This window comes from Neopsephotus bourkii, unplaced genomic scaffold, assembly GCF_033783945.1.
Source record: "Neopsephotus bourkii isolate Nb327-2 ecotype Australia unplaced genomic scaffold, CSIRO-AGI_Nbou_v1 NB_941, whole genome shotgun sequence".
NCBI classification, from domain to species: Eukaryota; Metazoa; Chordata; class Aves; order Psittaciformes; family Psittacidae; genus Neopsephotus; species Neopsephotus bourkii.
This window is the reverse complement of record NW_026901435.1, coordinates 2,824,624-2,968,802: the sequence shown is the minus strand read 5'-3', so window position 1 is coordinate 2,968,802 and position 144,179 is coordinate 2,824,624. Positions and strand designations below refer to the sequence as shown.

The 144,179-nt window shown below is 37.6% G+C and overlaps 1 protein-coding gene across 3 annotated transcripts; it reads left to right on the top strand.

Moving 5' to 3' along the window:
• Positions 1 to 29,586: 29,586 nt before the first annotated feature.
• On the top strand, positions 29,587 to 105,990 carry MEI4 (meiotic double-stranded break formation protein 4). Of its 3 annotated transcripts, none has more exons than XM_061358386.1 (5): positions 29,587 to 29,637; positions 38,589 to 38,837; positions 49,985 to 50,544; positions 63,818 to 63,910; positions 104,400 to 105,990. In XM_061358386.1, exons 1-5 carry the CDS (start codon positions 29,592 to 29,594, stop codon positions 104,649 to 104,651), a joined length of 1,200 nt encoding a protein of 399 aa, XP_061214370.1. In that variant the 5' UTR covers positions 29,587 to 29,591; the 3' UTR covers positions 104,652 to 105,990. The 3 variants fall into 3 exon arrangements, with proteins under 3 accessions (XP_061214370.1, XP_061214369.1, XP_061214371.1); XM_061358385.1 differs by having other exon boundaries at positions 63,818 to 63,949; positions 104,400 to 105,987; XM_061358387.1 differs by lacking the exon at positions 63,818 to 63,910.
• Positions 105,991 to 144,179: the final 38,189 nt, after the last annotated feature.

The window sequence follows — 144,179 nt, the reverse complement described above, 5'->3', positions numbered from 1 at the left end:
GTTTAGCATGCAGATGTGTAATGGCCATTCCCCTGTCAGGGTTTTATTGATTGTGATAGTTACTGGCCATTGCACCTCTCATGTCATTTATGTAGGCCAAATTCTCAGTGACCCTAAATCTGTTATCATATACATCTTCTTGTTTCTATTTTGTGGGATGGCAAGGAGCCCAACTTGTTATGAGGAACATTTCCAAAGAAATTAGTATAACCTGTCTGCATGACAGTTTGGACTTGCAGGGCTGAGCCTTCCCCTGCACTGCTGTATTTTTTAAATCTGCACTAATGATAACCCTGCAAGGTCTTGTACATGCTGTCACAGAGCCTATCTTGATACTTAGTATTTCATCTGTTAAAATATTTGACTCTCCTCACACACAGTTGGGGGACCAATTAAAACTCCAGAAAAACTGTATAAAGTTTCTCATGTAATTAGACGTTTCAGGGCACACTATTAAGGGCCATCTGTTCTCCTGTTTGACTGAGTTCAACTAAGAAATGAGATGTTTCCTTTTGTACTCAGGGCTCCTTATGTCTTGAGTCTATATTTGATTAATACTGCATGGGGGTGGGGGTTTAATTTATTTATAATGGTCTTAATTTGTATAGTTGGTTAAGTATGGATTATCAGGTAGGAAGTTGAACTGTTTAGCATTTGAGATGCTCTTTACTGTTTCAGTGCAAACAAGTCTCTTGGTCATTTTTTTAGGAGAACCTCCATTGCTTTTCTCTTGTTTACAATCTCCCCATCACCTGTTTTTCTCCCTTTCCACCAGTGATCCAATTTTGCAATGGAGTAAATGCTTACAACTAAAGAGAAATTGCCCTTTCATGCATTTTGAATTTGGCTAGTAAAGCCAAGCAAATCTGAGCAGTACAGCAAAACATATGTTGTAAAGTTATGAGAACTGGCTTGCTGTCTCCTCTCTAACATCTGTGCAGTCCCACTGAAGGCAACCTAAAATATGTTAGACTGCCTAATAGTGGAGGTACCCAAATTAACTTTTAATTTAGATATTTCTGCTATTCTGCTAGCCATGATGTGTCAATAACATTGAGGAGAGTTCAGTCATTTTGTATCAGTACAGCTGGTCGTCTACATTTTTTCCCCCCAAGTGCCTCTAAATCCTAATAGAGCATGACATGCAAAAATACTTTTGCTTACATTTCTAAAAACAACTGATTTTTTCAGCTAGATTTTTGCACCAGCACACACACATTTAAAGCATAAACCTGCCTCCCAATAATGCTTTAATTTCTTGCATAAATTTGTGCAAATAAGATCAAAGGTCTTGTATGCTCTGCATGTAGTAGTTTTCACAAACCTGTTCCAAGCTAAGACGTTTGATTACTCTCCTTTGGTTACAGCACTGTGCTTTGTCATATCTACTGGGCTTTGCTATTTCATCTGCTTTATGTGCAGGAGAAGCTTCAGCTATATGAATATTCAGACAACACGTTTATACATTCATTCATCCATTCCTTCACTCAAATGCAATGTTGTATGAAGAATTTAACCTGAAATATGAGTTTATAATGCACTATTGCTGCACACTTAGCATTGCTAATGTGTCTGCTCTAGCATCACCCTTAAGCATGTAATCCCTGGCACTTGCCCAGGCTGGATGGCTTCCTGTCAGTTTTAGGAATGGCTATCAAAATCCATAAGCAGTTTAAAAATAGGATAATTGTAGTCACTCAGGGTAGGATAATCTCACAGAAATTTAGACAAAGTTAGTTATCAAGGAATGAGTTAGCTACCTTTTGCTCCTTTTTGTGTCAGCAGAGAATAGCAGGTATTTCCAACCTGCAATTATTTTCCCTGACTTAGGGAAGGTGTGTAATTAGGAACCTCATTTGGAGTGACATAAATCACCTAGGAGTCCATATCCCTCATCACTATGAAGAGCTCAACCTTTACTTGTCTAACTTTTAGCCCCCTGAAGTTACCCCAACACACAATGTGCATTTCCCTGCCCTGCAATACAATGAACTTGGCATTTTTCAGCTATTACTAGCTGACTCTAGAGATTTCTTCCTCTCTTTTGAGGAGGAAGGGCATGCATTGCTCTACAAAGAAAATAAAAATGCAGCCACTGTGACCATGAAGCTACAGCTGTTCATGATGTACACCATAATGAACATGATTAATACAATCGTCTGGAATTTATTATCTACCGTGAAGGAGATGTGGATACTTTTGGGTGTAATTGCAAAGAAAATTTAACTTTCTTTCTAAATTATTCTCCCTGAAATTAACTTTTTATTATTATTATTTAAAGTGAGTGAAGTTGCTTGAAGAAGACAACAATAGCTATTAAAACTTTGACAGATGTTCTGCTCTGGTGAAATGTGAAACTGTGTTAATTTTAACTCAAATAACACGGAGATAAATTGAGCATGTCAGAACTTTTTGTTACAATACTTCTGCAGACTGAAATACATCTTTGTATTTTTTCCCTCCAGGAACTACTTTGTTTCAAAATTGTAATTATTCTATAATAAAAAAACCTGGAAAATGAACTATGATGGATTTATTTTTTCTTTCTAGAATGGGTCTTTCACAAAGTATCTGAAAGCATCATGATTAGGGGGAAAATAAAATCATCCTAGAACCAGAATTTTCATCCCCATTGGATCTTTACTTAAAGGGTCATCTTGCAAAGGTGTTTTCACCTTCAGAATGGTCAAGTCAGCTGTCTGCTCCCTTGATGATAATAATGTGCATCAGTTCTCTCCGTTTCCATGAAATGGAGGATGGAATAAGTCACTGCAAAATATATCATTACTACATAGTAAAAATACCGGGTTTATGGATTTTTCTTATGTGATTTTCTGTGTGTTTTAAGACCTGTATCTTCCAGGTTCTGCAGTAGTGGCTGTGCTTTCTCAAAATTTAATAATCATCAGGAATCCTTAACATGTTTTTTATCATATTTCTCCATTTTCTTGCTTCATAAGACTACACATTCTCTTACAGAGGAACTGGGGAAAAAAAAAAAGTTTAGTCTAGGTTTGGAAAATGGCGGTACTATGAGCAGGCTGGAGAAAGGTGAGCTTTCTGTCTCTCTTAGCTCTTCTAGGCCCTGGCAAAAATATCTGGGCTTTTCGGGCTCTTCCCTTCACCCTCCTTTTAAGCAAACTTATTTATATATACCTACAAGGGACATGTTTTCTTATAATAGAGAGTGTGTTGCTAAAGATTCAGTAGTCTCTGCTTTTCAGTCGTGAGTGTAATTTTTCATTTCAATACTTTACCTAGAGCCACAGCGGACCCTTTGTCTCTCAGCATCTAAATTGAGATTAGGTTTTTATCTAATGCAAAAATTCCTCAGTGGTATCTGTGTTTTCTGAGCTATAGAGGAGGTCACAGGAAATCACTACAGCCTGATCTGGCTGGAAGGACCTGTGAAAAGTTTAGACCTTTTGCCATGAGTTGCTCCTCCTGCCCCTTCCGGAGAAGAACAGAAATTGTATGTGAAGTCATTTATTCCCCTTTGGCAAACTCCTAAAGCCCTGTGTCCCACATGCCTCAACCTGTGAAGCCCTGAACAGCCTGGGTGACTGCTGTCTAGTCTACTGCACTTCCTCACAGTCTGGGCTGAAGCAGCAGTAGGCACAACCGGGGAGCTCCTGCTTTGGGGAGCAGTTGTCCAGGACACTTGGGGAGCTTCAGCATCATTGTGGTTAGCAGGTTTTTTTTTTGTTTAAATCTTGTTTTAGTAGAGGAACAAATTAAAATGGGTATGTTAAAGCTCCCCTGTTAGGCAGAATACTTTAGACTCTGTTTTCAAGCTGTATTTTTATTAAGGGTATTAAAAGAAACCACAGAAAAAGACTGTCATAGAGGCTGAATGTTAGGAATATCTTAACAGGCAGAAAGAAGGATGAGTGAAAGCTTAGCAATCTAATATAGGCCTGAAAAATAAGATTTGATGACCTTTTAATCACTGGCTTTCTCAGTTTATACAGGAAGATATTTTCCCAGTGCTCGTTTCCTTCTGTACAGTGGAGATAATAACAGTACTTGAAATAAGCCTTGTAGGGAGAAATGTTAAATATTGGCAGTTGCGTACAGGTCTTGATCAAAGTATTACACTAGCTATTTACTTAGGGCAAGTAAATGCTATGTGTACATGAAGAATTTCAAAGTAAAATAGGTTATAAAATCATGACATGGTAAAGCACTCCTCTGATCATAGGGTACCAGAGGACCTGTGGTATTTTATGAGACATCTGTACCAGGAGCTAAAAAAACAATAGGACATTAAAGAGCCTTTGACAATCTTCAGAGGGAAAAGGGAGTTATCACCTTTACATCTGAAATTCCAGATAATTACATTTTAAATTAATCCAATTAGAGATGCTATTTCTCACTTCCTCTCCCAATGTGCAGCATGATACCACTGTGCATTATTGAACAGCTGCCTTACTTGACCCCAGAGATGACTTTTTCTTGGTAGTGGATGAAACAAGCCACACATATTCCTTGACTAAATCACAGAGATATTGTGACTAGCTTAATTAGATAATGCTCAAGAAGTGTTGTGAGATACTTGGATTAAAAGCATTATGTAAGACCAAATTCATTATGAGTATTAATACAATCTTGATCTAAACAGTAATCTGAATAAAGGGTAAAATAATAACAAACTCTTTGTGAGTCACGTACAAAGTGCTGCTTTGCTTCTCCATGTAAAATATCTCCCACATCATTTAAAACATTTCTGTGGAGCAGAGCAGGGTAGTGCCGCTCAGAAGTGACAGGGATATGCACTGCCAGAAGTGAGTCATCGCTGAACCCCAGCACTCATTTCTTTGTTCGCATTTTAAGAACAAGGCACCTTGTCCCCTATGACAGAGTTGCCTACAGATGTCTTCATGGAACAAGAAATAAGGAACCTGCCAGACAAGGTAGGGGGTGGTTGTTTGGTTTTGTTTTGAAGTCTGGGGGATTATATTAATTCCCTGTGCAGATCTTTGATGACATGGCAAAACCATCCTTGCCCCTGCGTGAAATCCTGGCATTTCTGATATCAAGGAAATGTTCCCCTTGACTTCAGTGGAATCAGGATTTCCATCACGTACATGTTTCAGTATCATGTTCTTTCAGGTAAAGAAACAAGGAAATGAGGGCAATTATATGAATTTATGTAGCCATGTAGTCGATTTCCCTACAAAACAAAAAAAAATCAGACTGAAGCAAACTGACCTACAAATGTGTCTTGAGAGTTAGGTGGCCAGCACAGGTTTCCACTGCAACTTTTTGCTTGGTAAGTTTTCTACATTTTGTGGATAGCTAGCAAATTTGGAATCAGATTTATTTTAATGAAACCTGAATGCATGGAGATTGGATTTCTACGTCTAAGCTTTCTATATGGCTAGGGTAGGTCCTTTTGCTTATATGCACATATCTATATTATACTGAAGACATCTTCTCTAGGATGAACATGAGTTACTTCTATGATCTGCACTAGCTCTAAGAGGAGTCTACAGCAACTAGCTACATTAAGTCACGTGAATTTTGTAATTTTGTATTTACTTTTTAGTAAGCATTTTAGTATTTTAATGACATGGGGAAAGTTATTTAATATTACTGAGCTAGTTACAATAGGAATGTTAGCACTGAATTTTAGAACTTTAGAACTTTAGAAGCAATGTATCTATCTCTGCACACTCCTTACTTTGAGTACTACCTAAAGAAATATTCAAATTGAATGCCCATTTTCTTTTCAGGTACTGGACACATATCTCTAATGACTACCCTTCACACAAACTCCACTTATAAGGCCAGATTTCCATATGCAGACTTCCTCGTTATGTAAAACTGGAGCTGACTGCCTAAAGCCGAGCATACAAATGACATTCTGAACATTTAGCTCTAGTTTTCTTTCTGTTTACCCTGTGCTTCATTATAGCGAGATACATGTTTTTATGTATCAGGGATTATAATTACTTGTGTCCACAGAGCAGCTCACCAGAGAATAGAATTATTGCTTACGTGTGGCTCAAAGCAAGAATTAGACTGGAAAGTCTGACAGTCATGACTCTTACATTTTAATTCATCCACCTCCTGGAAGCACCTAACAGACTAACTATGCCTGTCCTAACTTTTTCAGTATAAAGCAATTAATCTCCTGCCTCCATAACTCATTCCTCACACCTGAGAATGAAGTTCACCTTACTCACAAGGACACAGAGCTGTCTGAATTGTCACCTGGTTCAGTAATGGGCATAGTACACAAGGCAGCTGGCAATGCATGCAGCACAGCCAAAGTCACAGAAAATTCTGAGGCCACAGAGACATGACAGATACTGCTGGGTACACAGGGATGGAGGGCATTCTCATTTTTGGGGACAATTTAAACAAGGTCTTGGGGCAAGCTACGTATTTACTGGGGAGACTTAGTCTGGAGGTGACATATCTTTTCCTCATGTAGATCAAGATTCCATTTGATGAACTGAGGACTCCTTCAAAACAGATGTTACCAGAGAGCCTGCACCGGGGCTCTCTTGTAGGTGTCATGCATGCCCATCTATTTCCAGGTCCAGAAGTCAAAATCACCTTTAGCACAGGAATGTGCTGGACTACCCCTTACTCACCTGCAGAATGGGAGCAGAGGAAGGCTGCTGCCCAACATAACTACCCATTCCTGCGCTGTTACACCAGCCTGTGCTCTGCTGACACTTCTAGCTTTTTCTGTTTTCTGTCTGGTGCAGTTTCTTTTCCTCAGAACTCTCATGCTTCAGCACAGCAAGTCTCCAGGCTTTAACACAGTGTATCTGGTAAGGCATTATGGTTTGTGCTATATGCTAGGCTAAACCAAACAAGTTAATCTATCAGCCACTAAAAATTGGGAATGTCTTTTCTTTGCCTATTACTAGTGAATTGTGGGCTTCCAAATCACTGAAAAATATCTAATACTTAGGTTTTCCTGGGCTGGATTACTCTGTGTGAAGATTTTCCTCCACAGCACAGAGCCCTGACCATCTACTCAGAGCTGCATTGCAGGGCATGTATGCACAAGCTTATTTTGGGAACTACAGACCTAGCTGTAATGCAAGGGTTGGCCAAGATTTCTCCATAAGGCCTTGGAAAGGTATATGAGCTTCCAAACATATGGCCATCATGCTGTCCATGCTTTGACTGCATGAATGGAGCACCCACTTCTTTCTCTATATTCACAGAATCATAGAATACTTAGGGTTGAAAAGGACCTTAAGATCATCAAGTTCCAACCCCCCTGCCATGGGCAGGGGCACCTCACACTAAACTGTCACCCAAGGCTCTGTCCAACCCGGCCTTGAACACCACCAGGGATGGAGCATTCACAACTTCCCTGGGCAACCCATTCCAGTGCCTCACCACCCTCACAGTAAAGAACTTCCTCCTTACATCCAATATACACTTCCCCTATTTAAGTTTGAACCCATTGCCCCTTGTCCTATCACTACAGTCCCTAATATTCATGCAAACTATTACAAACCAATAATAATTTCTCAGAAATTTGTCTCCACTACAGAAATGCTGGAAGTGGTAACAGAGGAGTGAATGAGCATGTTGTAAATATTGCTCATTTGCTTTAATATCTCCTAGTAATAAATGTTCACAAACAAGCACAAATTAAGTCCATTCTGCATATTTAAAATTCATTTTACTTGCTTTTTCTTTATAAGACTTATGTCTCACTATACGATTTTAAGTGTTTTTACAAAATTGCTTCAAAAGAGATGATTCTGTAGAATTCGCATACACTTGATAAATATCTTTGGAAGTATTTGTTCTTGTGCATCCTGTTAGTTAGAGAATAAAGACTGCTTAAAAAATCCTATTGAGACAATTCCTTATACCAAACAATAAAACCCACACCATTAAAAGAAGATTTAAAGATGAGAAAAAAGCCTTTTCATGAGAGCACAAGTCTTGAATAATAACTTCAGCTCCAACAGTGAATTCTTAGTTATTTAATGAAATCCTAGTAAGCAGTACTTTATTGCATATGTGTCAGGCTTTTTTGGAAGAGAAAATGAACTTTGGTCCTAATCTGTGCCCTGGGAGTGAGAAGCACTGGGAAAATATTATAGCAGGGCATTTCAAACTTAATTTGTTCAGTTGTTTTTGAAGATAGCTCAGGTGCTGATAACAGCAATTCCTGGTTCTCAGGCTGTGCACATATGCAGGAGAAAATGTGCCACTGTCCTTTCCTTCACCACTCACTGGTTCTGATTGTTCATGTCGATACACAGTATGGCTACCCAGCTCTCTCCCCTGCATCACTAACTGTGATCCAGCTGCAGATTTCACCCACCTCCCATATTTACCCTACACCCTTCCTTCCCATCACACAGCAGCCCCACGCTCAGCCAGCAAGCTGGAGTCTGGATGCATGCTGCTGGTGGTGCATGCTAGAAAAGCATGTCCTCTGCTCCAGCATCATGGCACAGGGAACGGTGTCAGGACAGTTTGGGTTGCCGATGGCTGCCATGGTTCATGGGAGTGAGCCACCCTCATGATCACCACCTGTGCTTTCCATGCAAATGCTCAGGTCAGCATCTTCATGGCTGCTGCTCTGAGATGTGACCGTGCTGTCAACAATACCTGTAGCCCAGCAGGGCAAGGTCTGCAGTAATGCATTAGGCTGCTGAGGTCACATTTCCTCTCACCTTACCCCAACTTTCTAAAGGTTAGAGATCTACACACTGGTCTGTTCCTTTTCCAGCTAATGGAAGGAGACAGGAACAGCTGTGCTCAGAGACAAAGCTCCAGGTGGACCTCACCAATCTCCAAAGGTGCCTGTCCTCCACCTACAGGGACATCAGCTGGCTAACACTAACTGCATGTGGCATAGCCAGGTCTCACGAGTCTGCAGAGACAGAGCTTGAACTTAATGTGCACCAAAATGATTTTAGCATTAACAGAACCCTTCTCGGCAAGCAAGTTTGTTCTACATAAGAAAAGATCTGCATATAGTTCTCCCAGAATTCAGTCCTAATACTTTAAATTTCCTTTGCAGAGTTTGAGATGCGAAGCAATGCAAACAAACAAGTGTTCTCAATTACAAGACATATTGTCATTAGAAGATAATGAAGTAACTTTCTAAACCATTTTACAGCAGTTTGACAACAGCACAAGCCCAGACTGAGCTAACTCAAAAGGATTATAAATACTGGTTTCTGAAAATTAACAAAATAAATAAAATCATACTAACATTATCTGAGCAAAATTAAAGGTGGAACCAAGAAAAATAGAAGCATATTATTTGCATTTCTCAAAGATTATTGCTAGAAGTATGCTTATGTCTATAAGTACAAAGGGGAAATGGAAACTGATATTATTCATAAATCAGCACATTTAAGGTAATATTACATAAGCAATGTCACTGAGTATTGATCCACTTAAAAGCCATAAAGCACAGAACAGTGCTCTCGTTATAAGAAGTGCTTCATGATAAATAAGGGAACCACTGAGTAAATCATTCTCATTCATAACCCACCCAGAGGAAGATAAAGGAAATCAGTGGGACAAAAATCAGCTAAATCTGTCAATGTCCAATATGAAGTTCTTCTTTAGTGCCAAATTAAACTTTCTCAAACTGTTTTTCTTATGTCATTACTCTTTGATACTTTAAGCTAAAGATGTGTCCAGATAGAAAGCCTGTCATATCTTTCATTTGCAAATAAGAAATAATTTGAAATTTGATTAAATACAATTCATCAAATGGCACATCTGGTATCAGCATGTTATCGTAAGGCCCTTCCTGTATAGTGAATTATTTTTGAGCTTTTTTTGAGAAAATTTTGCTTTCAAGCACTAGAATTTACTTTTTACAAATATACTCCCTGTACCTTACTTTTTTCTTTTTTTTTTTGTGATGGAGTTGTTTTGACTGATTGCACAGTTTTAAAAGACAGTGAAAAAGCTCTGTTTCACTGAAGTGGAAGCCTTAATCAGGCATTGGTTTTTCTTCTTAAAGCTGAAATAAGTATAGAAGCATGCATCTCAGCACATTTACATCAACCTTTTCTTCTGCTCATGAACAAAGAACTAAGGTGTGGAGGAAGAAGATGAGGACTTTCTCTGGGACAAGAGAGAAAGACAGGGTTAAAAACAATAAAACCTTCATAGTTTCTCCTTAAAATCCTTAGAAGACCAACTCTGCCTCCCCCTTTGTGATTTATGGATGGAAGGTTTTGAGCTGACAGAGGTTGGTTAGCATAAGGATCATTTACTGAAATGAGGAAAAGTAGCTCTTCAGGTCAAATCCTTGGCTTTTTTCAGTGGTTAATCAATACTGTCTTCTGAGACAACATGATTGCTGATTCCTATTGCAAGAAAGTTATTGCTGCAAAAGGGATCAACTGACAAAGATTGAAGAGTATGTACTATCAATTTGCATGAGTCAAATCTTTGTTGGCAGCCACTGACATAACTGACACAGCTCATATGGTTATTCTTTTTTTTTTATTGCTGTAGGTGAAAGCTAGATTTAAACCTAAGTCTTGGAGGTGTTAAGTTTCATGGTTACCTACCACTTCGGTAAACATCCAGCTTCACCAGTTCAGATTTCATTTAATCATGAGAAAAAATTAAAGAATCTAAGATTTTGTTTGATCTACTTATAAACATTCTGAGATCCACTGCAAAAAATCAAGGTACAGTAATATTACTGATTGATACTTACAAATCAAGCATCAGTGAAGAAAGTTACTGAAATGTCTGTAACTCCCCAAATTCTTAGAAGACTGGATTTCTTCTAAAAGACTCTTCTCAATTAACTAACTTGGCCATGCTGAATAAAACTGAAAAGCTACTAAGCTAAGTTAATAATAAGCTAAGTGAATAAAGTTAATAACTATCAGAAACTGTCCGCTTTTTTGTTAGTCAGCTTCTTCACAATCAGTTGTAAACAACAGCCCTGGTGTCTGACTGGGAATACTCCTGGCTCATAATTAGCTTCTTACTGGAGAAATTTCAACATCAAAGTAAAGAATGGTTTCCATGTAGCTTTAAATTTCCATTTTGTTTCCTTAAACTATGTAAGGAGATGGAATTTTATCCTCTCATATACCAAGAAGGAACTACAAAAATTTAGCAACAACAGCCTGGATAGATGGTTACACATAATGTATTGAGTATTGCAATAGGATGTGACATGCTATATAACACTATTCTATGATTCTATGCTGCGTAGTGCAAATGTCATAAATCATTAAACCCTTAAAGGTCCTTAAGTAATTTACACAATTTACTGGCTAGTCCACAAGTCAGTGTTTCCAGATTAATATTATACTGTTATGGATCGTTGAACAAAGTCAGTGGTCAGTTCCCTTCTTTTTCCACCACCTTATTTTGTGGTTGTGATCAGCTATATCACCTAATGCCTTGTTGAATCTCCACTTGCCAGGTTTGTTACTATGTAGATATATTTCCATTCCTTATAGCCAAGTACCCACAGAATAACATGAATACTATTCTCTTTAAAATATAGTGTCATTATGAATACTTAAGCATGTAAAAATTGGATTCACAGGCCAGTAAATACAGAATCAAGTCAATCTCAGAGGCTATTGTAAAAGTCTTATTGTTTTTCCACTTAGGTTTGTATACTCATTGAGTCGTGTGATTGCACCATTCATAAAGAATACTGGGATCACATCCTGACTTTGTAGTTTCTGTTGGCTTTGTAACAGTATACACTCCATCATCTTAGAAAAATAAGAAGGGAAAAGAGAATTGTGTTTTCTATTCAGCATTGTTCAGCACACAGAATGTTACTCAGAGTTATCTGAAGTTCTACCTAAAAATTTTAGCACTAAATGGTTATTGAAATACACAAAGAATACACAGGAAAATTCTATTAGCTCGATTAAAATGGAAAAACAGACGTCAAGCACAAAAAAATCCCACAAATTATTAAATATTCCTTTCATATCATCCTGTCCTTTATGGAAACTGTGAATGTAGATCACCTCTTTGTTGGAGGAAATTCCAAGCCAAATGCTATTACTGCATTCTCTCATTTTAGAAGTTGCACAATGTCAAAATGTTTTATTCCTGTAATTTATCTGAAATGTTATTTTTCAGTATGCCTCTTTGTACATGTTGAGACATGTTTTCATGAAATGAATGGAAAGAAAGAGGTCAGTAGGAAGGAAAAATGAAGTCAAGGCAAAAATAAATCACATGTATCTGTAAAAATGCCAAGTATCCTTGACACTGGGCTAATTGGCTGCTTTGAGTGAAAAAGGGTATAGAGGAGGCATTACTTCACTCAGAAGATGTATCAGCATTCATTGGTGATTCCCAGGCTCATCAGGTAGCAGCAGGAAGCCCACCTAGAGATGAGCTGAAGTTCAGCCACATCTTTGTGTCCCCTGCCCTGGTTACTCTTGTTACGTAAAATCTGATTATGTGACCAGCATAACGTGACCAGTCCTTCTTGTCTGGAGAGGTAAGACAGGAACAGCATGCCTTACATGGTGCTGGTGCAAGCAGTGTTTATCTCTTTTATATCATGATTCCCTTGCATCACCCACTGATTCAAAGAATGCAATTAGACTCACCCTATATGAGAAATCTCTTTATGTTACATCCATGAGCAATGCTATTGTAGTACAAATTACTGTCAGTGAACAGGGGACGGATAAACAGAGGCAATTTTCTGGTGTGCATTCCTCTTTATTAATAATATCAATAAGCAAAACCACTTGTCTTCTTAGGCAGGCTGGGGAATACAAGCAACTGCAATCGTTCATTAGCTCATTTACACAAGTACTTTTTGCTAAATATGCACATATTCTTGTATCCTCACCGCATGAACAAGATAAGATTGCTGGAGCTCAAAAGAAACAAAGACAAGCCCAGAGGGACTGTAGATATTTATTTAATCATAGGACCATTTACCTGATTTTCTTACGCTATTTGTTCACTTCAGTTTAAACTCACCCATAACAAGGAATATGCAATTCACCAAACTTTGAGATTTAGACATCAAAACAAGTGTGTTTTAGCTGACTGAGTAAATCAAAAGAAATTTCACAGTCTCTGGCACATTAAAATTCTCCCTTCCCTTCCCCTCCCCCACATGCTAACACCTTGTCTCCAGAAACACTTCACATGAGAAAGAAACTTGTCAATTATCAAAACTGTTAACATAAGACTGGCATTAGACAGAAGCATGTCTCAAAATTAATATAGTAAAGAAATATGGCAGTAATAAAGGCAGCTTTATTCTTTATTTTAATATTTCCTCATTTTGGTTCTTGGTTTGCAATATCGGCATCTCTAGTCTAAGCTACAAGGAAAGCTTCAGGATAATAGATCTTGCTTTAGGCACCAGCATTTGAAGGGAAAGGGGCAATTTAATATTTTTAAGTCAGTGGAACTGTGTGTGGGCAGTAAGGAAGAGGGGCTTATATGGAGATTTACTGTGAAACAATTATGCTTCTGCAAGCTCTAAATCCCTCTCCTACTCACAATTAAAGGCATAGATAACTTTTTAATGTACATCAGCTGACAGTTCAGATGATGGAAAGCCAGTATCTATCACTCTCTGTTTACTTCTTAACTCTGTATGGGGAAAATCAGCCATATGCAGAATCCATTTGGGACAAAAAGAGCTTGACTAGCAGCGTAGAGATCATTTCCAGTATGAAACAGTTTCATCCATCAACTCTCTCCAGCAAGACACAACTGAATGTTTCATCTGCAGGCAGAGGAAGAGATATCAAAGGAGGAAGCAACAAGATCAGTGAGAAAGGGAAAACTCCTTTCAGGCAGAATTTCAAGCTCCTAAATGACTTCCCAAAAGCTTCTGTATGAATTGTTGATGGTTCTTTTTATGTTTTTTTGTTTGTCCTTAGAAAGGTTAATTGCCAGAAAACTTGCTTTCAATTTGCAAGTTTTTATTCATAGGGAGAGAAACTCAAAAGGAAAGAGTATGGGATATTAGCAGGTACAATGAATCAAATCTTGCAGACTTTTTTTTTGTTTGTGTTTTACAGCTTATACAAAACTCTGATCAAACCTTGCAGAAGCTCTAGTATTTCAGGAATTTGGCCTTTGTGTTTAGATGTGAAGCTCTTACCTCCACTTATAAAACAGAAGTACAGTATTTATTTGTACATCTAAATTGTTTATTTCAGTAGTAAAGTTTGTCCAGTCCACCAACAAAGGTTGTCTTTAACGCACATTACTGCTCTCTTCTAGCAGAGAAACCTATGAAAAGGATCCTGCTGGGTCCAAAATATCCCATGCCTCTCTTCCGGCTCCTAGGAAGCAGAGAGGCTTGACCACTGCAGGAGCACGGAGTTATTGCCTGGGGAATTCCACCTGTATGACACTTGGATTGTCAGCTTAAGCACTTTTATAATCCTGCTCTGTGTCCTTGTTTTTCCTCTTATTTTACAGGATGTAAAAGGAAGACTGACAAACTAAACTGCTCAAATAACAATCCAAATAAAAAGTTTGGCTTGCCTCCAAAATATCTGTAAAAATATGCCAATTTTCACATTACTTTTGAGATTTCTGTATCCTTCCTCCTCCCCTTCTCTTAATTTCACAGGAGATTCCTGGCTGATCATTACTTGTCATAAAAATTTTGCAAGGAATATTTTTAAGGGGAGTTTTATGAAGATGGCTAGTAACATCTCAACTCACAAGGACTACAGAGCAACTGAGGAGACCTACAGCTTGTTCTCCACCTATCAACACTTCTGGGTTCAAACCCATGCCTGATACGGTTGATATGCTGGAGGGAAGGAATGCCATCGAGAGGGACCTTGACATGCTTGTGAGGTGGGCTAATGCCAACCTCATGAAGTTTAACCATGCCAAGTGCAAGGTCCTATACCTGGGTTGGAGCAATCCCAGGCACAGCTACAGGCTGGGCAGAGAAGAGATTCAGAGCAGCCCTGCAGAGAAGGACTTGGGGGTGTTTGTCAATAAGAAAGTGAACATAAACCGGCTTCAGTGTGCACTTGCAGCCCAGAAAGCCAACCGTATCCTGGGCTGCATCAAAAGGAGCATGACCAGCAGGTCGAGGGAGGTGATCCTGCCCCTCTACTCTGCTCTTGTGAGACCTCACTTGGAGTATTGTGTGCAATTCTGGTCTCCTCAACATAAAAAGGACATGGAACTGTTGGAACAAGTCCAGAGGAGGGCCACGAGGATGATCAGGGGACTGGAGCACCTCCCATATGAAGATAGGCTGAGAAAGTTGGGGCTGTTCAGTCTGGAGAAGAGAAGGCTGCGTGGAGACCTCATAGCAGCCTTCCAGTATCTGAAGGGGGCCTATAGGGATGCTGGGGAGGGACTCTTCATTAGGGACTGTAGTGACAGGACAAGGGGTAATGGGTTCAAACTTAAACAGGGGAAGTTTGGATTGGATATAAGGAGGAAATTCTTTCCTGTTAGGGTGGTGAGGCACTGGAATGGGTTGCCCAGGGAGGTTGTGAATGCTCCATCCCTGGTGGTGTTCAAGGCCAGGTTGGTCGAGGCCTTGGGTGATATGGTTTATTGTGAGGTGTCCCTGCCCATGGCAAAGGGGTTGGAACTTGATGATCTTAAGGTCTTTTTCAACCCTAACTATTCTATGACTCTATGCTTGAGACATGCTGTACATGCAAAACTGCATGAGCCGGTTTGCACATACAGAGTTCATTTGCCTAGGTTATATACTCACCTGGCCCAGCAACTTCATGGAAGCCTGGTAGAGTCCTGCTGAAAGCTGAAAAGCATCATCTCCTTCTGTTGACCTCAGAAGGAAACATAACAGTTTCCTGGGCCCTGACCCAAAGGCCCACCATTCTAAATGACATATGGAAGGAGCTGAATGAAATTGATGTGCAATCTTTCTTGAAAAAAGAGTCTATTCTGCTCATCTACCAATAGTGGAAGTAACACCTTGACCTCCAAAACATTTACTGCAAGAGACACACAATCTACAGACTTCAGAAAATCTAAGTACCTTATATAGTGTTATATCTCAATGTCAAAACCACTGTGTCACTTGTGCTCCCTCAGGATTACATTTGTCTCAGTGAGACTGGCAGCACACTAGGACAAACAAGTAAAGATGGCAGGTACTGATCAACAGTGAAATTACTTCCTTTTTATTCACTGACCCATGATTGAAGTGATTGAAGATCATCCTCCTATAAAATCATATCAAAAAAGTAGGTTCAGCTGATTTTCACCTCGCTGGTTATTTAGGTGTATGTCTTTGCAACAGTGTTTTCATTTTTGGACAGAAAGGACCCTCACTTTCATCTTAAAAATTTATTTCCATATTTTTTTAATCAGCTCAATCATACCTGAGTAGTGTATTTTTGTGCTTAAACATACTGTGCAGAGACCTGAATGAAGAAAAAAAGTAGAAGTAACTGTAATAATTCTTGGTTCTTGCTTCCAGGTTCTATGCAGAAAGTTTTCGCAGTTCTTTTTATACAGTTTCTGTGTCTTGATGTTAATTTCAGTTGTTATTCATGTCTATTTAAATAAGAATAAACTTTTTTATGCAGCAGTGGTTTTTTTTTTTTTCATGTTAGACATCAGAAGATGACAACCTTTTGAAGAGATTTAAAAACATACTTCAAAATGAGATACTACGGCATTTGGTCTGGCTGAGGTGGAGTTAAATTTCTCCACAGTTGCCCTCCTACTGCTGTGCTTTGTATTGGTAGGAAGAAAGATGTTGGTAACACATCAGTGTTCTGGCTACTGCTGATCAGTGCTCACACAGCATCAAGGCTGTCTCACCACCATTCCCCCACTTCACCCAGTAGACTGGGAGTGAGGGGATCCTGGGAAGGGCCGTAGCCAGGACAAAAGGGATATTCCATGATGCCTGCTCAACAATAACAGGAGAAAGTGAGGGGGGAAGATGACATTCATTATTATAAAGTTTATCTTCCAGAGCAACTGCTACATGTACTTAAGCCCTACTTCCCCAGAAGTGATTGCTGATGGGAAGCAGAGAATAAATCTTTTGTCTTTCCTTTGCTTCCAGTGCCACCTTTTCTTTTGCTTTATTAAACTGCTTTTATCTTGACAAAGTTTTTCCCATCTTATTTTCTCCCCCACCCCATCTCTCCACTCGCCATCCCCAGGAGGTGAGTGATACAGTGGCTTGGTGGGCACCTGACACCCAGCCAAGGTCAACCCACCACAGCTGCCAAATATTTTTAACATCTTAACATTTTAAACGTATTCTTGCCATCTTCAGAATCAAGAGTGGATTTGCCTTTATAAATTTTGTAACAAGATAATTTTTGAGGTATTTACAACAGGGGTATTGAAGAATTGGCTACTAAGCAGAAGATTGCTTTTGGTTTTGTTTTTTTCTTTTTGAAACTGTTAGAGGATCATTCCATGTACTGTCACCAAAAAGCAACATCTAATCATCATGCAAGATACTTTAGGTTCTAAGTGATTCTAGAAATTAAAAATCAACACTACCGTTATCATACAGGGAAAAATAACAAAGAAGATAGAAATATTTCCTATGTACAGGTTTTCCCTGTGAGTTTTGATACAAATCCACTTTTTACTATCTTTTTCTTTTTAGCTTGAACTGTTTTAGTCATCTAACAATCCATTGTTCACAGTTTTCTGATATTAGTAACTCAACATCTCTTTTCAAGGACATGCTTTGAAAACTCGCTGCCTAAGCCTTTGTAAAAGTCTGATCTGAGTTGCACTTATGATAGTGAAGGACCTGTCAGATTTTCAATTATAAAATTTTATTTTCAAGGACATGTACATCATCTTTGAATTCATTCAGGGACATCTGAATAATCCTTTTAAGGTTTCCTATATTTGATAGGATTTTTCAAGGTTTCTGTGAGCTACTTGGATATTTCACAGGGGCTTTCTTAGCCCTGTGGTGCAAGCTGACTGCATAAAACTCACGAAACTACAATTTAAGCATAGCAAATCAGTATGGGATGCCATTTGACACAGTACTCCAGAGCAATTTTTTCAGTTATTTGGAAGATCTTTTAGAAAAATGTAAGTACTCTTGTTCTGCAAATGTGCAGAGAATTTAGAATTGTGGTACAATGGTTTGGACACATGCTAAAACCTACTCAAATATATAATCAATTTTCTCTAATTATCCAGTTTTTGAAAACTGAATTAACATCAGTGCCTCAGTGTTTTTGGAAAATATAAATAGTAGCATTGTATATGGCCCTTCATTTCACCACAGAAGGAGAAAAAAAACACTGCATAATTTCAACCCATCGAAATAAGTCCTTCAGAAAAGAAGGGAAGTAAGGCCCTGTGAAATTTAAAGCTAACGAGTTTTGAGGGCAATGTAAATGGAAAGCAGCCACTTTTGAGAGAGAAAGGTAAATTAATGGAAACAAACTTCCCCTTGGTACCCCCAAATTTTTTGTTGCTTCATGTTCTCTGTCAGCTTTGCTAAACCCTTCCCTTATGCTTTACTGAAGACAGTTTTTTCATCTTACTCTCTACATTTAAAGGAGTTTGCTATCTTCTCTCTCATTGACCTATTTCAACTCCTAATGGAGTGTCTAATGGCTAACAAGTGACCTATTTCCTATGGAAGATTAGCTGAAGCCATCTTGAATATGATCACTAACACCTGAAACACTATCTGTATAATCTGAATTTTTGCTTTGAACATAACAAATAAGAAAACCTAATGGATTAACTTGATAAAAAGTTTATACACATTGAAGAAGCAAAAAACAAATACCTATAAAAACAGCTAGGTTAAACAGTTGGCAATAGTTCCGTGCAAGTTAGTTGCTCATTTATATCTTTGTTAATCACAAGGATCAAATAGGACAACTGACTTCATTAGACAGTAAAGAAGCTGGAGATGAAAGTCAATTTTTCACTCTGTAGCTGATTCCCTGTCTCACTCATAAAATCTAAGCACTGCCACATTCTTACCAGGAAGATGTAGAGGACAATAGGATGCTCAGCTATAGCAGTAATGAAGGGTTCAGCAGTGTCTATGAGCTGAAACAAGCACCAGAGAAGACAGATGCCAGCAAGCAATCAAAAGTAATATTAGAATCATAGAACAGTTAGGGTTGGAAAGGACCTTAAGATCATAGAATAGTTAGGGTTGGAAAGGACCTTAAGATCATCAAGTTCCAACCCCACTGCCATGGGCAGGGACACCTCGCTCTAAACCGTATTACCCAAGGCCTTGTCCAACCTGGCCTTGAACACCGCCAGGGATGGAGCATTCACAGCCTCCCTGGGCAACCTCTTCCAGTGCCTCACCACCCTAATAGGAAAGAATTTCCTCCTTATATCCAATCTAAACTTCCCCTGTCTAAGTTTGAACCCATTACCCCTTGTCCTGTCACTACAGTCCCTAATGAAGAGTCCCTCCCCAGCATCCCTGTAGGCCCTCTTCAGATAGTGGAAGGCTGTTATGAGGTCTCCACGAATGGATGATCATGTAGTGACAAATTTCCTGGCTTGTCCTTCTGCAGCCCCATGTTTTATACTCCATTGTCACTGTGCTGTTTGATTTTTACTTTTTCTCTCTGCAGGTTCCTCGGGTATTTTTGAGGAAATCAACTGGACAACAGTAGCGATTAGCATAGTGAGGCAGAGGCTAATTGCACTGATTAGCTGCTGGATGCCCAAGGGAGATTAAGAGACCAAGGCCAATTAGAAAAGAAAGGACAGATAGAAAAAGGTCTCTCCAGGTGGTAAAAGGTATGAAATTTGTATGCATGCAGTACAGCTAATGGTTGAAGCAGGTTTTGGTGTCTTCTGCCAGTTTTACAAAGCCGGCTGGTAACGTGACACTTCTTCACCTATCTAAAGGAAAAAAGTAATCTGGTTCTCATGCATGGAACAGTGAAGCTGACTAGCTAGGATTACCTCTTCTTGCCCCATGAAAAAATTACATTCAATTGTCAGAGAAAAGGCTATGAAACTGTGGGGAGACGATACTTCAATATGGCTCTCAGAGAAGGCCCATGTATCATAAGGCTACTCTGAGTTTGGCTCACACTTGGTAGAAAGCACTTCAGTATCCTCCTTCTCCTCCCCCCCCGCCACGCAAGCAGAGTGCATCAGTCAAAAGGACAACAGCTAGAAGAAAAACTATAGTAATAGCTAGTTCTGAAAGAAAAAAAAAGAGTTTTCAGTAAACTCAGGCAAATGAGGCTAATTTGAGAAGGATGTTCCTACTCATAACTTGAAACTTAAAATAATAATAACACATTAATTAAAAAAAAAATAAAGAGAGACTGTCGCAAAGACATTTATTTACGTCAGGTAGATGCTGGGAATGTCCAAAGTGTTTGTTGCTAAAGCTACCACAGAGAACGTAAAACTGACAGAAACAGAACAGCATGAATGACTCAAAGAACTCAGAAACTTAGCACAAAGACCTCCTCACAATGCTCTCATAAAATGGTAAATCTCAAGTCCCATAAGACTGGGAATGTATAAATGATTTTCCCACAAATGCTTTCAACCAAGGAAGTGTCAGAGTCCTCCTGAAAAGATGAGGTCAAAGCCAGAGACCACTGATTTACATCCCACAGGTTGAATAGCAGACCTACGCTCAAGCACAGAAGGTGACTGGGACTTTGCCCACATGTGGAAAATGTTAAGTGATTACATAAAGCCCAGATGAGCTGAAACAGCCATAAACAATTTAATGTCTTGGTCAAAATGGGCTTGGCAAACAGCCTACTTCCCTAAAATAGGAAGATGAGGTTTTCCATCTGCAACGTATGAGTTATAAAAGTCATGCAAACTTGAAAAAGATTTAATAGCTAATGGCACAAACACTTCACCTTTGACAGAAATCTGAGGAGCTGAGTTTAAACCTGCAGTATCTACAAGTCACTGGCCATTTCTTCGAGTTCAATTTCAAAAGGAGTGTCAATTGCTAGGTCATCTTCCAATGCTGGAAATACTTTTTTCCTTCCCAGACTTCACTGGGGGAGTTACGAAGGGGTTAATTCAGAGAGCAATCCATTGGTCTTCATTGCCGCCCTTCTGATCACAAGATCATCTAGTTCCAACCCCCCTGCCATGGGCAGGGACACGTCACACTAAACCATGCCATCAAAGGCTCTGTCCAACCTGGCCTTGAACACCACCAGGGATGGAGCATTCACAGCTTCCCTGGGCCACCCATTCCAGTGCCTCGCCACCCTTACAGGAAAGAATTTCCTCCTTATATCCAATCTAAACTTCCCCTGATTAAGTTTGAACCCATTACCCCTTGTCCTGTCACTACAGTCCCTAATGATGAGTCCCTCCCCAGCATCCTTATAAGCCCTCTTCAGATACTGGAAGGCTGCTATGAGGTCTCCACGCAGCCTTCTCTTCTCCAGGCTGAACACCCCCAACTTTCTCAGCGTGTCTTCATATGGGAGGTGCTCCAGTCCCCTGATCATTCTTGTGGCCCTCCTCTGGACTTGTTCCAACAGTTCCATGTCCTTTTTATGTTGAGGAGACCAGAATTGCACACAATACTCCAAGTGAGGTCTCATGAGAGCAGAGTAGAGGGGCAGGATCACCTCCTTCAACCTGCTGGTCACACTCCTTTTGATGCAGCCCAGGATACGGTTGGCTTTCTGGGCTGCAAGTGCACACTGAAGCCGGTTCATGTTCACTTTCTCATTGACAAACACCCCCAAGTCCTTCTCCGCAGGGCTGCTCTGAATCTCTTCTCTGCCCAACCTGTAGCTGTGCCTGGGATTGCTCTGACCCAGGTGTAGGACCTTGCACTTGGCATGGTTAAACTTCATAAGGTTGGCATCAGCCCACCTCACAAGCGTGTCAAGGTCCCTCTGGATGGCATTCCTTCCCTCCAGCATCTTCTATCAGCCCTTCCCACTGCTGCTGTAGGAGAGACAAAACTGGGCTAGATAGACTCTCGACTCACCTAATGTAGCATTTCAGCTTATAGTTTTCAGCTTATGTGTGCGTCCATCCTTGGTATTACTCAGTAATAGACTCAACAGATAGGGAGACCTGGGTAAAATGGTATTGATTGACAGCCTTAGGAATGAGCTGTGGGACACTGGGATCATCTCTTTGGCTTGTTATCAATGTTAAACTGAACTAACTCCCAGAGCATTCAGACAGCCTATCTGATTTGTTTTCCACAAATAAAATAAAAGTAATGAGAACAGGCTGGTCTTCATGAATATTGACAGAGCAATTCCTTGCTCTGAAAACAAATGTAGAAGTAATTACTTCTGAGGAAGAGAGGGATTCTAGCATACAAAGAAACACCAGTGGCAAGATGATAGGTTTCTTTGAACTTTGACAAAACTTCAAAACTTTGAGCAGTCTGGAGCACTTAAAGTATTATTCCTTGGAAGACATAAGGCTACTAAACCCTTCAAATGACGAGAATGTCTGTTTCTTACTTGTCATAGCATCTCACTTTCAACAGCCATAATTGTGGTTGAGAAAGTATTTTTGTTATGACATTTAAAGGTTGAAGAACATGATCTGTTGTGTCAATATTGTTCATGTCTGTTCACTACACAACTATGAATTATTATGAAAGTGTAGTAAAAATCTAGTCTGGCTGGTTCTGAGTTAGGGAATATGAGCAACCAGACTTCCGCATAATTTGAAAAATGTTTAGATTCCCCTTTTACGCTCCAATTCATGTAACTTAGTTTGACATATACCTGCCTTTGGCACGTTTGACGAAATCTGGTTCTGAAATAAGCAAATTATGCATTTTAAAACTGCCTACCTCAATCACAACTGTGCTACATTGCATATTTATTAAAGGCCACATTTTCCCTTGAGAAAAATGTGTGCGTATATGCATGACTCTCAATGAACTCATGTACATATCTCTGTGTAGAACATAGCGATAAAGCATAAATAAAATAGTAGAGTTGAAGAAGGAATTAAAATGATGAAAGCTATCGGAAAATACCTCCCCTCCAAAGGCAAAGTGCATGGGAATACAAGAGGATTACCTCCATAAATACATTTCTTGGTCCAATTGCACCTTAGGTTCTCAAAAATAAGTGCAGAGCAAAACTTTTGATTAAACTTCAGTTTAACTTTCTTACAGACTCTCAGGAATTATATGTATAGTACATTTATCAAGTATCACATGTACTCCACAGAACTCCGATTTCTTTTTTCTGAGATACGAATTATCCAAGTAACCTACATAAGAATTTCACTCTGCTGCTTTGCTGCTTTTTCTGTCATTGTTCTTCAAATCCTAGAGTTATACAACCAGTAGAGCTTACAGTAAAGAGCAACCAAATTTTACAGCTGAAATAAAAAACTGTGCATTCATTTTACATACCATAACTGAAAAATCAAACTGAATTATTTCAACAAAAATTTAGAATGTAGTTGGAACTAAACTAAGTAGAATTTAATTAGAACTGAATTTAGTTCATTTTATGAACTATACTTATACAGAAGTTTTCATAGATTTAAATAAAGCATCCTTCCCTCTAACAAGGATTTTAGTTGTGTTGTAAGTCATGACAAGTCACTCTAGTTCCAAAATTACACATTTAATAAAATTTAGATTCATCTTCATTGCAGCCAATTCCTTTTAATAATTTGTTTTCTTAATAATTATAGTTAGCAATCTTATTTTTGGTGGGTTTTGTTTGTTTGTTTGTTTTTCTTATTTCTTTTCTTCTGATGTTTTCTACTCATTCAGAAGAAACATGAGTAAACATTAACATTTTGGCAGATCTGTGATTGCCTCTTAAATCCTCCTATGGCTATTTGTGGAGACTTGTGGGCATGTGCAATTTTCTCCCCTTAAAATATGCATAGCTCATCTTTTGTGGTTCTAATCCGTGGCCTGAATCTTGAGATTTCTGGACGGCTGCATCAGTACAAAACTTGTAGAGATTTTATTTGAATCTGAAATTGTGTCACTCGAGTCATGCAAGTTTTAAACGGCATCTTCATTTTTATCCTGATGCTCACATCCATATACCTCCATCATTTTATTTCACAGATGGGAACCATGGTAATGTCACCCTCTCGTGCTGTAAGCAGATGCTCTTCTGCAGCAACAGCCCAGCTGCTGGAAAAAAAGCATTTATGTCAGGTCCACTGCCCTTCCCTGATGGGCTCCAGGAGCCCCAGAAAGCACAGGTTAAGAGTTTCAAAGCAGACACAAAGCTGGAGCATTGATTGCAGCTCCCTTCATCCACTAAGATTATGTTCAACCCTTCAGCTGTAAAGCTCAGTAACCACTTTTCTAAGGGAAGAAAAGTTGTGTGTGGAGGAGACAAAGTGTTTTCTCTTTGGAAGCCAGATGCTACAGTTGAAACATATTAATAAAAAAAAAAAAAAAACAAAACCAAACTACTTTTCCTGCTTCTTTACCACAATCTGTTTCACTCTCTCATTTCTACCTAGATATGTCTGTTGCCTATTTATCTATCTGAATGTGTATATATGTATTTTAAGTGTGCATATCTCTACATATGACCTATTTATACTACATATTGCATTGAGAAATTAGATTGACTAGTCTAAAATATTTAAGTTTTTTTTCTAATAAATATGTTCTTTCACCAATCTCTTTTCCATAGCTCACAGGTACAAAGAATTCTGAGCTTCAGGAATCTACATTTCTAATCATTTAACCCAAAGCCTACATTTCACACCAAGAGAAAAACGAATTAATGGTTTAAGGTTGTTAAACTCAGTGGGATACAGTGACAATAAGAGCTAACTGACAAAACTCCTCTTAAGTGAACGAAATGGTGATGATTTACATGGCAGACCAGATGGCCCTCCTCACCTACAAGAACAGTACAGTATAGTCCTTTTGCAGAGAGAAGTTACCCTAAACCTGACTGCTTAGTCTGTAAGAATAGGTCTGTTATTTGTGCCCCTGAGTGCAGGTGACTGTGTATAAACCATGTAAGCTTACACAAAATGAGGAAATGCCCATGTTGTCCTTTGTAGACCAAATGAGGAAGAGTACTTTGGTGCCTGGCAGATCAGTGTGGATTTCTTAATGTGGGAAATCCAGGGCTTCGTTGTGCTTGAAATCAGCTGTGTGGGACAACCAGACTGCTATTGCACACTGTATGACCTGGATAGCACCATGATAGAGCACAGGTATGCTGTCCAATCCAGAAAACAACCTCTGTGTTGCTATGCAGTACAAAGACTGTGGATACTTTTTAGCGGGAGACTTCTCAGCACTGCCAGCAAGTCTCCTGGGAAAAATGACACTGACAAAGGTAGGTGCCGAGAGAGGAGCTTCTTAAGGGAATCAAAATTGTTACCCACATACAAGACTGCCAGGCTGTATTCAACTTCCTCCAGTGTAGATCAGAGCAGATATGTCCACATACAGTGCACAGCCTCCTATAAACATCTCATGATTTTAGGTGCGGAATAGTCAAATTCTCACAAAATGCAGAGGGTAGCTACCTTGAACACTAGCACCACTACTCTGTCTTAAGCAGGCTAGCATCTGGCAATATTTGTGCATGAAGTGTAATTAAAGTGAGTACATTCCAAGAAGTGAAACTCATTTTATCAAAACTTATACAAGACCCATTCTAGTCAACAGAAAGACATGGATGTTGTAACCCATGGCCCAACTCACACCTAACATTTGCACAAAGGAATGTCACTCAAAATGACTCCGGTTCAAATCAGAATAATGTGGACATTTTAATGCACTCCATTTTCTGCATTGTTAGGCAGCTAGGGAGGACTGCTCAGATGCTCTTTGATCCCAGCCTTGTGTGTGGAAGTGTAATCTGAATTTTGTATACTCTAGGATAGCTATTTAATAGCAGCAACCTCTTCCTCTCCCTGCTTTTTTTACAGGCTTCATAAAGAAAACCCTATGCAATTACAATAAAAAGTACTAAATTAAGTGGAAACTCTTTTTATATGTCCTTACTTTTTCTTTCTTCCCAAGTGTTTGCTGTCCTATACAGGCAAAAATGAAAAAAAAGCTTTCACACCAGTGTTTTGTTAGTCATCAATAGATGGTGAAATGTAAATGCAGAAAACTCTGCTATGCTATCAATCACACTTATTTTTAAACATCTCTACACTAATGTATGACCATCATTCTGATTCCTTGCTAACATGATTTTACCCTTTTTCTTACCTGGTGGGAAACTTTTAGTATTGATTTCCAGATGGTGAAATCCTTTGAGAGAAAGTTTTTCTCCTTCTTTAGTACATACTGTATAGAAGAGAATGGAATCTGCTGTCATTACTTTTATGTAAGTGATAACATTTAAATAAAGCACTGTGAAGTATCTATTCATAACAGAGCATACTGTCAGAACTGATGGCATGTTGCCTCTTAATGGTAGCAAGTTTTGTTTGTTTCATTGTTCTCACATTATGTCTAACTTTTTATGTTGCTTTTATAGAATAAGGCTTTCACTGCATCAGAAGCTGAAGTGTTATCTTTTTTCCTGACGGTAATGTTTTATTTCTGAACAGTAACAAAGAAGTCATTGCATAACTCCCTGAACATCCTAAATCAGATGATTTGTTTAGAATTGCAGATTATGATCAAAAGGACTACTTGAGCCATATTTCTGTCATCAGAATTACATACAGAATAATCAGAAACACAATCTATTTTGAAAAGACCATGGTGCTGAGTAATGAAGAACTGTGATGTCAAAATTTTTATTTTTAAATAAATATGGCACTGTAACACAGAAGAATGAAAGCTCAAATGAGAAGACACTGAAGTTCCTGCTCATGATTTTCACACGCTTTTCTCAAGATGGTGTATCTCTTGCCCCACATCTGCTGAACAAAACTGCAAACTACAGCAGTTGAGACAGCGTATTTCATACATGTTTTCAGACACTTCCAGCTCTTGGGTAAATTCAGATGCATAAAAATATAAAGATGTCTGATGAATTCTGAAAGACTGTAGCTCTCCAAACACAAATTGTTGTTGATACTGCAGGCATCAAGCAAGAGCAGGGCCTGCATGTCTGACAGTAATCCAATCAACTTGCTTTCAATAACTGATTGAAGCCTGGGTTTTGGAGCTTTTTCTCAGTTGACCACTAACTTGTTTGCAATTATTCAGCACGTGGATTGGTTAAATACTCAGAATTAATGACTTCTAATGTGATTAAACACCTGCAATGCTTTTATGTATAGTTATTAATACAGGCATCTAATTATTTTGTATGACCGTTTACCATGAATATATCCTTTCACTGTTCTGGAGATCAAAAGCACCTTCAGAAAGAGAGATCAAAAGAATTTATCTGCAACTAGTAGAGTCAGCTTCCCTCATGATCTACAAACTGCATATTTCAACTCAAAGCTTGATTTAACTGTTGGTTCACTTGAGATTACATACAGTACTAATCATCCCATGTTTTGATACCAGAATTTATTGGCTATAACACTAATTTGCACGTGTGCACAAATGCATGTGCAGACACATTGTTCATTTATGAAAAAGTACTATTAGATTATGCAATCACTGGGAATATTCAGTGCAGAGAGTTGATACAAGTTCTAGAAATAATTTTTGTAAAGTGCTCTTCAATAGAACAGGATCACACATGTCGATGAACCTGTGGCTGATTGTACCCATATTTGCTGCTTTCAGATAAATCAGCTTTTTTCCATTTTGAAAATATTGGGATGCTTCAATTTATTTTAAAGGCAAACCTAAAAACTGTAAAAACTGTAAAAAGGTATACATTGGTTGGTATTCTGAAATTTGGATGCCATAATTTTGTAAGTTCAAGACACATTCATTTTAACTACTACTAGCCCCATATAAAAAAGGTATGTATAGGGGAGGGTATTAGTCTAAAATTTATCTAGCTCTTAGATGTTTAAGTATAGGATAATCATGCAAAAAACATCCCTCCAGCTGTGTAATGGTAGAAGTTCTCAGGATTGTTAGGTGCCTCTCAGTAAGCCTACAACTGCAAGTAGGACTGGTACTCTAACAAAAAGCAGAGACACTTTCTTTTTTAGAACACTAACAATGTTGCCTTGCTCAGTTCTGCTTTTGAGATTCAGCTCTCTGTATATAAAGCCCAGATTTGTAGCAAAAGCATTGACGTCTCTGCATCTTTTATTTCAGTCACAGTTGAAGACATATGTGAAAACGTGGATGTTCCAATTTATGTAATAGCTGTCCACTTCGCAAATCATCTGCATCACTTACTTGCACAAAAGATGCGCAAATAGTGATAAATTGTAGCTGCTGGTATGTCATCATAATAAAAGGCTAGAGAATGTTTAGTATATTTTTTCTCCTGGGTTTCACTGAGAAAGTAGTGCTGCCAGAAAACAGTCTCTAAATTATTAAGCCTAATTTATTTTTGTCATTTGAAGTCTAAAATGAAAGTTCTAATGTGTTAACAGTTTTCTGCACTTTGGATGGTAAATTTATTTTTCCAATTAAAAACAAGTACATAATTTCAGAAGTCTACCACTGTATATATGGATAAAAAGTTTGCTTTTTGAATAAAGTTATTAAAGTTAGATTCCCCAAGAACAAAAAAGGGATGAGAATTTTAAAAGTACATCGTTTGTCACATCTGAATACTTCTGTCTTTAGAAAGATCAATCCCCCCCACTTAAGAACTTGATGTATTGTGACAAGCCTAACTGCACCTAATGCATCTGACTTCACTACTTACTTCTTACCTTTCCACCTATCCTCCATCCTCACCGTTTTCAACTGAAAAGACTCCATCTTTGGCCAACAAAGCCTTTTCAGCACAGATCAGGTGAAGAATATAATTTCACATACACAATTTTAAGTTAACTGGTGAGCTTTGATTAGTGTCTCATCTAAGAGGCAGCTTCTATTTCCAATGTACTGTTAAAGAAATACTGATTGAAATTTTATTATCTTATTTGCTCTTAAAATATCCAAATTTAGGAAGTGTTAAGGCCAGGCTGGACAGAGCTTTGAGCAACCTCGTCTAGGGGAAGGTGTCCCTGCCTGTAGTAGGGGGGTTGGAACTGGATGGTCTTTAAGGTCCCTGCTAACCCAAACCATTCTGACATTAATCAACAAAACAGTTCAAGAGACCTTTATGCAATTTATAGGAGTAAATATGCCACTATTGCTTTAAGTAAAACCATGAGGGGCCCTTTCAGGTGACTGAAGTCAGCTCAGGCACCTCGACTATTAGCAGCCCGAGGGTGAAAAACAAGCGTGGGGCTAGAGCCTGCACCTACTCCCCTCCACAGGGCTAGGCTTGCCCAACCCCTGCCAGCAGCCACGCTCCCCACCCTCCCCGGGGGAAGCCCAAGGGGCCTTCAGAGGTCTCCTACAGGGCTCCTCTGCTTCCCTTCCTCACCTTCTCGACTAGAGGCAGTATTTCCCTTTGCATCAAGGTGGCCTTTGTCCTCATCTCGTCCCTGGTTTGCGAGCAGGAAGTTAGGCCCCCCATCATGAGATGAACACAAGTGGACAAAGGACGACCTGTACCCACCGGCTGCCACCGAAGTGCGCCAGGACCGGGCCTAGACGAGGGGCTAGCGGCGCCCAGCAGGGGCAGTCAACTCGTGTCCCGCCCCCCAGGGCGGCCCCTTAGCTCTGGGCGCCCGGAAAGGCCATTGCTGGCCTCTGCTTGCTCATCGCCATGGAGCCGGGGAGTAGCCCCGGCGGCGTGGCTACCGCTGCAGCAGGTGGGTTGTGGACCGGAGCCGTAAGGGCTTTCCGTGTGGCAGCGGCCTCCCTGCGGCTGGGCGAGGGCTCCGGGCGGGAGGCAGACCTCTGAGGAGGTGCGCCCCCAGGCCTGCCTGCTGCTCGGTGTCGTGGGCTGCTCGCCTCGGCCGTGGCTGTTACGGCGTCTGGAGACATCGTCGTGTAAAACCCCGCACCTTTTGGTGGAGATGGGGGTCTGTCGAGACAGCAGAGGCCGGTCAGGCTGGATGAGGCTGCTGGGGCTGCCTCTGCTTGAGGGCAGCGAGTGGGGAGTCTCGGATGGGCAGGCTTGGGAGTTTAGGGATTGCTTTCCTGACTAAAGGTTTAGTTTATTTGGTTTGATTGGAAGGAAGTGCCAGCCTTCACATGAAAGCTGCATCACTTCTTTGTTATTAATGAAGAAGAGAAGCCATGAATTACTTCTGCCTGCATGTACTCAGATTCTTAATTTTCTCATATCTGACAATTCTGATTTCCCCCCCCGCTCGTTTCACCCAAGTCACAAGAGCACTGTATTGTCAGAAAGTTATATGGGGTAGATGTTCGAATTTGATTAACATTGTTAATGCTCTGCTTGTTAGAATATGGTTGCATTAATTATGCAAGTACAACAGAAAAGAGTTATCAAAGAGTTATTGGAAGAGTTATCACAGTGTTTTTACCTGAAACTGATGATTTCTTTTGCTAGTGAACTGAAGTTACTGTTTCTGATCACTCTGTCCTTAGGAATTTAGAAATTATAGTGCTCAGTCTTACATGTTTTTCTCAATGACCGATGGAAAAAAATAACACGTAATTTTGTCTTATTTCCTGGTTGTTTTCTTAATTTGGATAAGCTAGTAATTGGGCTGAATTAAAGTGTAAAAAATAACTTGTCTATGGACTTGGCTGCAAATGCTTGGAAAGTCACTTATGTGGTTCACTCTTTTACAGCTTTCAGTGCTTCATAAACTAATATTCAGACACTAAGTATTTAAATGTGGTTATAGTTATGTTAGTATTTATAGTATATGTAAGACTTCATTCTTCATTGCATACTGTATGCTTTTTGAAGTACTAGATTTTTACTATTCCGGCTGTTCTCCATGTTGTCTTGCAAAGATTTGCTTTCATTTGAACGATTTTATTGTTTATTCTGCCAATATACATTTTGTGTAAGAAAGCCAAGAACAAGGCTTTTAAAACACAGCAGATGCTGTTTAGTAACTTAACCTGAAGGAAACTTGTTCACTGAAAGATACCAGTCTTGCAGATTAAACTGTTGAAATTAACCTGTTCAGGTAAAGGCTGAAAATGTGCAATTGAAAAGGAAATTATGGTGATATTTTAGTCAATATACTTCAATGTGGAAAGAGGAAAGGTGCAAAATAATCCCTGTATAATGCTCCAAACTACATGATTGCCTTTTTTTAAATTAATTTTGCTTTGAAATTCTTCATTTGAGGGCTAATGCAGTCTTTGGGATATGTAGAACTTTGGAGATAACAGCTGCTTTCTTGTTGCAGTTTGAGTATGTAAAGACTGGGAGTATTTTCCACAGTCGAAAATGCCAACTGTAAATATGCACTTTCTGTAATTATTATTAGCACATATGAAACTTAGACCATGAAATTCAGGCAATCATTTATGGTCTCATAAAGCTGTAATGAAAAGTATATCCTCAATTTACAAACTAAATGGATTTATATCCAGAGGCTTAAGTGATCACAGTTTTGTTTTGGTACAGGAAGAAACCTGTACTGGCATAAGAACAGATAAATTGACACCACTGAGTTATACTTTGATTTCTGAACTGCAGGCTTTATAATAAATTCCTTTTTCTGCATGTCTTCAAGAAGTAAGAATAGTAAAGGAAAACATGGTACTGTGTGCCAGATTTGTTAGATATCATTGGAAGTGATAGCAGAAAAGCCCTGTTTGAGGAGAAGAAAGAGTGCAAAAGGAAGAACTTGCAGCTTGTACAGAGAACGTATGCATAATTTAAAACAAGAAATCTCAGGCTTACATTAGTGTTTTTCATTTGGCCTATTCTAATGTGAGTAGAGCAGAAGTGAATCCTTTAGGACTTCTGTGTTGCATAAGCTGTCCTTGCTGTCAATACTTTGTAATGCTTTTTCAAGAAAATTGCCAGAGCTGAACTTCTGAGTGATTTGGGATTACCGTATGTTAAATCTGATTTGGTATTTCTCCTGTAGGTGGGCCAGTACAACAACATGTTAGAAAAAAGACAGTTAAAAAAACCCTGTCAGGTGGTTCTATTCAGAAACCAAAGTGCCAGACTAGTCCAAACGTGGAGTTAGTCTAAGCATATAGTTACGGAAGTATCTATATATATACTTGTAGTATCTTAAGTTGGGAGTTTACACAGTTTAACGTGGGAGGAAGTAGTTTCCTCGTGTAATCTTACTGAAGAGAGGTGCACAGTAACTTTATGAGGGGCCAAACTGATTGGTTTATTCTCTTTTAATTCTGGGCATACTTGCTGCTTCCCATGTGTTTTACTTTGCACCTGTATGCTATTTTGTTTGTGCACAGTGTTTAAATGTTCACAAGGTTATTCTCACAAGTTTTTTCCATGATTATTTTCTTGTAGAAAGCTTCCCCCCCAGCTTATTTCCACCGCCTCTCCCCCCCCCTCCCCCACCCCCCAAGATATTAAAAAGATCTAGGATTACAAATTTCTTTTAAAAGAAGGTGCTGATTTTAAGCTTGCAAAATTTCTCTTATTAGTTAGTCACTTGAATAGCTTTTTGAATGTCTCAGCTTTAGGTGCCTGAGATGCACCAACTTGTCTCATTGAAGTTAGCCGTCTACAATACATGTATGTGGAACTGATCTAGTTATCTTAACTATCTGTAGAATCCTGGGAGGGAAGTGAGTGTGTTCCTGGGCCATGACTTAACTTCATCACAAAGTAGATGTACAAATCACTTGGCGTATTTTCAACAGTTAAAATATCTGTTTCTGCCCATTGATCATAAAGGAAGTCTAGATAGCAAGCTCAGCTTCTAAACTGAGGATTTCTGTAGTTAAGAGGAGATAAATCATGCCTCTAAAAGGTTACTGAAATACTGAGCGAGTATGCGTGCATATGTCTTTAAGTGCTATGGAATGCTTATAATTGAGGATCTTTAAAAAACTTTTTTAATGTAATTTGGTTTTGGAGAATTTATATGAGTTGATTTTAGAAGCAAAAGTTACTTAAAGGTTAAATTGTTTGAAGAAATTAATTCTGTTACATTTTAATCAAGTTTCCTTGTGCTTTTGACATACTATATTTTAAATATTTATTGTTTTCAGTATCACTTTAGCATCTTGACTCCATAAAAAAAAATAAATGCTGGCTTAGTACCACAGACTCATTGCTTGCAGAAATAAAAGCAACTGAAAGCAATAGGCATGTGGTACTAAAAGCAAGTTTTTCCCTCCATGAGTATGTCCACATCAGATAACTTTGTGTGTTGTGAGTATAGGTTGTTTAAAATTGACGCTGTGGAGTAGGCTTGGTTTAATATATGTTTTTACAATAAAAACTGCTTAATTGGAACACAAGGCATACTTTAGTTCATCTTGATTATGCAGCTGTCCCATTATCATTATTTATTGTCTATACGAAAGACAGTATTATGTTAGGCATGCCAATTAAATCAAGTTTATTTTATTGTTGCTTAATGTTATGGCCTTATGGGTCTGCAGCTCAGCCCAGTTCCGCTAGAGCACTCACAGCATTTTGTGCTCTATTATAATGAGTCAATATCTTAGTTGCTATTGTGTAATGCAGAATGAGGTTACAAAGATGCGGGTAATTTTTTCACCTTTATCCGCAGCGTGTAATTGATAGACAAAGTAAAAATTGTGGCAAAGAATCAGTTTTTCCTATTTGTGCCTTTAAAGACACACCATATACTTAAATTTAGAAGGAAAACATTTTTTAGGCTGTTACATACTATTTTTTAGGGTTGATGAAGATTTTTAGCCATGTAGTAGTGATGAATGACAATTGTTTCTGTTCTGATAATAGATGGTCCATCTGTTATAAATGTGAAGAAAACTTGGTTGTTGAATGGCTTGGAAGTTAAATGAGTTATAATATACTTTGTGCCTTACTCTGCTAAATTTTAAAGTATTCTGTATGATCTGAGTAACAAGTAAATGTCTCATTGTAAGCAATTAGGTTTTGTCTATGAGATCTGCAGAAGTTTCTTCCATTGTTAACCATAAATTTCATGGGCAAACTTAGAGACCATGCGTAAGGTGTGTGATTCTGTGGCATAAATGAATATTACTCAAATGTTGAATTACTTCAAACAAGAAGTAATGGTTTTATTTTGAGGTGCCTCAAATTGCAATATAACAGCCCAGTTTCCCCAGTTGCTCTGTGGCTTCCCTGATTCCAAGGTCAGACAGAAAACTGTAGCACTCGGAAAAGTAAATTACCTAAAATTATCCACCTGCCTTACCCATAAAAACCCCTGAAAGACTTCTTAAAGTCTCTAGAGCTGAGGATTCATATGTGCAAAGTGAGTTGCTCATTCCTTGTTGGGTGGGTGCAGCACATGCTGCTCTTCTTCTGGGTAGAAGAGCCCAGAGCTGGCTGGGAAAGACCAATGAGCATGGGCCCAGGAGCTGGGGAAGGCTTATCTCAAGCTCACTGGCTTTTTCTGCAGGGAGCAGACCGTTTTGATCTTATTGCAGACTTAACTGTACCCCTTTCTAGATTACGCCTGTCTGGGAAGCTGATTCCTCTAGTTCAGGGGTGCTAATGCAAAGAATAATGAAGTAATCACGCCTGCACTTCTTTTAAAGACAGAAAATTGTTAACCCTGTGAGCTTGTTGACAGTGGTGGATTTCTGGCATGAGGCAAAAAAAAAACCAAACAGCATCCAGTAGTACTTTTATTTTTTTCCCTCTTGAGACTTAATTTGGTATTGTGTGCAGCAGTGAAAGCAACTGCTGTGGATTCAGGGGCTGGGCTGTTCAGCTGTGTGTAGTTAACAGTGAAAAAAGAAACGAGGTAAGAGAGCAGAGGATCTTCTGACAGCTGTGAGAGATTTCTAGGAGAGGAAGGGATGTTTTTGCACCAGGATAGGCTCAGAAATTGTATTTGTTTCTTGAAGATGTCACATCTTTGACCTCGACTTCCAGACTTTGACATGTTATCCATATGAAAGTGGGATCTACTAGCGAAGTACATAAACAGCCCTTTTATGGGGTTGCAGGGTTTTTTGAAATAGGGTATTTTTATCACTTGTTAAAATTTCTTGAATAGTTTAAGTTTAGATGCAAGTTTCATGGCTTTAATCGATGTTTTAAGTTTTTAATAACAATGAATTGTTTAAGGCTTTAAACAATAATGTGTAACCTTTGAAATTTGGAATGGAGCTAAATATGAAGCTTCTGACTGAGATGAAAACTGAAAAGGTGGTCATCTGAAACTAGTGGTTTCTTTTGGTTTTTTTTTTTTCTTCTAATTAGTGGGAACTGTTTCTTCACATGTTGCAGAGAGAGTCAAAACCAAGGTGAGACTTGCCAGAAAGGTTATCTTGCTGTAGTTAATGGTGTAATACGAGTTGCTGCATTCAATGCAGTTGCAGAACGCTGGTACTAGCAGGTTGACGGAGTTGGGTGGTGCTTATGAATCAGATTTATCCTGGTTCCCTGTGTTATCCTGTTTACTGTTTATATCTGTGGTCCTGAAAGGATCTTACCTCTTAGTTTCCCTTGGTTATGTAACACAGAGCTGTACAGGACAGTTCCTGACTTCATGTAATTATTTCTGCAGCTGACTAGCTACTCAGCAGCCTTCCATGGCTAGGACCTCAGCAGGGCAGTGGGTCCTCAGTATGCTCTCCCTGCATGAGGGTTAGAAGGCTGGAGAGAGAGGGGGGTGTCTCTTTCTTGTGCAGGAGATCTGGAGACCCAGTCCTGTTTGACAGTGATGTTAGTTGTGCTTGCCCTCTGAGTGCGCTCCCAGTATCAGCTTGTAGGTTGAGAGGTTTGCATAGGAAACTTGTCACAGGACGGTATCTTTGTTAGGCTCCTAGCAGAGTTTGCAAGGGGTTACTGGTTCCCTCCCTAGCACTGAGCAAAGGGTCAAGTGGAGCTTTGTTAGTAAGTAGTTATTATCCCTGAGTAACTTGGGTACCAAATGTATTTTGGTGGATAATTCTTGATCCTGTCAGTTCCTGTTGGACATACTTTGGCATTAGGGGCTAGGATTAGACTGGTGACTTCTTTCTGCTCTTGGCCTAGTTCTATTCCCAGATTTCTGGTTTGGTTGTAAATCTTTTTTCTAGCTAACTACTGGTGTCGTTTCTGTGCTGATATGAGCAAAAATTGCTATTGGTAAAAGTCTGTAGCTGCCAATATGCTTTTAGTGGAGTGTGTTTGCATTTGGTGGTCTTTGATGCAGCACTTCCTGAGAGCAACAGAGGCTGTGCAATTTTTGCTAATGCACAGTTGGCCAGCATCCCTGTACTTCTAACAGCATTATCCAGTGTTATTTTCTAAAAGATTTTTACAGTGGTTTCTGAGAGAGCACTTGTCTCTTTAGGAAAGTGTGAAAAACTTGAATCAACTCTTAAAACTGCTTTTCATTCCACAAACTTCTCTTTTCAGAAGAGCTGTATGTTTTCTAGAAAATCTTTACAAAATCTACTGTTTGTGGAAACAGGTATGCCACTATTTTTTAATAATTGCCTGGTTTTAAACTAGAGATTTTGAGATTACAACAGAATGCTCCAAAAACTTCTTTGATTGTATCTTGTTCCTAAGAAGAACAAACTTCCGTGATGTGCTGCTTTTTCTTTTTTCTTTTTTCTTTTTTTAAAGGCATGTTTGCACATGATTATTCCAGAAAATGTGTGATTTTTATTTTTTCCCCAGAGTGAAGGTACCTCAGGAAATTCATTTGGTGTAAGGCACTTCTACTATAGAAATGGGTCTGTATAAAATGCTAAAAGGAAAAGGCCACCATCAAAAACTAAATTTTATTACTTCACTGTATGTCCTAACTGTTAAAGTGGAATGCTATTTAAGATTACGATGATTGTGATTTGTGGGTTTAGATTTGTGGGCTGAGATTTGTAAAGTGTATAGTGGTGAAGTATCAGTGGTCAAATAAATAGCTAACATTGACTTTTCTTTGTAGTAGTATGTCATGTGAGTAGAAACAAACAGAGCATGATAGAAAAGAAGGTGTTGATGGTAACTAATGATAAAAGGCATCTGATCATTCTTGAAATGCTGAAACTAAATACCATCCCCTAACCCACAGTGAAACGGTCCTTCTGCAACTTCCCCTAAATGTAATTTAAAGGAAGATGCTACTACTGGCAAAGCATGTTACAAAGTACGAAGCAACTCTTATTTGTCCTTTTTCAAAAGGAAGATGAATCAGAAAGCTTTTGCAAAGTAGTCTCTGGAGATACCAAAATGATAAACCAGCAGTGAAATACATTTGTAAGGCATCCTTCTGCCTGCCTTAATTTGTGGCTCTGCTCTGTAAGGAGCTTTGTAAGAATGGAGCTCGACAGACACTGAGTAATACCGGGCTAAAACTTCTATTAAGAAGACAAGATAATCTGGGGAGCATCTTTCAGGTTCAAAGCCAAAGATTTTTGATACATTACTGTTACTTATTCTTCTTTCAATGTGATTCTATGTATTTCGTTTTATTCGCAGTTTTGAAGGCAGTTCAATTACTTTCATGGTTCTGTATTTGTAAGACATTTCCTTTGATGTATAAGGCAAACAAGAGTCTTATATCAGTTTGTTGTCCCACAGAGGTGCTGATCCTTTGAGGCTGAGAATTAACTTCAGCTTTTCACTGGTATTCTCAGATGTGAGTGGAAAGGTTGTGTGAAAGAGATTTTTTACAATTTACAAGTAAGAAATGTTGCAAAACATACTGTTTATTTCATGCATAACTGCTTTAAACAGTAGGTATAGATAGTAGAGTTCAGTTTGTAAAGGCTTACTCTTCCATTAGTTTTCAGAGTGCACTGGTGGCATAGACTAGGTGTTTTTTGCCCTGACATAGTTTCAAGTGGAGAACAGTATATTAAAACAGCTGTAGGTGGATAGATCCCAACGAATATTTGCAGTTTAATCCTTGTGCTCTGTACGTTTCAAAGTGTAACTGACTGGTGTGTCTGAATGGACAGTATGGAAGGAATTCACAGGAATTGTTTGTGCATTTCAGAAGCATTTGAAAGGTGAAGAAAATACTCAAAATGTAGCTCTTTCTGAGTCCTACAGTGCCCTTTACCCCATCCTGACTGTTTGCAACAGAGCTGATGAAACCATCTTCATCACTTACCTTGCTAGCCACTTGCATTACTTTGAAGATGTCTGCATAGACCTCTCTGCAGGTTTGAGGCTTAATGTAGGCTTAGAACTGCAAGTGTGCAATACTAAGTGTCCAATATCAGAAACTGACAACAACCTCAGAAGTGTTATCTTTTGAGTACGGGGACTTTTTGGTATACGTCCAATAAATTGTATGTATTGTGCTTAAGCTAAGTATAAAGAAGTGCATATGCATTCTTTTTCTGGGGAAAGGGTCAGGATTTTATTTGAGGTTTGTATTTTTAGTGCTTTCATCTTTGTTTTAGTGGAGGTAACATTTGCATTTAATATTTCACTAGGATAAACCTATTTGAAGTGCTGTTTCCACAGTTATTCTCAGATGCTGCCTGAATTTTATTTTTACAGCTAGAGTGCAGCTCATGTATGTTTTATTCTCACGTTGTGCACAGATGCTTATATTTCTTCTCTTTTCCTTGATGATTTAGAAATGCACTAGCAATAAGATAATTGGTCTCACTGTTGAACAGTTTTCAAAACCAAGAAAATACTGTGCATAATTTCCTTTTAGCCCAGCCTCATAGTGAAGTTACTTTTTTGTTTTCTGTTTTTCTAATGTAATAGAAATCAAAGGCAGAAGACAAAATGAAGTTTGGTATTTGAAAATATCAAAACTAGCATTGGCTTTTGCAATTATCCACTCAAAACCGCCAGGGAAGAGTTGCAAAGAATACACTGAGCATCTTGCCCAAACTGTATCTAAACGAGATTTTGGATGGAAATTGAAAGTTGAAGTGCTGGAAGCTGAAGTTCTTAGATTACGTCAGGAACTTCTTTTGAACAAGATCTGTCCCGTATTCTGCTTGGAAAACGGTAAGTTTCTGAAATAGTTTCTGATAAGTTTATGCCTTGAGATTTTTAGTAGGTTCCCTGATAGAAAAGTTGATGCAGCTTTACTGCAATGCTTTCATACTGAAATGGTAGCTGCTTTATTGCCTTTTGAAAAGGCTTCTGAATTCTAACTTTGAGAGGGGGAATGTATTAGACTCTGGCAAGAAGCTCTAAAGTTTTGCTTTGGGGTTTTTTTTGTTTGGTGGTTTGGTTTTGGTTTGGGTTTTTTGTTTGTTTGTTTCTTAGTAATAGACCTTTCTCTCTACAGAAGTGATTCAGTGACTGTTCATAGTTATTTTTTGTGTTATTGTTTGTGTGTGTTCTCTGCAACCCTGTTACAAACATGATGTTTATTTACGAATAAAAGTAACTTTCAAGCTGTCATTTGCATCAGGTGTCTTAATGTTGTGAAGAACTGATTGCATGCGATGCATATGATTAGGAGAGATTTTTTGTGGATTGAACAGAGCACTAGAAACTAAATCAATTCAGCTGAAACTTCAGTGTTCCAAGGCTAACTTCTTAAAGATTCTTTACCCTAAGCTGCTGAACTGAATAATATTATCTCATTTTGCAAAGTAAGCTCTCCTGGTTGCAAGACAGGGGGAGAAAAGCAACTATCCCTGGTGGAGAGTACCTTTGAAAGACCAAAAAATGCTAGCTAATTTTCATTGCCCTAGTCACAGTGAAGTTTGTTCATAGACCTAAAATAGGATAAATCTTATGTAATATTAGATGTCTACAGCTGCACTAATTTTTTTTTGTGCTTTCTTAATTATCAGTACAGGGAAGTAGCATGCTTACTCTACACTTTGTGGTTCATTTGACCCATTGTGATATTCACTAATATGGATATGGTGAATTGTCCACAAAAGACATTCCATTATCTCTCTGCAATTGACAGGCTGTCTGGCTTTGGAAAAGTCCCATGCTTCAGAAAGGAGTTCAGGAAGTGCTCTTTGTAGATATATCTTTTTATTTTTTTTATGGTCTCAGCAGCCTGTTCAAACATACCTTGGGTAGCTGACCAAGTCTCATTTTTCAGTCAAGACAAACTTTTGTTTCAGTCTCTGTTTACCTAATGGAATCATAAATAGCAAAGATGCGTATGTGGTATTTATAATCCTTCTATATTGCTTCAGTTTCCCCTGGGTACAAAACCAATGCTCCACTAATTTGAAGGATTAGAGTATAGCTGCTTTTCACTTCAAATGTTTGTTTATATTTATGATTACAGTGTTGATAAATCTGTTAGAAAACCTTTTGGCATTTGAAATACGCATGGGAATTCACATCAGCCCCACCTGCTGTCCAAGACATAGTCTTTCCCTTCAGTTTCTCTTGAGCAGTTGGGTGTAAGAGAATAGTAATGTGAGGAAAATCAGAACTGTATCATAATTTCTCTTTCTTCATACAGATTTCTCTTAATATTGAAAGGACACTTTTGAGTTCTTGGAGTCTAGTTTTGAGACCACCATTTTCTGTGTTTTCTTCTATGTCTTCCTTTTGACTGTTTCTTTTGGTTTTGTTTTGGTTTTTTCTTCCCCCTCCCCCCCCTTTCCCTTCCTCTTTAAACCTTGGCATGACATATGAACCCTTCTGATAACGAATTTGAGCCACATGTTATTTTGGAAAGAATATGTTTTTCATCAAACAGATATAAGTGCTGAATGGGCATTCATGGTTATAGTTACACTGGAGACAAATGCTCAGTCTCTTGCTTTGGAGTAAAGAGCGTTTGTTACTGATAACTGATAGTATTATCTATTAGTGAGGTCTGTGCACTCTGGTGGTAATAAAGTTGATGATGTGTATTAATAGCGGAACATCTGTGGTTGACATTTAAAGGTTGTTACAAAGCCTGCCTGTAACGGGCCATTTCACCACTGGCATCATCTGCTCTGGTGGAAAAAAAAATCCTCTCTTGTGTGTTGTGCCAGTTTTGAGAGTTTTTGAGCCCATGGAGAATAGAAGCTAAAGTCTAGCCACTCCTGAGATAGGAAGACATAAGGAGCTTGAACCTAAGTTGAGAGGAGAGCTGGTCTAAGTGATGTTCTGTCCTGTTCATGTGAAGGCTACTACAAATTCATCAAGCCATTGTTCTGGTTTTTTGTTGATGGTATATTGCCCAAGTTTACCTAATATCACACTGGAGAAGTTGTCTTTAAGGCTGAGGATAGCTGTGCTTGTTCTTGTCGTCCACAGATACCATGGATCCTTCCTGCACTCATTTCTCCAGCCTCATTTTTGGAGTTGGTGTTCTGCTAAAAGCAATGCAACATTTTAAAAGAATTCAAACCCTCATATTTTCTTTGGCTGTTTGATATTCTCTAATAACCTTGTAGATGCAAAAGTACTAGAGTTTTACAAAATCCACCAGTGGAAAATCTTACACAGTAAGGATCAGATACTGCATTTGCATCTGCTGCTGCCTGTTGTGAGCTGGAGAATTTAAGTCCTTCAGCCAAGGTTCACTTTGCAGGTATATCTTCCTTTTCTGCATTCTGACTTTCCCACCTGCTGTTTGTAATAATAATAGTAGATCTTTCAGAGGCTTCTGGAATGATTAGAGACTGCCCATGGAGTTTCATTGCCCTGATGCGAGAAATTTGTGAGCTCTTTGAAGCTGTGATGCCTGTTTTCTTTCTCCACATAGCTGCACACAGTATGGATGCACAAGCACGTCAAGTAGAAAGAACAAAGTATCCCATTTTTAGAGATATGTTGTCTAAATTATTTTTGACCCACGTGAGTACTTCTTTGTCCTCAAAGACCCTAGAAAAGTTTGGGGTTCCTCACTGAGGGGGAGAAACATGCTTTGCTACATGATTAGGTAGTATGAGTTGATGCAGTTTAATGTGTTGTTTATAAAGTCACTGTGGTATATATTCCCTCACTGTGCTGTGTCTGGAAGTTCCTTATTTGACTAAGCAGCTGTCTTTCTGAATATGAGGACACTAGTACTCCTTTTACATGATGGTGCATTTGGTTGCATGTCAGCTATCCAAGGAAGAGGAGAAGCAAATCTTTTTGTAATTGTCATTTCATTATTCTTCACCTTGCCAGCATTGTCTTGAAAATCGTTTCCCTGAGAAGAAAAAAAAGTCACATTAAGCAAAATTTCTTACCTTACTTTGGTTCAGATTGAAATTTCACAGAAAGGAGGAAAGAAGCTTGTTGGTGTTATTCCAAAAGGAAGAATATAAAATATTTTGAGCATTCTGTTGCCACTTTGCTTTGGAGCTACATGGCAAGGCAAAGCATTGATGAATTGATAGATTTATGGATTGAAGTACCTGTCCTTTAAGACGAATTCCTTAGCTGCTATCAGCTCATCAAATCAACAGTCATATTGTTTCTTGACAGCTTCTGTTCAAGAGATCTGAAAAGCCTGCAGCTGTTACTCCAGCCTGAGAAGGCAGAAATACAGTACTCTACCCTTTTTTGCCAAGCATGTATTTTAGCAATGACAGTTCAGAGGATATACATTTATTGCTGTGGTTGCTTTTAGGCTGATACTCATGAAGGTTTCCAATTCAGTTATCCAGGGTATATGTTTAGCAAAACTTGTATTGAGTATGTATTATCTCTTCTTTAGCTTCACCTTCAATCTTGGTTCATATTATTTCCTTCTTATGCTGTGGGTAGGAATTTACTGAACTGTTTGCTCCTCTAAGTAAAAAGGAAAAAAAAATAAATAATCAGATTCTCTCCTTCCCCCCCCGCCCCCTTTTTTTGAATTATTCTTCCTTATATAGATCATTTAGAGTAGAACTTAATCTGTCATGCCCGAAGTCCCCTCCTGTGTTCTTAGCCTCCACAGTAGCATATGGCTGCCAACCCACCCTACCATAGTGTGCCTGTGTTTAGGGAGATGCTGAACTCTGAGTCAGAATGTGATTAACATGAATGTCTGATTTTCAGATGTGTCCTGAGACTGTGTTTGACTTCTCAGGATACTGTCCCCAAACTTCTGCTTCCTGTGTCAAGACATATGGAACAGCTTGTATCTCTTCAGGAAATAAGAGTCAGAGACAAAAGTATTTTTGTATCTCCTGCTTCACTCTAAGTTGGTGTGTTTCTTGAGGCAATTAATTGTACATGGGGAAAAAAGGAGGAACTTCCTTTGTTGATAAGTATGAATAAAGACACTTCAGTTGCCTTCTTGCTGAAGCTCAGACTTGCTGCAGAAGCAGAAGCATAAGCATATAGAATTGGAACCAACTAGCTCATCAGCTGAAGTAAAACTGATTATGGAAGATACACAGCTCCAGTTTACCAGCAGCCTTGTTTTGGGCCACAGAATTCACCTACTGCTTCCTTTTGTACTTCCCTGTAAGTCATAGTTTGTGTGTTTCTTGCCTAGTAGGAACAGGCAGAAACTCTGGGTACTAACCTTAAAGAGCCAGCATTTCCTCAGTAGAAGACACCAGGTAAGTCCTGCTTTTGAGAGCAGGAAGAGTGATAGCCAGTTAATTTTTTTCAGAATAATTAGATTTCAAGCCTCTGAAAGGACAGAACTCTCCTATGACTTAAATAGCTTACCTTGTGATGTTTCCTCTGCCTGCTTACATTAAAAGGAGTGGTGAGAGACCATAATTGATAATAGATTTTTATTTTTTTTTAAGCTTGTTTTCAAAGAGAAACCCATGAGATGAGTTCATAAAGATCAAACCAAAATGTATGCATATTCTTCAGCGTGTATGTTCTCTGTAGGCTTGTAAAGGAATCTTTCTCAATGGTGGGGGAACCAGAAGTCCAAATCAGACTAATAATAATAAAAACATATTAGTCTATTCTAGGAGAAATTACTTCCCTCCCCAGAAATAAGATGAAATGGTATGAAATGTTTAAAACTGCCCTGAATAGCACTTAGCAAAGATTTTAGTTTCTATGGCATGGCAGTAAGGTAGAGGAATGTAGACCAGAATTTTCATTTCGTGCTTAGGAATGTGATGTTTCTGCATAAAGAGATTTTTCCTCCCTCCCTGTGTTCCCCACATCCCAAAGGTGGCCTTCTCTCCTTACACATCCATAAGGGCAGCCCAGTCTAACCAAGAGCCATCTCAGCCTTTTTGTCTAAGGCATGATGGTGTCAGACAGGCAGTCCTTCAAAACTGAACTGTCATTTGTCATCTTAAGTGTACTACTGTACTCCCATGCTTCTACCAGCGGTACTAATACACATCAGCAGCATTGCAAGTAATGTCTAACAACGTAAAAATTATTTTTTGTAGGAGGGAATTGAGAACAGATACATGAGATGACGAAAATGAAGTTAAAATGTGTTTAGCTCTGATTTATGGGACTGTGGCTCTTGGAATATGATGATGAGATAAATCTGTTCCCTATAATTGTAGTGACACAATGGGGAACTTTATGAAAGCTGAGGCCTTTTCAGGATAATTAAATAAGTTAATTTGCAATCTGGAAAAAGCACCAGCTGGAGTGTAATGATTCACTGAAATCTCAGTACTGCTCCTTCCATGGATAACAGGTCTGTTTTAGTTTCTCCCTTTGAAAGCAGATGCTGTCTATCTTATCAGATGGCATTGCTACAGCTGTTCTAAGCACATACTTGGGGCAAAGGGCCCCAGTAAGCATCCTTTTCTTTCCAGATTTCTGTGTAAGGAACCCATTCAGAGGCAAAACCAACCCAATTGTCTGCAAGAGAAAATACATTATTATTTTATAAATTCCCTGTATAGGTAAGATGCATAGCTATTTTTAGGAATAAGGTTCATAAAAGCAAGTAGAATTCATAATTTATTGTAGATTCATCTCCTTTCTCCTGGGTAACAGAATTATAATTTTGGTGAAAAACGAATATATGGTAAAAGCACAAAAGAATTATGGCCATGGCAATTAAGATCCTGTTGCCTATAAATCTGTTGTGGGGAGCTAAGGATCAGACAGATTTTTTCCTTGGAAATACAGAACTAAGAATGGTTGAGTTTGGAAGGGACCACTGGAGGTCATCTTGTCCAACCCTCTTGTCAAGCAGGACCACAGAGAGCCAGTTGTGCAGGACCATGCACAGACAGCCTCTGAGTATCTCTTAAGAATGGAGATTCTACAACCTGTTTGGGCAACCTTAACCTAACTTGAACATAGATTAGAGTTCCTCAAGCAGATCTTTGTGGGCCTATGGATATATAAAACAAAAAAGCCGAATATTTATATCATGTTGTATTCAAGAAAGATATTTTTAGTACTGAACACCCAACTCGATTTCTTAGGGAGTTCACCTAATTTCAGCCTTCAGGTACAGCTGCACCTCAGTCATTGCTGTCTGCATTGGATGGTACTTCTTGCCTCTTAGTGAAGTTCAGTTTGTTTGACAATGCAAAGCATTTTTAATAAGACGTAGTTCAGTCAGGTAGTCTTCATAGGTAACATAGCTCCCTTAGTATCTTGAAATATCTCTAGCTAAAAACTCAAATTTCAGTCATCTCATTGAGAGGGTCAGTATTGTAAAGCATACAGTAGATCTTTTGTTGTGAAAGCTGCTTTGTGAGCAGTAACTGATACAAATCTATGTTTGTCACCTGATTATCAATCCTTCTATATCTATACTGCAAGTATTCATTATTTGATTTGAACTACAAAAGTTTGTGCTGTCTTCTGCAGAAATCCCCTAAAAATGAGTGTTTATATCCTCAAAATCCTTTTCACTTTGTACTGAATTATAAATGTTGAGATGCTTTATGTCAGCAAAATCCCTGATAAATTTAAGTATATGTTTCTAAGCCTTCCAAGAAGCATTTAAATCCTGGTGCCAAGCAGTTAATTTGAGAATTTTAGATACTCAGTCCTATATTCATTCATTTCTGAGAAATTATTGTGAAATGGCATAAAGTATGTCAGCATTAAATACCTTAGCTTTAAAGAGAAGAGCTTTCTTGTCCAAGCTGGTTATAAAAACCAACCAACCAAAACAACAGGGAAATGCAGAAGCAAAATGTGGTATACATGGCTTCTAAAATTTCTTCATTTAGAGAATCCTGAAAACTTTCAATTGTTTTTTCATAATTATTTCAAAATGTTAAAGTATGTGAGACAATAGTTTTTGCTTTGATTATATACAGAAGTTTGGCTTGGAGTTCATGAGGAGGAGAGCATTGTTTTTGTTCAACCAGCTAGCTTGTTTAGTCATGAAAACAGCAGAAGAGAGACAGGCTTACACATGAAGAAAAGATAAAGAAAACAGTCAATATGTGTGAGATTTAGTTTTTTGGTTTTTTTTTTTAAGAAGAGAATAAATGTGATTCATCATTCATGGAAAGTGTACTTGCAGAAACCAATCAGTGAAGATTAAATGAAGAATAACAGAGTCTCCTGAAAAACGTAGACGTGGAAATGTGAATACAATAGGGAAAAGTGGAAATAAATTCACATATGTTTTCATATCGTTTTAGTAGTTATTGACTGAACACCTACTTGGAAATCAGAATGCAGTATCATCAAAGACATCCTATCAATTGTAACTGAGTTTTAAGAGAGCTTTGTATGTCTAACATCATTTTTTTTTTATTTTCAAGTGATAATCAATGTGTGTTCTCTCAAAATGAGAGAATATAAACAATGCCTAATGCTTGAAACAGTAGTAATTTTTTCCTTTACAGAATTCAAACCATGTCTTCCCTTTTGTTTCTTATATCTGCCAACTTCAAGCCCATTTTCTCTTCTACAGTCTCGGGTTTTGGTGTAACTGCAGGTATATTAAGCTTTTCAAAAGACTTGAAGGCCATTTTATGATTTCACTGCAGTTTCATCAGCTAGGGACTCTTCCTCAGTTTTTAAATTTTTAACTACAAATAGGATGTGGCCTAAAACACTGTGCAGTCAGTGGCAGCCAGTAGCGCATTGAGAAAGCATTTTCTACCACCCCTGCTCCTGCTACATTACAGATGCTGCATTTCTTGTACTGTGTTGGCTAGTACCATGAGCTGGGTCATTCCCTTGTCTCATCACAGCTCTGAGAATCCTTATGATCTGACTGCTGGCAACAGGCATTTGGGAGGCAAAAGGTGTTTTCCTATCCTGATAAAGCAATGGGATCTTCCTTCTCCCATTCTTATCCCTGAACTGAGTCTTGGTGTCTGTATTAGGGTGGCTATTCAGAAGTGACAGAACATATTTGGGAGATGGATGGACTTTGGTGTATGTGAGAGCTCTGCTTTGTCAGGACTATCTGAAGATTCCATTATCGTAAGACTGATGGACATCTCACTCTGTTCTGTGGTCCCAAAGCAGGATGTGCATTTGAGTTCTTATGCTTCACAGAAATGCCTGCAAATGTTGGTTACATGCTGTACACTGTATGCATGTCACTCCTTTGTCCCTTGGATGACTGCTGATTTTCATGCTGGTCTGCAGTGGTGAATATGTAGAGTTCTTCAGCCTTTGCACCCCAAAGCTGTTCTTGTGACCTTGTCTTGCTTTGGGGAGCACACAATTCTGATTTTCAGCTCAGGATCTTAAGGTAGTAAGGAACTAAAGACCTAAATAGGAATTCAGAGTTTAAATATTTCCTGAATCTGATGTGACATATTTAAGGCCACTGTAAAATTGCTCATGTCCAGATATTTCATTACCTGTATAAAAGCATTGTAAAATTTTGTGGTGAGTTTATCATGCAAACTAAATTTTCATATTTCTTTTTCCACTGTTTTTATAGTCAAATAATCTTGAAATTGCTGTTTAAGGATTATTGTTAGTGTGAGGCAGTCTAAAAAGGCTGTTTCATTTTGGTTTGGGTTGTTTGTTCTTTTTTTTTTTTTTTACTTGATAACCACATGGTGTGATTATCAAGGCTACTTTCTCATTTGTGGGTAAGTACGAAGTGATTAGTTTACCTTCTTTCAAGAATAAATGGTAAGTTGTTTATAGACATTTTGAGGGAAATAATGAGTGTTTTCTGGTAGGTGATTTATTTAAAAAAAAAAAAACAAACTTCCACCTGCTCCCAGATGACTAGAACATATAAATAACTGAACATTTTTAAAGCATTTTGTATTACTCGTTGAACTGGAAATATGTTGCTATTGGGGACATACTGTAACAGGGTTTTCTGGAAACTCATCATGGCAAAGGAGTTTGATGTCTCAGTGAGTAGGAACCTTGAGCATAAATGCAATGTTGTTTCCTACTGGTAGGAAGGTTTTACTGAATATACTACCTCTTTTATTTGGGGACAGCCTCAAGTTTGGTTCCTACTGATTTCTGTATTATTTCTGTATTATTATTTACTTCCCTTTTTTCTTCTCTTTTCTTCTCCTTTCTTCTACCACTGCTATTTCTCCCCCTCTTCCCTTTCAACAAGAGAAGCAGTGAACACACGTACTTTTTTTGCACATATTTCTTGCTTTGCTTCTTTTGACTCCTGGCATTACATCCTCTTAGCAATTTTCATGTTGCCCCATGGGTTTAAGAACAAGAACAAAATACCCACACAGTGAAACTCATAATAGATGGATTCCCTAGAAGGGCTTATTTTCTGTAAACAGCACCAAAAACAGCTTTCATTTTTTTTTCTTCTGGAATGTCTTTTGCTCAAAACCTTAGAGAGAAAAGACATGAAAGATTGATGCCTGCTTTTGTTATGCCATGGGAAGTGTGCTTTGCTTGTTTGCTTGCTTTTCCAAGTTTGGGTATGCAGGGCATTTGGGAACAGTGTTAATATATAAAATGCTAGGCTGGCCTTACAAGCCTTGCTTTTGCTATCTCCTGCAAATGTCGTTTGATTTCCCTACAGTTAGCCCTTTTATTTTCCGTGAGTCGGTACCAATTGTGTTCAATTTTGAGTATGCTTGAAGATTACAAGGCATGAAACTCAACAATAAATAAACCACATTTCCAGTTTTCATCTCAGTAGTAGTACCCTCATTGGCTGGTCTGTTTTCTGAAACTGAAGTAATGGTAAGGATTCAATTTGAAATTGTGTATTTAATGAAGTCTGTATAAACTTTTTTCAGTAATGTTTTGTTAGTGTACTGAATGCTGGTGTTTGGTGCCTGCTGATGTTTTCTGCGTTAAAATGCCTTTTTTTTTTTTAGCTTGCCATGAAATAAAACATTTATTTCTCATTGGGCCAAACCATTTATAAAATCTTTTTATTCACTTAAGAATATAAACACAGAGGTATTGCTATGGACCCTTGTAGAAAATAATAACAGTATATGCATTTTTTTTAAGAGGGAGAGGAGAAGCATTTTGTGTCTGTGACCCAGTAAGCAGGGCACAAACAAGAGGTAATCAGATGGAGCCTTGCCTTGTGGCACTGAGATGTTTGTTTGTTGGCCTTCCAATTCACTGCTCTAATGTCTCATGCTTGTTTTGACTGTAATCTTTTGGCACAGGTAGCATAAAGCAAAGAGGGAGTCTGTTATCATCTAGTACTGAGTTTGTGCCCAGAGGCACTGACTCAAATGTATCTAATGTGTGAAATAGAATGAAAGAGATTCTACAAGGGTGTATGAAAATAATTTAATAGTGTGAATGCCGTGCATACCTCCTGTAATAAAGTTTGTGTGCCTTTGAAGAAGATGGTATGAGATAGGTGATCACTGAAGATATTTTTTATTCTGAATGTTTTCCTCTGTTAAATAATAGAAAAAAATCTCAAGTATAATGTTCTTTTCAACTTTGACTTTGTTAGAATTCCTTACCTGATGTGGGGAGGAAGAGTACAAATAAAAGAAATCTCATTTGACATGGTTGGGTCTTTTAAAAACAATCTGAGTTTTTGAGAATAAAAGTAATGAAAATGTTGGGGGACCAGAAATTTACATGCATTTCCTTCCCAGGGAATTAATGGGAGAATAAATGAACAGTTAAATTGTTCGTGTGATGTCCACTTAAATGATATATGTGAAAATTCAAAGCCATAAGGAATTTTAAACTCAAAATTACTATTCATATTGCTATGAGCATAAAACATCTTGCTCTCAAATACACACTACCTTCTGAAAGTTTATGTTACTTTCTTCCAAAGCTAAATTCTAGTCATGGGAAGTTCTTGGGGAGCAAACATGTATGCTATGTGAATTTTGCATGGAAACAAAAGGAAAAAGGATATATGACACTTTCCATAAGAATGTATTGTAATTTTCACATTTGTGTTTCAGGAAAACCAGATGCCTCTGCTGAAACTCTTCTGGATCGGGACTGTATAAACCCTGTGAGTTACTCAAGCCAGCTAGAAGACTCTGGATGTGATGTCTCTAATGACTATGCATTCAATTCTTTAGGCATAGCTTCTGATTTTCACCAATCTGAACATAATGTTGACACTTCTAAATGCTTGTTGGAAAGAGTTCCCCCACTGAGTCTGTGCAGTACTAGCAAGGAGAAGTCTTTGACTGCTCCAGTGCAGTTTTTGCAACATCTGCTTGAAATAAGAAAACTGTCAGAAGAAGGAATCCTTCAAGCAGACTTCACAGAACTTGAGAATGATTCTTTCACCATACGCAATTCAGTGTCTCAGTTGCTTGATGGACTGACTGTTTTTTACAACAGTCCTAAATTTCCGGTTTCAGATTTTCTTACTGAAGCAGTTTCTGTTTTGATCAGTTTCATAACTAATAATAAATTATCTAATCATGTTTTGAAGAAGTGTTTCAAGAAGCTGGAAGAATTTAAGAAAAATCTAATACAGATTATTTTAAGAAACAGCAATGTCAATAGGGTAAGTTTAAAACATCTTACATCTTTCCTATGCCATTTCAGTATACTGTAGTATTCTCCTGTATTTTATGCACTTTTAAAATATTAGTTTGTCTTATTATAGTTTGAAGGGTACTTGGAGATTTTGGTGATTGTTCTTTTTTTATAATATGGACATTTTTTTGCTCTAAAGCATTTGAAAAAGTTACTGCTCGAGCATGCAAGTTCTTCTGTTCTGCTCCTGACTATAGGACTTTTTAAAACTGTTAAAATGGCAGATGAAAACAACTTTATAGAAAATATGAGAGAAAACCACATTGTTCCACCTGATATATGAAAATATATTGTAAATATTCACAAAGTAATGACTATATGATTTCTTTATTCTTTCTTGTGCACCTAGATTAAATAAGTTGGTTTGCTTCTGATAACCTCTGTCACTCTCTATACATTTGCAAATTTGTGTTTTAAAAGTAAGTCAGCAGATGAGTGAGGAATTCAGAACTAGCATGTCCCCAGCACAGACAGCAGCAGGCCTGAATTACATTTTGTCTGCATTCATTATTATGCACTGTTCCATGCATCATCTTGTTAGTTTCCTCATTCAACTGAAATATCCCTAGTCTGTCTTCACAAGGCTTCTCATAAGTACTGAATTCCATGTCTGTCTTAGGGTTTTTGGTTTTTGTTCTGTTAAAAGGCAGAGTAACTTGGAAAAGACATGGTAGAATTGTTTGAGACTTAGATGTGCCAATATAGTGTCCACATGTATGTAAACTACACTACCATTATAGTAAATGAAGATTGTATCCCAATAATCCATGGAGCCTAATGAATGCTGACCGGGTACTAGGTCCCTACGTTAGGATGGGCTCGAAAGTTGCCTTTAGCAAAATGAGAACCTAGACATCTGCTACACCTGTGGACAGATAGAATCATAGAATGGTTTGGGTTGGAAAGGATCTCAAAGATCATCCAGTTTCAGCCCCACTTCCTCTAGACGAGGTTGCTCAAAGCTCCATCCATCCATGCCTGACACGACATGCCAAACAGCGCTGGTTGCATGTATTAGACACAGCCATTTTCCACCAGTTATCTTTGTGTTTTGCTATGTTTTGTTCCTATGCTTAAATGAAAATTATTTTGAGAAAGTTTCTCTGTACAATAAGGTTAATCTTTCTCTGTCCAAAACCTGTTTTTAAGGAAGAAGAAGCAGCCTTTCACCATTCTTGAAAATCTTCATTGAAATCGTGTTCACTGATTAGTTTAGGTTGGAAATCTGTCTCAATTGCAGGTTAATCCCATTTATTGTGTATGAAGTATTTACCCAGAATGTAAATATCAGGCAAATATTACTGCCAGACTTGGGGGATGGGAAGAGGATGTGCCTGTATTTTGGTTAAAAAGTGTTCAGAAAGAAATCTTCATATACTGAAGCTTATACTGAAGCTTTTCCAGGACTAGAGCTTTGTGTCTCTAATACCAGGGTGTTTTATATTTCAGTGTTGCCATCGTGTGATACTTAGTTTTTAGAGGTATTCATGGCCAGTGTTCTGAAAGAATGTGTGTTTACATACCATTTGTGTGGCATCAGGAATAGAACCATGCAGGTGTGACTCCTTTTATTATTTTTTTGTGCGTGTGTGTGATTACAGGATAAAGAACACAGCAAACTTGAGCAGGGATTCATTAAGGACTTCTTCATAGTTGATTGTGTCCAGCGTTTCCATGTGTTCTCCTCTACCCAAAGAGGAAGATAATAAATAACTAAAATAACGTTAATTCTAGGAGAGTAACCAAAAGGTTTTCTGGAAACGGACTGCTTGTTGATTGCAGGAGCCTGGCAAAGCCTAAAGTGAGAGGTGTCACATCTTAAATGAGAGAAAATATTCTGATAGATCAGGATGTTTCAAGTCTTCAAAGTACTTTTATAAGTCATTCCAGAAGTGTGGAATATGTCCACGCAATTTGCAGGTGGTGTCTTTTCTCTGAAAAACTTCACTGAAACACGTGGCTTTTATGAGATGTTTTATATTTTGCTTCCACAAAAAGATTGACTTAACAGTCGTTCCTATTGACAGCCATTACTTCAATCAAACAGATTCAAAGAGTTTAAAAATTATTAAGGGATATTAATTTATTAATTTTAGTCATTATTAAGGGATAACTCTGGTAGTTCTCAGATTTCTAGAGAAAAAAGAAACATGTATGTGGTAATTTCATTATTTATAAAGATTTATACAGAAATCATTTTTAGAGGTTCAGTATTCTTTAAACTGAGTTGAATATGGAAATAAATATGTAGAAATCAGAATCAGTAGTGGAGACTGTGTAACTAATTCTTCATGTGCTGTGTACCGGATATCTCCTAGGGACACTTTATGCTTCAGTTTTAATCATCACTGTTTACTCAAGCGGTGATTGAAATATCAAGATTATAGGTTTAAAATAAAATTACCATTAATTACAAGGCTGTCATCTGGAAAGAGTGGCAAACTATAAATTTGGGTTCCAGAAGGATGCTTAAATCCCTTCAGCATAAAAATGTTAGGAATTTGTTGTAGCTAACCTTACAAACTGTCGAAAGCTTTTGTACAGACAGTGCAGCTATAGTATTTGAAGCAACTTTCCCATTGCCATCCTCACCTATAAAACTGTTATGGACTGTCAAGGAGCACAAAGGGCTGCAGAAACACCTTCAAAAAGTGAACAAAGAGAGAACTGGCTGTGGATTACTCTTAACGCCTCATCTTCAAGAGTCTCTCAGCGTTTTGCAGAGCAAATTAAAAATCGTTAAAAACCTTTGAGAATTGGAAAAGAAATAATTATACCTACATTAGATGCAAAGGAAGAAAAACAGCAGCAGAATTACTTGCTGTAGCTGTCGAGGCCTATTGTTTGAGATGTTTCTAATTATAAAGCACTAGAAGCTGTAGGAACCAGCAGACGTATACTCCTGCTTTTCTGCATGGATTCAGTTGCATAAAGCTGTGCATTTTGGATAGTATTTTGACCTGAAAAGTCAAACCATCGTAAGTATCAGAGGGAAAAAAAAGAATGAAATCTATCATTTAAGAGAGGTAAAGTAAAATACTACTTTAAAAACCTCCCCCCAAACCCCAAACCCAAACATATAAATCAACTGCAAATGAAAGTAGCCTCTTGAATGTTGCTTTTTAATTCTTTTTCCATGTTCGGAGAGCAGCTCAGAAGTATGCATACAGATGTCAGACACACGGTCTTTTGGAAGAAGCCTTTTAGAAATATCTAGAAGGATCCTCAAGTCACTCCTGTTGAGGGGGAAGCATGGGTGCTCTAAATAGTCTAAAGGTCATGAAAGCTCTCAGTTATCTGCTCAAAGGCCTGCTTCTGCACCTTCTGTTGATATCCCTGTATGGCTGCCACAGAAGAGTTTGTGCGGATCCTGTGTAATTCTGGTCCAGATGAGCTGTTGCTCTCTGCAGCCAGCTGTTATAAAATCTGCTATGGTCACTGCTGATCTCTGGAGCAAGCGTTTTGGTTGTCACCCGTTTCTGAATCCTCTTAGAAGTTTGTTGTGGCTGTGTGTTTTTGGTGCATTGCTTTTTGAGGTGCTCATGTTGAGTCACTCCCCAGTCGGGAGATCCACTGTCCTGTTTGTCCAGGTTCTTTGTAAGTCCTGCTTTCCAACAGAAGTGTATTATAAGAAAAGCTCTGCAAGACTATTCAGTTTGCTGAGCCACTGACTGATTTTCAAATGGACAGTTTTCTACTACCTGTCAAAACATGGGAAATCATTTCCCATGGAAAACTTCTGTAAAAGCTATGGTATGTAATTACAGTTCCAGTGGAGTAGAAACTTTGTCTCTTCTCCTGCAGAAAGGAATCACAGAAACATTTTTTTCTCTAATTACCCATTTTGGATTTGACAACAGGTATCTCTTTACGTATCCACAGGGACATAATGAATGTGCGTTTCTCCTGCTCCTAGGTGCATCACTTGCTCACTGACACTGAGATGTGCCTGTTCTGTTGAGGTTTGTCTCTGTTGTCCAAGGTGTTTTGGAAAAAGGGGTTATTTCTCCTATATCAGAAAAATGCAACAGTCAGAAGCACTGGGGATTGCCAACTCCCTGTGCTGTTCGAAATCGCATGTGTGGTTTATGTTTCTGGTAAAGGTTTTGCACAGCATCCTGAAGCCCTACCTGGAAACCTTCTGTGGTGAACTTGGGCTAGGTGTAGTTTCATAGTATATGGAATCAGCTTTAGAAGTCAAATCCCTGTAACAGAAATTGAGGTACTTCATGCATATTTTATTTACATCTCTTGGATATAGAGCTGTGTAAAATGTCAGAACAATTATTGTTAATCTGAATTCAGATTCTTGTTTGTTGCTTTGGAAGTAGAAGAAAAATACTTTTGTATCTGGCTTCTTTCAGGGCATTTCAGCTGTATTCAAAGCTGTCATGGACAAATACAGTCATAGGGTGCTGCATTACATAAGATTTATGTGATATGATCCCTAGTTGTGTCACTGTAGTTTATCAGTATTGTTGACAGAAGTTCAGTTCGCTGCTTGTACTTCTTTTAGGTGCAGCTGATACTGTAATTTGGAGCATGGCTAATGGATCAGATATGTGCCAGAAGATCCTGGCCTCCACCCTGGGTTCTGTGTAGAGATCTGTGACTGTTTTCTTGGACCTTTTGTTTTAAGGAATTAATCAAAACACTAGAATAGAAGACAGTGGTACATTGCCTTCAAGATTCTTAATGTCAAACTGTATAGGGCTGTCAGAAGAGGCTGCTTTCCTGTGCCTTGTTCTTGTTCAAGAAGTACCTCAACCATCTGCCCCATCTGACTCATAATCTCTTTCAAACAAGACCCTCAAGGAAGAGAGATGTGTTTCAGTGAACCCTGGTGATTTGCTTCTTCTCGTGCTATGTTTAAAACATCAATACTGACTTAGAAAATTCTATCAAGAGTCATGAATTGCTTGCTCCATTCAAATAATAATAAAAAAAAATCCTCATTGTTATGGGCTATTTCCTTCTTTTTTTTTTTTTTTTTTTTTTTAACCCCCTTTGGAAATTGGCTACCTTTAAGGTAGTTGTTTTGAAGTTGGTTTGTGTTAACAGTATTTTCATGGATACTGAGACATGAGCACAGTGTCTAGGAACTTTTCTTACCCTGTTTGGGACTTTATGGCCTGTTTCCATTTTTCTCTGTGTTCCTTAATGTCCTGGCTTCAGCTGCAACAGTTATTCTCCTTTCTAGTAGCTGGTGCAATGCTGTGTTTTGCTTTAGCCTGAGAAGAATGCTGCTAACACACTGATGTTTTAGTTGTTGCTAAACGTGCATTCTGGGTAGTAACTTAATGCCTTTACCAATGTTTGTGTGAGGAAAGATTCACAATTCTTCATTAAAATAACAAGTTGAAAGCTAGTACAGTGAAAAGCAGAAAGAAATATTTTAATCTCATTGGCAATTATATGATTAAATATATGGAAGTGTGCTTCTGCAATTGAAAAACTAGACATCAATTAGAACAGTGGTTTTGAATCATTTCTTATCTTGGATACAATTTGTATGATTCATTAATGATTGAACTTGCTTGGAAGAGAGTAATCATAAATTTTGATGGCTTTAATATGTGCAGCAGTATGTATTTGATATATGTTCCAACGAGTTGTGGGTGACAGTAAATTTCCCCAGCCACGTATAAGTTGCAGTATCTTTTGTTAGTAACTGCCAGGACAGTACATAACTGTTTACAAAAGTCTTGCCTTTTCAGCACCAAATAAAAGATAAAATAGTCATTCATTTCATTGGTGGTTCCCAAATATAAAACTAGTGGCCTTCAGTTTTCGTAAATTGAGTCCCAAGGGGAATATTGTGGTTCTTGTGCCATGGTGCGTTTTCATTGGCCAAAGAATTTTGCTTGCATATTGGAAGAGCAGTTCATTTGTATGAACATTAAAATGTGTTGCCAGGATTTTATGGTCTAATAAGAGTCAATGTTTTAATCTCTTGATTGTTGAATTAAATTTTCTCAGCAATCTGTTGTCCTATGTAGAGAGCTATTTGAGTCAAATGGTAATCAAAATCCATTGTCTTGTAAATCACTACAGTCTAAAGCAATCACCAAACGATTGACTTTCATTTACTTCAGTAAAGTGGATCAGAGTAACTAGACAGGAATGAATGAATGAATGAGTGAAAGAAACTTTTGTCTGACTCTTAGACTTTTATCCCCTTTGCCTCCTCAGGCAGCATCAGCTGATACACATCATGTACTAAAGCTGCAATTATTGCAGTTACAGAATGAGGTTAGCAAGATTATTTTTTTTAACCATAAGGGCAAAAATTTTATGGTTTCCAACCTCCCTATAAAGCTTTCTTGTCAGGACAACTCTTTTCCTAGTAACAAATAATATAATTTCCTGATTTTAACCATGTAATTAATTAGTATTCAGGATATAATAGGTTATTTCCACTAGGAGGAAAAAAAAGGAATGGAGTGGGCCTTTGCTTGATTTACAAATTAAATGTACGAAGGCCCTTAATGAAGTAATGCAGAAAGTTCTTGGTTTTGTTGAATGTGATACAAAATGTATATCAAAAGCTGTTTGTTTTTTTACCACTGCCCTCAGTCTCTGTCCAGTGAATGCTTTCTGTCAAAGCTCTCCTAACTTGCTGCAGCATTGCATTAGCAGTGTCAGTTTGCTTCTTTGGCATCTCTGTGGTATTTGCAGCTGTGACCATGTGGAACTGAGAGCATACCTCTCAGTCCTTCACTTAGCATGGTTGTGCAAAAGCACTTGAATTCTATCTAGGCCTTGTCTTCTGTTATTCTAGCTGTATTACTGAACAAAAGGAGTACAATTGTTTTGTTTTGTCTCGGGTACCATAATAAGGTGATAGTCAAAGGGGTTATAGGACCACCATAGCTCCATCACAGCATTACTTACCCCAGCACTTTAGTTCCGTTAGGGTCACTTCCAAATGGAGGCCTAGTGCTGTTCCTGCTGCAAGGATTGTCTTTTCATGGAAAAGTTCAGTTTGTTGCTTTTAAACAGATAAAATTTTATTTATTTCTTTATTTTGTCTTGACGGAAAATTACATCCTCCAGTTTTTGACAGTGGCTGTATATCCCAAGGGATTTTGTGTCCCTGCCCATGGCGGGGGGGTTGGAACTTGATGATCTTAAGGTCCTTTCCAACCCTAACTATTGTATGATTCTACTTATGATTCTATGATTTTTGGTGGTAGACCTCAACCATTTGTTAAAATATTGTGTACATACTTTAATAATAAGAATTGTAGGGTTTCTTTGGGGTTTTTTTGCCTGTTTACTAATGAATGTTTTCTCATAGCTTAAATTTATTATGCTTCCCTAGGAAATACTTTTGTGTGTCCAAATGGAGGGGATGTTCTGGTGATAGGACAGAAATTAAAGTCAGCTCTGTAGAGCCTGTTATCTGCAGCCAGTTGCAAAGACAGTTGAGTATTCTTTGCCTAACTTGTTAGTGCTCAACTGCAGTGAAATCTACAACCCTAAACAAGGTACCTCTGTTCTTCCTAGGTATGCATGCCAGGTACTTGACATCTTTAAGTGGTACTCCAGGTAGCTCTCACACTGGGCAGAGGGAAGAAGAGTGCAAGACTGGGAAATAAATGTCTGAAATCCACTTTCATTTGCAGGAAGTGTCTGTAAATCTTAGATACTTAAATGAGACATTGATTTAGATCTCTGAATTTAAGTATGACCAGCTCACTCCTTAGCTTAGAAATCTAAAAGCTGAAGAATACCTGTTTTCTGTAATTTATCCAGTGACTTTTTCTAAGAAGTCCTCAGATAAAAGATTTTAATCCGTAAGTCTTTTGCTCTCAACAGACACTTACTGCTTAGTGTCTCCTGCATCTATTAACATGGCTTGGCAACTCAGCATCACCAGGCAGATAGGCAGTTCTTCACTCCTCTAGGCTTCTGACCAGGACTAGTTAAGAAAGAGGAATAAAATGTAATATAAATTCTAATCTCTTAGGGAGGGAAAATTTTGTATCTAGAGCTGCTTCTTCATTGTCAGTAGAACATTTACACTAGGTATTAAAAAAATGGGCAGCAGTAACATCAGAGTTCTCTGAGTGGCAGCTGCTATGAATGCTGCTTGTTTACCCGGGATTAATAATGGCATCCTGTTGACAATATTTACTGGATCCAGCCTCTTGGATGAATTAGGTATTTGGATGCTTAACTCATGAATCCCAAGAAGATGCAGACGTCCTTGTTCTCTGCCAAGATAGCATTGCTTAAAGTAAATTTGTCGATGAAAACTGGAGTTAGCTGCATTTCTTTACACATCAGGTTCTTGCAGTCTTCAGATTAACTGATAACTTGTGTTTGCATGTCCTCAAGGAAGGTGTTGCCTTTCCTGTAAAGGTGATTGTGGTGAGATGATATACGCAAGGTACTTGGTTTTAGTGTATGGAAGTGGGTGTTACCATTTTTAAGGTAGAAACTAAATTAAACATGGCAGTGATTTGCAGCCCGTAATTCTAAGGACATCCAGGTTGCGCTTTAGTTTTGAGTTAGGGATTTTTGGTTGGTTGCTTTGCCTTTTTTTGTTGTTCAAAAAAAGACAAAAAACAAGCACAGAAACTTGCAACAGTGACTGTTATATGTATTTTATCCCATCAACTAGGTGTCATTGTTTTTTATTTATTATCCAACTCAGGAGTATGTAATGTGCTCAAAATGAAAAAGACAAGTATTTATCCTATGAAACGGAAAGAAAAAAAAGTGAAATAAATTTAGAATCAAAGAGATGGTATTATTGTAACTGTAGAATTTCTAATGCAGCACACTTTGTGTTTGAAAGTGATGGTGAGAGAAGTTACCTGGGTAGCAGTGTGTCTCAGTAACATGAAACACTTTATAACAAATTTAAAATGAAAGAATAATTAAAGATTTAAAGATAAATTATATAAAATGCAACATGAGTTTACCAGATGTAAACTGTAGAAGGGCAATGTAGGAGCATTCCTTGTAAAATAAACTGTGTTTACAGATGGAAGATTTGGTAGCTTTTATCTATCTGGTGTTCAAGAAAGTATTTGTTATGGAACACATACTAGAAGAATCATTTGAAACTGAGGAAGATATTCTTTAGTGCTTTAGTCTTTTGTAGTTGGATAGGAGAGCAGCTAGAGAAGTAGCAAGAAGTTGTGCTGTGTACCAAATGTTTACAATTGTCAGGAACAGAAGGGCAAAGGTTAGTGTATGTCAGTCAGAGGACATACTACTTACGGGCAGCCCAGTCTCTGCAGGTGCGCTGGTTCTGGTTTGAGTCTGTCCTTGTTACTTGAGCAGTAACTTGTGCAGGGAAGGAGAGGATAAAGACCTAGGAAATCTACTTCTGCCAGAGGTCTTGGCGGGGTGAAGAAGCAGAAAGGGGAGAGGGGGGAAATGGGGAGGTGGCTGCAAGTGTCTCTCTGCAGCAGTTTCTTTGGTCTCTCTCTCCTTCTTGACAGTGTGGCGGCAGCAGTCGACTTGGCTTATTTTAACCTCTGGACAGGAGCTAACAGATGCACTAATTGCTGCCTCTTTTGCTAGGAATTGGTATTGGATTGTATAAAAGAATGTATGGAACCAGAGGCACCCTGCTGATCAGTGAATCAGAGAGTAGTTTTTAGGCAGCCATGAAGAAATAAACCTAAAAAAGATACTTTCGATCTGTGTGTGCACCTTCACACTCCCAGTCTGACATACTAGCTTCCTGGTCAGCAAAGACAACTGGTAGGAGTTCATGTAGTTCACTTCCTTGGAGATCTTCCTTCTTCACTCCATAAATTCAATAAAGCTACACCTAAGCCAGTAGGTTGCACATCTGCTTCAGTGAGTATCACAGTATGTACTGGTGGCATTTCTGGCTTTTCCAGGATAATTCACCAGAGTATTCTGATTTTCAGACTATTTAGTAGACGGACTGTAGGTTACTTATTTCTACATCTCCATCCTCTGCACAGCATGCAGGTGGTGTATTACAGTAATTCTTTTCCAGATACTGAAATATTTTAATTTTCTTTTTTTTTGCACCTTTTCTGAACCTTTTCTTAAACAAAAAAAATTGTTCACCCCTTTTGCATTTTTTCCTTGGGTTTTGTAATATTTTTGGTGCATGCAGTCAAATGTGGCAAAGGGACCTGCCTCTATTGTATGTCACACTGTCTGCCAGAATGTTTTCAGCTAAAGCTCTGCAAAAAAGTGCTGAAATACTGTAATATAAAAGGCAGCTTGCAGCAGCCAAGCTAACTGATGGTCCTAGCAGAGTACATCAGTTTTAGAAGAGTGAAAAAGTTTATGAAAGACAAAGGGCAAAGGTAAGGGCAAAGCAAGTGCTTGAGATGAGATTTACAGAGGAAAGAACTGGAATAATGTATCAAATCCCAAGGCTTGAAGATAGGAGAAATACTGCAGCATAAACAGGAAGAGAGACAAAATGACAGCTGTCAAATTAACAAAGGAAGCAACATGACAGTAAGATTAAAAAAGGGCTACTAAGGTTCTCCGCCCTAAAAGTGAAACTTTCAGCTGACATTGATGAGTTAGAAAAGAGGTTGGACTTCAATTGGCAAAGGGCAAGCGTGATGTGAATTCAAAGGCACAAATACTGTTTTAACACCTCACAATTTGAGGATACCTGTAATAATTATTTGCTTAGTCCTGTGTTGCCAAATATGCCAGTTACTTGGGGAAGAGGACTATTACTTGGTATGAAAGCTGTAAACAAGTGAAACAGAAACTGTGGTGCAATGTTCTTATAGTTGTGGGGTGTAAGATATCATGGCAGCTCATGAAGCAGCTGAACTCTGAAGTTCTGGATAGCTGTTACTGAAGAAAAGTCTAACACATTCTTATAAATGAATTCTAAACAAATAATTCATAAGTAAAGATTTTTATCCCAAATTTCTGAGGAAACAAGACTCATAGGAGTGTGCTGTTTGTTTTGCTTGTCAGTCTTTTCCTCTAATAGTAATTTCTGAAACGGACAGAGAGTTTGAAATCACATGGGAAGAAGTAGAAAGTCACAAAATACCTTCCAGTAGGCTTTAAAATCAGTGGCTGGGTGGAGGAGAGACCAAATTATTATGCTTGAGGCAAGCAGAGCATTATATATTCATTTTGGGAGCAGCAGGCCAATAATCCACATGTCCTTCCCAGCTACTGGTGCAGCATTGCTCTCTCTTGCTCTACATCCTGAGGAACATGGGAAGAGAGCAGAAACCCAGGTGTTAGAGGAGAGTTGGGGACAGATGATGCAGCTCCTGAATAGTGAACCCAGCTCCATTATTTTCTTGTTTCTGATTGTGCGTTTTTTACAATCTAATTTTCTGACTGCTTTTACCCGAGAATCCCTGAAGAGCATAGGTTTTATTTCATCTATACCATTAAGCAAGCCCAAGGGATTAAAAGATTTCAGTTCCTTTTGTAACATTTCATAGATTGGAGAGCTAAAGATATGCTTTTATCTTTAATGAATTTGCATACTATTTGAACTAGTATCAGCTTGAATGTTTCCAGAGTTTAATTAGTAATACATGAGCATTGCTCAGAAACACAAAGACTTACTTCTGTTCACCATTTACAGGTTCATTGCTTATATGCTATAAATTTGTTCTGTTTGATTTTAATGCATATAGTCTGTGAGTGTTATTTTTAACCTTAATTTTTTGTTGTCCCCTTTTTTGTTCTCTCCTTTTTTCCCTTAAAATAAGGTTCCACCAAAATAGAATATTAAATACATACTCATTAATTAACCAGTTAGCAGGTGGGATTTTTCAGTGGCATCGATACCCATATCTCAAGTATTGTAAGTACAGACAGTACAAAATCCCTTTTACTTCCTTTAGTAGAGGCTCAGGCTTTAAATTTGAATATCCCCTGTTATCTAGCCCTGCAAAATTCCAGCTAGAAAATGGTGACTTTTCCTAAACCAGAAAGGATACTGAAATATTGTGGAAAAATCCTATTTTAGTTAAATCTCAGCTGCTAGCATTAATAACTACAAAAAAATAAAAATGTTCATTGTTTTCAGTAATTTCCAGGACGATTCATCCAGTGCAAACTTGTAAAGGGTGGGCAAGTATTTTTATTTGTGTGTGTGTGTGTGTGTGTGTGTGTGTGTATGTGTGCATGTGGGTGTGTGTGTGTATACATACATTAGCTGAGTAGTGAACTAAACAAGATTGTTGATAGGATGCAGTGGTCTGCTTTCAAGTAGTTAGGATGTAGTTATTCTTAGACATACAAATTTGGGTTATATATCCTTTTGTCAGTCAAAAAGACATTTACAAAGAGATACTGAATGTTAATATCATAGAGGTATACACTATATAAAAATATAGATTACACTTTAATGTGTAATTTAATGTGTATTTTTCTTTGAAAGAACTGCAATACTTTTATATATAGAAATGACGATTTCTTCTAGTAGTGTTTACTTGGGGAGAGTAGTGTGTTTTATTGCATAATAGCCGTACATTTCCAGTACAGGAAACAAAGAAGAGAGTTGGTTTGGGGTTTTTGTTTGTTTATTTTGGGTTGCTTCGGGTTTTTTTGTGGTCTTGTTTTTTGTTTGTTTTGTTTTGGGTTTTTTTGTTTTATATATATATGTATATATATGTGTGTATATATATATATATATAAAAGACTGTGGGGGAAAAAATTGCTAATATAATTCTCATGTAAGTTCGTGTCACTTCTCCTGTGGTTCAGGAGAAATGCTTTGGTTGCAGCTTGTTAAGCAACAACCTGATAGTGAATTGTTTGAATTTGAAAATATGGTGTCTTGTGTTAGTTAGCATTTAATCAAGTTTGTTCCTGATAACTCTATTGACAGAGAACTCAGTATAGCTGTTAGCTTGCTCATATGTTTGTTTGAATTTCAAAGAATTAATTTGTTCATTTGTCTACCTGTGATGAACAGAATTACTGTATCTGCAGGGGAGTCACCAGTTTTATCCAACAGCAGATGGGCAGAATGACAGCTAACGCTGAAAAGCTACCAGCTGGGGATTTCACAGTCTTGGATGAGTTTGTTCATATGATGGTTTCCTGTAGTGCTAATATTTCAAGAAAAGAAAGTTTCTGGGCAATGAATGTGGTTTCTCATCGATTGCGTATGTGTGTAATTAATAGAGTTTTAACCATTAAAATTTTGTATTTTACTTTTTTATTTAATATGTAAATCACGTTTTTATTTAAAGTCATTGCTTGGGGTAAAAAGGATTACATATATTGTTATTTTTCTTCAGTTTCAGGCACTGCATGCTGTATCACACACGCTGGTTTTGCTAGGAAGGAACAACATACTAAGGAATTCTTTAATATCTCTTCTACTATCAGAAGTACGTAAGTTTGCTGAGCAGCTGTTGCAGGCTCAACAGGTACTGTCATCTTTTCTTTTGGAGAAGAGCTAAAGTGTGGTGTTTGGAAGTGTTTTGTTTGTTCTGTGTAATATATAGACTGCATAAGTTTTAAGATCATGCTGTATAATTTGGAAAAGACTTTGAAATAATTAGTTAAAACAGTTATTGCAAAATGTAAATTTTTGCCTATGCAGGCAATAATGCAATGTAGGTATCCAACTGGACCCACAAAGAAGTATGTCTGTCTCTACCTCATGTAAAACTGGAAAGAAAATCACATTATTTCAGAATTAGAGTTTATGTTTCACATTATAACATTAATTTTCATGATGCAAAAGTTATCCAACACTTAGAATTCTATTTAATTTATTGGATTGAGTAGGAGATGAAGAGCAGAATAGAATGGGGATAATATTTTTGATGAGTTATTCTTGGGTTAAATCTTTTTTCCAGTGAACCACTGAGATTTTTGGGGGGTTTGATTTTGTTTGTTTGTTGTTTGTGGTGTTTTTGTGTGTGTGTGTCTTGTTTTGGGTTTTGTTGTTTTGGGTTTTTTTTTCTGTTTTGGGTTTTTTTTTCTGTCTTTTTGTTTTAAAAAAGGTAAATAGATGTTTAAGATTTGGAGAAGAGGTGTTTGAAATAAATTGGGTTTTCATAGATATTGTCATGTATTTAGTGCAAACTGTTCAATTTCACTTGGGATTATGATTTATCCTCTAAGGGTCAATAAAAACGCATGCAGCTTTTTATTTGGTGGCAAATAAAGCTGTGATATATATATATAGAAAAGATTAATCATAGGTATATCTAGTTTAACGCTTTAAGTGTTGCTCAAAGTCTAAACTTTATTATTTTAATCTGCAGTTTATGATATGGGAGTAAATTCTGACTGCTGGCAAGGGAGCATGTAATTTCCAACCCAAATTTCTAGTATGTTTGAATTATATTCTGAAGTCACTAGTAGCATACCAGAGTTATTGATGGCAGCCAAAAGAGAACAGACTTTAAACAAATGGAAAGGTAGGGAAGTGTGTACTAAAAAAAAAAAAAAAAAAAAGAAACAAACCCCAAAACCATCTGTTTTTTTAAGTTTAAACAAGTTGCTGGTTTTTAGCATTATTAAATCTCACCTGTTTAACAGAATTAGTCATCCCTTCTTTCAGCAGAGTTATTGCCACTGGCAAAAACTGAATGCTCCACTGCTCCATGCTAATTAAAAGTTTGCATTGAGCATTCCACTTCGCCGAGTTAGTTACTACAGTATTAGTTAACCTTGCCATACTGTAATTAAATATTGTTTTTGTATTTGGTACATAAAATTTACTTCTAAAGTAAGTCTTACGCCTCTTTGGCTCTGCTTTATGTTAGAAAGAGCCATATATTGATTTTAAGTTTATAATTAGATTACAGAAATGTATAACTTGCAGCTGAGATGATGGAAGTAAATTAGTATCCTGCGATTTTAATTGTAAAAGATTCTCTTTAACTACAGAAGTGATTTGGATTGTTTGAACTGGCAAATTATTTTATTACCAGCAGTGTAATTTGTTTATTTACAATAAAATATTAGAATATTTGATTCATATATAAATATGTAGAAGTTGGTAATTTAATCCCTGAACAATTCAAATACCACAGCTGGTATAATAAATTGCTTAAATGCCAGTTTGTCTAGGATGGCTTGATACCCCTAGTTCATATTGTTGTTGGTTTGTTGGTTGTTATTGCTACTATTTCTCCTTTCCCCCACTGTCAAGAAATGGAAACCTTTGATGGTACTTCTAGAGCAATTGAAGAAAGTTGTATCTAGCACTGAAGGGAAGATGTCAGTCTAGTGGGTGACAGTTTCCAGAGAGACAGAGACTTGTATTCATTTATGGACAGGGGGGAAAAAAAAAAAAAACCAAAAAAAGAAGTTTTTTTATCTTTTAAATTTATTCCGTTTCTTCATATTTCATATATGTGGAATGAAGTTTGAAATGGTAAAATGCATTTGTTATTTGACCTTTTCAGCTGCAGGGCCAAGTCCTTTTTCAGGTTAAGGCTTCATTACCTGCAGCCCTCCATCTGTCTAATTTTAATTACCTTGTATTTGTTTTTGATGCAAATCTTAGCCATTATCAGTCCACAGAACTTTTTTTTTTTTGTTGTTAAATAGCCCTTTCTGTTCACCCAGAGAAATAATCTAATTCTCTTGTATTCAAGAATTTAGAGCCACGTTTACATAAAGAGAGTTATCTGCTCTGCTTTTGCTTCCTCCCACTAGGTTGTCAGTCTGCCTTCTTCTGATACTGAAATGCAATAGAGTGTCTCTTCCTTTTTCAGTTTTCCTCCTTTATTTTTAGTTAGTTTGTTTGTGTTTCCCCTTTTTTGGGGGGGAGGGAACTGATAACATTATTTATTTATTTATATTTTCATCATCCAGCATTACAAGTGCTTCTTAGAAGATTAATGCGTTTTGACCAGCCAAACACAATTGCTGGTCTGGAATAGGACTTTCATATGATTTTACCAAAGCTTATGGGCTTTCTTTTGAGTCCTTTGAAAACACTTTGCATTTAAGTAACCATCAGAAGAGTAAGTGAGCTTCGGGCACTTAGGTAAAAATGCGTGCTAATAGTTCTAGAACGATAAAGTAATCTTGAAATGTTTATCTGCAAACACGGTGTTTGTCTTCCGCAAAGAGCGGAAGGTTCGAAGTTCTGAGTTTGAAACAGGAGCTATGCATCTCTCTGTAGCTGACACATTGTAGGATTTGAAAAGCTGCAGTTCATATTGTGAAAGAAGCTGAAGTTATGATTTGCTTAGCATGCTGTGATAGTAAAGTTTTTAAAGCTTGTGCATTCTTTCATTTACTCCAAATAGATGTACTGTGTTCATTTACAAGCTCTTATACATTCTGTATATGATAATTATGTCTGGAAATAGTGCTTAACAAAAACCTTTCTGCTTAACACAATAGGACACTAAACTGTAGTAATTCTGACAGCCTAATTTATAGACCTGCTTCTGAATCTTTCTGACTTCATGTAGCATTACTTATGGTAGTCATGACTCTTAAAAAGAATTCTTTTTTTCTTGTTTTAGAATCAAAACTAACAATACAGTATCAGTTTGAAATATATCAAGTGACAGCTTTAAAAAAAAATCTTCATAAATACTGAAAATGGAATTTGCAGAAGGATAATACCTTACATAATCAAACTTCATTAGCTGCCAAGTATCCTAATCGTCTTTTGTTGCTTAAGCAAAACTTCTGTTAATTGAAAAGGCATTAGATGTTTTCCAAGTAAGATAATCAAATTAGGGACTCTGAACTTCAGCTGTGATTAGAGGTGTGTACTGGTTTTGTTTTTTGTTGTTTGGGATTTTTTTGTTGTTGTTGGCAGATAGGAGAAACAAATCATCTGAGGCATGTATTAACTTAAGTTGATCAACTTACAAACATTTGGTGAAATATAGAAATTAAAAAATGAGCTTATTCATCCAAGAAAATTTCTGTTTGTTTTATTTTTGTCTAATCATATTTTTTTTTAAAGTTGAAGTTGTTTTCCAACACTGACTTGGGTTAAAACCAAAATTCCTTTTATTTTTTCTAAAGGAATCATCTAGGTATCTTAACATTTTTATTTTAACTTCCTCATTAAGACCTGAGCTAAGTTGCAGTTTGTAAAATATTTGCATTATGCTATAGGCAATTTTATATTCAGTCCTTCCTTCAATAGGAAGTATATTCAGCTCAGATTATGTGGTTTGTGGATACGTATTTTGATACTTACTGAAAATTTTTTACTTTAAAATTCTGACTGATTTTACTGAGTTTGTATCTGCATATTCCTGTCTATGGCCCTGCTTATCTGTCTGTGACCCACAGTTTTAAAGAGCTATCTGTGCCCTTAGTTTTACAACTTAAAAATATAAGTTGAATGTAGGAGAGTGTATCTATCTAATGAACTACACACTATGCAGATTGCCCTGCATATTTTTATAATCCCCTAATTGAATGTATCTGTTAATATATCCCACTTGGCTCCCCATAGCCTCACAAAGATAGAGGTGAGGATGCAGGCCAGGACTGTGAAGAGCAGCTGGATGGCCAGGTACAAGTCCACAGCCACGTCCATCCCATTCTGTTGCTGGAGCCCGCCTGTATTACAAGTCATTACCATAAAGTACAATAAGACAAGAACCTTAGCCCAAGCCCCACGCTTGATAAACACTAACACGGCAAATACTGGCTCTAAGTAAGAGACAACATTCTGAAACTGTGAGATCAAGAGAAACAACTTTGAGAGCCAATCAGCATTGTGATGAGTGACTATTAATCCCGTCAGATCTGTCATTATCTCAACCTTTCGTGCCCCACATTGGGCGCCAGAAGAAACTGTCGTGGTTTAAACCCAGCCACACAGCTCATTCACTCACTCCCCCACTTCTTGCCCTCCCCCTGCTCCCGGAGGGATGGGGAGGAGAATCAAAAGAATGCACTCCCACGATTTGAGGTAAGAACAGTCCAGTAACTAAGGTGTAAGACAAATCACTACAGCTACCACCAATAACAGTAACAATAAAGGAAATAACAAGGGAAGAGAATACGACACCTCATCACCCGCCAACCAATAACTCGCCTCCGCCAGCCCGACGAAGCACCGACCGATACCAAGTCCAACCCTGCAGTCCACTAGCCCTTCCGGGTAACTCCCAGTTACCTCCTGGGCATGACGTGCTGTTTGGGTCAGGTGTCCTGTCTCTGCTTCCTCCTGGCTTCCCTCCTCCCTGGCAGAGCATGAGGCTCACAAAGTCCTTGGTCAGAGTAAACATTTGAGCAGTAACTAAAAGCATCGGTGTTATCAGCTCTGTTCCCAGGCCGAAAGTCAAAACCACAGCAGTGCACCAGCTACAAAGAAGGAGAAAAATGACTGCTACTGCTGAACACAGGACAATTAGAATATGACAAACATATCAATTAATATTAGAATATGACAAATTGATGCAAACTATATGAATAATACGTATTTTTTTTAGTATTTTGGACCACTATCCTGATGTTAATATAGGAAATAAAAGTAACTAAGAAGCCCGTGTAGTTATCCTGATATTCCTACCCAGTTAGGATGAGTTTTATGGTAGTAAACTCTCAAGCAAGTTAGTAGTTTGTTTTAATTCATTGAAGTACTTCATCATGTACTGAAAGTGAAACTCCTACTTCACTGCTTCGGTGACACCAGAACACTGACTTCTAGGCAAAAACGTATTAATATAAAGTCAGTTGGATCCCTTCATTCTTTTAATTTTATTTATGTTGGATATATATATTTAATTTTTATCTCTAGTAAGACCCTTTCATTTTTCATAAATACAGTTTATAAGAATACATTAACTGAACCTTATCTTACTATGAAATAGAAATCATCTGATCCCCAATTGGATTTGTACTGCAGAGCAGATACAATTTTGAGATACTAAGATTGCTGAATGATACTGTGAAAGATGGATTATTTTTCAAATGTTGAGCATCTCACCATAATAACAGATCTTCCTACGTGGTAACTGTTTCAAAGACAGAAGACCAGAAATGGAAAGCACATACTGGTTCAGTGCCCATTTCTATCCCCACCTCACCCCAGGTGTTAATTCCAAGAGGTCTGAAAAAGAAAATTAAAATCCAGAAAATAGATTTGAAAATAGAAAAAGGAAGAGATAGTGCGAGGCCCTGGAAAGCCTTATTTAGTATTTGCTGATACATAGGTCGTCTAGCATTACGTTTTTATATCCCATTATCCCCTGAACGCTATTTTTCCATTTTTAAAACTTAAAAATATTTGTCACAAAACCTGTACACTGAATAGGGTTTTTTTTTTTAAATCAAAACACCAATTTATATGTAATTCTTAATATTACCTGTAAGTATTAAGTCCCAATCCAAATGTGGGTGCTAACTTTTCCCCTGAAATTAATGATGCAGTTACCCTTTGACACAATATATAGGATGGGATTCTTCCTGTTTAGTTTAGATGTATGTAGTAGAAAGTGCTGTCTGCTTCTTACAGAACTCAGCCAAGCAGCTAAGGTCAACTAAAAAATCTGTCAATGTGAAGATGGATAGTCGTGCAAGGCTTTGTTGTATATTACATAAATTCTTGAGAGTTGGTCTTATTACAGTAGAATAGCTTTGACTCAAATAGGCCAAAGGAGTTAGGCTTATGGTGGGATTTGTTTCACTTAACTTTGGATTTCTGTGATGCTTCCATCTGATTTGCTTACTTCTGTTTTCCTTTATAGCCAAGAGAGGGAAAGACATTTCTTGTCCCATCTGTATTGGATGTACATAATTATAATAGCTGGCCATAGAGTTGTCTGCTTCTCTCTGGCTATGACGAATGAAACCTAAATTGATTAGCTGAAATATAGATATTTATGTTGTAGACATCTAAAATTAAGGGAAGAAAATCCCATTGTATCTCTGAAGATTGCTTTTGGGTGATCTGGGCCAGAGCTGTTATGTCAGGAAGAGCCTAATCCTACAGAACAGTTGTAATAGGTAGTCATGCAAAGTGTACTTCTGTCTGAACACTGACAAACTCACGCAAGTAAACTTATTAGATGTTTGTAACAAGCTATGTTTCAGGTAGGGTAGTTAATAAGTTAACTTAGTTCTCAGGTGTTCTACTTCTTGAAGTGTGCATGTTGGAAGAGACTGATGATGAACTAGAGTGCAGGATACGTGTATCTGAGATTTTTTTTAGCATTCATGAATCTGTGGTGTGTGTGATACATATACCTTTAAATAGGAAGCTCTGTTAAACTAACCGTGCTTGAAGGCAATGTGTTTGGGAAGAAAATGAATAAGGAGGAGCATGAATGCAGTATGATTTTTGAGCATTTTCTGAGATTTTTGTTGCCTTTCAGCACTGTATAGCAGTCATGTCACTGAAATGTCAAACTACGTGGCAACAGCTCTATGTGGAAGCAAATGAAGGGATGAACTATTCCTGTGGCTGGAGAGCCATTATGTTTTCTAGCATGCCTGCAAATTAGAGACATTGAGAATGTCAAGATGGACTATCCCAGTTGGTAATCAATTCATCAGGGAAAATGCAGTTTGCCTGGAGCTGTGTTCAGCTAGATAACAGAAGGTTTAAAGTGCTAAGGACACAGCTATTAATGTCAGGGCTTGTCTTCATAATCCTTTCTCCATGCAGTCATTCTGTATCCAGTGGATGCTCTAGGCAGGTATAGTACCCACCACATGCTTTATTCTGAATAAGAGCATACCTGATGTGATGTTGAAAATTCATCAGATAAGCTTATCTTTCTAAGAAGTCTCCTTTGTTTATGCAGTTCAACCATAAGTTTGTTTATGTTGTAATACGACTTTTTTATGGGTTAGGAAAAAGCTATACTGTTTTTCCCAAATATGGTAGATATGGCTAAAATCATTAATTAGAAAAAATAGCGGACAGTACCATGCAGCTAGAAAAGCTAAATGCATTTTGCAGTCCACTGTTCAAGGTACTAAAATGGCTATCCAGCATATTTGGCTTTTTGTAGTTTGTACTGTTGACTTTTACTAACATGTCAGACTATTAATACTCCACCCAGGTAAAACAAAAGAGATCGATGCCATGTAAGCTTCATTAAAATAATTAAACTTGCATCTGGACACCTGCTCTTCCTTTTTTAGATTTCATTTCCTTCTTTATGTTGGTGAGCACAGGTTGCAATGTATTTCACACTGTGAATGGTTAAAGATGCTGCAAAATAGTGCTCTGGGTAAATGTAGGATTATTTTTCATCCCATGTGACTGTTTATGCTGCTGGTAACAAGTGAAATAATGGCTGGATAGAATAATCAGTGGATCTGCATTTTGTCTCATAGATACGCAGCTAGTTTAGAGATAAGTACTTGCAAAAACATAAATGTCTCCCCTGAAAGAGAGGAGTGAAAGAATCAGTCTAAACTCGGTGTATGTCAGAAGAGTGCCATACACCTTTGAAGTGTGTATCAGCTTTTGCTGCATATGTCATCCCCTGTTACAGATTAGATTTTAAGATGCATGTGTGCCAGACAGAAGTGGACAATGACAAATGGTTCATGCAGTTTCTCTCTTCCCTATCATACTTTCATAAAATGATAACACTAAGGAGAAAGGTGTTTTGAAGTATTCTCACAGAGCTAAAAAGTAGCAGGGCTTTGACTGCACTTATGTGCTTGGCAAATTGAAGATGACATGTAATCAGAAAACCTCAGGTGTGTTTGGGAACGGAAGCAACAAATATCGATCCCATGAGGAGAACCCTGTATTACTGTCGAGTAGAGAGTTATTACTCTTAATACTGGTGAATCAACTCATTCATGAAAACATAATATTGGAAAAAGAAAAATGCTTAATTACAGATATCAGAATATATTATACCTCAATAAGTAAATAAGTAATATTCCTGGAAATCTCATTGTTTCAAATCATGCACAAAATCCAGGCTTAAAAAAAAGAACCAAACAACTAAACAAAACACAAAAAAAACCCTGCCAGCCAAACAAAAGAGAAAATAAAAAAAAAAAAAACCAAAAAAAACCCCAAACCCCCACATACAATTTGATACAGTTAAAAAAAAAAAAAACCAAACAAACAAACAAAAGTGCAGTGAAAGCTTATCTGGGCTGATGCTGCTTTTGCTTCCTTATTCTCAGTGTAACTTCTGTTCTTTTCCTATTTCTTTCTTTACAGCTCAGTTAATCCTCTTACATGCTTGAAAGCAAAATGTGAATAAGAAGCAGCATCTGATTTTTTGTGGCATGTGTGGTGTATCTGCTAAGTCTGGAAGACCATTTGATTATTACTTATCTGTGTCTCCAAATAAGTAGTTTTAATGCTCCTGATAACCTCCTCTCTTCATGGAGCATTCTTGCTTACTGACAGTGATTTGCAAAATGGAATGATGTTACGGAAAATTAAGCACCCCTTCCTTAATGCTTTTGGATATCAGAGTTGTGTATGTGAATTAGTGTTTATACCATAAGTGCTCTTAAAATTTCAGTTTACAGGCAAAGTAACATTTTGTTGCAGATTTACCTTTGATTTTCTTTCTTCTTCTGGAGGATTGTTTAAAGTTTTCATTATCACTGAATGCACAGTTCCCGTGTCAGTGGCTTCGTAGTGCTGCCTTAGTGTTTCATGTCTTCATAGAGTAGAAAAGAGTTGTAGCCATACAGATTACTGATAAAATGGATTTTTGTTTGGAAGACTAATTACAGTCAAAAATTAAAAATGTCTTTAAATCAGTTAAATATAGGACAATGTAAATGGAAACTATGAAATTATATAGGATAGTAATAAAATCATCACTTCGTTTTTCTTTCAGAACATTTATTTTCATTTTATAGGACACATCAAGATCCTTGGGTTACTTAGCTTTCACACTCTTGCCTCTCTTCAAACATGTGGGACAGACCTGTACATAATGATTTAGATCATCGGCCTGCCCCATTGGGACCTCATTTATTGGTTTGGGTTTTTTTGGTAAAAATACCTTTGAAGCTGTATTTATCTACCTGTAGAGCTTATGCATAACCGTCAGTACTTTAAATCACAATGCCAGGAAGATTAACTAATGTTTGTTCAGTGCTTTCCATAAAATGTTAAAGTGCTTTTAAAAACTCATTATATAGCTCACTGTGAGGCATTATAACCACTAAGAATGTGCAGACTGACATAGCTTATGCAGTCTGCTGTGGTGTGCTGTCAAGCATAGAAAAGCTGCTTCAGTTCTTTGCATGTTCTTTTTTTGATTAGCAATGAGTTTGATTTGATCCTGCTTGTGCTTGGATTGAACTCTGAATTTTCAAGGGACCACATAGCTTAGCTTAGATGGTAAATTGGGGAAGGATGGCTGTAGTGCATTTAGAGTTAGGTTTACGGTTAGAACAGGATTTAGGTTTAGGATAGCGAAATGTTTGAAAGGCTGTACTTTGGAGTGTTTACCATGACCAGCCAGACTACACTTGTTCTGCTAGCTTGCTGTTAAGCAGGTTAGATTTGGTGTTAGAGCAAGCTCGCTGGTGATGTCCTCAGTTTGAAACTATGTCAGGCTGCAGTTGTGGTGGTGGAGTGGTTTTGAGTGCATATGCCTATGAGCTGCACGGAGTGCCGCCACATCCAGAAGGAGCTGCTGTCCCTAGTTTGGCTCCAAAACAAGCAGAGTTTTCATCTTGCTGGGTTTTAACTGATGTTATTAATAGATTAATAGAAGAGGTTTATGCCTGGGGTGAAAAGATTTGCTACCTGGTGTTTGTTTTGTAGCTAAAGTTGGAATTATAGTTTGCATGGCTGAGGTGTGCATGTGGTGAAATCCAGTTCTGTAGTTTATCCTAAACTTAGTCTAGATTTTGAGTAACCTGCCTGATTAAAGCTTGATCTAGTAGGCCAGCAAACTACTGATATGCCCAGAGGAGGAAGTATGTTTCAGGACTGGTATCATTAGCACCTCCTATTCATTGTTAGATTGACAGGATTTCTAGTATAAGTTTAACTTAGGGGGTTAAAATATGATGAGCTAAAGCTGAGCATGTTTACAGAAGATGTCATAGAACTAGACTTGGGGTTGTCTTGTTGAGGGCTTAGGAGTCAGGGTTGTCGGTTTTAGATAGGCACTGATGATGTAGCCTTCTCAATCCACAGCTAATTCACTGGATGTAATATATTGGTGAGCTTAGGTAAGTGTAGGAATGAGAAGTGAGATTGAGACTCACAGGGATTTGGAGATACAGGAATAGCATGCTAGGCTAGGTTTGTGGAGAAGGAGAAAGGGGGCAGCAGCTGAATGTGTTTAGATTTGAATGTTAGTGACATTAGTTGGTGTTAAGGTAGAGAGCAAGGCTTAGGTGCTTGGATTGGTACAGCAGAAAATGCTTTCTTAAAGTTGGTGGTAAAGTATGCTTGGTCAGGATATGATTTATATGGCTTGATTACCTTTAGGATTAAGATGTTGGTTGCAGTCTTGGACTTGGATGAAATACAGGCAACTGGATACCTTTGCTGGGCTGAACCGCAATTGTGAATGCACACACGTGCACACACAGTCACAGAATAATTTATGACAGCACAATCTGTATGCATATCTTCTAGAATTATTTTTGTCCTGCTGGAATATACATTTTAAATGCATGTAGCACTAACATTACAGATTTAAAACTAATTTTAGGAAATAACATTCTTGAATCCACTTCAGTTTAACTTCCTAATATACAAAAATGATTTATTTTCACTTGATTCCAATAGCAATTCACATAGGGAGAAATAGAATAAAATGCATACAGCAAGAAAATAGGGAAAACAAGCAAAAAATGTGTGTGTTGTTGTTTGTTTGGTTTCTTTTTGTGAATGATGGCATCCTAGGTTGCGTGATTACAGTGCAGCCTTTGACGTTTTAGCTTGCATGTTTTGAATTTCCTGGTATCTGTCAATCCCTGAACTGAGTTGGCAAAACACAATTAAGCCTCTAGGTATACTGTCTTGAAACAAGATTGTTTTGCCTCTATTTCATTCTTATAATTAATTATTTCATTAGAAGTTACTTCTAGTATTGCCAAGTTCTCAGAGTACTAAACTTCTAGCTGGGGCTGCTTTTTTAAAGAACTCTGGTTTGTGTAGCCTTATCATTTAATCAAAGTGGTTTTTTGTAGTAGCTAGGCTTAGCTACTACATTTAATATAGAATACTATAGGGAATTGTGTATGACAAATCTGAGAGAGAGCATGGTAATAGAGAGATAAAAATCTGAGTAGTAGTTCTGCCTATAGGAATAAATTATAAACAGAGCTTAGTTTAGGTTAATTTCTTCAGTCACTCATTTTGAGTTCTTCCTACGCATTTTTATGATGTGAACTATAATTCAGTCCTGTTGACTAACTTAAACAGAGTGAATTCATTGAATGAGTCATAGAATTACAGAACGGATAAGGTTGGAAATGACCTCTGGAGATTATCTAGTACAACCCCACTAAAATTAGGCTTAACTAGGACAGGTTGCTTGGGGCTGTATCTAACCAAGTTTTGAATTTTTCTGGGGATAGAGACTAGACAACCTCTAGGCAGCCTGTTCCAGTGTTGATCATCTTTATCATAGAAAAAAAAAATAAAAAAAAATTGTGTTTAAATGGGATAAATTTCAGTATTCCCTAATGTCTCCTGTTACTGGATAGCATTGAGAAGGGTCTGGTTCTGTCTTCCTTACTCCCTCCCCCACCAGGTATTTATAGACATTGATGAGATCCCTCCTGAGACTTTCTTTCTCCAGGAGAATCATTTCCAGCTCTCTCAGCCTCCCCCTGTATGTTCTCATCCCTTCATCATTTTTTGTGACTCTTCACTGGTCCCAGTCGGTATATCCAGGTCTCCTGCTGAGGAGACCAGAACTGGACCCAGCACTCCAGGTGTGTCTCACCACTACTGAGCAGATGGGAGGAATCACTTCCCTCAACTTGCTGGCAATACTTCCCATCATGCAGCCCAGGACACAGTTGACACAACTCTCACACGGCAAAATTCAGCCACATTGTAGATCAGGTACATGATAGTGTTTTTAATCATAAGAGCTTGTTTTTATTTTGTAAATTTGGGAAAATGTCAATGATTCAGCCTGAAAATTTTCCTATAGATACCTGCCTCAGGCCATTTTTTGAATTTGCTTTTTTTAAATTTTAGTTTCTGTGAGTGCATGTGTCCAGATTTACAGACGAAGGCGTAAGTGTTCTTTGTTTTGAGTTCATGCAGTTCTGTGTAATGGCATGCACTGTAAAATCATGTCTTAGCCAAGATTGCTATCAGTGATGAATTTGAGTATTTAAAAGATTCTTTTGTAAAAGGACTAAAGTATTACCTTCCTCTGTAAAAGCATTTATGAAGTTAAAGTAATTTTTTTGGTATGTGTGGAATTATACCAATGATTGTAATTTAAAATAAAAAAAATAAAAAAATTCTTTATTCAAGGCAAAGACTGAATGCTACACATTTTGTGCCCATGCTATAACAAGGACAGAAAAAGTACTGAATAATATTTCTTCTGATTGAGCATTACCCACCCTCTATAGTAACAGAAACTGGTATCCCTGAAAAAAAAGGAAAAAACCCACTCTGTAACCAAACAGTAAGTGATCACATAATTAAAAATGTAGGCATAAGAGAGTTAAATTAGGCTTGTAGTGTCATTGTAATGATTTAGACTTGCCATTCCTAATAAAAAGCAGGTAGCTAGCAGTACATTAAGAAACGATGTAAAATAAATGAGAGAATTCATGTGCAATATTAAAGAACGCTGTCTGAATCACAGACCTTAATTACCTCACTGTTTTACAATTCTTCTAATGAATCCTTTGACCAAGCTTTGGAATAACCCCTGCTAGATCATTCTACACAGTGCTTGCTCAAGAATCACTCAGCTCTACTTAGCTTAGATGAAGGTATGCTTTGATTAGTGTCTGAGTTTAATGAATTAGCAGTTTATACCTACATTTTTTGTCTGTAACATAGGAGCTAATTCCAGTTTGTGTTTTTGTTAAGGTACAGTTTTCCTTGGTACAGTTTTCTTGGATTCTTAAGATTAACTAATGATCATATGATAGACAGCTCCTTCTAAACTGTGTGTGTCTGTTTCTTAAGTGTAGAACCACTGCAGAAAGAAGCAGAAGAAGTTAACTTTCAGGAAAGATATAAAGCTGATGAGGCGTTCCTTATGCATGATTTAAGGCCAGTGAAAGGAAGAGGGTTTCTACTCCCACAGTGGTTTTAGAGGAGTTGTGCAAATTAAACTGCCTGCAGAATTCTCTTTATGTCATACAATTTTGTTATTTGGTATACAGCATTACTAGTCACCTTTAAAGTGTAATTTTTGAAATTACTGAAGACTTGCGAATACTTTGCTCAAAATTCACGTTTTCCATGGATAGCGTGCTAAATAGGCCAAACTGTAAAAGGTGCTTTTGATGAGGAGTGTGGAATGTTGCCCAGTATTTATTAGAATTGTGCTGGTATTCTGTAGCACAACTAAGCAAGTTGTGTTATAAAGAACCAGATGGCGTGGCAGGAAGGTTGGAACTAGGTGATCTTAAGGTCCTTTCCAACCCTAACCATTCTATGATGAAAATGTCAAGAATATGTTATATTTACTCAAAATAATAATTATCGGTGATTTGTATTTTGGTATTGTTTTTAAAGTTTTCAGTCTATTTAAAAATACAGTAAATCATGAAATAGCTTATTTTTACATTTTATAGATCATCTGAATGGGATTCTTTGTGTGCATATTTAATCTGTTTTAAGATATTGTTGGCAAAATATAAGTTTCCATAAAATAGTATAGAAAAGAGAGGACTGAGGGAGGAGTTGTAATAGTCTTCCAGACTGTGAAAAGTTACTGTACAAGGAGTCGTCCTTATGAATTCTGGAGTGAACAAGAAGAAACGTACTTGGTGGTTAAGGTTACATAACAAACTACTTTTACTGAACGTCTTCAAGTACGTTCATGATGAGCGTCTTTTGAGGGTGCTCAAAGTATACTTGAACCTCTCTCAGAGTGAGGGTTGGGATTAAAATACTTGGAGACCCTTTCAGCGATAAATCTCCACTCCTACTTATATATTATATTGACATTGATAATTATCATCAAAATTTAAATCAGTTGCAGGGAAGGGGGAGGGAGGCAAAACTCCACACAGATGTCCTCTGTCCTCCTGACTATTGGAAGAAACTGAAATACTATTCGAATGAAATATGTAGATGGTAATTTTGGGGAAATGTTATAATGAGGATTTAAAAATGCTAGTAAGTCAGGAAAAAGGTTTTACAGAAAATTTACAAAATTTGACTCATTTTACAAAATTACTAACACATCCCACAATCAGGATTTCAAAGTGAGGGAAGCTAAAACCCTTCTTCAGGCAGTTATAAAAAATCAGGATGTAGATTAGATGTGACCTGGCAGGGATTTTAAGCAGATCAGTTTTGTGCAGGAATGACTGGTTTGCATCAGAAAAAGCCTCTTGGGGTTTCACGTTTGGTGTCCTGTGAATTCTGTATTTCTCAGGCAGATTACTTTTGATGTCCCCACTTATATTCAGTATTCACTGTAACACCTGTGTATAATATATTTTATCTATAAAGATGGAGAAAACAGTAATATAAGAGAGCGCTTGGGAACTGGAAGAAAAATGTACCTGGAGACTTGGACTGCACCATTGATCGAGACCTTACAAGAGTTGTGCTCAGTTACAGTGGTGTCATATGTACATGTAAGGATCTGAATAATAAGTAGCTTCCAACTGTGTTCACCTGAATAGCATTTCAAATAATACATACTATTCTGGGTTATTTTATGCTAATGACAAAATTAATAATAATCAAGAGCCTTTTTGCCATTTTAAAATACTTCTATGTATCATAAGAGCTGTTCTCCAGAATGGGTTTTAGCATACATTTCAGTTTCAGAAAACACTTACTAATTTCCTTGCAAACAATTTAAAATGCATTTGGAAGTTAAATTATATTACTGATTCATGGATTCTGAGGTCAGAAGGAGTCATTTAGTCCAAATTCCTTCCTATACAGGTGATAAATTTTCCAGAAGCTGAATTTAAGACTGTGTTATTTATGCATCTAATCAGAAAACTGTTACTGATTCTGTTTATTGTTTACTATTATTATTCTCTTCAATCTTAAGTAATAACTTCGGAGTTTTGGCTTTCTCAGTCTGAGTTTTATTGCCTAGAATTAAGTAATAATTAACAAAAAAAAAAAAAAGAGCCCTGATCTACATTGTTAGAGTATGTTGAAATAGTATTACAGCTGAAAAAAAAGTGTTTATATATAAAGTTATATGGTAAATAGATAAATAAGTAGATAAGTTATGAATGGAGCATGAGCAATTGTCTACATAATTAGTTTTATGTTGATTCAGTGTGAATCAGTAGTATTAACTAAATATTGATTTGCTTTGTTACTTATTAAAATATTTATTTGAGGAAGAAATGCAACTGGTGGGAAGAAGATTTTTGCTAGAATTCATTTGAAAGAAGCATTAAAAATGCTTAGACTATGCCAGCATTTTTAGTATCAGTTAAAATAGTTGGAAATGAAGTAGTCCTGGCTTTGTTGTGGTCTAATTGGATTCTGCATGATGCTAGTCTAGTTAATTAAAAAGCTAAAGACCAGATCCAAGCTTGTTGAAATCTCTAGAGGACTCAATTTTCCAGTCAAACTGAATTAAGCGTTTGGATTTATAATATGATAGTATTATACAGTTGCTGAGTTCAGATACTTTTAAAATAATAGAATAGTGATTTAGAACAAGAACTGAGAATTTGTTTATGTAAATACAATTGAGTTTCCTTTTATCTGGGGATTTATAATTATTTTTCTTCTACTTCACATAACCCTTTTATCAGTACTTTCTATTATGCCCCTATGTAAGACATGATTTTGTAATTTTTTGTTCCATATGAAACAAACTCTTAATGTAATGCTACCTGCACTTGATCAGTGGTACCTGCCTTAGTTGTCTTCCCTACCTTATGCTCTGAAACGGGATTCTCTATATATGTCTCTGTATTCACAGTGTGTAGCACATTTAGCAAGCCTGTACACTATCTGCATTTTGAAACTTCTTATCAGCCACTTCTTTTATGATTCCTGTAAGAAAGCAACAGTTACAGTAATATATATTCAGTAGCAAATGCAGATGTCTGATTTAAAGAGAGAAGAACAAACCTTAATAGTCTCAGATGTCTGTGCTATTTTGTGATTGTTTTCATGTCATCCATGTTTTCTTTGTCTTCTTCCTCTTGATAGAATAGTTTTAAATTGTAGCATAATATATTCAAAGAAAAAAAATGAATGGAGATTTTTGAGGGATTACCAGGATACAAAAAATTAGGTGTTTGAGATTGCTCCAGCAATTCAGTGTTACTCCTTTAGTGTTGGAATGGGAAAGAAATGTTATGTTTGTAATGCAAACCCCTAAAAAATACATCCAAAATAAGCTGTACTAAAGATAGCAGAGATGAAAAATACATAGTGGTGTTGCCATGGCAAAGCTTTTCTTCTTTCTGGTGACAGGGGAAGCAACTGGGAGGGCTCTTGCTTTTCCGTGTGACCCTGGTACCCCATCAGTCTTGGGTCCTGTGTGATAGCACCCCAGACAGTCTGCCACCAAGCCTGCAAGCAGCAGTTCTCTCATTACAGCCAAAGGAGCATTTGCTGACTTGGCACCTTGGCACATCTTTTGTCATCCTGAGGTGCTTCTTGATTGATTCTCCTGCCTGAAAAATGAGGGCAGAGGAACCAAAGCGGGGCATTTTAAATATCCTTGACGACAACCTTAAAGACACTTTACTGTCACTGGTGCATGTATGAGAAATTCTCTTAGAATAGCAGATAACATACAACATGACTTTTAACTCTATGTACATCACCACCCAGATCTCAGATTTTCGTGTGTTGCTGTCTGTTTTCTGATTTTCATTTCTTGTTGTCTGTAAAGAAGTGTTCCTCATACCCACTTACTCTTTTAATAAGCAGTGCAGTATTAGTAAAGAATATGACTTTTTGGTTCTTCCCAGTCAGTGTCAGTGTACAGATCTGAATTCTTTGTGAGCAACTGAGGGTGGTTTATGTGTGCTGAAGTAATGGCTCTCAATGAATTTATGCACACGGAGGAACTGGTCTAACACAAACATCGCAAATACTGATGTGCACAAGGCGCTGCCACTATTGCATTTGACTTGGTGGGAGACAAGATTTCTAGAATTTCAGAAGTTGGGCATGTGTAGCCATTTGATCCATAATGTCTTACATTTGAAAGACATCAGTGTTCCAAATTCCAAAGAAACTTTAAAAAATAAAATAGTTCTAAAGGGTTTTAAAAGACCAACTTATTTCTAAGGACCCTGTTTCCTTCAGGAGGAAATTTAAAGCGAGTCAGGATGTGCAGTCAAATGCATCCTGTGAAACAGCAAGATTTTCAGGAATTTTTAGCTATTAATGTAGTTATAAAACTCGGTTGACAGTGCAGTGTGTTTTTTAAATAATTACATTGAAATTGAGGCATATTGATTTAATTGCCATTGTGGCATATTAAGGGTCTGCAGGAGCAATGAATAATTATCTTTGTCAGATAGTACCCGTTTCTATGATTGGCAAATGAAAAACTCATTTATTTGTTTATTGTTTTTTTCCAGAAGCCTGAGTAGTTAAGTTTAAATTATTGCATTGGAAAAACAAACTCAGATATAGGCATCCAGTTGCAGTTGACATATTTCTAAAAAGACTTTCAGGGCTTCGTTGCTGTGGGGAAATACAAGTAATTAATGTGAAAGCTAGTAAGCGCGTGTATGTCTAAGATTATTAAATGAAACATAGATGGGTTTTATTAGTTGCTAGTTGTATCCAGGAACACAAACAGTGAAATGCAGTGCTTAAATTGTCATCTTACAAATACTATTAGAGAAATAATTGTGGTCCCTGAAATGGTTAACCATAATAATAAATTTTACCTTTTCACCTCTTCATGGTATTTTGGAATTAATTAGCTATGTAAAGTAAGCTATGATTTTGTGATTTAATGAAATAGCCGTTAATGCCACGATCTTTCGGGGTAGAAGAAAGGTCTGCTTCCTTTGATACTCATTTTTAGCAAACCAGGAAATATGTTTGTATTGTACATAACGCTTTTTTGCACAGGAAACTGTGATTTTGTAATAGTATGAACACAGGGGACAGGGCTGTGCTCCAGTTAATTCATAACTGTAGTAGCATAAAGAAAATTCCCTAACAGACAGACCCCACAGCCTGCTGGGCAAATACATTATCTTGTCGAAATAGATCTTCCAAACAGTGATATTGGGCTTGATGTACACAAACATATGTTTGACGTTTTAATGTGGGTCTTGACATGCATTAATTGTGAGAAATACTACAAAGGTGTTCTAGAAAGAACTTGAGAGCATCTTTTAGTAAAGTCTTAGGTTGTTGCAGATGATGTTTCATATCCCTACTTCTTCAGTTCCGTCCACAATATCATATGGAATAGAAATGCCTTTTCTTCCAGTTCAGAATTGGAGGTGAAACCACTCTTGACTATTTGTTTGTGGTTTTCTTGCATAATTCCTTTTAATTTTCCTACCAATATTTAGTAGGGTATCATTGGCTTTATCTACGGTTTTACTTACATTCCTAATACACTTTCAATTTCTTACTTTTTGTTTTGGTTTGTATGTTGTGGGGTTTTTTGGGGTTTTTTTGCTTCATGATTTATTGATACGCTGTGATCTTTTTACCTTCTCTTATCAGTTACTTGCATTATAAATGTTCACCCTGCCTTCAGTGCCATTAATTGCCTTCTTTTCTATTCCCTGTGTATAGATTATTTAATGTTTTATCAGTGCTTTCACTTTTTGTTTTAATGGGTTCACTTTTGTATCAGCATATGTTCTCATTTGCAATGTTGATACGTGGAAAATTCAGCTGACATACAGCTTACAAGGAAAAATAGTGACTTCTATAGTTTCATCATCTTTAAGATAAAACTATGTATCTTTCTGAAAGATAATTAATTTTCTGGGAAAAAAAAGTTGTGATTTCCCCTCCTCCCCTCCAATTTTTAGATCAAGCAGTATGGTCTTTATGGTCCCTTACAGATTTAAGATTGAAGGCTATGTAAAAACATCATAATATATGATTTAATACTTTCAGATATACGATCACTAAAAATTTGGAATTACTACTCTGGCTTTGTCTGTGTTTGTTTGCTGTAAGAAATTTTAAGTCAAACTATTTGTTCCGAAAATGAGAGCTTTTTTATTTAGTTTGTTTCTACATGCTCTTCCTTCCAAGAGCCGTGGTTCTCCAGAAATGCAAGTAAATGGATATGAATTTGGAATTAGGAAAGGTAAGTGACTGCGTCATAAGATGCGAGAACAACAGCAGTTCAACTTTCAAAGAAAAACATTTGAGAGTTTATTTCTAAGTAATCAAAGCAGCAGCAAAGGAGAGCTTTATTTGTTTGGTTTCATGGAGTGTTTAGAATTTCAGCCTCCTGCAGCCTGATATACGCACACAAAATAGATTGTAACAAACTTAAGGAAATGCTACACATAATATATAAACAAGGGCTGTCTAGTTGTAAATTATGAAATAACTGATTTCCTAACATCTTACTGTTTTTTCTGGTTCTTAATTTGTATGCCTGCTTGCAGCAAATACTTGAGACTGAGCAGTGGATGTGATTTCCTGGTTAGGGCATACATCTCAAAGTGGGCTAGTGAGTCATTCACTGTCCATTTAGCTGGACTGTCAGCCGGTTTTTGCTGCCTTTTTTACATCTTTCTGCAACTCTGTCACCTCTGCATTTTTAATAACTGTTCCCTGTTATTTCACTCTGCAGTTTGCTCTAAGGCTGTCACGTTTCCCAGTTTCAGAGCTTCTTTGTTTCGGTCAACTACATTTAGAAGCTAAACTGCTATCATTTTTAGTAAATATTCATATTTTTGTCTTGTATGTTTCTTGATTTTTAAAAACAATAGACATTCTTTGGACTCTTAAGACTGTTAGATCACATAATTGAAAAAATAACACAGTGCTTCCACTTGTAACTAGTTGCCAGTGTGAAATCTTTCAGTAAGCTGCTGGTATAGTGCTGGGAAAGAGATGAGTATTTCAGAATAGGCTTGTCAGGAGTAGATACAAGTGGGAGACAGCTATTCTATTAAGTAGAAGAAGTTACAGAAACGGGTGTTTCTTAAATTTTGTATTTCTGTGTAACTTGTCTATAGTATTGGAGTTTACAAACCCCAAGTGATTTTCTTGGTTGAGGCACCTCAGTCTTTCATTTCAAGTTGGAAATGGGAAGGAGATTTGCATATGTACTTTTAAATCAAGTCACTGCGTAAGAGGGCTTCTGATGTCCAATTTTTTTTACAGAGAAATACTTTCTTAGGAAGAGATAGATTTATACACCCTAATCAGTGATGTAGACTAACAGATTGCACTGTTCTTTGCAGCTACTAAGTTCTCTACCGTACTACTTGAAATACCACTTATATAATATTCACATTTCATTAACAAGCACAGCAAAACCAGTCTGGGACTTACTTGTGTACTTTCCACAACACGTGGACAACATAGAAGGATTACCAGCACAGGATGGCTCTAGTCAGATACATTACATTTTTCCTGTCTTGCCGTCTCATGGTTTCACATAAAAACTATTCTTAAGTATTATGTAATGCTAATTTTATTACAGGTCATTCATATTTGTACTGCATTTACTCCTTTTTCCTTTTATTTACTTACACACCGCAATAACATCTGGAGTTCATTTTTACAAGAGATAATCAAAATTGCGTCAGTCTTTTCAGCATCTGTGTCAATATGCTCTAATGGTGTTAGTATGGTGCTGCAATTCAGAACTCAGTTGTCCACTTAGGCAGTACTGCAGCTACTGGAGTAATCACTGTACTTGAATTAGTTAACTTTATTAAAAACAAAGACCAAATAAATACTTTTACACTTTCACAAACCTAAAAAAAAAAAATGTACCTATGTTCCTGCAAAATTATTCCCACCAGTCAGTGACTGTCTTCTCCAAGGCTTTTAATATAAATGCAAGGGAAGCATTACAAAAGAACAAGTCCTCAACTGCTGTTCAAAACTGCTTACAAACATGAATATTGTAAAACTAGCAGAATAGCAATTACAGTCTATTTAGAATATTAATGTGCTATTTTGCATGAAGTAAGCCTTTGTTATGAGTTCATTTTATAGGTGAGCCAGTGTATATTGTTTTCAGTATGCAATATGACAGTGGTATTAATAAAGTCTTGTTGCACATATTTCTATCTCTTAATATGCAATTAAGCACAGTTTTAAATCCTAAGATAAATCATGCTGCACACTGCAAGAGGAGCAAATTAAAAATCAGTCTAAGTATTTTGTCATTATTCTTTTTCATCAGTTAGTGTAGCAAGGTGGTGCTAGCTATTGTAGATTTAAATTTTGAAGATGATTATTTAAATTTTTACTCATAACTATAATGAATGATTAAATTTTTAACCTTTAAGAGTGAGTTCTTTAAATTCGGTGTCATTTACCAAGTACAGAAGATAGGTTCTTGACTATTATTTCCTTGAAGAGCAACTCTTCTAAAGCATTATTAGCATATGAGGTAAACTGGTAAAGATACAGATGATAAGTTGTAGCAGACTTGGTCATGTGGTAATGTCTTCTGGGAAAATGTGCAACAGATTAGAAAGGGTGTGCATAAAACCAACAGACTTGAAAGGTTTGTAGAGTCATCTATTCAGAGAGAACCACAAGTTGTGGTTTAAAGAGGAAACAGCATATAAACCAGTGTGTGGTATAAAGAAGATAAACTGAGCTTTTTTTCTGTTACTTTTCATTATGCAAGAACTAGATGGCATTGAAATTTGAATTTAAAAAAACCTTTTGCATCTGAGAGACATCTTTGTTCAGAGGTAATATCTAGGCTATTTTCTTTCCTGATTTCCAGATCCTGCACAAGAACTTTCTAGCTACTGTTCTGTGTGGGTGATATTCCATGAAAATTCTTGTCATATGAGTTTATTCTCTGTAATGGTTTTTCTTTTCTGCTTTACGTTTTCTCTTTGGACTGTTAATATCACTGCAGCTGTGTTTCTCACTAAGGCAGTACATACAATACTTTGTGCTTCTCTGATGATTTACATCTAATGGACTCTAAAGGGTGAGTAAGAAAAGTAGATTCAGGAAGTACTGTGATTCTAACCTTTATCTTCTCAGAAAATGTCATTAAAAGATGCTGCAATTTATAAAAGCAGTCCTAAAAACTTTAAAAACTTCAAAAACTTCAGTGTTTCCTTGAAAAACCCCACTCAGTGTTTGAATGTTTCAAAGCTGTATCAATTTTTCAGGAGAATGGGGCACCTGGTGGCAAGGATGGGAAGACCAGATACCAGTGGAATAATTATTTCCTTGTCACAGTAGTCTCTCACCTTCAAATAGTGCTTGTTGTGAGTAGCAGTGCATGTGGATTACTTCCATAAAATATTTTAAGTGTTACCCACTGATCTGTTCAGCTGTTTTTCTGGTACAAATGTGGTAAGAAAGAATACTGTTCAGGAAGAATATTCTACTGACTATCCACTCTTGATGTTACTACAGCCCTGCTAATAGTCAAATAGTCTTCTGTTTTGCTGTTGTGCACTTTTGTTTGACAGTAAGGCTGTGTCTTAAGTCAGGCAGTATGAATTTAGTATTCAAATAGTCCTGTGAGATTAAATATGTTTATCCCAAGCAATGATGTTTTTCAGCTGATGCATGAAGAAGGCAGAAAGCTGAGTTTTCAGTTTCTTCTGCCTTTTTCCAGCATTAAGAAGAAATTCATAGACCCTTGTACCATTACTGCTGTTAGTAATTTTGAGTGGTTTCTAGAAAGCTAGATGGCATCTGTGTGAAAGTTGTAAGAGGGAGTATTTCACAGTTCAGCATACTCTGTATGCTGGGATGAGCCTGCAGGTTTTTTCCCATTTTGATCCCTGAGGCATTTCAGCCAGTCATTCACTATAGTTTGATCATATGATCCCTGTACATCCTTTTGAATAATGCATCCTTTGTTGGCTAGAATACTTATGTTAACAAGGCCATTTTATATCTGGCAAAGTAATTATAATACATCTCCACTTTTAAGCTATCTAATGAATAGATAGATTAAAAAAAAAAAAACAACATAGGTTGGGTGACTTTTCATTTGGTTTGGGTGGTGGGGGTTTCTTGTTACTTCTGTGACCGCATGGAACTAGTTGATGACTGTAAATAGAAAACTGTTAAGTGCAGAGGTAAGACTTAGGAGCATGAAAGTGGAGTTGGAAAGAAGTTACACTTATTTGCCATCAGCAGCTTCTCCAGCTAATTATCAAGCTGTCTATATAAATGCAAAGTTTTGCATAAACTGCCCTTCTTCACCAGTGTTTTTGTGCTGGCTTCAAGGAGAATTTTCCACCCAAGGGTTATTCATTCATCATGAGGTTGTTAGACCCAGCAGTGGTTGTGCTGATGTTCCCTGTTGTCATGGTTTAACCCCAGCCAGCAACTAAGTACCATGCAACCACTCACTTCAGTCCTTCTCCTCCCCCTGGTGGGATGGGGAGGAAAATCAAAAGAATGTAAACCTGTGTGTTGAGGTAAGAACAGTTTAATACATAAAAGTAAAATATAGCAATAATAGAAATAATAATACCAATAATAACAGGGGAACAAAGAAAAAAGCAATAGAACTCAGAAAACACAAGCTCAGCACCCACTGACTGATACCCAGCTTCCTGAGCAGCGATTTGGGCCTTCCAGGTAACTCCTCCCAGTTTATATACTGGACATACTCTGCTGTGGTACAGAATACCCCCATGGCTAGTTTGGGTCAGGTGCCCTGTCTGTGCTTCCTCCCAGTTTCTTGTGCCTCTCCTCACTGGCAAAGCATGAAACCTAAAGTGCTTGATCAGAGTAAGTGCTACTTAGCAACAACTAAAACATAGGTGTGTTACAGCATTGTTCTCAAAGCCAAAACACAGTGCTGCACCACCTGCTAGGAAGAAAAATAACTCTATCGCAACTGAAACCAGGACACCTGTCAAGCAAGAGGTAAAGTTTTCACGAGGGACACCTCCTAGTTTGAGCCTCTGTGCTCACCTAGGGAAACGTCTTTCTCTGTGATCATCTACCTATCAGTAACTTCATTCTTTCTAACGACAGGGTGGGTGAGGTCTTTCTAGTAGATATTCTACTGAATATTTTAGAACCATAGTAATATCCCTTGGCTTAGTGACAATCACTTTTCAGAAGAATCCCATTGTGTGGCTCATACTTAGAGAAGCCATGCTTCTGGGCCATTCCACAGGTACAGCCTGAGTTGGATACACTGAAATAATGGCATTAGTGTCACCAGAGGAGGGCCTAGTTTGAGAAAGTTTGATGAGATACCTACCCTCACGCTGTAGACATACCTAAGAGGCCTGATACATTCCTCCTGCTATTTATCACTGTTTTGTTTCGGTTTTGACTATAACCCCTGCTTTAAGGTTATTTACTCTGTACATTTACTCTGTGTTGCGTTACAAATGTGTATACAGCCAGAAGCTGTTCCGTGTAGTTTTTCTTACTTTCTTTCATCTTGAACCACTGTTAACTAGGTCCCTTTTCAAGGATGGTGCTCATGAAGATCTTTCAAAACAGGTTTTCTTCTGATCCTGAAAACAAGAGCAGCTTCTTGAAAAGGAGAGAAAGCTCTGCAGCTCATAGGTTCTTACTGCCCCTCCCCTCTTCTTCCCCTCCTCTCCTCTTCCCCCTCCCCTCCCCTCTTCCCTTTCTTTCCTGTTTTTTCTTTTTTTCTTCCTTTTCCTTTTCCGTTTCATTTTCCTTTTCTCTTCTCCTTTTCTTTTCTCCTTTTCTTTTCTCCTTTTCTTCTTTTCTTTTCTCTTTTCTCCTTTTCTTTTCTCTTTTCTCCTTTTCTTTTCTCCTTTTCTTTTCTCCTTTTCTTTTCTCCTTTTCTTTTCTCCTTTTCTTCTTTTCTTTTCTCTTTTCTCCTTTTCTTTTCTCCTTTTCTTTTCTCCTTTTCTTTTCTCCTTTTCTTTTCTCCTTTTCTCCTTTTCTTTTCTCCTTTTCTTTTCTCCTTTTCTTTTCTCCTTTTCTCCTTTCCTTTTCTCCTTTCCTTTTCTCCTTTCCTTTCTCCTTTCCTTTTCTCCTTTCCTTTCTCCTTTCCTTTTCTCCTTTCCTTTTCTCCTTTCCTTTTCTCCTTTCCTTTTCTCCTTTCCTTTTCTCCTTTCCTTTTCTCCTTTCCTTTTCTCCTTTCCTTTTCTCCTTTCCTTTTCTCCTTTCCTTTTCTCCTTTCCTTTTCTCCTTTCCTTTTCTCCTTTCCTTTTCTCCTTTTCCTCTTTTCAAAAAGGAGTGGAATTAAAATCAGTCTAGAACCCAGGTACTAAGTTCCTTCATCTGTACATAAGCGTTTGAGTTCCCTCTGATACAAATCTCAGACATTCAAGAGTTGGGAAAGGGAAAAAACAGACAACAGACTGATTTCCTGCATGTTGGTGAATCCCTGTGCCACCTGGGGCAAAAGGGTTTGGAACAAATCATGTGTCATACTTTATTTTGGAAAGAGATTATAGCTATCAGTAAAGTTTCATGAGAAGGTGAGACAACATACAGAGTGGTAATGGCCTAAGGCTGACATTGTACAGTTCTGAACGCTAGAGTGAGATCTCACAGAGGAAACAGTAGGTGGAAGAAGCCTTTTAAGATTGAGGAAGTCAAAGTCTGTCAGTTATTACTGGCCAGAGGACTGAGAACTGAAAAGAACATTAAAGGAACCATAGTTCTATGTGGTGATAATCCCATCTCCAGTAGGGAATATAACATACACAGTATTATGGAAGAGAGATGGATGTGTGACAAAAACAAATGACATTCTCAAGAGTTTGTAGACTGGAAAGCTTAAAAACTTTTCTGAAGCAATGGCTGTATGCCAGTATAGCATAGGTGAACCTGAATTTGATCTACATGAGTTCAGTTTGGTAGCAGAAACAGTCACAGCATGAGTTCCTTATTGGCTAATTTGCTGTCACCAGGAAAACTTGCAAGGAATGTGTTACATGGCTACCTTAAAGCCATTAAAATGTAGCAGTAGTCTACTTCTTATTTGTTCACAGTTTGCTAATTGCTGTGTTATCCCAGAAGTGTTTCCCTCTACTATGGCGTACATATTCTTTACAAGAGCATTGATAGCAATGGAATGTATAAAAGCTCATATTCAGGATCATGACTTTCTTCTAATAATGTAAGTTGGAGCATTACAGTAGGAGGCTTTCTTTATGCTGCAGCTGATGTCTTTCATTCAATAGGAATGTTAAAATTACTATACCAGGTAGCCTAGACCTTCCAGTAACTAGAAATTTCCTAGGAGTCAGTTGCAGCATAAGAAAAATGAGCAGTGCACCTTAATAGGGTTTGATTTTGTTTCTTCTCTTTTAATTAGTCAATCTGTAATGATTTTTTTATCACTTTTTTGTAAATGTAATTCCTGCAGTCATCTGAAATAATTTTGAAGAGCTAGATCGCCTGTTTATTTGGTATGATTTGTTAATATGATCTTTAAATATCTTTCACAGTGGTTTTATTCCTGCCTAAATAAATTAAGCAATTATGTTAAATAGTGTTAAATTGACAGTATTTTATCTGTTTGAAGTAGTAAAGAAAAAAAGAGGAATGCTATTGTGTTGCTAACAGCACTTAAAGAAGTATTACTACATTCTTGTATATATTGCTTGCTAGTAATTATTAAATAGAATGAGTTGATTGTAAATAGCTTTGTGTATAAAATGAAGTAGCAGGTATTTGAATTGCTACATCTGCTCCAAACTTAGGAAGATGCTTTATTTCTTGTTCCAGACCGTTTAATAAAAACAGACTAAATCTGCATCAATCTGAAGTGTAGCTATCCTTTTGAAAGGCTAGTAATCCTCTGAAGTGTTGGAATTTTTTTAATCTCATCAGGACAAATTTTTAGTAAATACCATGCTATATCTAACATTGCATTCTGATTGCACAGTAAATCTGACATTAGAATTGCATTTCGCCTACTGTGTGCTCATTTAGTAATTGGCAAGTATTATGGCACCTGCAGAAAGAACAGAATGATCTCTGAGAATCTATTCTGAATGTCAGTTACCTTTAATCCTGCTAGTGCAATGCTAGATGTTTTACACAAAAGGTCGTGATCTCTTAATGGTGGTGATGATTAGGAGCCGTTGTCTGTAACATTCTTGAAACTGTATTAAGCTCTGAAATTATTTAGGTAAATGACATAATTGCATTTTTAAACTCTAATTTCTTTTTTAAATTCAAAGCATCCATAGTTTTGAAGGGAACATGAAGGGATATGTATCTTTTTTTCTTCAGTTTGCTGATTTTCTTATATGCTGGTTTTAGTTGGGGTAGAGTTAATTTTCTTCTGAGTAGATAGTATGGGCTGTGTTTTGGATTTATGCTGGAAACCTGTGTCTGTAATACAGGGGTGTTTGTTTCAGTTGTTACTGAGCAGTGCTTAAAAGGGAGTCAAGGACTTTTCTGCCTCTCACCCCACTAGTGTGTAGGCTGGGGATGCACGTGAAGCTGGGAGGGACCCCGACTGACCAAAGGGATATTCCAGACCATAAGGCATAATGCTCAGCGTATAAAGCTGGGGAAGAAGAATGAGGTGGGGAGGATGTTCAGAGTGATGGCGTTTGTCTTCCCAAGTAACCATTACACATGATGGAGCCCTGCTTTCCTGGAGGTGCCTGAACACGTGCCTGCAAGAGAGAACTGGTGAATGAATTCCTTGTTTTGCTTTGCCTGCGTGCATGGCTTTTGTTTTACCCGTTAAACTGCCTTTATCTTACCCCATGAGTTTTCTCACTTTTACCCTTCTGATTCTCTCCCCCATCCTGACATGGGGGAAGTGGTCAAGCAGCTGTGTGGAGCTCAGCTGTCAGCTAGGTTTAAACTATAGCAGCTTATTTTCTACTCATTTATTTATTTATTTGCTTATTTATTTATTTCTTTATTTTCCCCAAGACTGTGTTCCTGTGGGAAGTTCAAATTAAGTAGAAAATGTATTTTGTACAGATTCAGAATTCAGAGACCTTAAGAGGAGAATAGTTTGCGGTGATCGGTGAATTACAATTTGAAATACCTCCTGTGTATTTCAAATTCATGTGGCCCCACTGATGGCTCAGAACATGGTCATGCATTGCCACATTTTTTCTTACCTTCTGTTTTCCTGAGATGGGGGAGGGAAAAAATAAAGAAGAGCCAAAAGAATGGAGATGGGAATACAACAGGAAAAGGAATGGCAGGACAGGTTGTAAGTGGTAAGGATGACAGGAGAGCTTTTAATATGTAATTCACCTCACTTGGAGTATTGTGTGCAGTTCTGGTGTCCTCAACATAAAAAGGACATGGAACTGTTGGAACAAGTCCAGAGGAGGGCCATGAGGATGATCAGGGGACTGGAGCACCTCCCATATGAAGATAGGTTGAGAAAGTTGGGGCTGTTCAGTCTGGAGAAGAGAAGGCTGCGTGGAGACCTCATAGCAGCCTTCCAGTATCTGAAGGGGGCCTGTAGGGATGCTGGGAGGTACTGTTCATTAGGGACTGTAGTGACAGGACAAGGGGTAATGGGTTCAAACTTAAACAGGGGAAGTTTGGATTGGATATAAGGAGGAAATTCTTTCCTATTAGGGTGGTGAGGCACTGGAATGGGTTGCCCAGGGAGGTTGTGAATGCTCCATCCCTGGTGGTGTTCAAGGCCAGGTTGGACAGAGCCTTGGGTGATATAGTTTAGTGCGAGGTGTCCCTGCCCATTGCAGGGGGGTTGGAACTTGATGACCTTAAGGTCCTTTCCAACCCTAACTATTCTGTGATTCTATGATTCTAATGTTATGGCTGGTTCAGGCCATTGAGGGATATCACACCCTTAGCTGGAAGGTGGATTTAAAATCTACAGAATTTACTTCTACCACATGCAAGTATGTTCTTGGTTTCCAGTGGTGTCCAACTAACACAGCGTTCTACTGCTGCTGTTTGTTATTCTCTGTCAGGTTTGTTTGATACCATGGCATTCTTTTATGCATCTATCACGCTGTATTCACGTGAATGAAAATCTGTTTCTGGAAACTTCAGCTTACTGAGTATTACCAGAGTACCATATGAGCCTCTAGAGGTACATTTATGTCAGCATTCTGTAACAGGTCTGTCAGACATCTCAGGCATTTGCCTAAAACACTACCTTTTAGGTTTCTCAATGCAGATGCTGTTTCACTGGGCTTTGTTCAGATCCTTTTGACTTTGGACATACTGTGAGCCCCAGTTGGGCTTCTGTTTCTAATTATTTCTGGAATTGATGCTTCTTCTTCAAATGTAATTGCTTTAAACCTCTCCTTTTAGGAGACTTCTGATAATTTTTAGCTTTATTCTTCTTAGGCCTTTGGCTTAGCACAACCATGTGATAAAATCATCTGTACTTTTGCTAGGGTAATCAGCTCTTAGATAGCCAACTCAACTGCAGAACATAACCTTCAAACAGATTCTAGAAAGGGTAAATGACCCTGTACCACCTCACTACTTGTCAGTTCTAGGTAGTCTTACTGAGCTGTGAGAAGCTTTCACATAAAAAAAAGGATATGGAAGAGAGAAAAATCATATGCTTCTGTTGCCATATATAAATATTCCTAAATTTTATTCAGCTTTCTTCTAGGTCATTTCAAATCCTGGTATTCCCAGGTTTGTCATTTCTTGATAGCATCCCGTTAGGATAAGGAATGAGGCCTGCTGTAAGTGACTCTGTATGTACTTGCTGAAAATGGTGGTGCTGTATGTCCAGATTTTCATTTAATTTTGAACCCAGCAGCATCTTTTTGTTTAGTTAAGGCCAGTTGCGCCATTGCCAGCTGACACATTTTTGATTCACAGAACAATACAGATGACAGGTTCGGCCATGTGCAAACTGTGACTTGCATAACAAGAGAACTTTCCTGAAACTCCCTGAATGGAAGTCCACCTATTCCACATCAAAGCGTAGAAAGCTCTTGGACTTGGGCTGGCTTGGTATAACCTAGTGTATTTAACTTAATAATATGGTAATAATACCAATATTGATGATGATGCTCAGACCACAGATCTTTCTTCAGTAATTCTTCCACGATCTGTTTCAGATGGTATAATAACTTTTAGAATTTTAAATTTTAAGCATTTCCTATACATAATCCTTCCTGTATATTTTTCTACATTCCTTTCTGCTTCAAAAATTGAAAGAAAAACTAACTTGTTTCTGACAGTCAATTTATAGTTTAATCCCCTTCAAGTTTATTTTGCTTTCTTGTGTTCTGTCAGGATGCTGCAATTTCCACACAAGCTGCAGATTTCACGTTTCAAAAGGATCTTTCTAAATGTAACTTTCTTTAGAGCTACTTCTGGCATGCTGAGTTTGAGGGCCAATCTTGAACTGCCTATCACTGCTTTCCAGCACCAGTTTCACTGTGACACTCACAAGTTCTAAACTGCTGCTCTAAAGCTCTTAAAAACCTGTCTTTTAACACTACTGTGCTGCTGTAGCATTTGAAAAGAAAAAAAAAAAACACACATTAAAACTGTGAAAGTGTCTGGAAAACTACAGGTTTGAGGCTTTCCACAAGAGTATGATGGAAAATTAATTGAAAACTAAAGTTTGAAAGAGGAACCATATTTGCTCACAGTTATACTCATTTAGTTGCTGTAAAACCTAAAAAGATTGTAGGAAGCAATCTGTTCCATTTTCTGTTTTGTCAGGTTTTAGTAAAAAGAGTAAATGCTTCTAAAATTAAGCATGTAGATAAACTTTTAGGTGTACTTTGATGTACTCATAATTTCATGATATTTTAGATATTGTATGATTTTCAGTTACATATTTTTGCTTCTCTAATTTCTCACATACTTAAGCTGAATAACCAACATCAGTTTCATATTGTTAAATGCTATTAATCCAGTCAAGATTTATTTTCTTCATATATATATTCCACATAGTTTTAAATACATTAAATAAGAAAGTAGCACTGCTTGTGTATCCTGTCTAATATTCATGAAATGACAATATCCTACCACACCTCTTGAGTCTTCCAGTTAAAATTTGGAAGACTGCTGGTATTCTTTGAAAACTGGGGGGAGGTTTTGGGATTAGGTGACATAATTGTAGTGGAAAGCTGGTGATTTAGGCAAATGCTAGGATCGTTGAAACATCATTATTTTGTTGTCTTGTTTCATGATAATATCTAGGGGAATTATTCATCCATTTTTGGCAACTAGCTTGTGAAAACATTATATGAAATACAAATATTTTCTTAAAGATTTTTTTTCTGTACAATAAACTGTAAGATTTTTTTTTTTCAAAGCAAAAGAAAGTATAAGTAGATAAGTAAAACACTTCTTCCTAAACCAAAGGTTGATTTAGTTGAATGTATCCTTGAACAGTTATACAATATCCAGCCTCTAACTATGAAAACAGAAAAAAAAATTGCATAATTAGAAGGAAATCTGGCTTCTTTAGCATTATTCTTTTTTAAATTATTATTATTAATGAAAAGTATACAGAGACTTTGGATTCATTGAATGATCTTTAAGGTCCCTTCCAACTCTAACTATTCTATGATTCTATGGAAGTGGTTCAGAAAGGAGATGACACTTTTTCTCTTAAAAATCTTAGGCTTGTGTTCAGCTTTGTCTTTTTCCTCACGCAGGGCAGTGCCTAGAATCTCTTCCCTTGCTTTTTGTCAGGGATTTTGTTTTGTCTTGTTTTTCATGGTGCTCCTCTTTTGTTCTGCAGCAGATAATGACTTGACAGTGCCAGACAACTTGTTTTAGTTGATATTTTCCATCCCTAATATTTGAAGAGACGATATTCCTAAGTCAAGCTGAATGTGAGGCAAGGTTATTATGCTTTTAGAAAAAAAATGGAAAGTCTTATGACATGAAAAGCATGTTCAAAAGCTTCTTTTCAAAAAAGAACAAATTATGAACAATTACTAAGTATTATGAAATAATAAGTGTGTATCTTGCATTACTGTCAGGATTCTCTGTGTTAGAGTCACTAAAGCAAAATTATTACTGTTTATTTTCAGTGTCTTTTCTAAAGGTATGTAAACTTCTACCAATAAATCTTCTGAAACTAATATAGCTCTATTTTCAGCAATCCATTGTTTTCCAATGAGTTTAATTAATAGAGGATTTTTTATTGTTGTTATTCAAAACTTTACTACCTTAGTGTCATTCTTTACCTATTAAAATGTTGTATGTTTGATGTTTATTTACAAGATTTGCTTAGATTATTAGCACTGCTGTAATTTTGAGATTTCCTGTAGGATGAGAATACAATTTCTTACGTCTATGAAAAAACATCAATTATTTTAATTATATGGTTATTGCATATAGTATTCCTACACTTGCTTGTGTTAAAGAGTTGCACTTCAGACAGTGATGTTATGAATTTGTAACCTCTCACCTTTTTGCTAAAAGCAGAAGCGTGGTATGTATAAGGCTAACCTAGGGAACTGAGTGGAAATCTTGAAGGACAGGCAACTCTTGACTGGGAACAGAAGAGTTTTGTCTAGGGAGGCCCATTCAAGCATCATCTGCCATCAAAGTACCATAAGGTTTCTTGTCTGGGGGAGCTTCTTTACCTCTTTTAGTTGAGAACAAGAAAGAATATGAGAGCTCTTTTCTGACCTACTTCAAGCTTTTCTAATGGGAAGTAGCTACTAAGTGGGGACACTGATGGGTTGACAGTTTATATTATTTCTGCTTTTCTAGTTTTTTGTTTTTCTTTTCTGATATGTTAGATTAACTTTGATACAACACTTGACCTTCTGGATGCAAAATCTGGATGCTTAAGTACTAAGTTCTCCGTCTTTGTCATTGTCATTGTCTCAGTTTCCACTTGTAATTAGCATCTTATTCATAACCACATCTGAATCATCTGTCTTCCATCCTTTGGCTCCCTGAAAGCTAAACAGAACACTGACAGAGAAATGGAACTTTCAAGATGGGGTGGAAGCTGAGGCAGAACAAAACATGTAGTAAAGTCTGTTGTCAGATTTATTTTTTTTTGTGACGTGCTGCAGTTGAAAGTCAATGTAAATTGTATTAAGGCTCCTTTTTAGAGGGAGGTATACATCCGAGGGAGCTAAAACCAGGGGGTTTTTGCTTTATGGTTGAATTGACCAGCCTATTTCCTCTGCTTTCCCACCGTTCTGTTTTGCTGTGAGTTTACAGGAATAGAGGCAATCCCTCCTCCTCCGACAGGAGAAAAGCTGCAAGAAAACCCTTTCTTTAATACTGAAATGTTCATAACTGAGAAATTGCATTAAATTATTTTTATGGGTTTTTTTCGTCCTGATAGTGTCTTGCATGCAACTGTCGGGTCTAGAACTTTTTTTGTGTTTGTGTTGTTTTTTAATTAGCAATAGGCTTAAGTAGCCCATTTGTTTTGGAAGGACCCATACTATGATAGATACTTACACAGTCTATTTCAGACTCTTTTCTGAAAAAAAAAAAAAAAAAAAAAACAAGAAAATCCCCCATATGCTTCAGCTTGTGAAGAATTGACTTTTTTTATTCTGGAATAATTTTTAAAAAATGACATCTATGAAAGAAGTGACAGGTCAAATTTATGCCTTGTAGATTGCAGTAAAATAGATTAATAAAGTTCCATTACCCAAGAAGGTTTCAGGTGTTTGGTTGTTCTTTCTCTAAATGAGATTTCTTAGTGGCTCATTGAATAAAAGATGAAACCACTTTGAAAGTTGGGGCTGGGGGTATAAATTTAAGTAAGGAATTGTAGGTGATGTGAATTTCGCTTTAGATATGGAAAGAGGGTATTAATCAGTTTGAGTTTGCTTGGCAGGTGAATATTGCCATGGTTAATGACGATTATGATTATTGGTGGGGGATATTAGAGAAATACACATTTCAAATCATGAAACAAAAAGCAATTAAAGAGAAATGCTAATCAGCTAAAAACAGAATCCTCAGTCGTGGCAGTTGGCAAGGTAATTACCTTTTAATCAAATATGACACTATTAAAATCAGAACAGATATTTCTAGTAAAGTCTTTCATGAATGCCTGCCTTAAGGTATTTTAGAGATGCTTATCAGCATGTTATTTAAAATGTGAACAGCAATTAGAGATAACTTCTTTTATCCTCCTGTGTGCTTTCTTATTCCATGGATGTTGTTGGTTTTGTAAATTTTAATGATCCATGTAGAGCTTACTTACATGCTTGTAGATCATCCAGTTAAAAGACTTGCTCTGTTGTTTCAAAGTAAAATGCCTATTACCCAAACATACATGCCACACTCTAAAAAACGTTTGTCTTGTGCTTAGGACTTGAGCGCAACAATGAGTAGCCTAAATAGGGATTTCTCCAAGGAAGAACAAAGGGTCAAGAACAGAATTCTGTGTGAGAATTAATCTTCTTTGTTTATAAGATGAGAATGTATTGCAACTTGAAAAAACAGTTCAGTCGTTCATGAAATGTATTTCCACTAACTACTTACTCGGATGGGATGGATAGGGTAAAACAGTGTTGGTTTTATTGAAAGCTTAGCTTTGTTAGCATTACCTTAGCAAACAAAAATTTACTAAATGCTTATCACTTGTTGATAGCGTTTCCAGCCAGTCACTTCTTTCTTACTTTTCATTATGATGATCTAGAAACTTTTTTCCTAAAAAGTGATGATGTCAAATATGTCTCCATTAAGGGACTTGTTTTTATACTTATGTTCCTTTTAGGACAACTGTAGTGGTAAAATACAGAAAATAATTTCAGAGAAGCATCCCTCCTATACAGAGTCATAGCGAGCACAGAAATATTTTTTCCCTAAGGAGGGGATGGGCTGAGGGGGATTTTTGCTGAAAATAGCTGAATGGCAGATTTGGTTCTGTTCTGTCCTCCATCCTTAACTAAGTGATCACAGCAGCTGGTGCTAACGTAGTTCCTACTGCCTCTTCTTCCGTTGAGAGGAAATATTAACTAGGCTTTAGCAGTTCCTGTTGTTTATTTCAGTCTACCCTTTATGCTTCTCTGAAAAATATGCATGTAAAAGAATAGAAATACCAATTGTTAACACTTGGTGTTTCAGTGAAGTTTGAAATAGAATTTCTCGGGACATTTCTTGGGACCTTGCTAGCAAAAAGTTACTTCTCTGATGAATGGGAAAAGTTTGCCAAGAAATGGAAGTGACAAAAGTTGCAAGAAAAAAATGTTAAGAAACAAAGGTGTTAGAATAGGATGGAGGTACTTGGGCAGAACATTTCTGTGCTAAAATAACTGACTTTGAGAAGTGTCAATTTTATCCCTTTCTAAACAGCAGAGCTGTATAAATACTTATCTTTCCAGTCGAATTAAAATTTGTATTAGTATGCCAGTATTTTATATAGCATTATGTTGTGTATAATTATTTTTTTGAATATATGTTTAAACTTACTATCTTCATGGGACTAAAAAAAGCCTAAACAGATATTACTAAATTACAGGAATAGAAAAGGAGGAAAGGTTTTTGTCCTTAATCAAGCATAATGATGCTTCTCAATGAATTGTAATGGTTTTAATTTTGTAAAAAAAATCAGCATTTCAACATTGCATTTTAAACCAAAAAGAAGTTTTCCTGAGCTGGAACTGGTTTTGGCTTATTCCAGAAAGTATGCAGGTGTTGCTGATGCTTTGTCCATACCCTATATAGTGGCATGGAAGCAAATACTAGTTGCCATGAACATACTCTCCTTCTTTTCATATAATTTTTGTTTGCACTGGTAAAGTATTGTCTTTGTTCTGTAGATCCTTTGATATACAAAAGGAGTAAAACTTGTTTGCATATACTCAGAAGGCAGCATCAGTCTTCTGCATGTGAAAATTCGAGCCCTAACAGACTTCATCACTAGAAATACGAATCGTGGCTGGTAAATGGCTTAAGACTTGTACAGAGTTTCTTCCAAGCTAGTATTTATTCTCCTGTTCTTTTTTTATATTGCTGTTATTGAGGGCACTTGAATAAATTATATAAATGTGCATGAGCCACTAAGCCAAGAAAACAAAAATATTCTAAGTGCTGGTTTTGAGCTTAGAATATCACTTGGGATTTTTTTCTGAGTCTGGTTGAATAACCTTCAGAAATTGCATCAGCCATTCTGTGAAGGTTATTTCAATTAATTCTGTGCCTTCAAATACCTAGTTTTGTCCAAAATTTTGCTAATATATTCTATATAAATAAATCAGTCCAGTAAGACAGCAGTAGCTTGGAATTTAATCCAGGACCATCTGATCTGTTGCCTTGCAGAGAGAAAGTATAATAAAGGCCCAGGGGCTTAGAACACAGATGGCTTTTAGCATTATGGCTGTCAATGCTTCCTACATTTTTGAGCAGTTTCCTTTAACATATTAGTACATGGTTTTATGATACCATTACAAAGAAGGTTAGAGAACTTCTTCCCTGCTTTCAAATTATGTAGTAAGTAGGTGTGCTATTCCAGGTGATCACTCTGTAATGTAGGAAAAGCTTGGAGAATGAATTTCAGCCAAAAGCTTTGACACTTCCTACATTCTGAACTTGGTGATATAAATATATGAATTCTGATTGGCAGATCATCAAATCCAGCCAGGAGGTCCTTGCACCCATTGTTTCCATCTTGTGTAAAGCTTAATCTTATGTAATCATTCCGGTTTTTTCTAATTATGTAACTTTAAAGTTTGTTTGGATTGAGTACAATTTCAGAAGTTAAATTCAAAACTGAGGTGCATGCAAAATGCATCTTACTGCTAAAAAACACATTTCCAAATACTTAGGAAAATTTGGCAAGGACTGATCTCAAAAAAAAAAAAAAGTGTCCAAAATCCATATTGCATACCCATCTGATCAGTAAAAATACTGATTATATTAAAATTCTTTCTGAAAACTGGGGTTAGTTATAAAGTTCTGTAATGCTGATGTTAGGTATTTTGGCTTTGTCGTCTATATATATATAAAGGTTTGCTTTGCGGATATACCTTCTGAATTTTCTGGATGGACTAGCTGTGTATGTACCATGTACATATGTCACTACCCACTTATACACATTGATGAGGTTAATAGGACCTGATTGCCTCATTAGGTCACAATAAAGGTATGCCTCTACAAACTGTGTGGCATAAATTTGCACTGGTAATAATTGGATCAATTAGTACTACAAATAACATCTAAAGAAGAAATGGAGACATGTTTTGTTCAGATTATATTAAATGGGTTGCTAAGGTTAATAAACCTTGAGGCAGAGAATGTTCTAGACTGTTGGGGGGGGGAGGATTTATGGTTTTATAAAACAGTATTTCAAAGTGCATTTGTCCCCTGAAAAGCAATTACCTCAGAAAATACTTCCTCCTTTCTTACCCTATGTCTGCAAAGTCAGTTCTGTGTGACTAAAATAATTTTCCTTTAGTGCAGTAGTATTTGCAGAGGAAAGATAATTAGTTAGCTTGTGGTTTCTATTATCCACAATCAATTACATAGTTTATGAAGTTGCAATTAGTTGCAGTTTTTAAGACCCACTGAAAGTAACACAATTGCTTAACTGCTTGGAAGAACCTGAGGTTATGGGGATAAGAGAAGTGACATAATTTACCTTTCTATAATACTTTCTATTGATTCCTCATGTGAAAGGAAGATCTAAGTGAGTTTACAAGGCAAACGCTTTAGAATCAAAAGATTTTGCTTGTAATGTACTTCCAATATCCAAATTACAGGAACTAAAAGCATAGAACTGCAATTTTAAGGTTCTAAATAGTAATTTTTCTGGCCATCAATCATATTTTATCACTGTAAAGAGTTTCAGGACATGGTACATCAGAGGATCTAGTTTAGAATGGGATGAATTACATCCTGAAAGTCCCTGAGAACTACTTGGTTGCCAAAACTCAGATTTCTAACTGGTACTCCTAGCTTAGAGCTAGGATGTAAAGCTCTGATGTAAAGCTCTGCTTGTGCACGTGCCTTGGATACTGCTGGACATCGAAAATGGCAATAGATACTGGCATTCAAGCAACTGAATCCCACTCTGGTTACCTCTATTGTCTGAATGAGGGACTCTCGCAGCCCCTTGGTGCCCGTGTATGGTCAGATGATTCCTACACTGAAGGTCTCAAGAGCAGCCTTTGTAGGCCTTGAGAAGCATCTATTCCCTGGAAATTCAGGAAATTGCTAATAGCAGTTATTTTCTCGATACAGAAAGCTGTAACTTAGTCTAATAAGTCTAATAAGCCAAATAAATACATTTATTTCACTAGTATTAGTTAATGGTCAAAATAGTCAGTGTATAGACATAGATGTTCCAGAGTCAGATGCTTGGTGTTTGGAGAAACAGACTCTCTTGTTACCTCTGCTTTAGAAGAAGGTTTTCCCTAATTACATAATTTGATTTAATTGAACCTCAAAAGTATGAAAATACTTAAAATATTTTTCCTCTTATATTTTTTGCTGTTTGTTGTGACGTGAATGTCAGTATCAAATTCTTGACAGCAGCTTTTGAACTGCAAATTCTTCTTACCAGTTTCTAGAAAGAGAGAACTGGAGCATACAAGGCTAGGGGTAATATTTTTTCAGTGATTAAGCTGATTTTCAAGATGTCTTGAAAACTGAGCAGAATGACTTTGCTACTTAGAGGTTTTGCAATAGGTTTGCTGTCGTGTCCTAGTGGTGTCCCTGAGGTGAGAGTTTACCTGAAAGACATTACCTTCGGGAGCTTCAACACAGATTTTGCGTTTAAGACTTCCTAGCTCAGAAAGACAAAGTAAGTAATCCCTGAGCCACTATCTACTGCAGAGGAAGATAGTAGCAGCTTTACCTGAAGAAGGTAGAGTTCCTTCTTTTTGTTAGAGTCTACACTGGAATAAAAAATGACTTATATTATTTGTGAAAACAACTATTATATAGCAAATGTCATACTTTGGAAAGTCTAGCAGGATGCAGTTTAGGTTGGTAAAATGGATACTAAATCATAGACCCCTGTTAAAGCCTAGAACCATCTGCCTTTGTACCACAGGCCTAAACAGTTTGTCTATTTTTTTAAATACATCATTAATTTTCTAGCAGCTTTTACCTTTCAGTTCTGATAATCTATCCACTGTAACTGCAGCCTTTTCAGAACAAGGTTATCTCATATTACTGATAGATTTGCTGTTAAGGAGGACACAGAGTTCCATTCCAGGTATCTCCCCATGATTTAATTTTTTTATCTACAGCAGATATTCTGAAAGCTTCAGTTTGAAATTGCAGTTCCAAATACAGGACAGATAAATTTATATTAAATAAAGACTTTTAATGACTTTATGGTTTGATGAGTGAGCATATTTGACAAAACTACTCTTTATATCTGTCTCAGATACTTGCTTGTGTATTTTCTATTGAGAGTGAAAATTCGGACCTTTTATTTGCTTTCTAGAGGTGTCACTTGAATTTGAAAGTAAAAAAAAATACTTCTTACTCAGAACACTGAAATCCACCAATTTTAATTATGTGCCTAAACCAAACAAACTGTTTGGTGGTGGTGTAGGTCATTATTGTATGTCACAGCCTGTGGATAATTAGGTAGAGAAAACCCTCTGTGACTCATGAACAGGAGGTTATGTCGACTTTTCATTTTGTAATATGATGGAGAGATAATTGTTTGGCTCCTATCACAAAAAGGAAAAAAATTCTTAGAAGTAATTATACTAAGCATATAGCTGTTCTGATTATATACCACACATTTTAACATTATTCCTTAAGCTGTCATCTGAATGGTGGGCTGCAGAAATGTTTTCACGCTGTGCTTATTATTGATTTTTCTTTATTCCCAGATCCAGGCCATGTATGATATTACCCAGTATGAGAATATTTTTCCTTTGTGCATGATTCTGGAACAGCTTCTTCAGAATGAGACAGAAGAAAATAACATTTCAGGCACAAACTATGATGGAGAAGAAAAAATCAATTTTCTGGAGAACCTTGATCAAATTATTCTTTGTCTGTCAGACGAGTTCCCTTTGTTTTCTTTGTTTTTATGGAGGGTGTGTATTCTTTTGAACTCTGCTCAAATTCAAATTGATTAAAACAAGCAACCTACTTTTTAACAGTGCACTTGTTACAGGATTGCATAGGAAAGTTTTTGAGCCAGACAGGAAAATTGTCATTATTGGAAAACATTTACTTTAAACCGATGTGCTATCCAGCAGTTTCAGAGATAATGCGATTTATTTCCAATTTTAAATACAGAAAAAAAGTAATAATCCACATGCTGCTTTGAATAAATAGTTTCTCATATTGGAAAACAATATGTTGCTGTTTGCATACACAGTAAAGATGGCAACAAGGGAAGTTGTTTCAAGTGATATTTAAAATAAGCACTATGAATTTTAAAGTTAAGACATAAAGGGTGTATAGAGGTTCAAAGTTAGGAAACTGATGCCTGTCTTTTAAAGCGTTGTATAGCTTCTCTGTGCTTTAGAGACAATAGTTGGTTGGCTGAAATAAAAATGTTTATTTTTAAACTTGGTAATTTATCACCAAAAATTCGTATAGGGCAGACTTAATTTCTAATTTAATCAAAACAGTCCTTACCTGAGCAAAATAAAATCTGGTGCTCAGTTTTACAGCTTTCTTACATTCATTGTGTACTGTTCAGCTTTACTTCTGTATGCACAAACGTAGGCACCATAGGCCTAATTCACTCAGAGTTGATTAATGATTTCAAAGATCTAATCTGAATGAATTTAACTCTTTTAATGATTACTTTGAACTTTTCTGTTCAAAATTAATGAATATTGATAAAATCCCCTTTGTATATTCATGTATCATCTGATTTTTAAATTTGTATTTCTGTGTAATGAAATTATATTCCTCACAATAACTGAAGTAACATATTTTAAACAAAATCATCTTAAACATGAAGGCCTTTAAAATATGAGTTCAACATACCTTAACTGATCCAGCATCTGTGATAGACTGTAACTGTTCATGATGAATAGCATTTTTTGTCTAACAGATAAACAACATTTTAGCTTTATATCTGCTAGTAGTGCATATTCACTGTAAATAGAAAACATTTTTAGTATTAGATCTTGTCCTTTCCCTTGCACTTGCTTCATCAGCTTGGTTTTTGTGTCAGCAAAAATCTCTGAAATACCACTTTTAAAAATACTGTAAATAATTTCTTGTTAATTTGAATGCATTTATGTCAGATAATAAACCCTTGTTTTTATATATGTAAAATATATCAATATTTAAAAAATATTTACTTTGATCTTGCATTGGCTCCCTAAAGAGTGATTCTTACACTTGTTTAGACATGGGCCACTGTTCTGTTTCTTAAGCTTTGTATTTGGTATATTAATGTATTTGGTATATTAATGTAACATTTGTTTAATGCTTTCTTTTAGCAAACTTTCTTTCAACAGAAATGTTTGATTTGCAAAACAAGTGTTCCTGAATAGTCACATTAGAAAATTGGATAAGTTTAGCCAAATTAAAGAAAATAAATGTGTAAGTTTTGTAGTCATTCAGGAACTACTGTGCCCTTTTTGTTACTGCTTTACTTCTTTGTTCTATTCAGGTAGAGGATCAGTTCTTCCACCTCCCTCCACAGAGCTGAAAGCATGATTCCAAAAAGAGCAAGGAAAGGAATAAAGAGAAGGAACTGGTATCTAATTGATAAAATAATGTTCATTTTCATTTTTTTAAAAAGTTTCATTCAAAAGTATTTTGCAAAGACACAAAACACAGGAGGATACTGGAATATGTGTAATAGCAAAGCACGTATTGTTTCACTATTCCTGTTCTCAAGAACAGTTTCAACACTAGATTGCACACCACTGTGTATTTGCTGATCTATTGGCAATAAATATTTTGGTTATTAGTAAAGCGACTCAGGCACAAAGGGACACATATTTTCTTTATAGGTTGTAGCATTTTCTCACCAGTGAGGTCTCTATGCCACTAAAAGATCAATGGATATTTTGGGAAATGCATACATCCTTGGTAAGTCTTGAAGTGCAACAGCTGAAGAGACTTGTTTTTTGAAATCTTTTTCACAACATACAGAGAGAGGGGGGATTGTGTCCAGAGATGGAATAACTACATGGCACTTTCACTCTGACAGGGATTTGAGATGGTTTGTTATGCAGCTTTCAGAGTATTGGGGCACAATGAGAATTCCCCTCTTAATGCCATTGCAGCAATATAGGCACACATTAGACTCTGTAAAAGTGCTGTTAACTGGTCACCTGGGCTCTCGCTCTCCTTACCTATTTCAGTGCAAAACTAAATAGTGTGGTTGAACCATATTAATGAGCATACCTCAGCTTTTGTGGGAGCAATAACCTTTGCAACCAGAATAGTTACTAGGCAGATTGACGTCTTGTTTCTTAGAGAGATTTTTCACCAAGATGAAACTCAGCTCAAGATAAAGATGCACAATATGTGCATTTAGATGCTTCTGTGTAGTTGGAATGTCTTAAGTTATGAAACACAATGTACCCTAGCAGTCTCCAGCTACTACCTCAAAGGCCTGCAGATCTTTCGTAAGTCTTGCGTCACATTTTCTCTTTATGTAGATGCTTTGGAGCATCTTTAGTGGCACTATCACTAAATGTGTCTGTCTAGACAACTGAATCAAGCAGTGATGATAGCATGAGCGTACATACCTAGCTCACTGACACAAACATTCATTTAGGTATCTTAGTGCGAACTTAATCCTGCCCAGGTGATATCTTACCTGTTTGTAGCAGTAGGAAACCCTAAATTTAAGTCCATGCTCTTCAGACAAGTTCTGGTTTTGTTCAGTGACTGTTAGATGTAACTGGAGTAAACATCACTATCTTTAGTTTTGAAATAAAATAGAATGACTGAGCGAGTCCCTGGAGTTAGCTGTTACAGGTGAGGATTTGCGATCCAGTTTGAAGAAACCTTCCTGCAGCTTGGGCTGTAACTGTCTTAAAGTGCTTTAAATGGGTATGTCTACATCCAACTTTTACGTATCTGGCCTCCAGAGGGGACTGTCAAATCCAGAGAAAGTACCTATGGTCGTTGCTGAATGGAGACTATTCAGAGTCTCAAAAGAACAATCTCAACGTCCCATGTGCTAAGTTTATCATGTCTTAGGCCAGAAGAATAGGAAACATGAAAAAAAGTACTTGGTCTGGCCTGTCATCGCTCCCTGAAGTGTTTCACCTGAGTGACCCTTAGCTTTAGAATTAACAGTACAAAGATATGTCTTTTGCCTGGCCGATTTTTTTTTTTTTTTTTTGGTAAATATATGGACTTGAGAATTTGGGAAAATGCTCCTGAAAATGCAAATTTTTCAGACTTTGTATACATACATACATACAAACATATGGTTGAATTATGTATTTGTATGGTTGAATTAGCAGTGCTTATTAGTTAGTGGCCTAATAGCAGTCTGTGATTTTGTAATTTTTAACCCTGCCACATTCTTAGCTTCCCAGGTGGCTGTGTTTTTTACTCATCTTGAGCTGTTTTAGAAGGAATTTTATGGTAGAGTGTCTCTCTTTATGAGAGTAGAAAAATTGTGGGACAAGGAAAATAAACTTTTATTCTCGTACAGCTCCATTAACTGTTCTACTTTCTAAAGAATTCTACATGCCTACTAATGACAGCAGTGAGTGGGATTTTGAAGTGAACTTTGTCAGGATATTTTTGTAAACTTAATTTGGAATCATTTGGTAATCTGTGATTTGTTGGCTTTTTTCGAGGTTAGTTATTGCTCATATATGTTGGTAATGTGGAAATTAAATTATACCTTATTTTAATTCTGCAATATTTTTTTCTTTCAGTTATCTATGCATTGCTAGTTTATACAGAATACACTTTATAGCTTACTGTGGTGCAACGTTCAGGTGACCTTCATGTGATTATAGGAGAATTCAGGTTGGAGGGAATCTCAGGATCTCCAGTCCCACCACATGCTCAAAGCAAGGGCAGCTGTGCTGTCAAAGCAAGTTGTGTTCAGTATTCAGTAAGATACTGAAAACCTTCAAGGACACAGACTGCACAACTTCTTTGGATAACCTCTCCTTCTGCTGAACTGTCTTCATGGTGGAAAAAAAACATAATAATTCCTTATATACAGTCTGAACCTCTGTTTCATTTTATGCTTAGTGTCCTTAGTCTTCCCACCACCCAGAGCCTGGATCTGTCCCTTTGATACCTTCCCTATAGGCGCTAGAGGGCGCTTTTAGGTCCCCCCTGAAATTAACTCTCTCTCAGGCCGAACAAGCCCAACTCCCTTAACCTTGCCTCATAGTGCAAATGCTCCACTTTCAGTGATCTTAGTGGACTTTGAACATGCTTCAGTTTATCAACATCTTTTTACTTGAGGCCCAAAATAGGCAGTACTAGCCTAGATGGAGAAACACAAGTGCTGATGAGAGAGGGGTAATCCTTCCCCTTGATCTGTGTTCCTGCTGACAAAGCCCAGGATGCTGTCAGCCCTTGTTGCTGCCAGGGACGCTGCAGTTGTGAGCTCAGCTTACTGCCCACCAGGGCCACCAAGGGCTTTCCCCACTGAGCTGCTTCCCAGGCAGGCATTCCCATGCTGCGTTACTTCACAGGTTGAATACCTTGCACTTGTTCTTCCTAAATTTAGGAGTCTCTATCAACCCATTCTTGCAGCCAGCAGTTTCCTCTCAAGCACTTCAACTGGGGCTCCGGATTTGGTGTCATATGCAAATTTGATAAGGGGTGCACTCCATGACCTCCTCTTCAGGTCACTGATAAAGATGTTAAACAGGACATGTCCTGGGGTAGCTCCCTGTGTGACATTTGTCCCTCCATTTGTGACAGGCAGCCAGATAAAGTACAACCTTCAGCCACCTGGTTTTTAACCTATTCACCCACCAACAGGTTTTAACCACCTGTTTAACCTGGTTTGTGAGGACACTGAGCAATTGTCTCAGCACCTGTGAATGTACACCACCTGATTCCATCAATCTCACACAGAAATACCCTAACTTGATCTTCAGCTGGTCCTAATAGTTCCTGTCCTTGAACACTTGCACTAAGCAGAAAGGCCTAGGAGACTTTGACGTTGAAGACAAAGAAAGGCATCAACTTCATCAGCCTTACTTGTGTCTGCTTTCACTACAAGTTTAATCCTTCATAAATCCTTTATTTGGTTTAAAGCCATCTGTGATATACTGTGATGTAAATCAATCTGAAAATCATTGGTAATTAAGTTTATCTTTGCATTTCCAAGAGATCTAGCTTTGAAATTCCAGAATTAACATCAGATTTGTATAAAATAATCTGAAATTCGGTTTAGCTTAGCCTGTTTTAAAAAGCTATAGGTTGGGGTTGATGAATATATGTTTGTATTTTATTGATCTAGACAAGGGAATATAGATCTCTTGCTGGTATGGGAACAGAGGAATCAGAATGACTATTTCATCAAACAAAAAATACCTTACAGCTTCTGCTTTTTATTAGTTCCACAACTGTCCTGGGTTCAGCAGTAGCGGTTGTTTTTCTCCTGCTTAGTAGCTGGTGCAGTGCTGTGTTTTTGACATTCAGCCTGGGAACAGCGCTGATAACACCGATGTTTTTAGTTGTTGCTAAGTCATGTTTGCTCCGACCAAGGACTTTGTGTGTCTCATGCTCTGCCAGGGAGGAGGGGAAGCCAGGAGGAAGCAGAGACAGAACACCTGACCCAAACTAAGCATAGAGTTACTCCATACCACAGCACATCATGCTTACTATATAAACTGGGGGGCAGTTACCTGGAAGGGCTAGATCACTGCTAGGATCGGGCTGGGTATCGGTTGGCGGGTGGTGAACAGTTGTATTCTCTTCCCTTGTCATCATTATTATTGGTGGTAGCAGCAGTGATTTGTGTAATACCTTAGTTACTGGGCTGTTCTTATCTCAACCCATGGGAGTTACATTCTTCTGATTCTCCTCTCCATCCCTCCGGGTGCGGGGGAAAGAAGGGGTGGGGGGTGGGGAAGTGAGTGAGCACGTGCATAGTTCTGGGTTGCTGGCTGCACTTAAACCACGACGGCAACGCATGAACGTGTCTAACCTACAGGGACAGCTACATAGAACAAAACAACATTTACTTCTCAGAGGTGGAAAGCTGTACTCATAAGTTCCTTTACACCACAGAAGTGCAAGGCATTTTCCAAAACTGACTGCAAGGAAACACTGCAGTGCTTCTTGCCTGTGAGGTAAAATGGCAGTGATTTCTGAGTAAGGGCATTAAAAATACAGTATTTGCATGCAGAACCTCTTGTAGCTCTTGCACAGTAGCAGTTCTTTTAGCTATCAGCATATCCTCTCTGACAAGGAGAAAAGCAGCTCAGCCCGAAAAATAGACTGGGGAGAAGATGAAGAAGGAAGTACAGATGAGCAGGAGCCTCTGGCAATGCTGAGGTGCTAGGTGAGGAGTATGGGAATATCACATGACTGCGTGACAAAATGAGATCCTGTGCAAAGATACTGGTACTGTAAAAAAATATCATTTAACCTTCATTTCAGAGAGAAGAGGGAAAAGACATGGGCAAAATTAGATTGCTTTTAATCTAAAGCATTGTTACCTCACTCCCTCACAGCCACAAACTGGAGTCCAACGTAATCAGTTCTAACCCTTAAAAAACTCTCTGCCTTAGTGTGCCTTCGCAGATTTCAGTGATTAGCCTGATAGAGTAATTAAGAACTACAGTCGAGATAATAACCAAAGGACTGTTAACGTTAGTATCTTACTCTGTATCAATTTAATGGTGAAAAAAGATCAAATTTGTAAATAGTTTTAATTCATAATGCTAAGCACAAAATCAGGAAAAGCAAAGGATGAAGTTTTATAGGTTTTCCTTCAGTGCTTGTTTTCATTCTCTGAGCAGTCGTTCGTATATGTACCTTCACGTTTACTGCTCAGATAAGTCTTGCCCAGCTATATACTTGCAGCTTTCCTGGCTTGTTGCTTTTTTATCTGTAACATGCCGTAAGGGGTCTTCTTCTGTTTTGCAGCTCTTAATTGCCTTGATTTGGGACAGAATTTCTTCAACTTCATCCAGATAGTGTGCTTCACTTAAAACCTCCTTTAAGTCACCTCCCCTTACATACATTTTTTGCCCTCCTTAGCTACGTTTCCTTTTAGTTTTCCCTTTTTTCTTACAAGTAAAATCACTTAGTCTGCACCATCTTTTTTAATTCAACAAGCAACATTAGTTTTCATTCTTGTTTTAATTAAGCCATTCCTTCAATATGATTTCTTCCAAACTTGCTGATTTCAAATTCATCACAAATTCTTTTTGTTCACTATTGAAATAGTTGTACTGAAGAAAGAGAGACTCATTCCTGAGAAGAGCAATGTTTGCAAATCACCTGCTTACCAGGCCTGAGTTCATGTTTGAGATAACTCTTTCAAATTATACTTGAGGAAACAGTCTCTGCCAGCCAGGAAAATCCTCCAGTGAACAGAAATAGTTTTAAGACAAGATCTTTGGGGTTGTTCAAAAGGGCAGTCTTCTTTCTTTTCTTATTCCTGTAGTTGCCAGAGATTCACCTGACTTGATGAGTGCCCACCCAGCACCTCAAAGAATTCAGCTCTTCAGCATATGAGGTATAAAAAGCAGCACATGTGCATTCATCAGCATTTTCTCCATCACAACATGAGAAACTGTACACTGCAGATTTTAGCACTTACTCCTCCAGGAAGTTGTGGTGATTTCTTGCCTCCTCCTGTCAGCTGCTGTTTCTGGTGTTTCTGCTGTCAAAGCATAGTTTTTTGTGATTATCGTTAGTGAATTTAGTTATGTTCTTTGAAGACCTCCTTTCCAGCCTATAGAGACTGAAATTACTCTCTGTCCTCTAGAGTAACTGTTCTCTCCTGACTCTGGCATGGTGGTACTCAAGAGGAAACAACTTGAAACTCCTGTAAGTTACTGTTACGTACTGAAAGAAGGAAAGACATTGAAAGCAAAGGTATTATTACAAGGGAAATACAGAGCCTAATCTGTTTTCATCTAACATAAATGACCTTCATTGATTCAGTGAAGTGTTTACTTCATTTTTCTGCTGTATGCAGGTAAAAACTGTGTCAGCCTAATTTTCTATTTTTGCGACATACTGAATTAACAAGGTAAGTTTTCATCCACAGAAGGCTTTGAACAGACTTATATACTACTCCTTTTGTTACCTGAGTAAGATAGTGGGGCATCTCTGACCGTCACAGCCCTTCACTGCATCGTCTTCTGGAAATTGGTTACTTTTGGCCATTGGGTATTCTGGGCTTTGTCTTTAGTACCAGAGATGAGGAAATATATCTTGAACCAGAAAAAGAAAGAATGAGAGACGGATCTTGTAGTTTACTGTTTTTTTCATAGCGACTGACTCCTTTGAACTCTTTTGGTTCTCTTTTGGTTTGGTTTGGGGTTTGGGTTTGGTTTGGGGTTGTGTTTGTTTTTTTTTGGGGGGGGGGTGGGCAGGGGAGGGTGGAGGGAAGAGGGCTAACTCTTTCAGTAGGGGAAATCTCAGTACCTGTTTTCAGGACTCTGAATTTATAGGATATCAGGATGTTTCACTGATACCTCACTTGTACTCATTACTCATGGCAATGAGTCCTACCAAGATCAAAGATTTTCGGGCCTTAGAGATACCAAAGCGTCTTTCAGCTAATCTTTATTTTAGCAGCTATCCATAAAAACAGCTCTAAGGACCAAGGTAATTCCACACTGACCTTAGAGTGAGGCTCTCCTGACTTCACAATATTCTTTTTTAAAAGAAAGACAGGTGAAAACAACAAAGAAGCAAAAAGACAAACCCTGATGAGACATATCGGAAACTGTGAACTCCAGTGGAATTTTATAAAAGCCTTCTGCAGTAAGTCATCCTTTTAAGGGTCCAAAGGGCATGACCAAATGGTGCCTTGATTCTTTGCCATTAGGCTGGAGCTGGCCCAGGCAGCAGGAAAAGATTTCCAACCTAGTGCAGTCTCCTAAGCACTGTGCACTTCTGGGATCTGCAGCTCTACCTGGCTTGCATTACCAGGGCAGGCACCCCAACGCTTGCTTAGCAGGGCAGTTCTCTCTGCAGGCCTTCTTAAAAAAACTAAGCATGATCTGCTTCCTAAATACAGAGCCGGTTGCAGGTTTTCATATGTTCTTGTAAAAAATATGAACCTCACATAACTGGGCGATGGAGATTGCTAAAATCCCATTCAGTGTTTTTTCCTGTTAATGATCGCTTACTTTTTAAAGCAAACAAGAAAACTTTATTTCAAAGGAGACCTTGTTTTTCTCTTTTTGTTTTTGTATAAAAAGCTCTTTTGAGAAGGGAGAATTTATAAGAAATTAGGCAACATTTTAAATGTTAGCCTGCCACCATTAGAATATAAGAGAATAGATTCTTTTGTATGTTTTTGGTGCAGCAATTTGTTCCACTATTCAGAAAACAGGTTGTGCTATTTGATCCTTTAAAAGTCTACTCATATATTAGAAGCTAATAGAAGCACAAAGGAAGCCTGTTCCGCATGGATACCACTTGACTTCAAATTCCTTGTTACACTAAGGTAATGCTGCAAGCATTTCTGTGTAATATTAATATATGTTCTTGAGCAGTGTACTCAACTTTTTTCCTCCTAATGATTATGCAAACTAAAACTGACATCCAGAACAAGGAAGTAAACTGGCTATGAATTTTAGGATTCTCTTTGGCATTTCTATTTTTTTTTCTCCAAATGAGGAAGAAAATCTGTTTAAAATAATTTATGCTGTAATATGAAAATCACTTAAGGCAATAATTGAAACAAATAAGATGAAATATATGTCAGTCATGTCTATCACTGGGATTATTTTTGGCACTTTCAATTTTTTTCACTCATTCTAGTAAAGTTGAAGAGGGTCTTAGAGGCAGGTTACATTTAAGTAATTTCACTGTGAAGTTATTTCACTGTGAAGTTAATGATCCTATTCTGCACAAAGTGCCTTTATGGTTATTTTGAAATAAACCAAGGATTTACATTTTTAACAGGGGAAAGTGTTGTTGGCTGAAAGGCTTTATGTATTCTGTGACTAGACTGCACAGATGACACATCTGCCATTACTATGAATGTTTTCCCTCATGTCTTGAGCTTTGGTTATGCAGACCATACGTTGTGAGCTTACCTGCACCTGTTTGTCAATTAACAAGAAGATTGAAGTGCTGAAATTGTGTGATCACCTTCAAAATGAAACATTACCACAGTTTTCTTATGTCAGTGATACTGAAAAAAATAAAGGTGATATTTCACCTTTATTTTGGTTGCTGCAAGCATGCAGACATAACTAAGGGTTAGATTTTACCCTTAATCAGGGTAACTTTGGCTGGGGGCATTTTTCTTGTTTCTGGTTTATTAATTTATTTTAACTTCAGTACGCACACATAATTCAGGAATTAGCCGAAAAGCAGAGGCATGAGTTCTAAGCTCCTATAGCAATCCTGCTTCAAAGAGCAGAAAAAAGTATTATAAATTACACTGGTGAAGAGGCCTGTGCAGTTTCCCCCTTTTTTTTCTGTATGTCTTCTGGATAGGTTGTTTTCAAAAACATTTTGAAGAAAAGTGCTTATCATAACCTAACCATCAAATCCACTTTTTGGCACAGTGACAATTCATGTCAGCAGCACTTGGAAGGAAGATTAAAAATTATAAGTGAACAAATATCTTACTAATTTCCAGACTGATGAAAAACAGATCATTTTACATGTTGTCTTGGTAATATGCTACCAAGTGTTGATAAACAGGAATAGATCCATTTAATATTCTGTGTCCCTGACCAGATCTTAGATTCTTCATTTGCTTTCATTTATCTCTCTTGACTGTCCCCTGTGATTCAGACTTTCCAGGCAGCATTATTTGTGTTGATATCCTGTGAGCTGATTTAATAATAACTGTCTAATAACATTATAATGCTTGGAGAGTAGTAATTTTAGCTGTGACTGTACCTTGTTCTGATTTGTATGATTGCAGCCTTCCCTGTGCATGTTGCAGCTGCTTGTACAAAACCACATACATTGTGCTGAATACATTAGGCACTTAAAACCACTAATGCTACTGGGAGTTTTTGTGCATTAAGGTTCAGATGTACATCCTTTTATTTTCAGTGCAAGAAGTGACTAACCTCTTCTGACTGGTTTCTGATCACACTGAAATAGGTGTTTCAGCTAAAATGTGTCATGGTAGCTCATGTCAGCTGGGATGGGTTTTGGGTGTGAAGAAGAGCAGTTCAGTTGGGCATTATGATCCCAGGCAACTGCAGTCATACATGTGGAAGTAATTTTGAGAAGAGAACTTATCAGTCAGTTCAGCTACATTTAGGAAAAAATAAGAATGTCTGCAACCTTACTGACTCCTCTCCTCTTGTGCACTTTCTGTTGTCCTCCCTTCTCCTTCCTCATTTTCTTCTTGTGGTAGATACCTCTACTTACCTCATAGGTGCAAAGAATTACCCTAAGCCAATAGTCTGTTCAGCTTCTCACAAAATACATTTGGGGATATACCTTGTTTCTAGAAGTGACGCCAGGAGGCAGTAGTAAGGATATTCATTCTCTCTTCTCACACAGTAGCTGGGGGGGTCATCTGCCCAAGTGTGAAAAGTGTGGAAGATCAGTGATCCCTGTTCAGTCTTTCAAAGAAAGGCTTCTGGACAGATATTTTCAGAAAAGATATAATCTGTGGCTCCCAAGTACTTTCTTACCATTTTGTATTTAAGACACATCCTTCTTGTTGCTCTCCCATTAATTAATACTGAGTAGGACCTTGCTAAACATACTGGCTTTAGATGGCTCCTTGCCTGCTGTGCTTCCTGCTGTGATTCCAGTTCTGAGGTGTGCAAGATGTGTGCCACCCTTGTGAGGCCCAAGATTCAAAGGCTGCATCTCTAACCACAGCACCAGTGCCCAGGGCCTTCCTCTGTCTATCAACCCAACTTAAATTCTCATAGTCTTCTAATCACGGTTGCCATGTCCAAAGCAGCTGTTAAGGGATGATTCTTGGCCTGTGCAAGCACCTGAGCTGAATTGTAGGAAATCACAGGGTGAAATGCTAGACGACAAGTGCCAGAAGGGTGCCACCAGGGACAGTTCTGGTATTTCAGCAACAGGTGAGTTAACTGCTCTGCCCTGACACTCCCTAATTCAGTGGTACAGGCAAAGTCCTTATGTTCCTAAGGTAATGCAGAGGTTGAAATAGGTTTTTGCACAGACATGCCTATTTGGGTGTATGTGTTGGCAGTTCCCTAACATTTAGTTATGTGTTTACAAATTCCATCATAATGTTTGTGCCCTTTGCTTTAAATGTTATCCTACCCAGAAGGAAGTGTCACCAGAGGTTCTCAGAAGGTCTGAAAGGGGTGTCAGGGAAAGTCCTAGAGGAAACAAGGGAGCAGAGCTTTAGGTAGGTGACAAGCCACAATGCCTGAACTCCCAGGAAGGAGAATAAAGGGAATTTAGAGTAAAAGGATTCCTGAAAGTACATCTAGTGCCTGTGGTTCCAAAGTATGGCATGTGAGAGCTAGATCACAAATCAGCAGTTGCAGGCAGGAGATCATCCTGGGCTGAAACCTCAAGTATATTCAAGATTATTTTCTTCCTGGAGGCATTAATTCTATTTATTTCTGTTAACTGAAAAAATAATAAAAAAAAATACTAATTGTGGTGGGTTTTTTTCCCATGATTAATCTTTCCTGTTGATTTCTTTGACTTTTTTGTGATTTGTAAGTTTTGTCCTTATGTCCTGCATCTGTTTACATGTCGCTAATAATACACTTGCAGATCACTTAAGACAATGTCAAACGTTGTGGGTCTTAACACCTTCTTCTGAAATACACATCAGGATATCCATCTGCAGTCAATTTGCCAACATTTTTCATTACATTTTGTGAATGTTGCTTTCGTCAGTTTTTAACTTACTCAAGTTGTAGCAAGTATGATCCCAGGGGAAACTTCCAAGGGGAAATTCAAATGGCAGTCAGCATAAGGTCCACAAGGCAGAGGAGAATAAGCCAGGCTTGGAGAAACAATAATCAAAGGTAGGGGTCCTTTTATATATTCAGATTCCATATCCAGCACCTATTTAAATCTTTGATAGCATTGCTGATCTTATCCTTGTATCTACTCTGGTGTTTATAATCCTGAAGGAAATAGTAACTGTAAATGTGTTTACAAGCAGATTTTGAAAGTTACTTTTTAATTTCTAAAACTCGAAGCTAGCTGTACCCAGTTACTAACTTCTACACATTGAAGAAGCAATCCTCTAGCACAGAAACTGAAACTTATAAAGACGAAAAGCATGAACACACTAACTTGTGAATAATTTCAAAGAAAATATGTAAAGCGTAAGATTAATATGGAATGAAAGTGCTGACATATCAAAATCTGCTTTCATCCAGAGTTGTAATGAAATTCTGATAACACTTTGTATTAAATATAATTTCCGCAACTTTGCAGTTTCTCTTGCTTTTCCTACTGGAATCTTACCTCAAAATTTCGCTTTTATATATTTGGGGTTTTTTTCTGTTTTTAAATATATATAGTATATATATTTTATACATTTATTTTCTTTATCTTTTACTTGTATATTTATTTTTATTTTAGGCTTATTTCTTTTATGTGCCATAATTTGGTACATAAGTTATGCAAACATACTTTGTTATTAATATGCCATAGCAACTGAAACTTCCATTATTTGAATCGTTACTTTATTTTAAATCTTATAACAAACTGTTGTTCAGTTCTGCTTGAAATGTGTTGTCAATTCGGTTTGGGTGCCTCAAGTTTGAAACTTGAGGGGTTTTTAAAGTCGCTGACTTCTAAGTCTGTGGCACAGAGCAGCAAAAAAATATGTCTTTAAGTTTGATTTTTGAGTAGTACTTGCTACCAATCTGACGGCCATAATTTTATATAATTACAAAGTTTGCATATCTGACTTGAATTACTAGACTTCCTACAGCCTGTTTTTATCATTTGTATGTAGTTCCAGCTTAAATTCTGTAGTTGTTTTTTGCATTCACTTGTCACATTCAGAAAATAATTATATCCAACTTAAATACAGAGCAAGATTGCTTCAGTACTTTATATTCAAAAGAGCTTTAGAGTACAAGTGGCTCAATAAAGTACTAATAATTAAGGATTTCATTCAGTAGATCAGATTCCATTAAGTATGGCTCAAAGTTGTTTAGACGTGTCAACAATTAATTCTATAGAAAAAAATGTTATTCATTAATGAGTTGGAACCCACTGGTATACAACTCTTTAAATAAGTAAACTCTAATTATAATCAGAATATAGCCCTCTGATGGAACAGCTACAGTTTGTCTCTTTCTAAAAGCTTTTCCTAATGCCTCACTGATTTCTATTTCCTACTCAATAAATTATAGCCTAATTAGTGTGAAGCTTTGTTGTAGAGAAACTGCTTTCATTTTCTAAAATGTTAATCTTCTCAATTGTCTACTTTCGGCACTATTCCATCTGAAAATCATGCTGCTCTACATCAGAGTTGCCACTTAGTCTGATGTTACAAAATGCTGAGGTGATGAGGGGTGTGATTATGTAAGTATATATGTTTACTTATTGTCTCACAGCTACCTAAATATTATTTAAAGGTAGGGCTCATCAGCAAACAAAATTTTAATTTACTGATTTTTTTTTTACATTAAGTTACTTCCAGCACGGTAGAAAAGACAAAGCTTCAACCAAGACAGATCTCTTACCTAGAGCTCAGATCAAGCCTTTTGCTCATCTGCAATCTGGATAAGGCAGTATCTTGAACCTGTTTCTGTCACCTTGTCAGCTTAGTTTACAAATTGCCTGTCTCACAACTCAGGTATTCTTGCTGTGATTAAGATCTAATTAACCTGATATTTTAAACCTGATTAAAACTTCTACCCTAATTTAAAACCTTTCCCAGCAATTTTATATTTTTTTTTAATTAAAACTGCCCTGAAAAAAGGCTTGTCTTTCAGGAAGATATTTTTTCTACAAAAAAAAAGTTTTCTTGAAAGATCCCAGTCAGCCCTATTAGGTGCTGGGGGGGGGTTGTTGGGTGTGGGAGGGAGGGTTTGCTACTATAAATCATGCAGAGCGCTTAAAGATAATTTGTGGAGCAATTAAAATAGCTACTAAGATTTTATGGTGTGCAATTATGTTTCTTCCATCAGAACATCATTAGGAGAAAACTTGTTTGCCCTTGCAAGTAGAGCTTGTTAAACGTAAAGAAAAATGCGACTGGCAAGCAATAAAGGGCAGATTAAGGGACAAATAAGATGTCCAAGGGGTTCTTTATGAGCAGGGCTTTTTTGTGTGCTCAGCTTTTCTTTTTCTAGCCTTCCCTGGAATGAGAATAAAAGCTCAGAAATCCCACAAAAGCCCATATAGTTGGCTGACAGTTTTAAATGCAGCTTCATGCATAAGTAGTAAATGTACTAGGTTGTAGTTAAGTAAGAAAGTAGTACATGCTGAACTTGTGTATTCAATATTCTGATGTGACATTCCCCTGTTTTTTTCAGAGTTTTAGTCAATCTCCAAAAGGTATGGGGTTTGGAACTGTAGGCAAATTCAAGTTGGAAAGGACTCCAACAGTTCTAGTCCAACCTCCTGTTCAAAGCAGCATCAACTAGAAGGTTGGTCAGTGATTTATCTATTTGCATTCTGAAAAATTCTAAGGATGGAGACTGCATGACCTCTCTGGGCAGCATGTTCTGCTGTTTGCTTGGCCTCATGGTGAAAACATTTCTCCTTACCCATTCTTAATCTCTTTTGTTGCCAATTATCCTTGTTATCTCACTTCTTGTTTCCATGTATCACTGTGAAAAGCCTGGCTCTGGAGCCTCGATAGTCGTCCTGCAGGCACTAGGGGATGCTGTTAGGTCCCCCTGAAGCTGTAAGTCCTCCAGGCTCGGCTCCCCTCCTACAAGGCAGGTGCTCCAGCCCTGACCATCCTTGATGCCTGCACAGTTCCATTTTATCAGTTTTTCTTGCACTTGGAGGGGGGGAAGAGGGTGCATTATGGGCTGCAGCAGCACTGATACAGATTAATGAGTACAGGTCAGAGAATTATCCCTTCACTTGATCAGCTATTCTTACTGCTCACACAGCCCAGGATGCCGTTGGTGCTCCTTGCTGCCAGGTCCACTGAAGGCTCATGTTCCAGCTCGTTGAGCAGCCCCAGCCTGTACTGCTACAAGAGGACCTTATTTCCCAGGTGCGGCACACTGTCTTTCCTCTGAATTTCAAGAAGTCTCTGTTAGCATATTATTCTATTCTGTCTAGTTCCTTCTGAACAGTGGACCATTCGCATGATCAACTGTCACAAGAAAATTACATTTCTTATACATTTTATTTCTTAAGTGAAATAATGTTTTGGCAGGTGTATCAGGGAACTGCCTGAATAAAGTATACAAATGCATGCATAACATTAAGCATATATGCCAGAGTAATTCTACCCCAATCCAACAGTAATCCTTTTTAAAAAGTGTAGGTATACTGAAAGTAACACACATGCTAAGTAAAACTGAGAGCATTGGCAATTTCAGCACTTTTTCAGAAAAATGAGCTAAGCATCATACTACAATGCTGCAGAGTTGATAAACATATAGCTCATAAGAGGTGTGAGCTTTTAAAATATGAAATCACTGTTCTTCACATCCTGATACTGATAAGGTAACAAGAAAAAATAAAGACCAATAGCAGCTAATTGGTGGTAGGGTTGTTTGTGTTTTAAACTTCTTCATGATGAGACATAACATTTGGGGGAACACTGGAAAATTAAAATTGTTTAGGCTAATGAATAGAAGATATAGGGAAGCCATTAATAGCAGCTTTCAAGTACATAAAAAATGTATTTAAATATTGTATCTGATTCTCAGTTTTCTGTTCATATGTAACACTGAAGTTTACAGGGTTACTGGCATGAATCAGCAGAGTAGAAAAGAGTTGTCAGATGGAGGGAGCATCCTCTAGCTGAACTACTGCTCAAAAAGGATTGATTTAAAAGTGCAAACAGAACTAAGTAATGCTTTGCTCTCTGACAGAAACTTCAGCTTTCAGCTGAAATAAAAAAGAAAAAAGCCCAAATTAGTTTGAAGTATTCATTCTGTTTAACCCATTTAACAGATAAAAATTGAATTAGAACAAGGTCTTTTTAACAAAGAGAAATTGTCCGAACCGGTTACTCATATAAGACATCCCCATGTTTTAGGGAGAAAGTGAAAGAAGGAAAAGGAGGCCTCTCTGTTTACTTGATAGACTGTTCAAAAGTTCAAGGCATTTGTATCCTTGTTTTTTTTCTTGCTAGCAACCCCATAGAGTGCTTTTGCTGTCTCACAGCCTTTCCCCTTTTGGAGATTTTATTTTTCAAGACATAAGGGAGTCTGAGAGAGCGTTTTTCAAGCCCTTGGCAATGTCAACATTTTTAGGTATCTTTCTGGTTTTTTATGGCATTACCAGGAAGGGAGAATAGATTTGAGTTCTATCATTCCTGCTCTGTCCATAAGACACAGAATGTATGGGTTCCCTGCAGTTTCTGAGATTTACTTAACTCAGAGGACTAGTCTACCTGTGGTTTACTAGGTTCTAGGAAGTGAACTTGTTCTTCAATCCTTTCTTTGTCAAGGGAGTATTGCTTTTCAGTACATGAAACAGTCCTCAAAGTTGGTTCTGCTGGTGACTGGGAAAGTTAAATGTACGATTATCTCCTACTTGAGACTCTTAAACTGGGTAAATGAGTTATCAAGGTCCCATACAAGACTACCAGAAAGGGGACTATCCTTAGCTCTGTCTCCATCAAGTGATAGCTATAGCTGGTTATGATACAGATGTCAGTAGTGTTTCCATTACTGACACATACCAAGCTGCTGCCTCCACTCAAGTGCAATTTATCAGGCATTATAATCTGTTGGTGCCTTGTGTATCCAAAAGCACTAGCTATTCTGTGCCTGTACTTTCTGCGGTTCTTTTGGTTAGACTCCAAGCCATGTATGTCAGGGACAAGGTTTGAGTCATCCAGTGTGTGTGTGCCCACAGGCAATGACTCAAAGGTATAACAGAAAGGTTATTTCGCACATTCATGTTTATATGATCTTCTGTGCTTTTGCTTACAGACACTTTCAAATTAAAAACTGAATTGCACTTGAGTGAGTATTAGTGCATTCAAGTGGGGACCCCAAGCTCACCTCTACAGACTGCTCCACTAGTAACATATTTCTTGATTCAAGGGAGTAACTATTTTGATAGACTAGCAGAAGACAGCCTAAGTGAAGTTATATTTTGCAGTGCCAGTCCTGGAGCAATAATCACACTGAGTTGCTCAGAAAATTTACTACCCACACGTATGAAGCTCTCTGATGCTATTTTAGACAATATATCCCTGGGTCCTGTTCTAGCATTCATTTATATTCTTTTGACCCAGCCTCTTAGCATATAAACTGGTATAAAGTTGGTCAGTCTTCATCTCAGCCTCTGAATCCTCTCTTGTCTTGGGCTTTAAGCTAGTGCCTTCTTTTCCCACTTTCTTGGCCTTGGCTTGTGCTTGATCTTGCAGCTCCTGTATTCTCTGCCTCTTCTGGTTCTACTCTGGTCTTGGCCTCAAAGTCTTCCTCCCATTTGACCTAACAACTCCCACCAAGAACAACACAGTTCAAACAAGACCTCAGCCCTTAAACAGCCACTTGTCTTGAACTGCTCCTCTGTTCGCAGTTTGATGATTCAGGGGTTTGGGGGGTTTTGGTTTTGGTTGGTTTTTGTTTTTTGGGTTGGTTGGTGGTTTTTTTGGTTGGTTGGTTGGTTTGGGTTTTCTTTTCTGTTTGTCTTCTGGTTGTTTTTTTTTTTAATTTAGACTATTATCTGATTAAGTTCAGTTAAGATTAAAGAAATGTTGCTGGAGTTGTTAATCTTTCAGTACTTTACCTCTGTGTTTAAGTCATCTGTTAATTTCTGCAAAAGAAGTAAGAGGAAAAACTCATTCTAGCCACAGTGAGATTTTAGGATTTGAATGAAGGGAAACTACTTTAACTTCATTGTTTCTCTTCATTTAGCAAAATGTATTTCACTGCCCTTTTGGGTGAACTCCCTAAGTCAAAGAGCTATATTAAGTATGGATATTCAGATTTTACAGCTGTTAAATCAAGGCTAGAGTGGAAAACAGGGCATTGCTATGGATAGGTTTTTGGCTTTTATGTTTTGTAAAGTGATGCAGTATGCCTTTCAGCACTATCTCTATGCATGACTTGGAGGTTCTTGAGGTTTTTTTCTAAGACTTTTTTTATGTCAGTCTCACAATTTATTCTCTGTATTAATTCAATGACTTGATGGTTTCAAAATTCAGAAGCAAATTATTGTTGATTCAGTGGTTCATTCACAGTCTTTGATTTGTTATATTCATTGTTTAATTAGCTGAACAATTTACAGTAATTTAGCCTCAGTCATTGTTATTGTTATTCACTTCTTCCTCCAATCATAATCTTCACACAGAGAATTGATCTTTCAAATTACATCATTGACTCCAAGACTGTCAGTAACTTAGCAAATATCTTCAGTTACTTAAGCCGTTTTTGTAAATGACTAGTTTTGTCCCCCTAAAATAAACTATAAAGTCACTGATGAGAAGCAAATGAGAGTCATGTGCTTTGAGAGGAAGGTACACCACGGTTAAATACAGAGCAGAGAGAGCATGGCACTCTGTCAGTCAGGGTCTTCCAGTGACCCAGAGTGGCATGGGACAATGTGTGGGGTATCTTGAGGAAGCTGTGGATACTCAATACTTGGACTATCCTCCAAATTCAGCATTCAAGCTACCATCTATGAAATCTCCTGGGCTCAACCATTCTAAACATTATACTGAGCCTCTGAGCCACCCTGTGACTCAGCAAGAAGCTCTCTGTGAGCCAGAAATTGGGCTTTCTAGGAGGTTAATTCAAGAGGCATTCACTCAGCAGAGCTAGTGACCACTAGCATCACTATTCTTTGCTCCATGTGCAAAATGTGCCTTTTTTTTTTTTAATGTATGGTAAAATAAGCCTAGAATAGCATAGACATTGAGCTCTTGCAGGATAGCTCTTTTTCATCCTGTCACCGTAAGAGACTTTGTTTTCACTTATGTAGCTGGAGTTCATCTTTCTGGAACATCATGGTCCAATATGTACACAGGATTCCAAATGTTGTTTCACCAGGTTCTTCTTGGAAATTTGTACTTTTATATTCTATTAGCAATACAGTGTTCAAGGCCAGGTTGGACGAGGCCTTGGTAAGATGGTTTAGAGCGAGGTGTCCCTGCCCATGGCAGGGGGGTTGGAACTTGATGATCTTAAGGTCCTTTCCAACCCTAACTATTCTATGATTCTATGATTTTATGTTTGCTATTTCACAACAGCATCCAATTCCTGGTTCATTTATCCCATGATGGATACAAACTTTTAATATACCTCTCCTCTGTGATTTTTCTTCTGTTTTGACAATTCTTCCTGACTTTATATTTGTTGTCCAGTGATTTCTTTATCATCTTCCATTATCTTTGGAAAATACTAATATTCTTAAACAATCATAGAATAGTTTGGGTTGGAAGGAACCTAGTGATGTAGTGAGCGCCCAAAGAAGGGTGGTCCAGAAAACAAGCTTCAGTGAAAATCCTCCTCTATCCTTTTAGTCCAACCTGCTATAATTTTTTCTACCCAACTGTTGATAATGTATTTAGATTGTACATAGCTATGCTTCTTTTGCTGTCTGTGATTCAGAAAAGATAATGCTGTTCCTAGTTACCATTTTGCAACAGTACAAATTTGGAAAGGGCAAGTGTCCGTAGATGTGGTTTTACTTTAAAGAAATGTCATGGGATCCCAAATTGATTAATACGTGAACTACATTTTTCTTATTATTATGCAAGCACATTTGCTTGTTTATGCTTCTTGAGAAACCCTGAACAACATGTATTTTTTCCTCTGAGAAAATAAATAAATCTGGAGACCTGGCTTGATACAAAATCGAGCATTGAAACGATTCCATGATGTTCTCTAGGCATATTATTCCTGACTTTATGTGGCAAGTTTATTGGAAACATTCAGGTAAAATGTTCTGATTTATTGCATTTCCATGGTAGATTTACTGAATGCATAAAAATGCAGCGAAATTAAATAGGATTTTCATGAAATTATGCATGCAATAGCATTTTGGTGTGAGTGAGAGATCACAACTTTAAGTTTATTTTAATGTGTGCTTTGATCCTTTACTCTTCCATCAGTTGTATAGTCTTTTTCAGCCCTGTTATTTTCTTGTTAATATTTCAATCATGCTCCAATGTTTTGTGAAAAAATAAGGCAATGTAAAGTACTGGGATTTTAATAGGTGCTACATTTGGTGGGTTGTAAACTTGTTATAGGAGGGCATGCAATTAAAAATGTATTAACAACATATTTCATATTCTGTGTTAAACAGGAAATGAGAAGTACATCTTGACCTCCTCAACATCATCTGATGATGACTTATTTTAAGCAGAGCTGTGATCGTTAATGTTAAGAAGTGGCAGCCCTGACTTTCTCACTAGCAGTTAGTGGGATGTGCCTACAGGGAAACAACACTGCAACTCCTTGGAAGCCTCAGAAAATATGAAAAATTAGCAATAGTAAAGACCATAGATGCCCATCTGACTGAAGACAAAGATCTCTAGTAGGCTGAGAACAAAAATCACTCCCTGGGAATGGAAAGATTGTTCTGATGCAGGGTATTCTGTAAAATAAGTATGGTTATTTACTCAGAGAGAATAATTACGTGTTCCCTGGAGACATTGGAAGGCATTAAGTTTCTCTATTAGTGTGATAGTTGAGGGATTTGGAATATTTTTTACATAAACTTTCAATATTGCTTGAGAAGCTTGCAATAGATTATATGGTTTAAACTGTATTTAAATTTCATAAATTTGCTCCTACTATAATGGGTTTGAAATAACTTCATGCAGTTAAATTCACAAAACAAGGATAACTTAAATTTTTCTCTTTAGGTCCCCAAACTTACATTTACATTTAAAAATAGAATCTAAATGTCAGTTTTAAAGATTATTGATGTAGCAGTGGGAATCAACCCATGTGTTCATTTCTAAATTCTAAGTCTTCTTGTCATTGCTGAAGAGCAGATCCTGCACTAGCTAAGCAGTAGGCTTTTTTTTTTCCTTCATAGTACTGAAATAGGTTCAGGAAATACAGTCTGAAATAAGAAAAGTTTTTCTCTCAAAATTTTTTTCTTCCTAATCTTAGAAAAATACACCTATCAACATCATCTTGCTTCTTAATCTTTTATGCAGTAAACCCAGGGAAAATTATAATCTTCAAAAGCTGAGCAATTTTTGGTTCAAATATTTCCAGCATGTGCCACCTGGGATGTGTTGTGATTACTGGAGCAAAACTCACTTGCATTGAAAGACTGACATTTTTTATTTAGCAGACTTTGACAGGAGCAAGTTTAATGGCAGAAATCTTGAAAGCTTAACCAATTTGCCTTCTTTCTGCAGTAAAAACATTTCATAGAAGAACAAACAGGCTTTACTAATTGTTCTATACAATGTTACACATGAGGTGTGTTAGAATGGTTGCCAAACTGGTTTTAGCAGTTTACAGGGAAATCATTCTGTTGGTGAATGCATTGAAACAAGAGATGAAAAGCACAAACACCTTAATTAGCACTTTGTGTAAATGTGAACATTAAAGAACATTGCAAAACAAAAATATTGACAAAGCTTTTATTCATGTCCCCTGCAAGAGCCACATGGGTTTTGACTGATGTGATAAACTGCAGTACCCCAGGATTTCAGAAGTGGACAGGCTTCTATTTGATGAGTAGCTTAATAAGTTTTATTACTTCAGAAGGAATTCACAACTAATGACAATACCAAATCACTCTTACAATAAATGTGTACCTAGTACACTTGTCACTTGGAAAACAGTCTTGCTGTTGAGTAAATAGGTTGAATACCATGGAAATAAGGGGAAGTATTAAAAATAAACAAGCAAAACAAGCAAGAATATCCAAACCTCAGACCTTTCCGTACAATGCAGAATCTCCGTGTTATTCCTTTGTATCTCTGTTACGTTCCAACAGTGTGCTGTAATTGAAAAAATAACAATAAAAATCCATTTACTTCATTATTTCCATTAATTATGGGATTTTCAATAGGGAAACTCATTTATTCATTTAATTTCATTTACCCTTTCTTACTCCTCACAGGCAACTGTATCATTTTGCCTTTTTGATGAAAGATATCTAATATAAAATGGCAAAGATAAAATATGTTCAGCCTTACACAGAAAGCAAATAAGCATTATGTCTTTGTTTCAAAATTTTTAGTAAGATTCTTTAAGAATTCACAATTATTGAAACCCTACTTTAATAGTCTTGGTTTTTTAGTGACTGTATTCTCAAATTTTAAATACTACCATTTAGCTAAGACTCTGTTCGTCTGTGACTTGGTGCCATGTTGCAGTACATATTTCCTTTTCTGTTTCTCTGTTACCATTAATGTCTCCGTGGAAGTTGTTGTTTAAAACTTAAGGAGACAGGATGACTTTGGAGGTAGAGAAGATGGTAGTGCTGCCATTTGTAGGACAGGAATTTGTAGGACAGGAAAATTGGAGGTGGCTGTCGCCTATAGCAAACTTGAGGAGGCATCAGCCCTTGCGTCTGACTGCAGACTCACCATCCAACTCCTTGTCAAGCCCCAGAAGCCACAGCAAATCATCGCAGCTAGTTACCATCTTCTGAGCCAAGAAAGACAAGGGTGTGACAAACCATCTGTTTATTGATGGTGGAGACATAAGAGGTCATGGGCTTTTGTGTGCCAATTTGACGGACCACGTGCACACCCTTCTGCTGCTGCTGCTCCTGCTATTGAACTGAGATGCCGCCGGCAATGGAGGGCAGCAGCCAGCTCAGCCTGCCAGCTTTGCCGTGAACCCCTGCTGCTGAGTCAGCAAGAGCTTGTCTGCCCAAGCCCCTTGAACTCAGGTGCCCTACATGGTATGTGCATGTGGGCCACCTGCATGGTACTGGCAAGAAAGGGGATGTTGATTTTTCTAATCTACAATCGTATGGTTTTTGCAATAGATCTGAACAGACTGTTCTTGAAAGCACCTCCAAAGCTCATGATTTAGTGACAGGAGGCAGTTCAATTTTATTTGGCTTAAGTAAGTCCAATATTTCTCCGAGCTGAGGCATTTTGACCCTACTTGACACAATAGTGAAAAAGAAATGCAAGCAAAGCTAGTGGTCAGTAATTATCTCTCAAACTCAGAACAAAATCAAAGGAGACACAAAAAAGAAAGAAGTTTCCTTTCTCACAGGATAAACAATTCTGTGTTTAAAATCTATTTGTCCTTCTAAAATACAGATCTTAAAACTGGAATACTTTCCCAACAGGATTATTTTACAACTCAGTTTCCTGCTATGCTTTTTATTCTAGCTATGTATGCACAGAAGCCAATAAATACATAAATTGTATATTTTGGATTCTAAATCATAGAATACAGTTTAATAAGAGAAGTATTGACCTATGTGGTAGTGAAAACTCTGAGATTCAATAATAAAACATGCATGAAAGTTACAGTGAAATATACATGCACAAGTGCTCACCTAGTTATGTTTAAGAGTTCACTGTCATATTTTTAAGGTACAAAATCACTGTGCTCTAGAAGACCAGCTAAATGCTTATTGAGTGTCCCAGATTCTCACTAAAACTCTCGATAAAGGGGGAAGTGGATTAAGAAATAACTATTGGACCCAAAGGGCTTTTGCATTGGCTCTCTGGTGAGTTTTATAATAATACTGGCTGCACAGTGTGGTGTACCATGGAAGTCTAATAAAGTAAACAGTGCCTGCATTTCTGTAAACTTGAAGGCTTGCTGCAGAGAAATTAATTTTTCCAGACTGAAAGCTCTGTAGCTTCTTCCCACCACCACCCCCCCTCCCCCCCCCGTAGAAGTATATAGTATTTATACAGGTTTGCTGTGAGAATGTCGCCTGTTCCAGCAGGGTAATTTATTCACATCATTCTGGTAGCCATGGTAGGAGGATTTACTGCCTCATGCTAGGAGAGTAATATACTGTCTCACTTTAACTCTGGCTGACTAAATTATCTGAGCAATAAGAAAAAAGTACACCTTTTGTTATAGATGTGTTTTACAACACGCAACGATGTATTGTATGCATACAGCAGCATACATTAGTGTGCTGGGCAGAAGTCCGATGCCAGCAGAAAAGGTCTAGGTACAGCACGGAGCAGAATAATGGGCTGGAATTTAACAACTTCTGAGTTAGCAGTGGAAACTTTCAAGAACGAGCTAGTGAGAGGAGACTTGCTTTAAGAGAGACAAAGGCAAAATGTGCTTCAGTGCCAAAAGCTAAGTTGTAAAGCAGGTTCCTGATACAAACCAGAGGTTCAGACAGGGAGAAAGTCTTCTGAATATACAATGTGGTGCAAACAGAAGAGATGAAGGGGAGGGCAAGTTTCGGAGGTTTAGAATAAGCATGGAGGAGAATGTGTAAGAGAGGTCAGGAGTCTACTGGGGAACCTTAAGAAGTTTTATTTTGCTTTTAAAAATACCACAAAAGCCAAGAAAAGTGATTGATAAGGTGCAGCTTCTGGATAGCAGAATGTATGCCACTTGCCACGCTGTGTATTACTGTGAAGTCTTTAAGAGAGTATGAATAATAGTCGGGAAGTACTTCAAGTCTGAAAGTACTCGAGACAGTTAAAGCAAACAATGGCAATGCGGGAAAGAACTGTAGTGAGGTTTCAAGAGTGGGGATAGGCTTTCTCATAGTAAAAATGATATGAAGAAAAATTATTTGTTAACTATGAAAGTTTCTCAAGGCTTTCCTAATAATTGTGCTCTAAGAACAAAGGCAGAGTCTGAGATTCAGAGCCTAATCAAGGTGCTCTGAAGAAAATAATATCTTCTTGTTGACTAGCCCTCTAATTTATCCGAGATACATAAACAAAAGCAAGGCTTAAGGAGAAGAAGATACAACAGAATACATCAGTCTATAAAAGATAAAATTAAACCACAATTGTTTCTGTAAGTTCTCACCACTGAAAACACACCTAGATTTAGATAGCTACATCTCATATGCACTGCAAGGGGAATGTAGTTTTAAATATGAGGCAAGTGGGGTGTGGAGTCATCTAGATTTGGAGGAGAGCACTGTTGCATCAAATGGAAAGGGAAATGATGCAGATAAACAGCTGAAATACAGGCCCTCCTGACTTTTTCATTACTTTGGGATTCACGGCTTGAACTCTGTCCTTCCTGTATTCCCATTTTTAAAGGAGTGGGAATGGATGCCTCTGGTACATGACAGCTGTTCTACACCAGGCCACATTTTGTCATAGTAGGTAACCCTCTGTGGACTAATTGTGGAGTTTGAGGGTTTCTTTATCTTCTCTTTGAGATTTCATGCAGAATAATTGGAACAGAACAGGAATCCAAGTTTTTCCCCCACAGTGTTTAATTTGTCCATCCCCTTTTGCCATCACTGTCCAGCGTACTAGTCATTAAAGAGGTTTTTGCAGCCTTAGCAGCACTAGTAATTTGTATTATCTTTTGCCTTGCATGTTAGTCTTTGCTCCATGTGTCTGGAGTAGCTACTAAATGCAGAGGCACAGTGCTATCACAGCTGTTTCCTCATTCACCAGCATCTGAGATAAGATGACAAAAAGATCTCGGAATTAGCTATTTAGGAAAATTTTGGAGATGACTGGAATAAAATGGAACAGCTGCTCTCTGTGGAAACTGATAGCATTATACCAGAAGTAGAGTGAGCTCCCTTTAAGCCAAATGCCTCTAAATTAGGAGCAGACCCAATAAAGGACTTGACTTAAATATTGATGTGCTATATTGGGATACTGTAATGCTGTCATTTAGGGTTTATTCCTGAGAGGGGAACCCAAAGGCCAGTTAGGTACACAATTGTAATAGTCATTGTGTGAGGACTGTCTGGCATGTCAGAATGAGATCCAAATGGCTAAAGCACTAAGCAAGGAATGCAATGAGTTGTTTAAAGCTGGTTATCAAGAAGGGCTGGGAAGAGAGCTGTGTGCTGAATTCTTGCCTTGATGTTTGAAAACAGACTTCTTACAAGTGCCTCTGCAGAAGCCCTTCTCTCTGGTCTGGTTACCCTGTGCCATCTCTTCAGGGCATGTGTCAGTGTTTATTCATTAACAGCAGGGCAAGGCTTAGCCTTTTCTTTGAAAGGATAGCTATTTGGTGGTATAGCTTGCTTCTTGGGTACATTTGAAAAGTTGAGCATTCAGAAAAGTTGTGGGTTCAATATTCTTCTTAGCCCTCATATTCCTGGCTATAGTCTTTCATAAGATTATCTTAACCACCAATTTAGAGGTTACAATAGACAGGGCAGAGGGGCACCTTTAAAACCTTTTTAAAACTGAAAGAAGTAGGAAAATCATTGTCTGTCACCTCAGTTGCTATCACGGTAACCAAGGCAGCCACCCTTTTCTGGGAGTAGTACTGTTCTGCATGGCCCATCAGGTGCAATCACAGCAGAACAGCTCTGCCAACCCAAACCCTCTTTGCCGGGAATGTGTAATATTAAGAGATTAAGTCAGAATTGTAAATACAGATTGATGATAACAAGGTAATTTATAAGATGTTAATTGGCATATGGTGTACATAAAAAAAAAGCATTACAGTATAGGAGGAATAGCAACTCTGCATGTTAATACTGATGATACAGAAAAAGCAGCACCTGACTATGTAACAGCCACAGCTGTGCTGCTGCAAGGTGTCTGGCCAAATGAAATACAATCTGTGTTTCCTGTACTGAGTGTAATCAGTTGCCATTGGTAATTCACGTTAGTAGATGTGGGTTGATAGACAAAAATGATATTTTTTGTACAATGCCATTTCTCTAAAAAAATATACATCAGCTAATAGGTATGAATGTTTATATGGCAGATACGGACACAGGCAAAAAGACTAATTTCCTTGGTAAGTTTAGAACGATCATGTTGTGAATACTGGTATAAATGTTACACAATTCTAATTAAAAATGTATAGTTTTGGGGGACATAAATCTTTGCTTTTGAAATGGAGTAGGATCCTCCTTGATTAAAACAATGAAGCACCAAGTATACCATGTTTCTGACAGTTCGATGTTTACATACAAGTTAGCATTTTCAGACAGCTCATTATAATCAAGCTAGAATAGTATCAGCAGTTAAAGTCTTTTGAGAGGAATGAAAAAATATTTCATAAAAAAGAGACATGTAGTTAGAAGAGGATCCCTTCCAACCCAAACTGTTCTATGATTCCATGATAACTTCAGGGCAGCAGAGATATAGATAAGTTTGTTGGTTTATTTTTACCTTAAATATCATTTTCCATGTAACATAGCATGTATATTACCAAGAGGAAAAAGAGGAGAAAATAAAATATCAGGAAGGAATGTTTTTTATATTGTCTGTCAGCCTTTGTCATAGATACATACAAAAGTGTTAAAAGTGCTTTCTCATTATAGCTTTCATTGTTATGGCTTATTGAAAATAGATCATTAAAAAGTTAATTGTGTGTACTTTATATGCACACATGCACTGTTTGTTTACACTGTTGTGGAGATTTATACATTATATCCTCAGGCTTGTTATCCATGGGCCAGATGGTACTGTTACTTGCACCAGGTGAGGAGCCAATTCAGTATCCTTTCAAATGAAGCAATCAATGTAATATTGAATTGCATCCATCATTTGCTAGGGTTTGTCATCCAAATTCATTGAAGGAGCTATGGTACAAAATACAGATAGTTCTGACTGTAAGTGAAAAGATGAGCATATACTGTATAGCAGCAGGTAGACTACAGTTCTGGTGTTATCAGGACTGCTGAAGCTTTCTTGCATACAGAATTTATACAGGCTACAGAGGATTCTGGGGACTAAAAATCATCTCACAAGATCTGAAAAACACGAGGCTTAGACAAGTATTCAGTGTTCTGACATGAAGGGGAATGAAGTAATAGTTAGGGTGTTGTAAGGATAATTGGCCTGACATGTGGCAGAGAGCATCCCAGAGTGGCTTGATCAAATTATCTATTGTTTGTGTGAGACATGGTTCCACTTTGCCTCCCTCATAATCATTTTCTGTCAGCTTGGTTAGCCTATTTACTGTTTTATTAGTGATTGTCAGTTACTCATTCTGGTCCTAGTTTTCTTATCTTAACTTACAGGTAAGGTGTTTTATTCTGATCTTGATCAAAAGGAACAGTCAGACTCTTTCATTAATTCCTTGTCATCTGGTTATCAGGGAGCTATTTTAAAGCATACTACTTCTAATTTGACACATACAGGAGTATTCAATGGCAGTGTAGAGGTGTTTTTATGTTGCAAATTGTGCTCAACAATTGCATGACATTGAAAGTATCTTACAGAGGATGCATCATTTCTAGCTGTATCTAAACATAAAGACTGATTTTGTTGTCACCAGATTAGTGGATACTGTATCAGCTTTCAAGTTGCTCATCAAGAAGCTCTAACTAAAATTCCAAAAATCATGACCTAAGACTTGTGATTCTGAACCATCTTGGCATGGAGAAGATTAGCCAGACATATTGTGTCCCTGCTGAAAGACATAGCTATTGTGTCATTTTGAGGAAGTATGTTTTTCTTCTAGTAAGAATGCAAACATCTAAAAATCTGTAAAGAAATCAGAAATGGATATTTGTGTTCAGTTATCTAATGTCCAAAATCAAAGCTCTTATTCCTGAGCAAAGAGAAGCTGCCTAAAGATTAATTCATAATTAATCTAATTGAAACTTGTATTACAGACATGATCAGAAGTACAATTGATGTATGCAGGTTTTTGACCTGAAGACCAGAGATGAGGTTGAGAATATCTGGCGGGGATAGAAGGAAATGCACTAAGGTAGTCTGAGTCCTTCTTGGAGTAATGCATCCACAAATTAAATTGTATGTGAATTAAAGCACAACTGAAAAGAAATGTAGTATGACAAGCTATGTACATTTAAATTATGAAGGTTTTAATAGCTTACTAGAAAATATTTGGGATTTATTTACTCGTATTTTTTTCCCCTCCTGCTTTCTGACATATTTATGGAATTTATATCGCCTCAATCATTCCACTCTTACTGGGAGCAAAAACAAAATCATTAACTCAAGTGTCTCTCTCTGCTGTCAGTCCCATTATTTATTTTTTTTAATAGACCATATTTCTTGGTTTCGTTCTCTTGTAATATTTGGGCCTAAGTTGCTTTAATATAGTCTTACTGATTATAGTCATCGTACTGTGTCCTTTAAAAGAGCTAGAAGGATTTCTTACAATGTGCCAAATTCTGAACTACATTCATAGATAGATGTGGCATTGACAGGATTCCCCATTATTCATCTGACCCCACTGGTGCAAGCTCAGCAGATGCTTTATGATTAATATTTCTCTAACATGTTCATAAAAATCTTCCGAGCTTTGCTATATAGACCCATGTAAATAAATACATAAATGAATAGATAAATGCAATGTACCAAAAAAGCTACATTGAATTGAGGTTTTTTTTTCACTATGAACTTTTAAGTCGTCATTTCAGCTTTAAAAACGTGTTTAAGTTCTTTCACTTTAACATTATTAGATAAAAATTTTATTCTGTTATCTTTGCTTATGACTGTTCTCTATTCTTGAGAAGTAACATAATTGAGTGCTTGCTCGTAATTGTGGCACTCAACATAACCTGTGTGGTACTGTAGTCATTTCACTGTACATGACAGACAGATTCAACATCCCCATTTTAGTCATTAAAACAGCTGAACCCCACTGGGATTCAGCTAAGTTTCAGGTGTCTGCATGCCCTTTGGATGCAGATACACCCCAGGCTAAATTTTCTTTGCGGGGATCTCAAAAGCACAGCTTGAGGTGGGATATCTGATGGGATTCTTGGTTGGAGAGAAATTGCCTGATAGTTCCTGAAATTGCATTACGTTTACATCCAGCTGGTCTTGTTGGCTGAGCTTCTGGGTCAGAGGCAAAGTTGTGTTAAATGGCCAGTATAATTTGTACGTTGAGTAGAACTGCATCAGTTTGGTATTCTTCAAAATCTTGGATAGTTTTTCTTTGGTCTTGTGATCTAAGTGATTGTTGCCTATAGCAACCAGGGAAATTCGTTTCCTGCTGGTTTTGTAGTGGAACCAGTGTATCTCTTCAATTTTTGTTAAAAAATAAAGAAGTAAGAATCTGAAAATGCTCAATATTTTTAATTGGAAATTTAAATTGGAAGCAAGAGATTAGGAGAGAATGGGATTTCTGCAAAACAGAGCACAACAATCAAGGCTTATAACTTCTGAGGAAAACTTAATCTCAACCTTTAAGACATTTTTTTGTCTATTCCAAATAGCAGTTAAAACATCCATTTTAAATCAGGTACTGTAAACATCTTGCTGGTCTCATCTAGACTTATTCAAATTCAAAATTTAATAGCAAGATCTGTTCTTATGACGTTGTGTGTGTGTAAAGATTAAGGATTTAATTTGAGGCTTTAAAAAATTAATTTTCTTATCTTTGCATTACTAATTTTATATCTTAGATGCTGTAAAAATCACACCAATAATTTGGGTATAAATGGGTGTGGTATCTTTTTCCTAGGCTAATTTATTTAGTTTGAATTTAATTTGATCAGTATAAAAGCTCAGCTTTTAAATCGTAATTTCATAATTAATATGCTTAATAGCAATAGAGTGTATGAAAAGAATATGTTAGCACTGTCCATTGAGCATTGTTTTTTCTTTGTTGGGCTTTTTTGATACTAACTGTGCTACTAGCTTTGTTTCTAAATTACAGCCCACTGAGGAGTGAAATGAACCTTTGTCTCTACAGTTACACTTTAATCAAACAGCACTAATCTTGTTACTGCTTGTCACCCTTCTTTAGAGGGAAATAATGGCCAGGGCAAGCTGGGAATGAGGAGAGGCAGGAGGAAACTGCAAACCTCAGCTAAGCAAATACCTGTAATGGTGACTGCTGAAGCTGCTGTATGACTGGAAGATTACTTTGTTTAGTATTTCTAGAGGCATCCCTGGGACGGAGTGTAGTTTCTTTTGTATGTTAATTCTGGGGATGGGATGCAGTTTAGCTGTCAGTGGATTCTGCACATGAAGGCAAATGCACAAAATTGTCAGTGCTTACTAGTGTTTAAGTTACAGTGCAAAAGACCAGCCTGTGTCTCCCTGTGGGATAGTTAAATGCTTATTCAAGGCTCAGCCTAAAGAATATTTTGACCCTCTAAAGCTATCTGGTGTGTGGAAGCATTTGCTCCTAAGCGTCAGCCCTCACCAGCCTGGAGGGAGCTGTAACCCCCTGGACTTTAGAGGCTGGCTTACTTCAGAGGATATCTTGCTTATCATCTTGCCCAGACCTTTTTGAAGATGAGAAGGAATGAGCTAGTTTAGAAAGTGTCTTGTCTCCTGTGTCTGAAGTTGTATCCATAAGAAAAGTCCCCTGTGTGTTTCTGATGGGGCTCAGCCTAACTATGGTTCTCCCCTGGAGTAGTGACTGCCATCTCTTGGTATGAGCAATGTCCAGGCCAGAGCTTTTGTGACTTTTAGCTGTTCTTTGCTTTCTCTACCTAATAAAGATAGCTTTGTAGGTGAGATTTCTTGTCTTCTGGCACAAATTTATTGTCTTCAGGGGACAATTCTTTTTAATGTCTTGACAAAGATGTACTACTAGCATCAGGCTGTAGGCAATGGGAAGGGCCGATTTTGCATTCACCTCAAAAATTATAACAGAGAGTGCTGATAGCTCCAGAACAGATCTCTGATTGTTTCAAATAATCTTCATTTCCACTGCAGTCCCATACATGCCCCAAGATCTGAAACATGGAGGATTTTAAAACCTCCTTCCCTTTGCAGCTCATCTCTCACAAATACAAAGATGAAGAGCAGTCTCAAGCATGAAACAAATAGGCAGAATATCTCTCTAACTAGAGTGCACTGCTCAGTGTTTGTCTTCTCCTTTATGGCTGGGATTCGTAGCTTGAGACAACAACATTTAGTTTTCTGGTCAACCTGGTTTTTCTGGATGTAAGGAGCACCTCTAAAGGGCCATTTGTATAGTGTGCTTTGCATGTGTTTTCACTTGTTGTTTCTTTCTAATGGCTGCAAAGGATGGAGCTGCTGGCATAACTACTTGCATAACTTACAAATTACTACATAACTACTAATCGGAATGTCTAAATTAGGTAAAACAGATTCCACGTGAAATGCTTGCCTAGTTTTTGTTATTCATAAGGGATCTATGCCTGTGTGAATGGAACTCCGGTTGTGTATATTTGTGAGATTTATTTGTTGGTAGGTTTCTGGCACATTGCAATGGCCTTGTGATAACTAAACATTCACCTCTCATAAAAATCTGATGTGGCAAGATTCACTGTGAGTCTCTCAGAATTATAACTCTTTCAGGTTTCTTTTTGCTGAAATAACTTGCATGTTTGTGTTCTTCACTAAGAAAAAAATGACACATTTTTAGTTGAAAACAGGTTTCAGAAGAGCAATGAAGAGAGGGTAATAAGTGGAAAATAGCATGTATTTGCTTGTGAAAGGCAGAAGCAAGTCAATATTAGTCATACTGCCAAACAATTTTCAAGTATCGAAGGCTGCCAGAGCTCTTAGCTGGAACAGAAGTGAACTCCATAAATTTGTTTCTCAGATAAGTACAGAAAATCGGAATAGTTCCTTCTGCCCATAGCTCTTTGTTTCTCTGCTGCTGAAAATTTTTACTCCAATACTTCACCTTGTTTGGTGTTCAGGTTCTTCCACCATCACAGGTTTGTGCATACTAGATAACTATCACCTATCAGTCCTCTTGCTCCTTGATGAATCCACCTCTGCAACTGCTATGTCAGTCCTGACAGACCTTCACATATCTTTTTGTCCTCCCACTTCTCAAACCAGCTCTGCCCCTGTGCTCTCCTGTGGCTTCCTTAGCCCCAGCCTCTGCCCTGGCTGCTACCATCTATCATACTAAGCTTGAGAATGCTTGAGGAAAGAGTGAGTGAGAGAAAGGGAGAGCTGCTGTTGTTAATGGGCAGACTGTGAATGAAGGAAACTAAGCCTGAGATCTAGGGCTGATCCTGCACTTCTTATTCTCACCACCTCCCTGTGAACAGTGCTGAGTTTCTGGGAAGAGATAGGAAATTATACATCCTCTTTGCTGTAAGCTCCTCTTTTAGCTCTTGGCATAGGAAGGCCACTGTGGGACTGGATTTGACCATGCTGGGCATAGAAAGAGCTCTGTGGAACAGTCTGTTCCTGAGCATTTGAGATTATGAGGATCATTGGGGTCTTTTTCTACCAATCATTTGAAGCTACTATAACTATACAGGCTCAGGGTCTGAGAAGGAAGCTCAAGACACTTGTGTGCTTCAGTTTCCCACTGTGCTTCTGCAAGGAGTTTTTAAAGGTAGTAATTAAAGGGTTATGTCTAGAGCTAAATACTCTCAAAAGATCCCAATGTGGTAAGGCTTGTTAAAACTATGGGTGACAGCAGCAGGGTTGAGTCCTAATGAGCATGTGTCTACTAAGCAGCCATATGACAGAGGTTGCTACAACTGAATTAATGCTACAACTGAATTAATGAAGTCATAAGATCAGATAGTTTCTCAGTAGAAACGCACTACCTCAGCAGATTTGAGGGGGTAGGTTTTCAGGGGTATGTAGGAAGCTAAAACAATAGGAACATGAAATCCATAAAAGGACTTTTCCTTCAGCCCTATTAGTTCCTGTAATAATTTTTCTTTAAGAACCTTGGTGGAGAGCTTTAAAGAACCCAGGTATCTGCTGGATCATCTTTATCTACACACTCATTGATGATCCTACTCAAGCACCAGCTTGCTAATGCAGCAGGTACAGACACCACATTAAAACCTTCCCCTCAGACTGTCTCTATCCATATGCTTCTTGTTCTTCATTACAGGCTCTGTTGTCTCGCCAGAGCTGAAAGTCAGTCTGGAGAGTCTGTGGTATGCAGGCTGCCCTCCTGGAGTCCTTTGCGTCGATATGAGTTGTATCATCAGTCGTCTGGCATCATCATTGTTTGCATGACAGGTTACTCATAAGGGGCCAGGGGGGTGAAAAGCATCAGGCTGACTGCTCTGGTATGCTGCGGAGCTGAAGTATATGATGTTGACCATGCTCAGAAAACAAAGCAAGAACTGAGCACTAACTATTAGCAAATATTATGTTAAATAGCAGCAAAATATTTGAAGTTATCAATAAGTAGAAACAAGATGAATCACTCACGGGCTGCTATCCAAGTGTCTTAGCTATTATATTAACACACAATAAAAAAGAAAATGTTAGAGGAAGGCCCTTCCCTGCACATCTTGGACCTCACATTCATGTGTATGCATGCATGCACAGAGAACAGACCATCTTAAGTCTTGCAGTCTGACACACTTCTCACTGAACACTCCTAAATTGTCACTCCCAAGATTTTTGTCCATTCACTAATTTATTCAGGCTGCTCTTCCTCTCCTGCTCCTTCTAATAGTGTGGCTTTGTGGGCAAATGGGGTATAAACAGGCTTTGAAATTTTGACAGCTGAATGTTTCTGATTGATCTTTAACAATGACAACAAAAATTATTTGGGATTCTTCCTTAAGGCCTATACTACTGCCCACAGAAGTGGTGGATGAACTCACAGTTATGACAAATGTGCTCCTTCACTGCTTTAAAAAATACTGGCTCTTGAATCAGTAACCCCTCAAACCTGGCAATTGTTAAGGTAAAGAATTTAGCTTCTTTATTCCTGATGCAAACACCTGACTGATGCTCTCAGAACTTTCCTTCTGGGGGTCTTTTTTCATGTTCTACTTTGAATAGTTCCATTTCTGTATTCCTAAGGAGAAATTTATCCTTTCAGGTACTTAGGGCATCTCTGACATGACAAAGAAAGCAGTCTGGAATGGGGCAGGGCAGCAGGGGCAGGTTACCCAGCCTATGCCATTGCCCAAAGCAAGTCCTTCCTAATTTCTGCTCTTGAAGCCACCCAGAGATGGAGCAGCAGGTTATCTGCCACAATGGTTCACTCTCCTTAGCAACTGAAAGTTCATCCTAGTACTAGACTCCAATCATTACCGATGCACATTAAGCCATTGCTTCTTGTCTGGCTGCTATGGACAGAGGCATCCAGTTGTTCCTTTACACTTTGCACAACCTTCAAAACTGTCTTGCCTTCATCTTTGTTCCTATAGTAAGGGTCTTCCCTTCTCATATATTTTCCTTGCCAGTCATGTTCCCTGCCCATGGCAGGGGGGGTGGGAACTAGATGATCCTTTCCAACCCTAACTATTCTCTGATTCCATGATTCCTGTGGATTTTTTTATTTGATTTTTTTCTTCCTTCCAGAAAGCAGGACTTGTAACTATGATCCCATAATTCTTTTATGTATTATTGTATTAAAATAGCTGCTTGTCTGCAACTTTCTTGTAAAACTGTGCAGCACAAACATCATGGGAGCACAAGAGAAGTCCCAGAATATTTTAGAACAGTACATATAATGTAATAAAAGCATAGTAATTAGTCTGGCTTGTTTCCTCCTTAGAATTATTTGATTTTTTGAAACAGCCACAGGTAAGCTATTTGGAAGGGGAAGGAACTGTGATGATTGATTATTAGTTGATGGATCTTGCAAGACTTCTTCATTACCTGAGCGACACTTTCAGATACCCTGTGTTGTCACTGCAAAGGCTACAAGACTGGGACAGACCCTTGAAACCCCTCCTTCCTTTCCATTTCTCTGGAAAATTTTCTTTATCCTGTGTGGACCCAGTCGAGAATTGTCTTTATTCTTTGTCCCTTTTCTTTCACCATATTTGCATGACTGGCCTCTACGTTTGCTTTTGCATGAAGGGCTCTGCTCAGAGCAAAAATGTTGGACAGTGAGGGCAAAAGGAGAAGGGATACCTTTGCTGTTGTGATGTTGAGTTCTGTGTCCTTTCTTGAAGTCACTGGAGTAATGTTAGATATCACTGTGTTCCTCATAATAGAATGCTGTTAGGTAATCAGCGTTCCTCTTCTGGTTTACAAAGCTCACTCCTGCGTGCATTGAAATCCTGTCCTGATTTTGCTAGGTTAATAAGGAACAAAACTCTTTTCTGGGACATTTATGTACATCATTGAGTTAAAGGCTGCATTGTTCACTCATCTCCTTAAAGGTTATTTAAGATATAATCCCTGTTGATTTGAAACATGTAAAGCCATTGGTAACTCTGAGGTAAATTAATAGGTGAGGCAGTATTCAAGCATTTAATCTGATCCAGAGCTATTTAGGGTGTTATGTTATAAAATAATCTTTGTTATTCTGTGGCAAAGCATAAAAGAGAGGAAAAAGTACTGAATGCCCTTTTGTACATGACATCAATGTCCTGAGGTGTCCAACGTGTTTTGAGCTTTCTGCTCTGTGACTTGGTCATTCAGTACCTGCTATGTCACACCCATGTTTGACAGACACTCTAGACTTAGGTCAGACCTGTAAATATGCAGTTCCCATCAGAAGCAGAAGACTGACATGTGTTAACCCAAGATCATCTTAGCTCAATGACATTTGTCTTTTCACAAGACTGAACTGGGTGTTGTTTTCCTTTGGGCTTCCTTCCCATCAAGTTCATTGTCTTCTCTAACTTATGAGTTATTGTCTCCACAGTAGCTGAATTCTTCTTCTGTTCTAGAAAAAAAATTAAGAACTCACTTATTTGGACTGTGGTGACATAATCCTGCTAAAAAAAAGAAAAGGAAATCTGGATGACTGTAAGGGTCAAGTGCATGAATTGGCTTGTGTTACTGGGAAAGGTTCTTTGGCTAACATGGAACAGAAAGTCTGAAATTGCTCTTCAGTGCCTCATAGCTGCCTATCAGACACCATGCCTGAACAGAAGCTGTGTGTCTTTGTGAATCAGGCTGCTCTTCTAAGGCAACCTTTTTCCAAGCTTGCTCTCAGAAACCTTGTAAGTGTTGGGACCAGCCTTATTGGCTTGTGTGCAGGAATGGGAAGGCCTTTTCTTGACCTGCAAGACTGTAGTGTATTTGGAAAACCCCATTGCAAAGGGGAGAATTTCCCATGGCTGACAAGAGGTGCAGTCCTCCATAACCCTTCCAACAGTCCCCCGGAGAAACTGAACTCATGCTGTGTGTAATGAGGAAAGCAGGTGTTTTGGTAATTAGTTCTTCAGCTATCACCTATGACAATGTTAAATTAGTCTCCAGATGAATCACTTATTTTTTAAATAGGAAAAAACAAACAAACAGAACAAAACCAAACACAACACAAAACAACATCAAAAGTGGAAATTACATGCAGAGACTGCATAGCTCAAACAAATTTCCCACTATAGTTCACATTAGCATCACTGCCCAGAAAACCTCTAAGATGGCATATTAGGCAAAGTTTCAATTTCCCTTGACATAAGAATGTTTTTTTCTTTACTTTGCTTGCTATTTTCTTCAGGATTACTGTGCCCTTCCTGGAAAAAAAAATGTAAATATAATGTTGAAGAGATTAAATATGTTAAGAAAGGCATAAAGCACTGCCAGTACTGATTTTCCACTTTATCTTTGCATTCAACCTGACTAGGTAGAAGCAAACTACTTGTTTCCAAGTTAGTAAGTCTCATTATCATTCATGTCCCACTTCTACAAGTTAGGTTTCCTAAATTTGTTATTTATGACGCATGACAGAAAACCAACAGACTAAAGACCAAGATTCAGATTTCTTCAGTAGTTGATGTTAGTACTTGAGCTTATTCTGAATGCATAAATTGTCAGTTCAGCATCTAATACTGCAGTCAGGATGTTTTCTGTTCCGATAGTGACAGATTTTGCAAAGTTCTGTAGCAGATCCTGGAAACTACTATGAAAGTTCAATGGAGTCTGGGTAGACTGTAATGAGTGTGGCAACAGCACTTTTAGCCAGATCACTTCTCTTAGACAAGAGAAGACAACCAATTGGGATGCATCTGTGGGGGCTGATGGAGCAGCCATCAAGAGACCTCTTTCTGTCATGGTAATCAGAAGATGTCCCCAGTGCCTTGAAAAAGGCAAAAGTTATGTCTGTTTTCAAAGATGGAAAGTCTGAGTCCAAGGAGCCACAGAACATTCAGCCTAATGGGAATGTCCATGATGTCCATGGAAATATTATGGAGCAAATCCTTCCAAAAGTTGTTTCCAGGTGAGTGAAAGACAGGACAGTTGGGAACAGCCAGATCAGATGTACCAAAGGCAATTTATATGTAACCGGCATTATTGCCATAAGTCATGAAATGACCAGTATAGTGGATGAGGAGAGAGCAGTGAATGTCATTTTATTGTACTTTAGCAAGACTTTGGTAGTCTCCCATAGCTTCTTTGCAGCCAAACTGAGAATATGTGGACTGGACATGTGGATTACAAGTTACGTGAAAAACTTCTTGGGACATTGGTATGAAAGAATAGTGGTCAAGGGATTTAATATTAATGGATAGCTGATAGGAGTAGCATTCTTTAAGGGTCAACCCTGGAAGTTACAGTCTTAAGCTTCTTTATTATTTACCTGAACAACAGCAAGGAGTACATCCTC

Bases quoted from the DNA above. Each gene is read 5' to 3' on its own strand.
- MEI4 (XM_061358385.1), top strand. From the start codon at position 29,592: ATGGAGCCGGGGAGTAGCCCCGGCGGCGTGGCTACCGCTGCAGCAG. The intron at 50,545-63,817 runs GTAAGTTTAAAA...ATTTTTCTTCAG, and splicing joins GAAACAGCAATGTCAATAGG to TTTCAGGCACTGCATGCTGT. The intron at 63,950-104,399 runs GTACTGTCATCT...CTTTATTCCCAG, and splicing joins AGCTGTTGCAGGCTCAACAG to ATCCAGGCCATGTATGATAT.